The 136,020-nt window shown below is 44.8% G+C and overlaps 7 protein-coding genes across 14 annotated transcripts in view; 5 read left to right on the top strand and 2 right to left on the bottom strand.

Annotated features, from left to right (window-relative positions):
• Nucleotides 1–21,168: 21,168 nt before the first annotated feature.
• On the bottom strand, nt 21,169–27,817 carry CPXM1 (carboxypeptidase X, M14 family member 1). Its single transcript, XM_053574704.1, has 14 exons — nt 27,537–27,817; nt 25,877–26,038; nt 25,595–25,704; nt 25,318–25,457; nt 25,123–25,213; nt 24,368–24,518; nt 24,180–24,271; nt 23,745–23,868; nt 23,464–23,660; nt 23,194–23,373; nt 22,811–23,108; nt 22,493–22,632; nt 21,612–21,714; nt 21,169–21,532 (listed from the first exon to the last, which is right to left on the bottom strand). The coding sequence occupies exons 1-14, from the start codon at nt 27,706–27,708 to the stop codon at nt 21,291–21,293; spliced, it is 2,202 nt and encodes a 733-aa protein (XP_053430679.1). The 5' UTR covers nt 27,709–27,817; the 3' UTR covers nt 21,169–21,290.
• Nucleotides 27,818–37,041: 9,224 nt separating this feature from the next.
• On the top strand, nt 37,042–37,634 carry C21H20orf141 (chromosome 21 C20orf141 homolog). Its single transcript, XM_053574495.1, has 2 exons — nt 37,042–37,307; nt 37,397–37,634. Exons 1-2 carry the CDS (start codon nt 37,042–37,044, stop codon nt 37,632–37,634), a joined length of 504 nt encoding a protein of 167 aa, XP_053430470.1.
• A 382-nt stretch (nt 37,635–38,016) lies between these two features.
• On the top strand, nt 38,017–38,879 carry TMEM239 (transmembrane protein 239). The gene is given in 4 exon segments (XM_053573738.1): nt 38,017–38,091; nt 38,184–38,222; nt 38,224–38,294; nt 38,386–38,879. Coding segments are annotated over 4 exon segments (669 nt in total). The 3' UTR covers nt 38,870–38,879.
• A 17,378-nt stretch (nt 38,880–56,257) lies between these two features.
• Nucleotides 56,258–62,029, bottom strand: PCED1A (PC-esterase domain containing 1A). 3 transcript variants are annotated; one of them, XM_053574035.1, is made up of 8 exons: nt 61,786–62,029; nt 60,718–60,862; nt 60,121–60,200; nt 59,775–60,013; nt 59,544–59,694; nt 59,189–59,435; nt 56,996–57,256; nt 56,258–56,646 (listed from the first exon to the last, which is right to left on the bottom strand). In XM_053574035.1, the coding sequence occupies exons 2-8, from the start codon at nt 60,839–60,841 to the stop codon at nt 56,399–56,401; spliced, it is 1,350 nt and encodes a 449-aa protein (XP_053430010.1). In that variant the 5' UTR covers nt 60,842–60,862; nt 61,786–62,029; the 3' UTR covers nt 56,258–56,398. The 3 variants fall into 3 exon arrangements, with proteins under 3 accessions (XP_053430010.1, XP_053430011.1, XP_053430012.1); XM_053574036.1 differs by lacking the exon at nt 61,786–62,029 and adding an exon at nt 61,159–61,625; XM_053574037.1 differs by lacking the exon at nt 61,786–62,029 and adding an exon at nt 61,159–61,382 and having other exon boundaries at nt 60,718–60,878.
• Nucleotides 61,609–82,977, top strand: VPS16 (VPS16 core subunit of CORVET and HOPS complexes). 2 transcript variants are annotated; one of them, XM_053574034.1, is made up of 24 exons: nt 61,609–61,747; nt 76,039–76,127; nt 76,332–76,429; nt 76,518–76,646; nt 76,725–76,869; nt 76,991–77,106; nt 77,207–77,329; nt 77,440–77,495; nt 77,842–77,931; nt 78,031–78,125; nt 78,266–78,342; nt 78,805–78,936; nt 79,024–79,151; nt 79,268–79,303; nt 79,496–79,604; nt 79,757–79,891; nt 79,987–80,095; nt 80,187–80,284; nt 80,370–80,477; nt 80,802–80,879; nt 80,976–81,145; nt 81,220–81,316; nt 82,454–82,516; nt 82,677–82,977. In XM_053574034.1, exons 1-24 carry the CDS (start codon nt 61,695–61,697, stop codon nt 82,719–82,721), a joined length of 2,379 nt encoding a protein of 792 aa, XP_053430009.1. In that variant the 5' UTR covers nt 61,609–61,694; the 3' UTR covers nt 82,722–82,977. The 2 variants fall into 2 exon arrangements, with proteins under 2 accessions (XP_053430009.1, XP_053430008.1); XM_053574033.1 differs by having other exon boundaries at nt 82,454–82,557.
• A 5,040-nt stretch (nt 82,978–88,017) lies between these two features.
• LOC128574025 (60S ribosomal protein L34) lies at nt 88,018–88,462 on the top strand. Its single transcript, XM_053574645.1, has one exon. The coding sequence runs from the start codon at nt 88,076–88,078 to the stop codon at nt 88,427–88,429; it is 354 nt and encodes a 117-aa protein (XP_053430620.1). The 5' UTR covers nt 88,018–88,075; the 3' UTR covers nt 88,430–88,462.
• A 578-nt stretch (nt 88,463–89,040) lies between these two features.
• The window catches only part of PTPRA (protein tyrosine phosphatase receptor type A), a 203,475-nt gene continuing 156,495 nt past the window's right edge, over nt 89,041–136,020 (top strand). For all 5 annotated transcript variants that reach the window (XM_053574772.1, XM_053574769.1, XM_053574765.1 and 2 more), the window contains exon 1: nt 89,041–90,937. The gene's annotated coding sequence lies outside the window, so the exon portion shown is untranslated. The remainder of the gene's footprint in view (nt 90,938–136,020) is intronic.

Below are 136,020 nucleotides of genomic sequence, written 5' to 3'. Positions count from 1 at the left end.
TTCTAGTTCAAGTCCAAGATGCCAGCTGACCAAGGGACCCTTCTCAGAAGTAGTCCACCCAGGATTTTTTTCCATAGAGCTAATGAGGGTAGATGCTTGGCCACTCACCCTTCAGCCTGAGAGCACATCCAGGAAATCCTCTGATTTCCTCTTAGAAGTATTTCCCAGCAGAACCAGGCTGCTGCATTCTGCATTTGGCCCTGAGGATTGGGTGGCCTCTGAGGTGACATTTGGCTCAGACAGAAGCCACTATGGACAGGTCTCAGTGGCAGCAGGTTGGACCAGCCTTCCTGCTGACTATTCTGTAAATTACCCTTCTTCTCCCTACCCCTACCCATATTGGTGGAACACTTAACTTATTCCAAAAAAGAAAAATCTCCCAGAAAAATGGAAACCCCCATGCAGTGGGAAAAGAATAGTCTTTTTGGTTTGTTTGAGACACAGTCTCATTTTGTCACCCTGGCTAAAGTACCATGGAATCATAATTCACAGCAACCTCAATCTCTTGGGCTCAAGTGATCCTTTTGCCTCAGCATCCTGAGCAGCTGGGACTACAGGCACATGCCACAACACCCAACTTTTCTATTTTTAGTGAAATAGAGACTTGCTCTTGCTCAGGCTGGAATGTTTTTTAAAAGATGGTATTGGAGCCCAGCATGGTGGCACACGTGCAGTTCCAACTACCCAACAGAATGAGGCGGGGGCGTCACTTAAGCCCAGGAGTTTGAGGCCAGCCTGAACAACATAGAAAGACTCCATTTCTAAATGGTGTTGGATCAATCGGATATTCATTTGGAAAAAAATCAAACTTGACCTCTACCTCACACTACACACAAATCAATTCCAGGTGGATTGAAATGTAAAACCTTAAACAATAAAACTTCATGCCCTTGAAGATAGTATAGAAGAAGTCTTTTGCCAGAGGCCTATTTCCCTACCTGAATAACCAATTTTGGAATGAGGCAAGCATTGGACATGTTTGAGGTGGTTCAAATAGAACCCAAAGTCTCTTTTTTTCTCCTTTAGGATAACTTTTCCAAATAGGAAAAAGTTCACAGTTTATAGTGTGTTTCTCTCCAAGAAAAGACAGGCTCTTCACAGTTTGTGATTTTCTGAAGCTCCCAACTGCTTACCCTAGGATGGCCACCTTCCCCACCCCATATATGCCTTTGCACTTAGACTCTGGAGTTCCTCTGCTACCCCTTCTGCGGCAGTAACAGCTCCCACTGGATGATGGAAGGGAATGAGCCACCTTGTTGGAATCATCAGCCTTGAAGTCTCATCACGTTCACCAGAGGGTGCAAGGCACTGACCACAAATGTACACCTCACATCTTCTCATCACTTCTTCCATGTTTCCTGGAAGCCTAGCTTCTCAAGAACTAGGAAAGGTGAGGGCCTTCTCCCCTTCTCTTCATTTTCATTCTGAGAAATTGTTTTTAGGCACAGACCCATGCATCATTATGAGATTCTTGATGGCTAGAACTTCTTAATTGAATGTAGTCTAAGTTATCGATCTTTTTTTCCTTTTTAAAAATCTTCCCCTGCCTTAAAGTCAAGAAAGTATTTTTGAAGCTTTCTTGTTTTTAGCTTTTATATTTATAATTATAAATCAATTTATAATTGATTTTTTGTGTGGTCAAGTTTCATTTTTTTTCACTTGGATAACCACTTGTCCCAGCACTATTTATTGAAATGACCATCTTTTTCCCCTACTTCACTGCACTAGAAACTTTGTCATAATGTTGCAGGAAAATGGTGGATTAAAACAGACAGACACACCAACAATATAGAGGAAGGAACCTTTAATTGCCAGGGAGAACTCAGGCATGAAAGGCTGAGTTCCAGGGAACAGTTTTTTTTTCCAAACTCTTCTATACTTTTTTTTCCTTCAGTTCAATGTCAGCTACACAGTTATGCCTACAGATGTTAGAAACCAGGGTATTGTTCTTAGTTATAGAGTCTTTTTTTCTTTTTTGCTTTTCAAGGTTATTTTAGCTCAGTGTAAAGTTTGTTCTTATCTTTATTTATTTATTTATTTTTTTTTTTTTTTTTTTTTTTTTAATTTGGCCAGGGCTGGGTTTGAACCCGCCACCTCCGGCATATGGGACCAGCGCCCTACCCGCTGAGCCACAGGCGCCGCCCTTGTTCTTATCTTTAGAGGAGGAGTTCTTCTGCAGCTGCCTGCTGCTTTCTCTGGATCACTAAAAAGCAAAAGATTTATTTCTCCTTCCTCAATAAATCGAATTGTTCATATATGTATGAGGATTCTTTATTCTTTTTTTTGTTTTTTTTTAATTTTGAGATAGTCTCATTCAGTCATCCTGGGTTGAGTGCCATGGCATCATCGTAGTTCACAACAACCTGAAACTCTTGGGCTCAAGTGATCCTCTTATCTCAGCCTCCCAAGAGTAGCTAGTATGTACAGGCACCTGCCACAACAGCCCACTAATTTTTTTTCTATTTTTATCTTTTTTAAATTTTTTTATTTTTTGACAGAGTTTCATTACATTGCCCTTGGTAGAGTGCCGTGCATCACAGCTCACAGCAGCCTCAAACTTTTGAGCTTAAGCAATTCTCTTGCCTCAGGCTCCCACATAGCTGGGACTACAGGCCACAACGCCTGGCTATTTTTTGTTGCAGTTGTCATTGTTGTTTTAGCTGTCCTAGGCCATGTTCAAACCCACCAGCCTCAGTGTATATGGCTGGCGCCCTAATCACTGTGCTACGGCCACCAAGCTTTTTTTTCTATTTTTAGTACAGTCTAGCTACCCCTCTATTTTTAGTTTGAGACCAGCTTCTGCTCAGGCTGGTCTCAAACTCCTGAGTTCTAACTATCCACCCACCTTGGCCTCCCAGAGTGCTAGAATCACAGGTGTGAGCCACTTCGCCCAGCCAGGGATTCTTTATTCTGATCTACTGGTCTTTTCATCTATCCCATGCTAATACCATACTATCTTAATTACTTTTGATTTATAGTAAGTTTTCATCCCTAGCATGGCAAGTCATCCAACTTAGTTCTTCATGATTATCTTAGTTAATCTTAGCTAGTTATCTTAGTTAACTTGGTCCTTTGCATTTCCTTTGAGCCACAGGCGCCGCCCAGTCCTTTGCATTTCCATACAAATTTTATAATCAGTTTATTATAATTTCTATTTTTTAAAAACCTGTTATATTTGCATTAAACTTATAAATCAATTAATGAAGAACTGGTATTTTTAAAATATTGAGTATTTTAATATATAAATGTTGTATATTCCTCAATTTATTTAAGGTCTTTTAAAAGTTCTATTTTTTTTTTTAGAGACAGAGTCTCACTATGTCACACTCAGTAGAGTGCCATGGCATCACAGCTCACAGCAACCTCAAACTCTTGGGCTCAGCGATTCTCTTGACTCAGCCTCCCAAGTAGCTGGGACTACAGGCACCTATCACAATGCCTGGCTATTTTTTTGTTGCAGTTATCATTATTGTTTAGCAGGCCCAAGTTCAAACCCACCAGCCTCAGTGTATGTGGCTGGTAAATATTTCATTATTCCTTACAAATATTTCATTTGTAAGTCTTACAAATATTTCATTTATTCCTAAGTATTTGTATTTGCTTATTTTATGCTATTATAAATGATATAATTTTCTATTTGTTGAAAATATACAGAAACATAGTGGATTTTTGTTTTTGTTTTTGTTTTTTTTGGTTTGGTTTTTTTGGAGACAGAGTCTCACTATGTTGGTAGAGTGCTGTGGTGTCACAGCCCACAGCAACATCAAACTCCTGGGCTTAAACAATTCCCCGGCCTCAGCCTTCTGAGTAGCTGGGACTACAGGTGCCCGCCACAATGCCCAGCTATTTCTTGGTTGTAGTTTTCATTGTTGTTTAGCAGGCCTGGGCTGGGCTCGAACCTGCCAGCCTTGGTATATGTGGCTGGCACCCTACTCACTGAGCTACAGTGCCGAGCCAACACAATGGATTTTTGTATAATAACCTTATATCCAGCAATCTTGCTCACTTCACTTATCCCTAAATTATCCTGGATTTTTTTAGGTACATGATTGTATCATCTTTGAACAGGGACAGTTTTGTTTCTCCATTTCCAGTCCTTATTTTTTTCTTTATTTTCATTTCTTTTTCTTGCCTACGTGTAGTGGCTGGAACTTCCAATGCAATGTTGAATAGAAGGTATAAAAGTGGACATTTTTGTTCAGTTTCTGCTCCTAGAAGGAAAACTTTTAACATTTTACCATTAAGCACTTGTTTTGTTTATAGATATCCTTCTATTTCTAAAATTCTTTTTTTTTTTTAATAGGGTCTCACTCTGTCAGGCTAAAGTACAGTGGTGTCATCATAGTTCAAGGCAGCCTCATACTCCTGGGCTCAAGTGATCCTCCCATCTTGACCTCCCAAAGTGCTGGGATTACAGCATGAGCCACCATACCTGGCACCATTCTGAATTTCCTAAAACTTTTTTAAAATTATAAATAGATACCAATTTTATTAAATGTTTTTCTGAATACATTAGGATAATCAAATGGCTTTCTTCATTATTTTGTTAATGTGCTGAATTATATTAGTTATATGTCTCATTTTAAACCATTGCATTAACTGGTCTAATTATATGTTTAATGGTAAACTGCCATATATCTATTACCCAGGGTATACCAATTGTTAGCACATAGCTCTTCCCACCACCCCATACTTTGCTTGCACTGGCCCTCACCCTTTCTTACTTCTTGAGAAGCTAGGCTTCCAGGAAACAATAAGATCTACAGAGTCCTCAGCTCTTCATCCTGCCAAGCTAGCTTCTGCTACCTTGTGGGAGCAGGAGAGGAAAAAGCACAACAAAAACAAACACATATTAATCTCTCTCACTAAGTCATTCCACCTTGGTTCTAACCATTTTTTACCATTCTCTTCTAACCATTCTGACTCTACCCCAGCTGGACTCTTTAGCTCTGGGTCCCTTTTGTAGGGGATTCAGAAAAGACCCTGGTGGTCTTGCCTAAGAGCCCCTACCTCCAGTCACTTCCCAAAGGTGAAGGTGCCCAAACCTCCCTCGCCTTGCCTGAACCTTGGCGGGGGAGCACAGAGATTTTGGATTTGAAGTTGCAGACTGCCAAGGGAAGTGGGCAGGAGCATTCTGAGTGTGCAGAGTCCATGGGAGACAGAATGGAAGAGATGCAGAAGAGGCTTCTCCAGGGCAGTAACAGAAACAAGCCCATTTTGCACATTTTTTTTTAACTATTTTATTCCTTGAGAGAGAAGGAGCCAAGTGTTTAAAACAGGGAAGGAAAAACGCTGTCAAGTAGCAGGTTTGTTGTTCCTTGGGGCCAGCATCCAAGCATCTTGGTTCTCTGGAGCCTTTCTTGCCCCCTCCCCTGCTAGCCTGGCAGTGAAAGCTGTCCTTGATGTACCCTGGGCTAGTTGGTGGGGGAGGAGGCTCAGGCTAAACTGCCAGGGCCTTGGACAGGCGCCCCGTGAGTAGGCTTCCGAAGGCCTGGCTCAGGGTCAGTGTGGGGCAGAAAAGCCCTCTGGCTTGGCTCCCTGCCCCTCTTCTTGTCTTCAGGTTCCACCCAGCTGGGAGCCTGCCCCCTTCACATACCACCTACTCACCCAGAACTGAGTTCACCTTGAGATGGGTGGGGGAGGATCCAGCCACTTTCAGGCTGGTATGGGCTCAAGTCCAGACAGCTTTGGCTTCTGTGGAGACAGCTGGTTTGTCTGGGCTGTTCCCCAACCCTTCCTGGAATGAGGCCTAGCGGTTCACTTTGCCAAGACACACTGTGGCTGTTGGTGGAATGCACTGGTGGGGAAGGCTGCCCAGCAGGCTTAAAGCTGGCAGGCCTGGCAGTGGTGCTCACACAGGTCCCACAGCATGGGGTTCCCACAGTCAGGCCAGGCCAGGAGCAGGTACCAGGAAGCTGTCAGACATCTCTCTGCCCCTTGTTGAGTGAAGCAAGGACATCCCCTCTTTTGGTCTCACCTGAAACTGAAAAGCCTATCATGAGTCAAGGTTAAAGACCTATTTCCTCTGAGAAGCAGCTCAGCTGCAGTAGGTGCTGGAGTGGTGGGGTGCAGGAGGTGTGGGTGCCATGTGTATGCACATGCGTGTATGCGTGTGCACGCATGTGTGTATGGAGAAGGAGCTGCCCAGGCAGGAGAAAGAGCTCCAGCAAGTCCTCTTCCCTCAAGGTGACCCAGAATGATGGGACTACGTTGCCATCAAAACCACGGTTTATTCAGCACTTGCAATAAACCCATTATCTTAGGTGAGATTCCCTGTATGCAGAGCCTGAAATGGTCTTTGGGTGCACACCAAAATGCCCCTGGAAAAAGAGGGAGAGGGAAGAGGAAAGAGCTAAGCCAGAATATGATCCCTGCAGAGGCTGTTCTGCTTCTCCCTGTGTGTTTCCTTCAGGCAATATGGACACTACAGACTGACTAGGGGGAAGATCACAGAAATGAGAAAAAAGAGGTGAAGGGAGGTCCAAGGAGATATGGTGCAGTGCCCAGAGAGCAGACAGCAGCACACGCTGGGAGGGTGAGCTCTGAGAAAGAGGCACACGACAGGAAAGGAGGTGGGGGAGCATGAGGAAAAAATAACGGAAATGTGGAGAGCACGTTATGTCCCCCAAACAAACAAATACAACAAACAAGAAGAGCACTAGAAACTTCCAGGAAGATCAAGTAATGTAGTTTTCCTTACTTCTTCTGCTAAGTACAGTTTAAAACTATGGGCTGGGTGCAGTGGCTCACACCTGTAATCCTAGCATTTTGGGAGGCTGAAAAGAGAGAATTGCTTAAGGCCAAGAATTCCAGACCAGCCTGAGCACCATGGTAAGACCCTGTCTCTCCAAAAAATAATTAGAAAAATTATCCAAGTGTCATGGCACATGCCTGAACGAGCTGTGGGGGAGGCTGAGGCAGGGAGATTGCTTGAGCCCAAGAGTTGGAGGTTGCAGGGAGCTATGATGACACCACTACACTCTAGCCCAGGCAACAGAGCAAGATCCTGTCTCAAAAATAAAATAAAATTGGCCAGGTGCAGTGGCTCATGCCTGTAATCCTAGCACTCTGGGAGGCCAAGGCGGGAGGATCCCTTGAGGTAGGTAGTTTGATACCTCCCTGAGCTAGAACAAGACCCCATCTCTGGCACTCTAACAAGGGTGACAGAGTGAGACTCTGTCTCAAAAATAAAATAAAATAATATAATTGCTCTTTGCATTGTGATGTGCTCCTATAGTCTCAGCTACTCAGGAGCTCTGAGCACCGCACTCCACCCTGGGAGACATAGCAAAATGCTGTCTCAGAAAAAAAAAAAAAAAAAAAAGAACAAAACCAACTGAATTCTCTACCCATTGAACAGTAACTCCCCATTCCTTGCCCAAGTCCATGGCAACCACCATCCTGTGTTATCTCCATGAATTTGACTAGTCTAGGTACCTCTCATATAAGTATTTACTTAGCATAATGTCTTCAAGCTTCATTCATGTTGTAGCATTTTCAGAATGTCCTTCCTTTTTATTTTATTTATTTATTTATTTAGAGACAGAGTCTCACTATGTCATCTGCGGTAGAGTGCTATGGCGTTACAGCTCACAGCAACCTCAAACGCTTGGGCTTGAGCAATTCTCTTGCCTCAGCCTCCCAAATAGCTGGGACTACAGTTGTCTGCCACAACAACGCCCAGCTATTTTTGTTGTTGTTGTTGTTGTTCTCATTGTTGGCAGGCTCCGGCCAGGTTTGAACCCACCAGCCCTGGTGTATGTGGCCAGCGCCCTAGCCTCTGAGCCACAGGCTCCAAGTCTGATTTCAATTTCCTTGATGAACAATTATGTTGAACATCTTTTCATGTGCTTATTGGCATTTGTAGACCTTCTTCAGAAAAAATGTCTATGTAGATCCTTTGCCCACTTTTTAATTGTGTTATTTGACTTGATTGTATTGTCTTGAGTTGTAATGTAAATTTGTAATTATTGCTTTATGCAGTTGTCTTTTAAATTATATGGGAGAAATGAAGGGGCACAGTCCCCTGAACCCTTGTAAGATGAATCAGTCTCATTTGTGCTCCTTGAGGTATGAGGCCCTGAGAAGGAATGTTTCCAGTACTTGGGCTAGATGTGGTTTTGGAGGATATTCTCCCCCAGCTTATAGAAGTGGCCTTGCTGAAAAATGCAGGCAGTTACACCTTAAAGGAAAGAATGTGCCTGAGGGCCCCACCAAGTCGCAGCTGGAGACAGATCATCTGCCTGGGGCAGTGGACCATTGCACTTTGTTCCCTACCTCAATTTACACAATAACTTTCAGTTAATCATATAGGGAAGTGGGCAAACAGAACAGAAAACCCAGCGCCTTTGTAGTTTATCTCCATTGTTGTTTATCTCCAAGCAGGACATTCTTAGTTTAGAAAGGTGTGTACGTACTTTGCTGCATTAATGCTGGTAAGGAATCTTTATGATGGTTTTTGTTACCTTTTGTCTTCTTTACTCTTGGATTATTTTTATCTGATGAGTTTAGATATATAAGAAAGTGAATACAAGGGTACATGTGAAACTTAGTGAATGCAGAATATGATTGTCTTAACACAATAACTAAGAAAATGCCAGGAATGCTATGTTAACCAGTGTGATGAAAATGTGTCGAACTGTTTATAAAACGAGTGTATGGTGCCCCATGATCGTATTACTGTACACAGCTATGAGCTAATATTAATATAAATAAATAAATAAATAAATAAATAAAAAAGAAAGTGAATATAGACAGGTGATTGCTTATGTACCTGAGCGAGCACCAGCCTTTCCTTTTAAAATCATTCATTTCATCCATGGTGCTTCCTCTGCATCATTGACCAAGTAGCCCAGTGGACAGCAACAGAGAAAAAGTTATAAACAAAATGCATTTAGACTGTCTTTTATATTTGCTTGTGTGGTTCTCTTGACTGGTGTCAGCAAGCTAGCTATTGATTGACTGATCCTCCTGCCTCAGTTTCCTTAGTAGCTAGGACTACAGTTGTGTGCCACAAAATTGCCCAGCTGTTTTTTTTTTTTTTTTTTTTTTTAATTTTGAAGAGATAGGGTCTCATTATGTTGCCAAGGCTGGTACTGAACTCTTAGCCTCCAGCAATCCTCCCTCTTCAGCTTCCAAAAGTGCAGGAATAGAGGCATGAGCCAATATACCTGGCCTGAGTGTTCTTTATTTTTTATGTGGATTTGAGTTACTATCCAGTGTCCTTTCATTTCAGCTTGAAGAATTCACTTTAATATTACTTGTAAAGCAAATCTGTCTGTGAAAAAGTCTCTCAGTTTTTATTGTTGTTCTAAGAATATCTTAATTTTTTTCTTATTTTTTGATCAATGTTTGGATGGATATAGAATTTTTTTTTAAGTGGAGTCTCACTTTGTCACCCTTGGTAGAGTGCTATGGTGTCATAGCTCACAGCAACCTCAATCTCTTAGGCTTTAGAGATCCTCTTGCCATAGCCTACAGTGTAGCTCGGATTACTGATGCCTGCCACAACACCTGGGTATTTTTTTTAAAGACAGGGTCTCAGGAAGCACCTGTGGCTCAGTGGGCAGGGCGTGGCCCCATATACTGAGGGTGGAGGGTTCAAACCCAGCCCTGGCTAAACTGCAACAACAACAACAAAAAAAATAGCCGGTCATTGTGGCGGGCGCCTGTTGTCCCAGCTCTTTGGGAGGCTAAGGCAAGGGAATCACCTAAGCCCATGAGTTGGAGGTTGCTGTGAGCTGTGAGATGCCACGGCACTCTACCGAGGGCAATAACGTGAAACTCCGTCTCTACAAAAAAAGAGAGAGAGAGAGAGAGAAAAGACAGTGTCTCGCTCTTGCTCAGGTTGATCTCAAACTCCTAAGTGCAAGTAATCCCCCTGCCTTAGCCTCCCAGAGTGCTAGGATTACAGGCATGAGCCCCAGCGCCCCAGCGCCCCAGCCTGGATGTAGAATTCTTGATTGTTGGTCTTTTTCTTTGGTCACTTTGAATATGTCAGCCTATTCCTTTCTGGCCCCCAATGGTTTCTGATAAGAAGTAGTCTGAACACAAATGTCTTAATGCTGTAATCGGGTAAATGAGGTGAAGGCTATGTTGGTTAGTAGGATGTAAGCACCCCAATTTGTACAAATAATCACACATTGAATCCTATAATGGCATAAATGTATTTGTGATCTATGTACAAATGACTTAATAAAAAAAAAAAAAGAAGTAGTCTGTGAATCTGTTTTTGTTTTGTTTTGTTTTAGTAAATTTATTTCAGGTTAATGTAAAGGTATAAACAACCAGGTCAAAATATTTGATTTTGATTTTGTTAGGTAGAGTCCTTCTTGTGCTTATGTCCCACACACAAAAGGTGTCCCAAACACCCCCATCCCATGCCCATTCAGTGAGAGCACCCCAATCCCTTTCCCCTCCTTCCTTATCCCTCCCCCCAACTTGAATTGAAATGAATTTTTTTTTTTTTTTTTTTGTAGAGACAGAGTCTCACTTTATGGCCCTGGGTAGAGTGCCATGGCATCACACAGCTCACGGCAACCTCCAACTCCTGGACTTAAGCGATTCTCTTGCCTCAGCCTCCTGAGTAGCTGGGACTACAGGCACCTGCCACAACGCCCGGCTATTTTTTGGTTGTAGTTCAGCCGGGGCTGGGTTTGAACCCACCACCCTCGGTATACTGAGCCACAGGCGCCGCCCCTGAAATGAATTTTTAAACTGTTAATCTTACTGAGGATCCCTTATACATTATGCGTTGCTACCCTCTTGCTGCTTTCAAAGTTCTCTCTTTGTCCTTAGCTTCTGGCAGTTTGATTGTGTCAAGGAAATTCTTTAATATCTGTCAGGTAGTGAATGCAAGAATCTTTCTATGCACGTGGCCAGATGCAGTGGTTCATGCCTATATTCCTAGCACTCTGGGAGGCTAAGGTGGATGGATCACCTGAGCTCAGAAATTCAAGACCAGCCTGAGCAAGACTGAGACCCTGTCTGTACGAAAAATGGAAAAAATCAGCTGGGCATCATGGTGACTGCCCATAGTCCTAGCTATTTGGGAGCAGAGGCAGGGGGATCCCTTGAGCCCAAAAATTTGTGGTTACTGTGAGCTATGATGCTGCCATAGCACTCTATTCAGGGTGACAAAAAAAAAGGAAGAAGCAATGGATGGACTCATAGAAATGTACATCAAAATGATGAATTTCATCATATGCAAACTTCTTTTTTTTTTTTTAAGACTTCACTATGTTGCCCTCGGTAGAGCACCATAGCATCACAGCTCACAGCAACCTCCAACTTTTGGACTTAAGTGATTCTCTTGCCTCAGCCTCCCAAGTAGCTAGGACTACAGGTACCCACCACAAAGCCTGGCTATTTTGTTGTTGTTGTTGTAGTTGTCATTGTTTTTTGGAAGGCCTAGGCTGTGTTCAAACCCGCCAGCTATGGTTTATGTGGCTGGCACCCTAGCTGCTGAGCCTACATGCAAACTTCTAAAATACCAATAAATGAAATGAATACTTTTTAATATATATTTTTATTTTTACATATACATGTGTTTATTAAGTTTCCATTTTTTCACCTTCACAAAATTAGAATGGCTTAAATTTTAATAACAATAACAATGTTCAAAATAAGGACTAGAAACAAAAACCTCATAAAGAACGAGTGAACATAAATACATTCAGAAAAGGAATCAGACAATTGCTACATCAAAATATTAAGCAATAATAATAATGCAAAGAAAGTAACACTCACATTGTCGAATAAGAGTATGTCTATTATAGAATGCTTTGACTCTGAGGTTCAGTATGGAGTTATCAGTTAACTTCTTATTATTTTTTTAAGTCTCAAAAAATAGACAACTATTGTTTATAAATAAAAGTAACAGATTTACGAAAAACAGATCATGTCAAATCTTATAGACAATAGAAAAGGAAGAAATGCTTCAAAATCATTCTACTTGATCTGAGTACACCTGATATTAAAATTGAAGAAAATATATTATCATAAAGGGTAAATTACAAATATATGTCACTTATAAATGAGGATGCAATATCCTAAACAACATATTAACAAGTTGAATTAAAAATTAATGTTTAAATAATGCACTTTGGTCAAAATTAAATCCAATTTATGTAAGAATTAGTCAATATTCAATTCACAGGGATCAATCCCTCAGTCATTTCTGATTGAGGTTACTAGAGATTTTACTTTTTTATTTCTAGTTAGTTTAACCAAAGGTTTATCTATTTTATTTATTTTTTCAAAAAAACAACTCTTTGTTTCATTAATTTTCTGAATGATTCTTTTGTTTTCAATTTCATTACTCTCTTATTTAATTTTGGATGTTTATTTTCTTCTGCTGGGTTTAGGCTTAGACTGTTCTTCTTTTTCCAGTTCCATCAGATGGCTAGTGAGTTTGTTGATGTGCTCTCTTTCTGTTTTTCGAATGTAGGCTTCTAAAGAAATAAATTTTCCTCTCAGGACTGCTTTTGCTGTATCCCATAGGTTTTGGCAGCTTGTGTCTTCATTGTTGTTATATTCAAGGAAGTTAATGATTTCCTTTTTAATTTCTTCCCGCACCCAACTGTCATTCAGCATAAAGTTGTTTAATTTCCATGCCTTTGTGTGAGGTTGAGCATTTTTGTTGGAGTTGAGTTCCACTTTTAGTGCCTTGTGGTCTGAGAAGATGCAAGGTAGAATTTCAATTCTTTTTATTCTGTTGAGGTTTGTTTTGTGTCCTGGGATATGATCAATTTTGGAGAAAGTTCCATGGGACAATGAGAAGAATGTATATTCTTTATCTTTGAGATGGAGTGTTCTATATACGTCTATCTGGCACAGTTGTTCTAAGGTCTCATTTAAATCTCTTAACATCTTTGTTTAATTTCTGTTCAGAGGATCTGTCCAGCTCTGAGAAAGGGGTGTTGAAGTCCCCTGTTACTATGGTGTTATAGAATATCATATTGCTCAGACTAAGCAAGGTCTGTTTCAAGAATCTGGGCGCATTTGAATCAGGTGCATAAATATTTAGAATTGAAATGTCTTCTTGTTGTATCTTTCCCTTGACCAAATTAAGTGACCATCATTGTCTTTTTTGACTTTAGTTGCTTTAAATCCACATGTATCTGAAAACAAGATTGCAACCCCTTTTCTTCTGAATTCCGTTTGCCTGAAAAATTGACTTCCAACCTTTAACTCTGAGTTTTAATTTGTCTTTTGACATGAGGTGTGTTTCCTGCAGACAGCAAATAGATGGCTTGTGTTTTTTAATCCAGTCAGCCAATCTATGCCTCTTCAGTGGGGAATTCAAGCCATTGACATTTATTGAGATTATTGATAAATGTGGTAGCGTTCTATTCAACTTATTTTGTGAAAGTCCACTGCTTAGTTTTGTCTTTTGCATTATCATGGAAACGAGCTTCTGTCCTTTAATTTCTGGGTGTTTACTTTGTTGAAGGTCCATTGTGCTGGTCAGAGTGTAGAGCAGGTTGAAATATTTCCTGTAAAACTGGTATTGTTGTGGCAAATTTCCTCAATGTTTGCATATCAATAAAAGATTTGATTTCTTCATCAATTTTGAAGCTTAGTTTAGCAGGATATAGAATTCTGGGCTGGAAGTTGTTCTGTTTAAGTAGATTAAAGACAGATGACCATTGTCTTCTGGCTTGAAAAGTTTCATTAGAGAAGTCCACGGTCACCCTGATGGATTTGCCCCTGTAGGTCAGTTGGCACTTACTCCTGGCAGCTTGCAAAATCTTTACTTTTGTCTTGACTTTAGATAGATTCATCACAATGTGACTTGGAGAAGCTCTATTTGAACTGAGGCAACCAGGGGACCGATATCCCTCTGAAAGGAGTATGTCAGAATCTTTGGTGATATTTGGGAAATTTTCTTTTATAATATTCTCTAGAATGGCTTCCATTCCTCTGGGGCATTCTTCTTCCCCTTCTGGGATACCTATAACTCATATGTTTGTATGCTTCATAGAGTCCCATAATTCTGTCAGTGAACATTGTGCTTTCTCTCTCTTCTTTTCTGCCTCCTTAACTATCTGAGTTATCGCAAGAGCTTTATCCTCTACCTCTGAGATTCTTTCTTCTGCGTGATCTAACTGTTGTTGATACTTTCTAGTGCATCCTTAAGTTCCCTCATTGACTGCTTCAGTTCCTTCACCTCTGCTATATCCTTTCTATATTCTTCATATCATGCATCTCTAATTTGATTCGGTTTTTGGATTTCCTTTTGGTTATTTTCCACTTTCTCAGCAATTTCCTTCATTTTTTTTTTATTGTTTTCCACTTTCTCAGCAATTTCCTTCATTGTTTTCATCATCTGTAGTTTAAATTCCTCTTCGGTCATTTCTAACATTTCTTTATAGGAGGAGTCCTCTGCTGTAGCTACCTCACAATTCCTAGAAGGCTTTACTCTGGACTGGTATTTCATGTTACCAGGATTTTTCTGCTGAGTCTTCTTCATGAGTGCTTTCTTGTATCTGTTTTCTTACCCTAATTATCCTTTCACTTCTTCTTGCTCTTTAAAATTTTAATGAGTTCTTTTGGTACAGGACCAGAAGGATGAGAAAATTAAAAAGCAAGAAGGGAAAAAAGATTTTAAAAAGAAAGAAAAAAGAGAAAGAAGAGGGGGTGAGTAAAAGGAAATATTGACAAAAAGAATAAGGCACCAAAAGAAAGAAGTAATACAGGTGTTTAGTAGGGTACTATGACCCAACCTTGAAGACCCCCAAACTCTGGGGGTGCTGGGTTGGCTGATTCCCTCGAGGTCAACAGCTCTTTGACAGCCAGATCAGATACAGTACCCCACCTCCACCAGGTAGAGAGGAAAGCCAAAAATACTATAAATCAAACCAAAACAAACAAGCAAGAACCCTTATGGGATAACATTGGTGGGGGGAAACAAATAATAGGGGCAGAAACACTGGCAAAAATGAAGTTCTAATTGTTAAAGAAGGCAAAAATGGAAGATTGTATTTAAACTAGAATAGTGAAAAAAAAGAAAAGGAAAATACCAAAGAAAAATGTTGAAATTAAGAAAAAAACAAACATGCCTGTAGTCCCAGCTGCTCAGGAGGCTGAGGCAGGAGAATCGCTGAAGCCCAAAAGCTAGAGGTTGCTGTGAGTCCTGTGACATCATGGCACTCTACTGAAGGCGGTAAAGTGAGACCCTGTCTCTACAAACAAACAAACAAACAAACAAAAAAACCCCCCAAAATCCCAAAATCAAAGAACCAAACAGTATATATATCTTACTGAATATTGTCCGGGCAACAGGTGATCTTCTGAGTTATAAGAGGTTAATCACAATGTTGATACAGCTGTAGGAGGTGGAGACTGGAGGCCTCTGCTGATCTCTCAGACCCCACAGACTTGGGAGCCTAAAAGTCTCCTCAGCCCACTTAAAAGACACTCCCAACTATGAACCTTGGCCAGCAGAAGCTTTCCAAGGAAAGCACTTAACCCTGGGATCTCTCCTGGTGTGGCTGCCTGCTTATCCAGTGCTCCAAGTCCAGGCTCCCACTATGCCCATGAGGGCCAAGGCTGTTAATCTACCACACTTCGAACTCCGCACTTCCCCAGTGTCTTAGTACCCTCCTTTGGGCAGCTCAGTCACTAGATTGCTCGCCCAAGGTCTCCCAGCTGATCTCCAGGCTGCAACACACAAGGGACAGCTCTCCCACAGCAGCTGTGTGGACAGTCCACAGCTGAACAATATTAGCTCCTTTCCGGCTCAACAGCTCAGACCGGGACCCTAGATAACGCCCAAAGTCGACTGCACACACCGACCCAAGATCTCCCAAGGCAGTTCAATCGAGTGCCCAAGTCCAAGAAAACCAAAACAGCCCACAGGTAAGGCTTTTCCTGCTTGCAGTCTCGCTGTTGCTATAGATACAGCTGCCGGCAGCCTCCAACCAAACACACCTACCACTTGCCAGTTTTCCACCACTTCTGTCCTCTTCCTGGGGTCCAGAAGTCTCTCACCAGTTTCCTGTGACACCAAAGGGAAGTGTCTGGGGAAAACCCACCGGCCAGAGATGCCTGGAGTCTTCTCTCGCCACTCTTACTGCTCCAGCTTGCACGGAAGCTGTTACTCGGCTACCATCTTTTTTCAGGTCATGAAATGAATATTTTTAAAATGCATAAAATATTTGCACAAATTTTAACATATATCTTTAAGTGAACATTTATATAGTCTCACCCAGGTAAAGGAAAAAAATATTGTGTGCACTCCAGAAGCCCCATGTTCTTCTCCCTCCATATTGCCTCATTCCTCCTTCCCTAGAATCAGTTACAAACCTGAATTTTATCATAATTTTGTCCTTGTTCTTCTTCATCTCTTTTTCAGTCATGTATCCCTGAGCAATATGATTTAGTTTTCCTTTTTTATTTTGGTTATTTCACTCGAAAAAAATGTTTTTTCTTTTTTTAGACAGAGTCTCACTATGTCACTCTTGGTAGAAGGCCATGGCACACAGTTCACAGCAGCCTCAAACTCTTGGGCTTAAACAATTCACTTGCCTCAGCCTCCCAAGAAGCTGGGACTTCAAGCACCTGTCACAATGCCCAGCTATTCTTTTTTTTTTTTTTAGTTTTTGGCCGGGGCTGGGTTTGAACCCACCACCTCTTGTATATGGGGCTGGTGCCCTACTCCTTGAGCCACAGGCACCACCCCCCAGCTATTCTTTTGTTGCAGTTGTCGTTGTTGTTTAGCTGACCCAGGCTGTGTTTGAACCCACCATGTAGCTGGTGCCATAACCACAGTGCTATGAGCAGCACTAAGCCATCTCACTCAAAATTGTTTTGTGAGAGTCGTTCATGTTCTGTGTAGTGGCGGTTTATTTATATCCTTTCCTGTATACAACTCCATTACATATAAATGTACCATATTTTATTCTCCATTCCACATTGGATGGATATTTGGATTTATTCCAGTTTGGGTCTATTACAAACAAAGCTGTTGTAAGCATTCATGTACATGTATCTTTTGCACATGTGCAAAAACTTCTCTGTAGTATATATTGTATACCTAAGAATAGGCATGTGTGCCTTCAGTTTTACTAGATTATGCTGAGGTGTTCCCCATCTTCTCATGTATGTCAAGTAGAATGCAAGGGAAAACACCTCTAAGGACACATAGTGCACACCAGGTAATGGTTTATTGGAGGGAACTTCCAGGCAAAGAGTTGGGAAAACATATATGATGCCCCAAACTCCCTTTATCCAAAAGGAGGTTTGCTTAGGTCAGGCAGGGTTAAACTCACTGTTGAAAGAACTTGAGTGGTCTTATTCTCATGCTACTTTACACATTTATGAAGAAGGTAGAAAGAATCTGGGAGCACATAGAAAACTGTAACAGAAGGAGTTTCTGCCCATGGAAATATCTTGCTGGAAATGGGAAAAATTCGGAATTTAGACATCATGTTGGGAGCTCATATGCCATTTCAGTCATGCTGAACTATTTTGTGAAATGCATGTTCATATCTTTTAGCCATTATTCTATGGGTACTTGTGAATTGTCTTTTATCAGTTCTGAAAAATTCTCAGCATCCCTTCAAAAATTGCTCTCTCCCATTCTTCCTCTCTTCAATTCTTGTTTTTTTTTCTTCCACATCTTTTAATACCTCTTCAATAAATTATCTTTCCACATTTTCCTTTATCTGTCTATGCTTTCTGGATATTTCTTCTGACCTAACTTCCAGTTCATTAATTCTCTCTTTAACTGTCTAATTCACCATTATACATGTCCATTTAGTTTTTAATTTAGGTTATTGTCTTTTTACTTATAAAAATTCTGTTAGGTTGTTTTCACAATAGTTCATATTTATGTTTTTTGAGTTGAGGACACATTTGTATGACTTTTAGTTTGAAACAATGTGAACATAGTTATTTTACAATTTGCGTCTGGTGTTTCTAATATATTAAATCTTCATAGATCTGGATCTCCTATTTGTTATTTCTTTGTTTCCTTGGACATTTTTTACTATGTAATGTTTATTATACTTGAAAAATTATTCGTGTCATACTAGAGTAACAGGGTCACTAATGGAAAATTCTTGGTTTGTTTTAAATAGTATCCCCTAAAGTAGTATAATATTCATGGACATCTTACAATGTTTCAGATAATACATGCAAATTACACATGAACTTTATGGCCACCCTGTATAGTCTGGCCCGTCCAACATTCATTTCAACCTTTCTTTGGTTTGACATCCTCTACTGAGGAGGATGGAAAGCTAAAAACTAAATATTCTAGACTCTTCTGTCTGGGATTCCTCATGTAACCTAGGTCCCACCAAACAGACATACTGGCCCTAGGCTTATAGCTAAGAAAGGGCAAAAGAAGGGGGCAGCCACATTGAAGGAGATCAGATTTTATGGCAGTCATGACAGTGAATATGTATTGGTTCCTCTGGCGCAAATATGCAATTTTCTGGCATCTCTAATCCCTAGTATATTAGCTGCCAGGTAGAAAGCAATGGTGAGAGTGGTTACCCCTCTAGGATATTCCCATGATGTGGTTGGGCATTCCCCTGATCTTTGTTGACATTGACTATAATGTTTAGGCCTAGTTTCTATCTCTCTTGGAGATTGTGTAAGCTTCCTGAGAACTTGTAATCAATTCTTTTCTTTGTCTTCTCCTTGTCTTCCTCCTCCTCCTCCTTTCTTCTTTTTCTGCATTTTTTTTTTTTTTTAAGATAGAGTCTCACTCTGTCGCCCTGGGTAGAGTGCCAGGGCATTATCATAGCTCACAGCAACCTCAGTCTCCTGGGCTCAAGCAATCCTCTTGCCTCAGCCTCCCAAGTAGCTGGGACTACAGGCACCTACCACAATGTCCAGGTAATTTATCTATTTGTAGTAGAGACAAATTTTGCTCTTACTCAAGCTGATCTCCAACTACTAAACTCAGTTGCCCGCCTTGGCCTCCCCGAGTGCTAGGATTATAGGCATGAGCCACCTCCCCCAGCCTCAATTCCTTTCTTCTTAAGTTATCTAGATTCTATCATCTATCGTTCTTAAGAACTGTTATATCCAGTGAAACAAAAACAGAAGCCAAGAGGCCAAGCGTGGTGGCTCACGCCTGTAATCTGTGCACTTTGGGAGGCTGAGGCAGGTGGATTTCTTGAGCTCAGGAGTTTGAGACCAGCCTGACCAAGGGCAAGACCCTGTGTCTATTGAAAATAGAAAAACTAGCCAGGCATAATGGCAGGTGCCTGTAGTCCCAGGTACTTGGGAGGCTGAGGCAAGAGAGTCACTTAAGCCTAGGAGTTAAAAGTTACTGCGAGCTGTGATGCCACGCCACTCTACCCAAGACAACAGAGTGAGACTCTGTCTCAAAAAATAAAAATAATAGAACCCAAGAGACTATAGAACAAAAATTTAAGAGTTCAATAGCAAGAAATTCCAGACCCTTCCTCCCTCCGCACCCACAAAAGCAGGCAAAGTTAAGCTATGATGTTAGATGTCATGATAGTGGTTACCCTTGGCAGGTAGAGAGTATTTACTGGAAAGGTAGATGGGGGAGGGAACGGGGGGGAATTCTGTAGTGCTGAAAGTATCATGAACTTACATGTACTTTTCATTATGTAATTTTTTTTTTTTTTTTGAGATAGAATCTCTAGGATCTTGCTCTATTACCCAGGCTGGAGTGCAGTAGCCTGATCAGAGCTCCCTGCAGCCTTAAAGTCCTAGGCTCAAGTGATCCTCTCACCATGACCTCCCCAGTAGCTTGGACTATAGGCACACACCACCATGCCTGGCACTTTTTTGTTTCTTAGAGACAGGGTCTTGCTATGTTGCCCACGTTAATCTCAAACTGCTAACCTCAGCCTCCCAAAATGCTGGGACTACAGGCAAGAGCCACAATGCCTGGCTCATTATGTACATTAAACTTCAGTGAATAAAAAATTACTTTCTTGAATTATTACTATACAAGAGGAGTTGGATGTGGGGCGAAAAGTTGCAAGGAAAGGTGGCACTAAATCTCTCATGATGGTTAACTAAGATTACAGGCATGAGGGAGAAACAGTGCAAGATCCAAGTACTATACAGAACTTACATAATGGAAGTTATATGATGTTACCATACCAGATTTTGCCTATTAGTATAAGCCTCATTCCTGCTTTTGGAAATTCAACTCTGAATTGTAGGGTAGCTGGGAGCCTACATTTGGTAGGCTTCCTTGCCAGCTGGGTTATAGTTAGATTTTTTCCAGGAGACTTTATAAGCTGGAGATTAGAAAGTCAGAGAAAGGAAGAAATTATTTTATTTCTGGATCTAGCCATGGCAGGTAACTGTAAGTGATCATGGGTGGCTTACAGGTAGTCACAGGTATTGTGGGCTCTAGCACCAACATCAGCAAATACAGGTTTATCAATTCCAGACTAAGGGTATTATCCTGATTGCTGGGTAAAATTCCCTCCTCCATTTTTCTCATCTACTTCTTCAACACCTTCATATCCAATTTTCAGCATCAAACTTCTTTTCACTTCAGTTAGCTACAATGGGTTGTTTACCTGGCAAGACACTGACATACAACTCCCCCTTCAGTCTAAAAGAAACTAATCAAAACCTACCAATTACCAGCACTCCCTGAGAACAGCTAATGAAGCAAATTCACATGCTCTTAGCTGATCTGTCATTGGTTCTCTTTCTTGGAGCTGTCCCTGTTCCCACTCCGCACCTGGCCCACCTCCCATTTGAACTCCCAGAGCCATCATCTCTTATCAAGTCCTTTACTTGTGTGGTCTCTGCTGACCTGAAGTGTCTATTCTGCATGGGTGTAACTCATTTGTGTTCCCGCAGTATTTGGCCTCCAAATGCATTGAGTTGTTCCTGCTCTTGACTGGGAGCCCCAGGAGGCTGGGTGTGGGCACTGTTGATCCTTGATTCCTCACATGCTGAACCCTGGGCAGGTGCTTGCAGATGTCTGACATCACTGTAATGGTACTCATGGCAGATGCTGACAGGCAGAAATGAGCTGTTCTGCCAATCCCTCAGTTCAAGAGCCCAGGTGGGCTCCTCTTTTCACACAATATCTCCAGAAGTCAATGGATAAGAGTGTTCAAGTGTGTACAGAATAGCAACTGACACATGGGCTGAGGCCTGCCCTAAGGAGAGGACCTGAGACACAGAGACAACAGGCAGACCAGCTAAGGTAGGTGTCAGGTACCTTTAATGAGCACCTCTTCCTCCACTTTGCCCCTCCCTCCCTAGGTTTCCCCTTCAGTTCTGAACAGGTCCAGCCTGTTCAAGGCTCTGAGGCTCTTCAACCTCAGGTATTAATTCCTCTGTCCCCTCAGCCGTTCCAGCCGCCTCCGAAGGTCTGGGGGTATCTTGGCTCCGGCTGCCAGCAGCTCTCTTAGTCTCTCTTTAGGAGTCTTGGTAAGCAAAAAATTGCAGGGGACAGGGCCCTCTTCAAAAGTGACCCGGCATCTCCGTGTCACTGAATGGTAGCCCTCAGCACTAGCAGTCACCATATAGTCCCCTGGGGTCAGCAGGCGCCAGTAATCCCCGCCCCATGCTGAGGGAAGTAAAAGGCAAAATTAGGGTCCAGGGTCTTTGCCACCTTAACTCAAGCCCCCTAGCCCCACCACACACACCAGTTGTGACATCATGGTTAATCCCTTCCACAGCAATGACAGCATCAGCAATCCCAAGCTCCGTATCCTTGTCCCGTACAACTCCTGCAATGCCCATGCGCACCTGTGTGGGGAAAAGGTTATCAACACCCTTTCTTTGCTGTGTGAGCACATGACTTTCAGTTAACTTGCTAGCTCTGTTCCACCGCACACCTGATAAAGATGATAGGTCTACTATGTTCCTGGGTGATGATACTTATGGTTAAAAATATCCCTGGATTGATAAATTACATCTGGACTGAGAGAACTATAAATACCTGGTAGAAAGGCATATCTTTGGACTTCCCCAAGTTTGGTGACACTTGTTATTGGGCTTGTCTTTGGCAGAAGCTTTTGTAAGCTATCCTTATGGAACCTTTACAAGGGATATGAAGCTTCTGCCATACCAGAATATTTTCTGAGTATAGCTCTCCTTAGAATAGCTCTGGGACACTGCTGTGAACCACACAGGGGTGTGGAACATGTAGCCTCAAGGCCACACGTGGCTCTCCTGATCCCAAGGATTTGCTCTGTAAAATTTTGCTTTAGTCAAGAGGTCACACTCATGGATCTGGAATGCTATATGTGGTCCCAAGGCCACAGATTCCCTATCCCCCAAGCCTGCAACGGGGGCTATTCCTACTGGCTCTAACATCGTCTAATGCCACACTCTGGCAAATATGCTTCCTGTCCTATATGCTTCCAAGACAATCTGATGCCAAGTGTGGCCCATGGCATCTTGTGTGTCTAAATGTTCAGCTGGACCTGTGAAAAACCCCTGGAATGAGCCAGAAGCTACGTGGAGAACAGACTGGTCAGTAGTGATTCAGGCAGTCTGGGGGCCCGGGGGATTTCAATCCTACCTGTTCTAGGTAGGTCAGGAGGGCATCTTTATTGTTCTCCCACTCCTGGGGCAGCTCGTTCTGATGAGGGAATTTGTCACAGGACAGCTCCACAGTGACCTCAAAGCAGTTGGTGTGTAGGTAGCTGAAGTCATTCATGCCTAGGGATATCAAAGACACTGGAGCCTCAGGGAGCAAGATGGAGTCCCACCTCCCTGGTGCCATCTACGGGAAGACACTTTAGGGTAGGAACTGATGCCAGCACTGCACGTTAACAGCAAGTGATCTTATGGGGCAGGGGCTATGGGAACAGGCCTAACTCCGCCCTCTGGCACATACTCCCAGGGACTGTGTGCCAGTCAGCCCCGTTGATGACGTTGCCGTGCAAAGAGAAGTCCTGGTTGTGGCAGGGTCGGCGGTCTGTGTCCTGCATGGCCCGATTTGTGCCAGCATAGACAGTGCTGAGCCAGCGAAACACATCATCGTCTGGTGTGGGCGTGAGTTCTCGGGCAGCCCATGGGGTCCGGGTCATGTCGAATGGGTAGGATACCACGAGCTCACCACCATGGAGGTTGGCACTCAGCACAAAAGGGATTCGCTTCATCCACTGGATCACTGCCCGAGTTTCAGGAGCCACCTGGACAGGGGCAGGTCAGGAGGGGCAGGAGATAGAGACAAGGGCCCCCCAGGTGGCATTCCAACACTGTCCCCAAAATACTCACAGTGGCATTGGGTAGGATGTAGTAAGTGGGCAGGGGCAGGTGATGGTTGGGAACAGTATGGGGCACCAGCCCGTCATCCTCTGCTTCCCACAGTTGTGTGTTGAGGTCAGCAAAATTATGGTTAAGGTCAATCCCCTGGTGGTTCCAGCGGCCCTCTGCCCAGCCCACCAGCTCCGAGCCCTGCCAGAGAAGGGGATTATTCAAGCCAAGCACGCTCCAAGCATCAGTGCAGAAGGACAGGACAGGGGATCCCCGTGCCAGGCAGCCTACCCGGCGGTAGGCAGTCTCATAGCCATCAGGGTTCATGGAGGGCAGCAGGTGGATGCGCATCTCAGTGAGCAGCCGGATCACCCGTGGGTCCCCTCGCAGGTACTCATGGCACAAGAACTGCATCAGGAGCAGAAGCAACTCCCGCCCCAGGGCTTCATTCCCATGCATGCCAGCCACGTAGCGCACCTCAGGCTCTCCTGGGAATGCACAGGGGCTCGGAGCTGGCTCCCACCCACACCCCTGCCCTGTGCCTACCTCTCCCTAGCCCCCCCTGCCAGTACCCAGCTCATGCTCCCCAGGCTGATCTGACATTTCCATCACATACAGCTTCAGGCCCTTGTGACTCTTCCCGATGCTGTAGATGCGGGTAATGTTGGGGCACTGCTCGTTCACCTGCTTCATCAGCTGGGGGGTAGGGTGTAACATGCCATGAGGCACCAGAGGGTCACAACCAGGGCCAGACCACGTGTGGCCATGGAAGGACTTACAAAAGTCAGAGGTGGGCCACACAGATGGGACACCATGACATGGTGCAGGGGCAGACCAGAGGAAGAGGCAGGACAGGGAAGGTGCCGTGACAGGGAAACTGGGGCAGAGACTAGCACTCAACAGAGAAGGCTGAGACAGTGGGGAGGGTGGGCATGAGGGCAGTCACAGCAAAAGGGAACCTGAGATGGGTGGGCCCTCCTTCCCAAGTCACAGAGGTTGTATCTGACCTTCCTCATGGCCTTATAATCATGATGCTGAAAGTCCAGAGGGTCAGAAGATCCCAGCGCAGGTGGCTCAGAGAATAATAGATTATTGGGATCTGGCAAAGGGTGAGTGGATGGTAAAAGGTGAGGCCACAGTAGAGGATATACCTGGTATCCAGGTCCTGCCCTCCAACCCTTACTTGCTCACCCACCTGAGACTGAGCAGGCCAGGATTTCGGCCCGGAGACAAGGTGCACCTCCCTCAAGCCAGGTCTGAGGCAGCAGGCGGATGTAGCGGGCCACCTGGGGCTCTGGCAAGAGGTTCAGCACTGGGGTTTCTGGGTCTGAATTGGCGGGAAATACCTGGGGGCATGGTGTCTATTGTTGGAGCTGCTCAAATCCCAGCAGCCTGGCCCAGGATCCAGGAAAGGAGCTCAGGCCTCCAAGCTCAGTATGTAACACACCCTGGTGGGCTCGGCTGGGACCTGCATACTGCATCCAACAAAGACCCTCTGCCCATGACTCCTGCCAATGGGTGGCCCTAAGCAGCCATGCTTTCCATCTTGGTCACAGCATGTTAGACTCATATGGCCATGTGGCTCTGGGGCAACCAATCCTAAAGTTGGCCAGGACCCCATTCTGTACCCTGTTGTAAAAAGGGGTCAATGAGATGGAGAAGGACCATGAGAAGGACCATGGCCAAAAGGCGTGTGCCAAGAAGAAAGTGTAGCATGAAGCAGTACCTACCCATGGGGCACTATCTGGGGAGGATGTGGGTATGTCTCAAAGCAAGCTGGCTCCCAGGCTGGATGCCACCCATCCTAGAACAACTCTCTTTCTGCTAGGATGCCAAAGTGGGCGTCTGTTCCTTGTCCTCAGAGGAGCCTCAGCCTAGCCAAGCATCCTGCAGTGGGCTGCCTGCCCAGCTCCCAGCACAAAGGGCCCCCAACACAATGGGACCACTCACCGCATCCATCTCACTGCTGTGGTTCTTACACCCCCACCAGGTCCGACCATCATTGCTGAACTGGACCTTGTATGATGTGACCCAGTCATACCTGGCAGGTCAGGCAGGGAGAGATCATCAGTGCCCCCAGGACTCCCATCCCAGTTCTCCTGTGTCCCACCCATGACTTCCTAGCCTGGGGCTAGCCTGCCTCACCTCCAGACCGAGTTCCTGCCCTGTGTAACAACACCTGAGAAGCGGGTGAGGTGCCCAGCATCCACCTGAAGCCATGGCTCAGTGTCCTGCTCCTCGGCACACCAGCCTCCATCATATAAATCACCATCCTCCAGGCCTGACTGTGGACAGAAGACATGGTAATCAGGCCCAGATGGACACAGTAGGGTGAGTCAGGATAGGGAGGGGGCAGGGAATAAGCTCCCAGAGGTTGCCTTGTCTAGCTCTGAGACCAGGGCACTGAGGCAAGGTTGCTGACCTGGATGTTGAGCCGTCCTCGGTGTGGTCCAAGACCAAAGGACTGGCTGCTGGATGCCTCTAGCTGGTGATCTGAAACTCGCAGGGACTCCAGGCCCAAAGGGGGACAGCCTGGGGCAAGGACAGAGTGGTGAGACAGAACCAGAGGGAGGGTAGTCAGGCAGATAGGAAGCTGAGTCTAAGCTTGCTCATGGGCTAGGCAGGCAGGGGGCATGCCCAGGCTCACAAGGCCAAGAGCTGCATTGGTCAGTACCCCTGGGCAGGGCTCCTGGAGAGGCAGTACCTGGCTCTTGTTTTTCAGTGAGGTTGAGGGTCTCTTCTGGGCTGGTGGTCACCACCGGCCTAGCAGTCACCAGAGAACTAGGACGAGTCAGCTTCCTTCGCTTCTTCATAATAACCTTTTTTTTCTTGATGACTCGAATCCGGACATGCTGTTCTGATGTTCCTGAGGTCCAGGGAGGCACAGCCCCGGGGAAGGGAAGAATGGCATGAAATCCCAGAAAGGTCTGCCAGGCCAAAAAGGCATGTGAGCCCACAGCAGGCCATACTGCAAGTACCTCACAGCCTTAGCATGCATAAAAAGACCTGTAGTCTAACCTCAACCTCTAACCCCAACCTACCTCTCCAGCCACTTTTCTGGTTCCTTCTCCTTCCCAACATGACACAAGTTGGGCCAACCTCACCTCTTACTCTCAAACCCAATGGAGGGCTACATCCAGCCACTAGGAACTGCATGGTTGCTCCAAAGGGCTGAGTTTCGTTGTTTACTTACAGACTTTAAACAAGCTGTCCTATGATACCATCTACAACCTCAGAACTTTTTTTTTTTTTTCCAAGACAGTCTCAAGCTACGCCCTGGGTAGAGTGCCATGGCATCACAGCTCACAGCAACCTACAACTCTTGGACTTAAGCGATTCTCTTGCCTCAGCCTCCCAAGTAGCTGGGACTACAGGCGCCCGCCACAACACCTGGCTATTTTTTTGTTGTTTTGTTGCAGTTGTCATTGTTTTAGCTGGCCCAGGCCCTGTCCGACCCCGCCAGCCTTGGTGTATGTGGCTGGGGCCCTACCCACTGAGCTACAGGCACCGCCTACCTCAGAACGTTTTTGCCTCTGATTGTTTTGCATCTCATCCCTGACTCCCTTCAAGGAGAATTTCTTCCTCCTTAGATCTCATCCCCCAGTGGCCTTGTGCCAACTCTACTGTTGTGTCTGCCCTCTGGGCTGAGATGTCCTGTCCTCAAATCCACGTTTCCCTGGGTGCTGAGGTTTTCTAGGGCTGGCCTGCCTGGGGGTCCATCCTTTAGCACAGGGCTTTGCACAGAGCAGGTGTGCTAGTTCCCTACCCAACCTGCACAGTGGCCTCAGAACAGGCTGCGTGCATTATGTCCGTGCCCCTGTGCCTTTGCACACGCTGCTTCCTTCTCGCCTGCTTCTCTTCAGTTGTTCCCTTCTGCACTCAGTTCTACTTCCCTCCTCTAGAAGCCCCTGGGTGCCATCCGCTTGCCAGATGGGTGTCAGCTCCCAAGTGTGAGAAACTCCAGCGCCAGCATCAGTGAAAGCGCTGTCCCTCTGCCCCTTCTGTCCTTTCTCCCAGTCTCTTGCCCTCACAGTCTTGCTCTGCCTCTTTCAATTTCGGTGTCTTTGCACTTCCTTTCCCCCTCCTGCTGGCACTGGCCTCAGTTTCCTTATCTGGGAAAGGGCAAGTTTTGGCCTTGGAAGAGGCAGCATCCTATGGCTCCTGTCCCGGGACTGCTGACTAGTCTGGCAGGATCGGGGCTGCTGAGTCAGCAGCCATTGGGCCCGGCAGAGAGAGTGTGTGTGTATTTGTGTATGTGTAAGGGCACGCGCGTGCATGTGTGGAGCGCGCGCATGTTGGGGAGGGTCGCCACAGGAGCAGGGGAGCAGGGCAACCCTTGCCTGAGAAGCGGCGGGGGAGCTCACCGTTCGCCCTCTCCACGGGCAGCTGAGCCGGGCTGCTACGCGGGGCGGGGGTCGAGCCCAGAGCCTCGGTGGTGTCGGGCGGAGAAAGGCCCAGCAGCGAGGCGCCGGGCGCCCCTAGACCCAAACCGACGGCAGGCGCGAAGGCGGCCAGGACGAACAGAAGACCCCACATGGTGGGGGTCGGGAGGCCGGCGGGGACGCGCGGGGCCAGCGGCTGCGGGTGGGTTCGTCTCTTCCTGCCGGGCGCTGTGCAGCCCCCCGCCCCTTCCTGCCCGCCCGCGCCGTCGCCCCACGCCCCTCGCAGCCTCCGGCCCGCCCACAGCCCTCTCGCTGGCCCGAACCTCGGAGGAGAGGGGAGGGCCCGGGCAGAGCAAACGGGGCGGACCCTCGAGGGGCCGCCCGAGGTCTCCGGAACCTCTCCCCCTACCCCGGCCCCCGGGAAACTGCCCGGGCTGTCGCGAGCTAACCAGCCTCCCTCGTGCACTGCCCTTTACAGTCTGCCAAGCTACACAATTAGCTTTGTCCCCGAGGCACCGTCCCACAGCGGGCACCCACTCTGTACCATGCATGATTCCAAACGCTTTATACGTGGCCTCGCGATCAAACCTATGTTACAGACTGGTCAAGTGAGGCTCAGAGCGACTAACCGACGGCCAGGGTAGCCAAGCTGAGAACTTTGGAAGGAAACTACAATCCGGGAGGGAAAGCCATCCAGAGCCAGTGCCTGGTCGGTGGGTCAGGAGTAGGAGAAAGTGAAGGGAAACTGAGGCGGGGCACAGGGCGCCGGTGGAGGTTGGGGAAAGGGCTGATTCTCCAAGAATCTTTCAGAAAGACATCCCAAGGGGCCCAACCAGAGAAGGCGCTTCCCACCCCAACCCCCATCACCCGGCCCCGCCTCGCCCCCGCCCCCCCTTCCCTCCCCTGCGACTCTGCTCTCAGCCTGCCACGTTCTGGGGTTACATAACACCAGGAGAGAAGCCGGAGCGGACTGGGGCCAGGGATGGAGGGGCTGAGGCTTGACTTGGGCCGCCCTCCCCCTCCAGCTCCTTGCCCCACCCCCACCCCCGGGTTCCCCTGGGAAGCCAGCAGCCCTAGATCTCTATTTGTGGGACTCTTTCAGAGCCAGAGCACTGGACCCTTCCCATCCTCCCTCCAATGTCCCCTTTGGCTCCTCTACCCCTGGGTCTCCTCCTGAAAAGGAAGAAAACGTGTCCAACTGTGTGCCTTTGGCCAGCACTTGGCCTTGCAAGGAGCCCTCCAGGATGGCGCTGCCATCCCCACAAGAAGCAATACCCAGAGGTAGCCAGGAATCCTCTGGAGTGCACAGCCCTGAGCAAATATTTTTTGCTGGGCCACTATCTGTAAAAAATTTAAATCACCCAAAAGCAGCGAGTCAGCACCATTCTGGCGGTCCAACCTCACACGAACCCTGGAAAGAAATACTGCATCGCTCTCTGGGACCAAGGCCCACCACTGGGAGGGATAACCCCCTTGGCAGCAGTCCTAGAGCTCCTTAAGACATCTGGTCCACCCCACTCGCGCCAGGTTCGCGCTCGCAAGGCAAGTAACCGGACAGGGCCCAGCAACCCCATCCTGCCTTGGAGCGCTTAGATAGAGTGGTGAGCTTGCCAGGTGCCTGGGACCAGGCACGGGGTGATGGGGGAGGGTAGAAAATTCAAGGGAGACGCTACAGAGTGGGTACTTCCTGGGCACAGGGCAGGGGCAGGTGGGCAGCACTGCAGGCTGACTTTCCCAAGGTAGGAGGTTGGGCTCCCCACAGGTCTTAAGGGCTGCTCAGCCACCTGCCAGAGCAGAGTCTGGCCACTTTCCAATCTCTGGCCCCCACCCCCATCCAAGTTTGGCAGCAGGGTGTGAAGGGGTGAAAAGTGGTACAGGGGCACAAGGAACAGGACATCTCACCCTCCCCAGGCTCCCATCTGCTCTAAGTCTTTATTCTCATGGAAGCCAAATATCAAGTTCCTCCTAGCTCAAGTCCCCAGTGGGCTCACCCGCACGGCCCTTCAAGACCAAGTTCTTCCTACCCACACCTTTCCCTGCCCCTCCGCTGTCCCTGGCTCCCATCCCTACAGGCACACTGCTCTTCCAAGGCACCAGCCCCTCCTGGCCTTCCCACCTTTACACTTGTGAACCAAGTTTGCATTCTCATCATTCAGATTTCATTTCAGTGTCACTGCTTCCAAAGGCTTACCACTCTGACTAGCTCTATCACCCTGTATACTGTCCTTCTTTTATCATCTTTTATTGTCAAGGCACTCAACAATATCTGAAATTATCTTGTTTTATTTGTTATGCATCCACTGTTTAGTGCCTCCCTTACAACCAGCAGGAGGTAAGTGCCCCTCTGGAAGAGGCTTTGCACCCAAATGTTCACAGCTGTACCTCAAGGCCTAGAACAGCGCCTGGTCCCTACTTTAATTCTTGTTAAAGAACTTGTGTAATATATATTCAGGGCTACAGGGCAGTGGTTTTCAACCTTCCTAATGCCACGACCCTTTAATACAGTTCCTCATGTTGTGGTGACCCCCAACCATAAAATTATTTTCGTTGCTACTTTGTAACTATAATTTTCCTACTGTTATGAATCGTAATGTAAATATCTGACATGCAGGATGATCTTAGGTGACCCCTGTGAAAGGGTCGTTTGACCCCCAAAGGGGCCGCAATCCACAGGTTGAGAACCGCTGCTATAGGGGACCAAGCATGGCTGAAGGGGAGCTGACCCTGCCCAACACACCAGGTTTGCAGAAGAGGAGTTGGCAGCCCATGAAGTGAAGAACCCGCTCCCTGAGAGACTAGGGTAGGTCAGCTGTCTTACCATCAACCTCTTAGGAGCCAGATCTGCAGGTTGCTCCCATCTCTGGTGTCCCCAGTGCCCCTTTCTTTCCCTTCCCACCATTCTGCAGCCCTTTGCTCTCTGCCCTGTTGCCCTGTTGCAACCCTTAGAGCCCCATCTTGACCCTCTATTCCTGAGTGCCTTAGCACCTTCTCAGGCCCCTCTGCAATTCTGGCCCAGCTGGCATCTCTGGTTCTTGCTACTGGGTAACTTGGACTACAAAGGCTCAAAGCTCCAAAGCAGGATCTGGAGGTGGTGGCTCCAGGGGCACAGTGGCAGGTTTGCATTCAGGTACCTGCACAGCCAAAACTCTACAGCCAGGAGCCAGGTAGATCTTTCATGGTCTAGGATAAGTGTGTGTTGCAACTCACAACTGAACAAGACTTGGTGGTGACATCTTCCCCAAAGGGATTTTAGTTTAAGGAATGGGCTAGGAATCTCTTGCCAGCTTCTTGGTGTGATCAGGTAGAGATAGATGACTTTGGTGACATACAGATTTCATTTTACATCCCACTTCTACAATTTATTTTGAATGGGAACCATATAAACTGGGTACAGTAGCTCACACCGGCAGTCCTAGCTACTCAGGAGGCTGAGGCAGGAGGATCAATTGACCCAGGAGTTTGAGACCAGCCTGGGTGATGATCTAGTGAGACCCCATATTTGGAAAAAAAAAAAAAAAAAAGAGCCATATCTTTCTCCTAAATTGGCTGGGATGGTGAAGTGAGGTAACATGTGGTCCCAGAGAGTCCTTAGATTAATCAGATGAATTAAAGGTATTAAAGGTGGGGAAAAATGGGCAGCGCCTGTGGCTCAAAGGAGTAGGGCACAGGCCCCATATACCAGAGGTAGTGGGTTCAAACCCAGCCCTGGCCAAAAAGTGCAAAAAAAAAAGGTGAGGAAAAAAGTTTAACGCATCCCTCTTTCTCACCCATACATAAGTGGAATAAAAAAATACCAAGGAAAAGAAAGGAGACTGTTGAGTTCAGCTGCACAAATAGTGGCATCTACTGCCTGCCTGTGCCTCTCATCTCCTGTTCCTGGTGCTAAAGTGGAACTCATTCCTGGCCAGGTGCTCTCCCTGTGATGTAGGTGAGCATTGGTGGGAACTCAACTGACGGCACTAGGTAGGATCTCTCCCGGCTTTCTTTCTTTTGTACTCAATGTCTTTGAGAGCCTTTGTTCCTCAAAATGTGCTTGAGGACCAGCAGCATTGGTGTCCCCTGGGAACTTGTTAGAGATGCAGACTCTTTCCTGGACCTATTGAATCAGAATCTGCATTTTAACCTGATCCTGGGAGGATTCAACCCCAGGAGATTCATATGCACTATAAAGGCTGAGAAGCACTATAGTTAGGCTTAGAGCACCTCCATCTAAAAAGCAGGCAATTCACAACTTTCTGAGTTAGATGATGTTTAATGCTGTCACTGGTCATTTTATCTTAAGCCGCAGAAGTATATCCATATAAAGGAAATAGGTTTTTCAGTCATCCTGGGAGGGTATGTTCCTGATCTTCACAGCATGAGCCTATATCAAGTCATTTTCTGCAGCTAAATCATTTTTTATCAAAATACTACACAATATATATTTCAAAAGGTAAAGCACATTTAGGCTTATAGTAGAAGACCCTACACTATGCCTTTCCATCCCCAACTCAACCACTTTTTTTTTTTTTTTTTAAGACAGAACCTCACTCATTTGCTCCTGGGTACAGTCCCATAGAGTCACGGCTGACAGCAACCTCAACTCTTTGGCTCAAGTGATCCTCTTGCCTCAGCCTCCCAAGTAGCTGGGACTACAGATACCTGCTACAACGTCTGGCTAGTTTTTTTTTTTTTTTTCTATTTTTAGTAGAGATAGTATCTTGCTCCTGTCCAAGCTGGTCTCAAACTCCTCAGTTCAGATGATCCACCTGCCTCACCCTCCCAGAGTGCTAGGATTACAGGCGTGAGCCACCAAACCCAATCCCAAGTCAACTACTTTTAATTCTTTTTGTTACAATATTTCTCCTGTATTTATATCCATACTTTTATCGCTATTTCTTAATTTTTCTATGTTTAGATGTTATGTATGGATTTTCTGCTATGGAATTAAAGATTCTGCTTTCCTACCCCTCCCCCCTACACACACACACACACTTCCAGGTAACACAAACTTTTCCTCCTTCCATCCTCCCAAAGAGCTATTTCACCATTTGGATTCAATATTTAGTGCTTTTTTTTTTTTTTTTTTGGACAGAGTCTCATTTTGTCCCCCTTAGTAGAGTGCCATGGTGTCATAGCTCACAACAACAGTAACCTCAAACTCTCGAGCTCAAGTGATTCTCTTGCCTCAGCCTCTCAATTAGCCGGTACTACAGGTGCCCGCCACAACATCCGGCTATTTTTGAGACGGGGTGGGGGGGGGGTGTCTCACTTTTGCTCAGGCTGGTCTCGAACCCGTGAGCTCTGGGAAATCCACCCACCACAGCCTCCCAGAGTGCTAGGATTACAGTCATGAGCCACCATGCCTGGCCAATATTTAATGGTTTTATTACCACCAGGTAAACATTATTATTCAAATTTTTGTGCTCCCTGGAGTTAGTAATTACTATGTTTTAGCATTTGTTTGATTTTCTCATCACCAATTGCTAATTTAATCCCGAAGTTTCCAATAGAACTGAATATTTACTCTGAACATGTCTAAACACAGGAAACACATCCTCCGGGAGCTTCCTAAAAAAGGATATATGCAAGGTCAAAGTTTTGAGACCTTGGATGGCTGAAAATGCCATTATTCCACCCTCACACTTAACATTCACTTGGACAGATAATCATTCCTTGGTTGGAAACCATTTCCTCTCTGAATTTTGAGGGCATTGCTTTATTTTCTTCTAGTTACCAGTGTTAGAGTTAAAAAACCTGATACCATTCTGACTTCTGGTTCTATATATGTGATCTTTTTCATTTGGAGAAGCTCTTAAGTAGGTCTTTTAATCCCTGGTAATTTGAATTTCATCATTTGTCTTGATGTCAGTCTTTTTTCTTTTCTTTTCATTTGAGACATGGTCTTGCTCTGTTGCCCAGGTAATAGCCTTGAACTCCTGGGCTCAAGCTATCAACCCTCTTTCCTTAACCTCTTGAGTAGCTAGGACAACAGCTACATACCACCACACTTGGCAATGTTTTAAATTTTTTTGTAGAGGTCTTGCTATGTTGCTTAGGCTGATCTCAAACTCCTGGCCTTAAGCAATCCTCCCATTCTTCCCTCAGCCTCTCTTAAGCAATCCTCCCATTCTTCCCTCAGCCTCTCCAAAGCCCTGGAATTACAGGCATGAGCAACTGCACCCAGCCTCTTTTTCATTGATTGAACTGTGAATTTGCTGGGACCTAAAGAATCATGTCCTTCATTTCTGAAAAGTTTCTTGATTTTAAGAAATTCCCCCTTGTTTCTCTCCATTCTAATTTTCTAGATTTCCATCATTCAAATATTAATCCTCTAATTTTATTGTCTTTTTTCTTCATGGGCTATTATTATATATAATATATATTACATATAAAGTTACTATTTAACTTTCTGGAAGATTTCCTTAATAGCTCCTCAGAAGTTGACTCTATCATTGATAAATTCCATTAGTAATATTTACCTCCAGTAACTGATCACGACACAACTGCAGTTCCATATTGTCGGTGACCAAGTGGCCCTCCAGAAATCAAAGGCGCACCAACCTCCTTTTCTCAAATCACATGTTCATCATGTTTCAGTGAGTTGTGATTGGGTCAATGAATCTGACTTCAGGCACCAATTCTCTTCAGGCTCCCCAAGATCACTCTCAGGTTCAATGATTCGCAAGAGGGACTCACAGAACTCAACAAAATACTTATATTCATGGTTGCAGTTTATTATAAAGAATACAGATTAAAACCAGCAATGGGAAGAGGTGCATAATGCAGGATCCAGCAGACTCCAGGCACAAGCTTCCAGTTATCCTTGGGAAGTGGAGCTGGGTGGACAGTACTTAATTCTCCCAGCATGACATATGACAAGATGCACAGAACATTGCTAACAAGGGAGCACACTGGTTTTTATTGGGGGTCACTCTCATTGGTTGACTGCCCACGTGGCTGACCTTAGTTCAGCCCCTCTAGACGTCAAGGTCCAAATCCCCAGATAGAAATCACGTCACTGTCTGATATAGCCCAAGGTTCCCAGGAAAACAAAGACATTTTTATCAGGCTGGATATTCCAAAGACTTACTTCCCAGGAGGGAGCCTAGCAAAAGCCAAACCATTCTTTCAGATGTGAGGTTTAGACAACTCAGACTTGCTGAGTTAATACTTTCTGCAGTATATGCTGTCAGTGCCCTTTCAATGCCCCTCACTGAGGTCCCCTTCACTGAATGGTGCCCCCACTTCTGCTATTTAAGTTCTCGCTACTTCTAGGTCACAGCCGTCTGCTCTCTTCAGACAAATGTCCTTACCCAGAAGGTTACACTTCTCAGCCACCACCTTCCCCCCAATTCCCAAACCCCATGGGGAAGCCACAGCCAATGACTGACACAGGGTACATGTTGGGACCAACTCTATGGTACAGTTCAAGTTCCAGAGCTACCTGTGGGGCCAGGCTAAGGCTAGACTCCAGCCAAGGCCACATCCTAGCTTAGCGCTTCCCTACCTTATCCTGCTTCCCTTCCCTTACTGCCCTAAAAGTTTTCCTCTTGAGAGCACTGCCTCAATAACCATGTGTACTGGGATCTGCATCTCAGGCTCTGCTTGTAGGATGACCCAGCATCTGGCATAGTTCCTGGCACATAGGAAACAATACATTGATTGCTGAATAAAAAATAAACTCTGAGAGGGCGGCGCCTGTGGCTCAGTCAGTAGGGCACCAGCCCCATATACCGAGGGTTGCTGGTTCACACCGCCCCGGCTGAACTGCAACCAAAAAAAAAAAAAAATAAACTCTGAGAAAGTTACAGACAGCTCGCCTATAAATGTATGCAGAACACCACGTGGATAGTGAACCCTTAGGGAGCTTTAATTAGCCCCCTTATCCCACTTCTGCAATATAAAGTAGCCTCATCTTGATGGGATCATCAGGACATGACCCTCAGGTCTGCATATTCAGGAATGCAATCTTGTGGATGCATTCAGAATCAATCAGGCTCAGGGGACTAGCAATCTTAAACTTTAATGCTAATTTGCTAATTTCCAAAAACAATTGGAACTTAAGCAAAAAAAAAAAAAAATGCTGGGATCTTCTGTTAAACTGTCTTCTTGTGGACAAATCTACACTTTAAAGCCCAGTTGTTGAATAAGCAAGAAGAGCCAGAGCAAGGGCAATCCAACAGTGTGATCCCAAGGGCTAGTGACATTGGCTCTATGGACTGACAAGCCCATCACCCTCAGAGATGCCAAGGCCATCAGGCCTGAGCTTTTGCTGGAGCAGATATGCAGCCTGATTCTTGTTCTAGCCCCTCCTCTGCTAGGGGATATACGGCCACTGTCTCCCCCTCAGTTTTCTTTAAAAGTACGAAGTGAGGACAAGGACTAAGTTCTCTTAATTATGACACATTACCCCCTTGCCTCTCAAGTCACTTGGCTGGAACCTCTGTAGCCACCACCCATTTACAGGTTGTCAATGGGATAGGTGGCCAATCCCTTCATTAAATGTTCACTTTCCTCCCTAATTTCATTTTTAGAGAGTAACTCTTTCTTTTTTTGGACACAGGGTCTCCCACTGTTGTCCAGGCTGGAGTACAGTGATATGAGGTGTGATCATAGCTCACAGCAACCTCAAACTCCTGGGCTCAAGCGATCCTCCCATCTCAGCTCCCAAGTAGCTGGGATTACGGGAGCATGCCACAATGCTTGGATCCTCATAGAGTAACCTTAACCTCCAATATGGGGGTCACCAGATCTTAGCCCTCTTAGACTCACATCTTCTACCCCATTTCTGAAACCCCATTATCTGTAACCCTTTCCCCCTCCTGTAGTGCTTAGAACACCTAAATGTCCCCCGCTTAGTAGTCATGTGGGAGCCCCACCTCAGGTGCCTCCTTGGCAGAGCTCTCTGTACTCCAGAACTGAAGGACTGAAAAATCCCCCATAAGGGCCCACAGGCATCAGCCCACTCTCATGGAAGAAAGCCGAGGACTTTGATATTGAATGACTTGCCCCTGGACACATATCTCTGGGAACTCATAAGAAGTAGAAAGAAGCCCTTCCTTCCTTGGACACATGCCCAAGTAGTAATGGGGATAAAATGCCTTCCTGACAACACAGATCCCCATGGGAGGGCCCTAGGGCAGAGAACTAGCAGAGGCAAGAGGGTGAGTCTTAGTTCTCAGAAATCCCTGACTTCCCAGCTAAGCCCCACCTAGGCCACCAGCTGCTTATGAGGCCAGACCTGCAGCAGCCCCCTCCCCACCCCAGGGCCTCGCCTGGCAACGGGTCACAATGCCCCAGCTGCCCAGTCCCAGAATGGCTCACCTAAGTGGGAGGAGGTGAGGAGGGTTTGGTGGGTGGGTATGCAAAGGGGGGACATTCCCAAGGAGCCCAATTCCCTACTCTCTCAGATCACCCTCTAGTGTCTGCCAGGGCCCCACTCCTCCCGCAGTCCAACCCCAAACTCTTTCCAGCACTGTTCTTCATGTCACCTCCACCTCCCTCCATGACCCAGCTCTACTTACCCAGGCCCAAAGCCTTTGCAGATTCAATGCCAGTTCCTCCCAGGGGCCTGGGTGCTGGGGAGGGATTGAGTAGTCCAGAGCATCCATGTGTATTTCCCTGTGACTCTAGCCAGGCCCAGCTCCTGGACAGTGTCCTGGGGATGGGGGCACTAGGGTTAACGATTCGGGCAATCTTTTCCACGGCTGGCCCAGCTCTGTTGCTACTGCTGCTACTGGTCAGCTTCCTTGCCTTTGACCTGCTCCACAGGTAAGTGGGCAGCAGCGTGGCAGGTGGGCATGGTAGGTAAGTGGGCAAGTGATCCACTTCCCTAAGCCCAGTTACCACTCTCTCCACAGGCCTGCAGGTCCTAACCTGCCACAGCACAGGCTTCTCACAAGGGGCCAGAGTCAGGGAGCCGGTGAAGGTCCAGGACAGCAGGAGGCTCTCCTCCTACCAGCGGGGACAGTCACTGGACAGCTCAGCCTTCAGGATGCACTGCTACTACTGCTCATGGGACTGGGGCTGCTCCTTGGAGCCCGTGGCATGCCTGCAGCCTTGCTGGGTCTGGCTTTCTGCCTCCACCCATGGGCCTGAGTGCCCTTCCAAAAACATTGTGTGCCCTAAAAATATACTGGCCATCCTCTTCCTCAGGCCTTCTTTCCTCCATCCTGGCTGGGCAGGTGGAAGGTTACCCCTTTATTCCTAAACCTCAGGTGACCTCTGGCCTCCTAAAATGGGGAGTAGATACCTGGACTGAGGCTTAGAGCCACAAGAGAAGGCAGATAAGAGATAGGGGTTCCAGGGAAGGATGTAGTAGCCATCTCAGAGCCTGTGAGTTGGGGACAGCCATTCTGGCCTCCTCTATGGTTCTAGAGAATGAAGGTGCAGAGAAAAAGACTCGCAAGAAAGTGGGGTGGGCATGGGTATCAGTCAATAGGCAAGGGACAGGGATGCAGGGAAGGCTCCCACAGAAAGCATGAGAAGCTCTATCTATCTGCAGGGCTCTCCAGCCTCCCCTGCCAAGCTGGAGGGTCCATGTAGAGGGACTCAGGTAAGCTTCACACCTTGCAGTAGCTCCTATCTTGGCAGGACCCCACCCCAGCCCGGGTCACAAAGGGACTCCTCTTGGGAGGGTGGGGGTAGGTGAGAGTGAGAGCTTGGATCTGGTTGCCAGGTCCTCCTTGGGCACTGCAGGACGCAACATGACTTAGGTGACTCTGCCCAGAGGTAAGTCCCAGGCCCCAGCTCCAAGCTCCAACCTACCCGTGCTGGCACCCTCCTGACCCCTGCACCCCTACCTGCCCTGGTCTCCCAGACAACTCCAGGGCTGCTCCTGCAGCTGGCCTGGCCTCTCTCCAGGTGCACCAGCCATGATGCAGCAGCCGCGAGTGGAGACAGATACCATCGGGGCCGGCGAGGGGCCACAGCCAGTAGTGCCCTGGTCGGCCTGGGTCACGCGGCAGGGCTGGGCACGCTGGTGGGCATGCCATGTGCCCCCAAGCTGGGCCCAGTGGTGGAACACATCGGGCTGGCGTCAGCCACTGCAGCGTGTGCTGTGGTGTCTGGAGGGGATTCTCTACCTGCTGCTGGCACTCATACTGTGCCATGCCCTCTTCACCACCGGCTCCCACCTGCTGAGCTCCTTGTGGCCTGTTGTGGCTGCAGCATGGCGCCACCTGCTGCCGGCTGTCCTGCTGCTGGTGCTCAGTGCCCTGCCTGCCCTCCTCTTCACCGCCTCCTTCCTGCTGCTTTTCTCCACGCTGCTGAGCCTCGTGGGCCTCCTCACCTCCATGATGCACCCAGGCTATGCTCAGGACTTGGACCAATAGAAGGGCAACCCCATCCGGCTGCCTGTGTCTGTTGAGCCCTGGCCTAGGGCTTGAGGGCCAGGGGAGAGGGAGGGCAGCGGGATCAGGGTCTCCTACCTCAGCAGGCATCATACCCACAGTCCCTAACACGGGTCAGGGCATGTGTGGTGTTGTAGGTAGCCTGGCCTGGCCTCTGGGCATTTCCTCAAGCAATGCTAGAGATACCTAGCGTGAGGCACCAGAGGCTTTGAGAAGGGAGACAGGATAGATTGCTTAGCTAGGGGCAGAGCTTGGCCAAGCCACTGACAGTCTCCTTGTGGATGTGGTGACAACACTGAGGTCTACTTGGCAACTGGCAGCATCTTTTTCTACAGCTGCTCAGCTGTCTTAGCTTTAGACTTGCTGAGAACTTCTACCAGGGACCCCTGGACTTTCCATTCCTCCCACCAATTCCTTCTTTCCACTTCCAGGAAAACCCCAGGCTCTAGAAAAGGCTCCACTGACAGAAACCCAGCAGAGAGAAGGCCAGCCAGAGTCCATGAGACCTCCACTCACCTCCCAAACCTCTCAGCCTAGGCATGCCCCACCCTAGAGTTTCTACCTCCTGCCTTAATCCACATCCTCAACTCTGAGAAATGGGCAGACAAGGATAGTGAGTACCCAGAAAGTTCCTACTCACTCTTTGAGTCCCAAGGTCTGCCATGGAAAAGCGAAAAAGCCCCATTTCACCCACCCTCACAATGTATAGCCTTAGCCAATTAATCCTTTTGAACTTCAGCATTAAGTAGGTCCCAACCCTGTCATGGAGTTGTTGTGGAGTCAAAGGCAATATTTATTTGTGAAGCATTTTTTTTTAAAAACCAAAACTGTAAGATGTTGTTTTAAGATCCAAGGAAATTCTGTAGAAAATCTCAAAAGATTTTTTTTTTTTTCCAGTTTATGGCCAGGGCTGGGTTTGAACCTGCTACCTCTGGTATATGGGGCCAGCGCCCTACTCTTTGAGCCACAGGTGCTGCCCTGGCTCAAAAGAATTTTTGAACCTGAAGGAAAAGGCATAAAGCCTCCTTGTGCTTTCAGAAAAATGCTCTGTCTCAGATAGAATTTTGGCCCTGAAATGGGAAACAGAGGTTGGATGGTTGTGGACAAGATGTAAAAGGCTGTGTGTCATGAAATCTCAAAATGTGCAGATGTTGAACTCTTCTGATTGTGAAATGCTTGGGCCCGGGGCTTGGTGCCAGGAAATGCTAGCACAGCTGTATGAATGGGAAAAGCATAGCTCCAGGGTTTCCAAACATGACCCAGCAAGCGGCTTATAGCACCAGAATGGCCTTGCAAGGTGGTGTCCCTTGATTCCCTGGATGCTGGCTATTTGCACACCTGCTGACCCCTTCAAACAAAACATCGGGTAATCAGTTATTACCAAGTAAGGTACATGACAGACACACCTTTACCCACAGCTAAGACCCACCCATCTGATCTCTACCCAATCCCTAGCCATCCTCAACTCCCACCCAGTCCTGATCTCTATTTTATATCTAACCCTAAAATTCTTGTTCTTGAAGTGCTAGTGGTCCTATCTCCAACCATCTATTCAGGCCCTGGGAACCAACCACTACAACTCTGGCTCATTTTTGCCCAAGTTCGCTTACTATAAAATTTCCAAACTGTCTGCCACTGGTTAGATGGCTTCAACATCAGTGCCTGAAACCCAAGGACAGGACCTTCCTTTCTCTTTGTTGTTCTCTCTACAATATGGCCTCAAAGCAAGGGCAAGGTAGGACATGAAGGCAACACAGCCTGGGGGTTAGCATGGGCTTTGGTGTATGAGCTGAGGTTGGGTTTGAATCCCGGCATTGTTATTTATAGCTCCATAGCTTTAGTGGAAATTACTGAACCTCCTAAATTTCACTTTGCTCATGGATACAAAGGCAAGAACACCTACCTGTCTTTATGGCTGCTGTGAGGCTGCTGGCATGCAAGTAAAGAAACTGGACCAGCAAATTATAGCTATTTCTTGACTATTCCATTTTAGGGGTTAAAATCCAGGCTCAGGACAGCCTGGTCAGGGTCAGGGCCAAGCCATCTGAGTGCTAGTGCACCCCAACAGGCTACTCAAGGGAAACCAAAGGGGGCTGAAGGCTAAAATAAACAGGCTAATTGAAGACGCCATCACTTCTCAAGAACTCCTGTCAGAGATAAAGCCCAGGCCTAGGGAGATCATGAGTCAGATCAGTCTAGATGTGTCATAAGGTGAGATTTCAGGATCCTCCATGCTGAGGGTGGAGGCCAGGACTCCTGGCCTGGACCCATCACTGACTTGGCCATGTATTGCTGGCCAGAGATACTGCTCTGGAGCCTGGGTCTGTTCTACTTAAGGGAGAGAGGAGCCTTGGGCCAAGGTACACAAGATGCAGGCAAGAGCAAGGAGGCCTTCCTCCCTTCCCACACTCTCCCTTCCCACACCATTTCACCCTCCCACACTGCTAGTGTGGATTAAGGCAGTGCAGCCAGACTAGACAGCAGGTGGGCAATACTCATCAAATTATATCCACACATACTACACGACCCAACAACCCAAACTGAATTCTCAAAGAGTTCCACACCAGCCTTGCTCCTGGAAATGTGGCCCCAGGACCAGCAGGATAAGCATCACCTGGGGGCTCCTTGGAAACTGAACTTTAACAGGATTCCCAGGTGATACATGTGCACACCAATGTGCTGCATAAGGTGATGTGCTGGAGAAGAGTTATGGCAGTTATTGATGGGGGCAGGGTAGGTAAAGGAAGGGTAAACCAAGGCAGATGAGTAGCATGGAGAAGAAATGGCAGTTAGAAGGGGCAGAAGCAACAGGGATGCATCTTAAAATCCTAGCACTGAGTAAAAACCTGATTAAGAAACACAATTCCTTTTACACAAAGTTAAAATGCACATCAGCAAAGCAAGACACTTGGTGGGGGAGCAAGGACTCATAAAAGCAACAGATGAACAGAATGGAATGGACAACTCTGGGGCAGGCAAATGGGAGTAGGGTTAGAGATAGAAGGGAATGAAGTGAGGGACCTTGCAAGCAGGAAAAATGTTATCGCCAAGGAAATAACTCAAATTCCTTTAAATGTAGAGACTTAAAAATGCAAGCCTGGGGAGAATGAACATGCTGGAATGAGGTAGTTCTAAGCCTTCCCGGCCCATCGGCCTGTGTGACCCGGGAGTCTGGGTGGATAGATCTGTCTGCCCTCTCCTTCCCTACCCTGAAGCCTGCTCTGATGAGGTCGCAGTGGGGCTGAGGATCCAAAAACCCGTTTGGTTTGGCCGGAAAGATAATCAGGTCAGGCAGGGCCTAAGGTACCAGAGCCGAGTAGGTGTCAGTGGACAGGGGCTTTGCATCTAAGCAGAGCGCAGATCCGCGGCGGTAGGCGCCCAGTGGGATTTTCCTTCGCCCTAGGAACGCAGACAAGGAGGAGCGTCCCGAAGGCCTGAGGGCCCGAGAGGGCCGGGTCAGGGGGCGCGCACTGCTGCGGGGTCCCCGGAAGGAGGAAGCCGTGCGGCGCCCTGGGAATTTGCAAGGACCGCCTGCGGGAAGCCGGGAGGGAATGCTGTCGCTCAGGCTCGTGGGTAGAGAGAAGCGGGAGGCTACGCTGCCGCCGAACGAGGCTCGGGGTGAAGGGAGCAGCTTATCAGAGCTAGCAGTCAGCAGCCACAGGAAAGGAGGGAGGAGACGGGGTCTCCAGGAGGGGTAGGCGGCCTGTGCTTAGCCTGCCGAACGCCCGAGAGCCAGGGGCGGGAGGAGGGGCACTGAGGCAACGGTCCCCCGCCCCCAGGCTGGAGGCTGCTCTGAGGTGGAGGACGTAGCTGGAGGATCTCTGCGCCCGGGGCACCAGTAGCCGGCCGGAAGGAGCGGCGCACTGAGGACACTGTTCTTTTCCTAGCTCAGGTGGGCGGGACAGGGGCAAGGGCGAAGGCTGGAGGGCTTTGTAGCGGGAGTGTTGACCCTGGGACAGAGGCGGACCGACAAGAGGCTGAGGCTGGGAGGGAAATCCCAAGCCCAGCCCCAAATCCGAGGGTAGTAGGAATAAAACAAGCGGTCCCAGAGTATTGGCGTCCCCCGGAAACTCAGCACGTGGATCCAGCGACCGACGGCGCAAGGCGCGCCCCCTGGCGGAGGTCTCTGGCTCTGGCAAGAAAGAGTAGGGGTAATGGGAGTAGGATACTACTGCTCCTCACTTTCCCTCCTCCCCATTGAGGTGTGGAGATGGGTAGAAAGGGAAGTGGGGAGCAATATCCTACAGGCTTGGACACCAGCACACGGGAAGAGGACGCATCTCAGACCCACTGTCATCACAGCGGCAGCTTTATTGACTCCGTAATCCTAGCTCCAAATCTCTGATCTGGGTCCCCTAGCCAGAGATCCAGGGGTATCCAGGGGAGAGCTCCTGAGAATCCTGGGGGAGGTGGGGCATCGAGGGAAGAGCTCCTGAGAATCCTGGGGGAAGGAACAGCCCAAAGCCCATAGCCTGCTCAACTGCGACTGCGGCCCAGCCCTAGTCTATTATATCATTCCCTCCCAGGTTGTAAAGATCTGTCTTCTGTGAGGTTGTCAGGGTCTGGATGCAACCAACTTTGGACAAGTTATTTTTTTCTGCAGAGCAAACATTTTCATCTATATCTTGGAACTAATGCTTTCTTCCTTTACACTGATTTCCATACCTTTCAAATATTTTCTTTCCATCTCAAAAATGAAAGAAACTTGATTTACCATGTTTCTACCTCATTTTCAAGCCCGTGTCTTCAAATGTCTAACCCCCAAAATATCAATTTTAAAAATTGATGTGTTGTTAGGGTGCCAACCACTTACACCAAGTCTGGCAGGTTCGAAACCGGCCCAGACCAGCTAAACAACAATGACAACTGCAACAAAAAATAGCCCGGCTTTGTGGCAGGAGCCTGTAGTGCCAGCTACTTGGAAGGCTGAGGCAAGAGAATCTCTTAAGCCCAAGAGTTTGAGGTTGCTGTGAGCTTTGATGCCAGGGCACTCTACTGAGGGCGACATAGTGAGACTAGGTCTCAACAACAACAAAAAAAAATACATTGACATGATATTTTACATCTGCAAAGTATTTGTAACATATACTAAAGTTATGAAACTCTCTAAAAGAAACCACATCAACTTAGATGGCAGATGTTATCAGGATAGGGTTCTTCCTGATAACATCAGGAAGATGTTCTTCAGCAGCTGGTTCACAGGCAATGGCTACAGAATTTTGGTTCACAGGCACCTTTGACTTGTAAAAGAAATTGCTGGCCAGGAATGGTGGCTCATGCCTGTAATCCTAGCACTTTGGGAGGCCAAGATGGAAGGAATTGCTTGAAGCTGAGAGTTCAAAACCTGCCTGAACAAGAGCCAGACTCCATCTCTACAAAAAATAGAAAAATTACCAGAGCACGGTGGTGTAGACCCATAGTCCCAGCTACTGGAGAGGCTGGGACCAGAGAATTGCTTGGCCCAGGAGTTAGAGGTTCCAGTGAGCTATGGTGATGCCACTGAATTCTAGCCCATGCAACAGAGTGTGACACTATCAAATTTTTTTTGAGACAGTCTCACTTTGTCACCCTTGGTAGAGTGTCGTGGGATCATAGCTCATAGCAACCTCAAACTCTTGGGCTCAAGAGATCATCTTGCCTCAGCTTCCCCAGTAGCTGGGACACAGATGTGCCACAATTCCCAGCTATTTTTTAAAGACGGGGGTCTCACTCTTGCTTAGGCTGGTCTCAAACTCGTGAGCTCAAGCAATCCACCTACCTTGGCCTCCCAGTGTGCTAGGATTATAGGCGTGAGCCATCGCACCTAGCCAAAAAATTGCTTTTTAAGTTTTTACCATTAAGCATTATATTTACTGTATATTTTGGTTGTTAACTTTTATCCAGTTAAGAAATTCCTTTCCTTGCCTAGTTTCCTAACAGTTTTGATCATGAATGGATGCTGAATAATAAAATTGCTTTTCGATTCTTCTTTATTCTGTTTATTTAGTGAATTACATTTTGTTTCTTATGTTTCGATATTAAATCATGCATTCCTGGGGGGGGAAAATCCTGATTCTGCTTTAATTGACATAGAATTCACACACACATTTTACATATGAGTAAAAATGTACAAATCTTGAATGTATGGCTCACTGAATTTTTACCTGTGTGAGTATCTACATAATCACCACCCAGCTCAAGATACACAACTTTTCCTTCATCCCTGAAAGTTCCATCATACTCCTCAAGCAGTATCTCCCCCCAAAGGTAGTCACATTTCTGACATCTATCACTATAGACTGGCCTATTAAAATCATACAGAACAAAATGCTTTGTTATATCTGGTTATGCAGGGGTCCTCAAACTTTTTAAATGGGGGGCCACTTCACTGTCCCTCAGATCGTTGGAGGGCCGGAGTATAGTTTAAAAAAAAAAATGAAATTCCTATGCACACCGCACATATCTTATTTTGAAGTAAAAAAACAAAATGGGAACAAATACAATCACACCGCCGCATATGGCCCGTGGGCCGTAGTTTGAGGACCCTTGTATGTGTCTGTGAGCTTTATCCATATTGTTGCATCTATCAGTAGTTTTTTTTAAATTAGTGTGTGGTGTCTCACAATATAGAAAGACAGCAATTTGTCCATCTCCCATGGATGGACATTTGGATCGTTTTTAGGTTTTAATATCATGAATAAAACATCTACGAATATTTTTGTTCAAGTTTTTTGGCAGACAGATGTACTCATTTCTATGGGTGTGGAACTTTTGGGTCATAGAGCATGTAAATGTTCAATTTTAAGGTTTTGGGTTTTTTTGAGTTTTTGGAGTTTTTGGCCAGGGCTGGGTTTGAATCCACCACCTCCGGTACATGGGGCCGGTGCCCTACTCCCTGAGCCACAGGCGCTGCCCCTAAATGTTCAATTTTAATAAATGCTGCTCCAAATCCAAATCTCCAAAGTGATTGTAACAATTTACAATCAGCTTCCACTGCTTTTTTTAGCCTGTCCTCCTAATTTGTTTGGAGTTTCTTCTCTCTGCTGGTTTTATCAGATATAATATTTGCATTTCTGGGGCGGCGCCTGTGGCTCAGTCGGTAGGGCGCCGGCCCCATATACCGGGGGTGGCGGGTTCGGGCCCGGCCCCGGCCAAACTGCAACCAAAAAAATAGCCGGGCGTTGTGGCGGGCGCCTGTAGTCCCAGCTGCTCGGGAGGCTGAGGCAGGAGAATCGCCTAAGCCCAGGAGTTGGAGGTTGCTGTGAGCTGTATGATGCCATTGCACTCTACCAAGGGCCATAAAATGAGACTCTGTCTCTAAAAAAAAAAAAAGAATATTTGCATTTCTGTTCCTCATTTTTACTTTTGTTTGGGTGGTTTCTGAGAGAAGGGGGAAATACTATATCACTTTCAAACTGTGCAACTTCTTTCCTTTTAAAAACCAGGAATACAGATTGGTTTAATATTCAAAAAACTACTAATGTAATTTACCACATTATCAAGCTAAAAAATGTGATCATTTCAATAAATGCAGAAAAGGCTTTTTTAACAAAACCTGACATCCATTCCTCATTAAAAAAAAAAAAAAACTCCCAGCAAACTAGGAATAGAAGGAAATATTCTCAACTTGATAAAATGCATCCATGAAAAACTTCACACCAACATTGTGCTTAATGGTGGAAAAACCACATACTTTCTTCCTAAGATCAGAAACGAGTATGTCCACTTTTGCTGCTTCTATACAATGTTGTACAAAATATCCTAATCACTGCAGTAACACAAGAAATATAAATAAAAGGTGTATAGATTGGAAATAAACATGTAAAACTTTATTGGCAGATAACAGGATTGTCTATGCAGAAAATCCAATGGAATCTATTTAAGAAGCTACTAGAATAAGCAAATTTAACAAGGTAGTTAAAATGTGTACATGGTCATGATTATAAGGCCAACATATAAAAATTAATTTTACTTTTGTATACTAGCAATGAGCAACAAAAAATTGAAAATTTTTTAAAGTAGCATTTCCAATAACAGAAGAACATGAGCACTTAGGGGCAAATCTGACAAAAGATGTGAAACACCTGTACACTGATAACTACAAAATATTGTTGAGAAAATTTTAAGAAGACCTAAGTGAGTAAAGAGAGATACCTTATGCATGGGGTCAGACATATTATTAAGATGTCAATTTTCAGGCCAGGCATGGTGGTTCATGCCTGTAATCCTAGCACTTTGGGAGGCCTAGGAGTTCGAGACCAGCCTGAGCAAGAGCAAGACCCTGTCTCTATCAGGAGGCTGAGGCAGGAGAATCGCCTAAGCCCAGGAGTTGGAGGTTGCTGTGAGCTGTGTGACGCCACAGCACTCTACTGAGGGCAATAAAGTGAGACTCTGTCTCTACAAAAAAAAAAAAGAAAAAAAGACCCTGTCTCTAAAAAATAGCTGAGTGTTATGGTGTATGCCTATAGTCCCAGTACTTGGAAAGCTGAGGCAAGAAGATCACTTGAACCCAAGAGTTTGAGGTTGCTGTGAGCTCTGACCCCATGACATTCTGACAAAGTGAGACTTTGTCTCAAGAAAAAAAAAATGAGGTGGTGCCTGGGGCTCAAAGGAGTAGAGGTGGTGCCTGGGGCTCAAAGGAGTAGAGCGCTGGCCCCATATACCAGAGGTGATGGGTTCAAACCCAGCCCCGGCCAAAAACTGCAAAAAAAAAAAAAAAAAAAAAGGAAAAAAAAAGATGTCAATTTTCCCCAATTTGATCCATATATTCAAAATAATCACAATGGAAACCCCATCATTTTTATACAAGTTAACAAGCTGATTCCAAAAGTCATACGGAAATGTAAAGGACCTAGGAGAGGTAAAATAACTTTGAGAAAGAACAAAGTTGAAAAACTAACACTTCACAATTCTGAGTATGAAGCTACTGTCAAGGAAATGTGAGCCAGGCATGGTGGCTCATGCCTGTAATCCCAGCACTCTGGGAGGCCGAGGTGGGTGGATGGCTTGAGCTCATGAATTCAAAACCAGCCTGAGCAAGTTCAAGACCAGCCTGAACAAGAGTGAGACTCCATCACTAAAAAATAGCTGGGTGTTGTGGCAGGTGCCTGTAGTCCCGGCTACTTGGGAGGCTCAGGCAAGAGTATCTCTGAGCACAAGAGTTTGAGGTAGCTGTAAGCTATGACTCCAATGGCACTCTACTAGGGGCAAGAAAGTGAGACTCTGTTACAAAACAAAACAAAAACAACGGTGGCGCCTGTGGCTCAGTGAGTAGGGCTGCCGGTCCCATATACCGAGGGTGGTGGGTTCAAACCCAGCTCCGGCCAAACTGCAACAAAAAAATAGCCAGGCCTTGTGGCAGGCGCCTGTAGTCCCAGCTACTCGGGAAGCTGAGGCAAGATAATCACCTAAGCCCAGGAGTTGGAGGTTGCTGGGAGCTGTGTGACGTCACAGCACTATACAAAGGGCAACAAAGTGAAACTCTGTTCTCAAAAAAAAAAAAGAGAGTGTACTATTAGTATAGAATAATGGAACAGAAAATCCAGAAATAGATCCATACATACACAGATAACTGAGTTTCAATGAAGGTGAAAAGGCAATTTAGTGGAGAAAGTAGTCTTCAATAAATGGTGCTGAACCATGGTATATTCATATAAAAAAAGAATCTCAGTTTACACCTAACATCATAAACAAAAATTAACTAAACATAGATCACAAACTTGAATGTACACAGTAAAACTTAAAGCTATAAACCTTCTAGAAGAAAACACAGAGGTAAATAGTTGTGACTTTGGGTTAAGCAAAGATTTCTTACATGACATCAAAAGCACAATTCATAAAAGAAAAATTTGAAAAGAAAAAGAACAAGTGATCCCATTGCAGGCTGGGCAAGGGACTTGAAGAGAAACTTCTCTGAAGAAGACAGGCGCACGGCCTATGTCATATGATGACATATGAAAAAATGCTCATCATCTTTAGTTATCAGAGAAATGCAAATCAAAACTACTTTGAGATTGGCTCGGCGCCTGTAGCTCAAGTGGCTAAGGTGCCAGCCACATACACCTGAGCTGGCGGGTTCAAATCCAGCCTGGGCCTGCCAAACAACAATGACAGCTGCAATCAGAAAATATCCGGGCATTGTGGTGGGCGCCTGTAGTCCCAGCTACTTGGGAGGCGGAGACAGGAGACTTGCTTGAGCCCAGGAGTTTGAGGTTGCTGTGAGCTACGATGCCACAGCACTCTACCCAGGGCAACAGCTTGAGGCTCTGTCTCAAAAAAAAAAAAAAAAACTGCTTTGAGATATCATCTAACTCCAATAAAATTAGCCCATATCACAAAATCCCAAGACCAGAGATGTTGGCGTGGACGTGGAGAAAAGAGAACACTTAAAATAGATCTGCCATTCAATCCTATAATTCCTCTACTAGGTATATACCCAGAAGACCAAAAATCACATTATAACAAAGATATTTGTACCAGAATGTTTATTGCAGCCCAATTCATAATTGCTAAGTCATGGAAAAAGCCCAAGTGCCCATCGATCCATGAATGGATTAATAAATTGTGATATATGTACACCATGGAATATTATGCAGCCGTAAAGAAAGATGAAGACTTTACCTCTTTCATGTTTACATGGATGGAGCTGGAACATATTCTTCTTAGTAAAGTATCTCAAGAATGGAAGAAAAAGTATCCAATGCACTCAGCCCTACTATGAAACTGATTTATGGCTTTCACATGAAAGGGATAACCCAGTTATAACCTAAGAATAGGGGGAATGGGGAGAGGGAGGGGAGGGAGGGGGGGAGGGAAGGGAGGGAGGGTGATTGGTGGGATTACACCTGCGGTGCATCTTACAAGGGTACATGTGAAACTTAGTAAATGCACAATATAAATGTCTTAAAACAATAACTAAGAAAATGCCAGGAAGGCTATGTTACCAGTGTGATGAAAATGTGTCAAACGGTCTATAAAACCAGTGTATGGTGCCCCGTGATCGCATTAATGTAAACAGCTATGATTTAATAATAATAATAAAAGAAAAATTTGATAAACTGCATTTCAAAATTAAAAACTTATATTCTTTTTTTTTTCTTGAGACAGAGCCTCACTCTGTCGTCCTAGGAAGAGAGCTGAGGTGTCATCATAGCTCACAGCAACCTCAAACTCCTAGACTCAAACGATCCTCCTGCCTTAGCCCTCTGAGTAGTTGGGACTACAGGCACCCACCACAATGCCAGGCTAGTTTTTCCATTTTTAGTAGAGACAGGGGTCTGGCTCTTGCTCAGGCTGGTCTCAAATTCCTGAGGTCAAGGGATCCTTCAGCCTTGGACACCCATAGTGCTAGAAGCCACTGTGACGGGCCTAAAAACTTACATTCTTGAAAAGATACTATTAAGAAAAAGAGGTTTCCAGCCTCACACAAACATGGTGAACATTTCTAAAACCCGCCAGACTTTCTGTAATAAGTGTGGCAAGCACCAGCCACACAAAGTAACACAGGAAAGGACACTCGGTATGCCCAGGGAAAGTGGCGTTATGACAGAAAGCAGAGTAGCTATGGAAGACAGACTAAGCTGATTTTCTGGAAAAACACTAAAACCACAAAGAAGATGGTGCTCAGGCTTGAGTGTGTGGAGCCCAACTGCAGATCTAAGAGAGTGCTAGCTACTAAGAGATGCGAGCATTTTGAACTAGGAGGAGGTAAGAAGAGAAAGAGCCAAGTGATACGGTTGTGAAAATCTTTTGTTTTATCATGAAGACAATAAAATCTTGAGATTATGTTCAAAAAGAAAAAGAAAAAGACAGGAATGAACTATTTATACACACAACATGGATTGACTTTTTTTTTTTTTTTTTTGAGACAGAGTCTCAGTTTGTCACCCTCAGTAGACTATCGTGGTGTCAATAGCTCACAGCTTGGGCTCAAGTGATCCTCTTGCTTCAGCTTCCCAAGTAGTTGGGACAATAGGCATCCACCACAATGCCTGGCTGTTTTTAGAGATGAGGTCTCACTCTGGCTTAGGCTGGTCTTGAACTCCCGAACTCAAGCAATCCAATTTCTGGACTTTCTGTTCCATTAATCTGTTTGTTTATACCAATAGCACACTTATTTTTTTTTTTTTTTAGATAAAGTCTCACTTTCTTGCCTCCCAGAAGGCTAGGATTACAGACATGAGCCACCTCGCCCAGCCCTGGATTAATTTTAATTTGTCCCATTAATCTCATTCATTAGGTTGAGTGAAAGAAGCCAGATTTAAAAAAGAGTACCTATTGAGTGATTTCATCTGTATAAAATTGTATAAAATGCAAATTGGTCTATAGTAACAGAAAACAGATTAATATCAATGATTACTTGGAGATAGGAACAAGGGCATGTGAGGAGGTTGTGGAGAGAGGTGAGAAGGATGACCTATAAAGAGGCAGAAGGATAAATGTCATTATCTTCATTGTGATGTTTTCACAGATGTACCTATATCAACATGTACACTTTAAACTGTGCACTTTATTATTAGTCAATCCTACTTCAATAAAGCAGGTTTTGTTTTTAAAAAGAAACAGGCTCACTTCTTTGTATCAGAATTTTTCTTTTTTTGAGACAGAGTCTCGCTGTCACCCTCAGGAGAGTGCGGTGGCATCATAGCTCACAGCAATCTCAAACTCCTGGCTTTGAGCAATCCTCTTGCCTCAGCCTCCTGAGTAGTTGGAACTACAAGCTCATACCATGATGCCAGCTAGAGACAGGGTCTTGCTTTTTTTTTTTTTTTTTGAGACAGGGTCTCACTATGTCACCCTAGGTAGAATGCCGTGGCATCATAGCTCATAGCAACCTCCAGCTCTTGGGATTAAGAGATTCTCTTGCCTCAGCCTCCCAAGTAGCTAGGACTACAGGCACCTGCCACAACGCCTGGCTATTTTTGTTGTTGTTGTTGCAGTTGTCATTGTTGGTTAGCTGGCGTAGGCCAGGTTTGAACCCACCACCCTTGGTGTATGTGGCTGGTGCCATAACCACTGTGCTACAGGCACCAAGCCCAGGGTATTGCTCTTGCTCAGGCTACCTTGCTTTATCTTGATCTACTTGCCTTGACTTCCCAGAGTGCTTGGATTACAGGCATGAACCACCACACCTGCCCTCAATCAGAATTTATCTTTCACCAATGTACAAATAAACACTAAACTGACATACAAAGAACTGGGTAATGTAACAGAAAGCAAGTTATCTACTTTTGTTGGGAAAATTCCTATTAGATAAAATGGGTTTGTTTGTTTTGTAGAGACAGAGTTTTATTCCATTGCCCTTGGTAGAGTGCCATGGCATCACACTGCTCACAGCAACCTCCAAATCCTGGGCTTAGGCGATTCTCCTGCCTCAGCCTCCCAAGAAGCTGGGACTACAGGCGTCCGCCACCAACGCTTGGCTATTTTTTTTTTCTTGGGGTTTTTGGCCAGGGCTGGGTTTGAACCCGCTACCTCTGGCATATGGGGCTGGCACCCTACTCCTTTGAGCCACAGGCGCAGCCCTGCTTGGCTATTTTTTTGTTGCAGTTTGGCTGGGGCCCGGTTTGAACCCGCCATCCTCAGTTTATGGGGACTGCACTCTACTCACTGAGCCACAGGCGCTGCCCAAAATGGCTTGTCTTTTTTTTTTTAAATCCACTAGTTTTAGTTTTCCTAAAATAATTTTTTACTCTGGAAAATTAAGGCTGACACTACAACTGAAGTGCTCAGGAATCTTTTTCTCCTTACAAGAGCATCTTGGGACAACAAAGGGATGGATACTGGATCTGTTCTCTAAAAACCAAGATTCCATGAATGGGAGGAATTCAATGTAAGACTGTATTACTTAATAATTTCTCAATGGTCAGATATTTTTGAGACATTGAAGTTTGAGTTCTCTCCTGTTTAACTAGAAAATAGTGGGCAAACATAGGATTTTCATTATCTTCACATCTCAAAACAAAGGCAAGGAAACAATTTAAAAGCAAGTGATGACTTGTTTAAGGCTATTTTTAAGTTTCTTGTTTTCCAGTCATGACTGAATAAAATCTATAACACAAGAGACAGATCTTTAAAAGTTGTTTAGTACTGGGCAGTGCCTGTAGCTCAGTGGGTAGGGCGCCAGCCCCATATACCAAGGGTGGCGGGGTCAAACCCAGTCCCGGCCAAACTGCAACAACAACAAAAAAATAGCCAGGCCAATGTTGTGGCGGCACCTGTGGTCCCAGCCACTCCGGAGGCTGAAGCAAGAGAATCACCTAAGCTCAGGAGTTGGAGTTTGCTGTGAGCTATGATGCCACGGCACTCTACCGAGGGCGACAAAGTGAGACTCTGTCGCTAGTAAAAAAAAAAAAAGTGTTTTGTACTATATGCTTACAGTACAAAAAGACAACAAAGTAAAAATAATTTTTTTTTTAAAAAAAGGTTCTCATTCTGTTACCCAGGCTGGAGGGCAGTGGTATCATCCATTGGTCACTGTAACCTCAAACTCCTGGGCTCAAGTGACCCTCCTGCCTCAATCTCCTAAGCAGCCAAGACTACAAGCATGCATTACCATGCCAGACTAACTTTTTTTTTTTTTTTTGTAGAGATGGGATCTGACTGTATTGATCAGGCTGATTTCAAACTCCTGGGCTCAAGTGATCCTCTCAACTTGGCCTCCCAAAGTGCTAGGATTATAGGCATGAGGCACTGGACCAGGCATATCTCCTTTATTCTATTCCTATAAATTTCAAATTTAAGATTAAGCTATTTCAGCAAATTTTAAAGAGATATAAGAAATTGTTAAGAACATGTTGGGATATTGAAGTAAAGGTTATAAAAACTCACTGTGGGCAACAGGTGGCACATAGCAAAACAGGGAGGAAATTTAAGTATAAAGGTAGAATGAAGGGAATGCTGAGCATACTGAACAGTCTCAGGTTGCTTACAGGGAGTTCCAGAACTGATATGGAGTTTGAAGTGAATTGAAAAGCACTGGAAGAGCTCAGTAAGGAAGGTGATGGGATTCTTAGAGAATAGAGAATAGATTGGCAAGCAACAGAGAGGGCCCAGCAAGGCTAGGTGGCTCATTACTTTTTCCTGGAAATCAGTCCAGGAGTATGATTTTCTCCAGCAACACCAAAAAGCCCCAGAATCAAAAGTACAAAGGCATCTGGACAGAGAAAAGGTCTTTGAGAAGAGAAGGCAGAATGACAGGGATTGGCACACTGGAAACAGCAGAAGAGGAACGGTTTTTGTTAATGAAAAAAGCTAATTTTTGCAAAGAAAATGATCTAAAATCTTATCTCCCAAACAGAAAGCCCTCTTTCATTTTTTATGTGTCCCTTTCCACTTTTTATTCATATCAGAGAAAGACAAATGTTTGTTCTAGACACTGTGCTGGTGCCTTTACACACTAATTTGAGGTGGAGTAAGGATTGAGCCCCCCACCTAACCCCACCTAAATCCTGGTGTTTTTGGCACCAGGGACCAGTTTCACAGAAGACAATTTTTCCACAAACCAGGGATGGAGGTGGAGTGGAGGTGGGAATAAAATTCTCAATCTAGAACCCTCACATGTGCAGTGTACAGTAGGGTTCAGGGCTCCTGTGAGAATCTAATGTCACAGCTGATGTGACAGGAGGTGGGGCTCAGGCAGTGATGCAAGTGATAGGGAGCAGCTGAAAATACAGATGAAGCTTACCTAATTTGCCTGCCCACATTTACCCCTGGCTGTTCTTAACAGGGGTTGGGACAGCTCTAAAGCGTTTTATTAATTCAGTTTACTCAGCATCAGTGTGGATTAATTTAATAGCTTTTTATTTCCATTTAGTCTGAAGATTGCTTGCAAGGATCAACTCTTTTCTGATCTTCTATTTCCAGCTCCTTTAGTATGAAATGTTATCTCTTTTGTCAAGGTAAAGTTTTATTAACAAGTATAGAAAGGTAATGCAAGAGTTCTACTTCAAGATTATTTAAGGGGTCTTCATGTTACCTTATTTTTCTGCCCTGTATCACTCATCAGCTCACTGCCATGCTCTATCCCTGGGACGTCCATCGTGTGGCCCATGAGGGGCATGCTGATTTTGTGAAGGCTTTTTTTTGCTTTATCTGTGCTGTTTGATATCATGAAAAGTATGCACAGACCTTCTCCCACCCCCACCTCCGTTAATCAGCTTTGATTGGTGTTTGCATATTTGCTGTGTGGCTTAAGACAACTCTTAATCTTCCAGCATGTGGCAGAAAACAGAAAAGATTGGACACCCCTGCCCTCTCCCTTACTCCACCTATTTTAATCCACATTCCACTGGTGGTGCTCTTTGTAGGGTCACAATCTAGGGTCAAGACCACTTGTCAAAGCTGAGATCCCACACCTTCTTTGCTTGTAACTTCTGTATGAAGTTTAGAACAGCCTGTCTACCACCATCCCTTCCCTAGAACCCACCCTGGATTTTTCTCTCTGCTTTTTCTATCTCACCACCCCCAGCCCCATCAAAGAAGTTAGTCTGTGTTCACTTTGTTCCCATTGCAATTATCATCTATCAATTAAGTAATAGGTTACTTTTTTTTTTTTTTGCAGTTTTTTTGGCCAAGGCCTGTTTGAACCTGCCACCTCTGGCATATGGGGCCGGCACCCCACTCCTTTGAGCCACAGGCGCCGCCCAAGTAATAGATTTCTAATTTCTCTTCCACTTGGGTTTGTGAGCTTCTGGTTTAATTCCAACCACCTGAGTGTCTACTACTTAAGCCAAGAAGTATGCAAGATAGGTATCTTCCTATCAGTAGGGGAAAGTGAATATTTAATGTATGCATCAATTTATGAGATTGGGAGGTAAAGGTAAGAACTAGCCAGATCCAAAATTCTATATCAAACACTGATGAATTCAACTCAGCCCTTGATTTTTTTCAGTCCCAAGAGATGATGAAAACAGGGAACCTCTCCAGAATCCTTAAGTACACATTTTCTGGTAAGGGTGGAAGTGCATGGGAGTCAGCAGAAGGTGCAGTCAGTAATTTCTAAATAGTGTGGAGTCAAAGGCCCATGCTGGAGAGAACAAGAGGTAACCTCTCCAACTCTTTTTTTTTTTTTTTTTTGAGACAGAGTCTCAGTATGTCGCCCTCAGAAGAGTTCTGTGGCATCACAGCACACAGCAACCTCAAATTCTTGGGCTTAAGCAATTCTGTTCCCTCAGCCTCTCAAGTAGCTAGGACTACAGGCACCTGCCACAATGCCCAGCTACTTTTTTGTTGTAGTTGTCATTGTTGTTTGACAGGCCTGGGCGGGGTTCAAAACCCCCAGCCCTGGTGTATGTGGCTAGCGCCTTAGCTGCTGAGCTACAGGACAGAGCCCTTCTACAACTCTTTTAAGATCATGGTTTAGGAGATGCACTCCCTCACACAGGACTGTCATTCTGTTCTTCCATGTTTTTATTGGTGACAGCAATGGACAAGAACCATACCAGGCATAGCAGATACCCGTGCCCAGCACCTGGGTGGCCAGGCAGGCCCTGCATGGCCATTGGCACATCTAGCCCCAGCCCGAGATCCATCCTACCCAGGCCATGTTCCTGAATGGGCAGGAGGCCGTCTGTCCAGTTTGTACGTGTGGATCAGTCTGTCTGAGTGCTTGAGCCGCTGCCTGCAGTGCCCCCCCATCCTTGGCACATGGTAGGGGCTGCTGGGAACACAACGTGACATGCCCCGGTGGACCACCAAGCCCCGGTGCTGACCATGGGGCTTAGGGCCAGGGACTGGAGGTGGCAGGAGGTCAGGCACAAAGTTCATTCCCAGGCCACATCCTACAAAAGAACCACCAGTTGTTATCAGAGTGGGCTTCTGACCAGGGAGAGCAAAGCTCTGCTCTCAGGCAGCTCTAGTCTTCCAGGTAAGCTTCTCTGAGATTTAGTTTCCCCATCTGCAAAACTGTGATGCCACTTTCCCTTTCTTCAGGCTGGGAAATTATGACAATCGATGAATGGATTAATGAGTCTATAGATGGCTATTCCAGACTCAAGGACTGCTGTGACCAAACCCAATCCTGGGGGGCAGACGTGGGAGGAAAAGGGGCTGCTTCAACTCCTATTAGCTCACCTGGGCATAGGATGCTGGGCTGGGGAAGGTGCAAGGGGAGGCTGCAGAGGTACCTACCTAAATGGGGTGGCACCGAGAAGTCTTCCATTGGATTATGATTGAAGAATTCTTGGGGTGGGAAGGGCTGGCCGGGGAAAAAAGGGGCATCCTGGGGCAAGGGTGGGAAGAGGGGAGGTGGAGAGGGCTGAGGAAGAGGGTAGGAAAAAGACATGGGAGGGGGCAAAGGAGAGGGTGGGGGTGGGGGCAAGGCCAGCTGCTCCCCAAAGTCGGGGGACTGGAACAGATGATCCATCTCTGGCCAGTCCTCCATCCATGGGTCTAGGAGAGGGATGAATTTTTTAGGCAGGCCTGTGGAGTCAGGCTGCCCTGAGCTCTGGCTATCTACATTTCCAAGGCTCTACTCCCTCCAGTGGGAGAACAGGGAGACCAGGTGGAACACCTGTGCCTTCTACCCAGTCTTCCTCACTCCCTCTTATCTCAGGCCAAGACTAAGGTGTGTTCCTTCTTTCTGCCTCTCAAAACCTACCTTTGGTCTGAATTCATGCTCCCCTCCAGAGCCTTCTCCCTGTGTATGCCCAGTTCCTTTACCTTTAGCTTCTTGCTCTCCCCACAGACCAATAAATAAGCCAAACATAAAGATCTTGTTATTCCCTTCCCCAACTAGTTGTCTTTTCTTTCCAAAGAAAGACAGGCCTGGGGAGTCAAGCTGCCCTGAGCTATTCCACAACAAACATTTTGCTCAATTTCCATTCCCTCCTCAACTGCTGACAGCCTCTTTTAAACCCTACTCTACTCACTCAATGCTTTTCCTATTAAATGTAACCACTTGCTAACAAATTACAAAATGGTTTTCTTCCCAAGTGCCGCATGACATCACTAATGACTTCTGTCTTCTCTGAAAGTGTCTCTGCCCTCATCCCCTTTTATTTCCACCATTTGCCCCTCTTTCCTGCTCACACACATCTAAAGTGTGAGCATTGCTCTGCTTTCTCCTTCATGTTCATGTCCTTGGCTTCCATCTCTCTGCTGGGTACTGGTGACTCCAAATCTACTCCATATTTTCCCAGTACCTCAAATAAATCTGTCCTAACCAAATTCACTAACTCATTCTCCCACACCAAATCAGATCCTGCTTTTGACATCCCTAACTTCTGGAGCTCCAAACTGGAGCCTGAGCCCCCACAAACTAGCCTTAGAACATTTAAGAGTGTCCCTTCCTTGATTGGAGATCAATTCTCTCACCTAACAATCAAAGAAATCAGACCATTATGTAATCAAAGTCCTATTCACCTCTTTGATGCTCCAACTCCTCGCCTCCCCATGCCCCTCACACCCTCTAATGTTGTGACAAACAGCCATCTAACATGACTTATGTCACCAATTTCATAAACACTATTCTGTCAGTACTACATATAGAGCAATTGTGCTAAACAATGGGGCTGAAAGGGGTGAACTGTCCAACAAGTCTTGGGTAAGAAACTTGCTCTTTGGGGACATGATGTAGGAGATAAACAGCCACGGAAACAACCAGCTACGAGGCCCATTTGGTGAGCATGTGGGAACTGGGAGGCTGACAAGGAAACAGATGTTCTGCAGCACAATGTGTTACAGTTGAAATGTTATAGGAACAGTATCTCAAAAGAAGCAGGAAGGGTAGAGCCCTCAGAATGACCCAGACATGAGGCCAGAGGAAAGCTGCACCAAGCCACAGCCAGTCACACTGGGAGGCTGAGGCTAACCAAAGACACCTATGGCATGTTGTCCATGAAGCCCATCCCCATGAAGCTGACCTTCCTGATATTACATTTCTGCTCAACAACCTTCCAGCTGACTGCACTCCACCCCCAACCAATGGGCTTACTTGTTTTTGCCATCCTTGCCTGAAAGGCCCTTCCTCCATTTCTGTCTTTCTGTCCCCCACACCCATGCCTAGCTAGAAGTGCCTCCATTTCTTTCCTGTTCATCTGTTGAGATCTTTTAACAAGCTGCCTTATGTGACCAATGCTTATATAACCTTGTTCACACACAACAAATGATCACATGATTAGACTGTAGAATACTGGAACTCAGACAAGAACATTGCTCCTGGGATCTAACCCTTCTCAGAGGACAAGGGAGAAGCATTAAGGAGCCACAAGTCCTTCAAGAGACCCTTACTTCCCTTGAGTAGCTTTGTCCTGTTCCATTTCTGAGCCCTATGCTCTGCGGGCCCTCTCCTCTCTACCCTCCCCTCCTTGTGATAGGGCTCACCAGGGGGAGAGTTACGCTTGGGCAGCTCCACGCCCCAGGCATCAGCCACATGGGTCAGAAGCAGCTGTGAGAGGTGGCGATGTGCATGTTGGTCCCAGTGGACACCATCCCGATGACGATGCTGTACCGCATGCCGGAAATGAAAGTGGAGGTCTAGGACATCGAAGCAGTGGTCCCCAGCCAGTGTAGCACTGTAGAAGTTCCCTTCAACCACATCCCGCCGCAGAGTGCCTGCCAGAGGCTGAAGCTGAGTGAGAAAGTGAAGAGCCACAGAATAAAGCAGGGTCAGGAAAGAGGGTTACCTATCTACCAGCCAACGTCCCATCTCTTGCTCTGAGGAGCCTCAGTCACTTGCCTCTGGCAGGAGGAAACCCCCAGTGACACGCTCCCCCAGGGGCATCGCCATGTTCCACACCCTCAGGCAGGAGTCTGGCAACACCTGGTCCATGCGCAAAAATACCCGCTCCAGGTTCTCTCGGTAGCTCTCCATTGAGCAGCGGCCGTACCTGTTGGGTACCACACAGGGTGGGCAAGAGTACACGGGTTGACTACCCCCAACCAGTCCTTTCCTTTCCCCTGTCCCAACCTGGACAGATCCCAGAGGCAGGAGTTGATGATCACCAAGTCGGGGGCAGGCCCATATGTCAGCTCCTCCAAGACATTCTCCAGGTACTCAGAGTAAACGCGGGTGAGGAAGTAGAAGCGCACGAGGTGATGGCCAGAACCCGAGCAGAACTGGCGGACCTCACGGTACTGTGTCCCGTTGTGCAGCTCACCCAGCTGGCCCCCAGCCATCAGCTGGTCCTGTTCAAAGCTCAGCTCCCCCTACCCGGCCCCCACCAAGCCAGTCAGATCCATGCCAGGGAGGAGGACCCTGCCAGGCCAGGGTCTGCCCCCGCCCACCAATGGCATGGCTGCCAAGTTTCCCTCACCTTGGCTTTCAGCTGGGAAGCTGTGAGGAGAGTGTCTTTCTGGAGCAGAAGCACCAGGTCCTTGTACACAGCCCGCTGGACTATGGGGAGATGGAAATCCCAAAGGTGTATCAGACTTCAACCCACCCCAGATGCTCCCAAGTCCAGGCCTCCCATCTTCCCAGGGATAGGCTCCCCAACACTAGCTCTGTAGAGTGTTGACGGAGAAACAGAAGAAAAGATGAGGTTAAAAAGTCCTGGCACTGTCACTTTCTGTGTGTCTCCCTGCTAGCAGCATATGGAGACCCAAGATCATCTGGCAAGAGTGAAGTCGGCCAAGTCACCGGGAGTCATACAACATAAGTTATGGCCCTCATGAGGGAAATTATGAAGGACTGTGAGGGAGAGAGAGGCTGAGCGAGAATGGGCTAACAAGTCCACAGGTTACATTAGTACGCCTGTGGCAGATGTGGGGGTAAATGAAAAAGAAGATAAAGTCTACTGGACTAAGACAGGCAGACAGGAGGTCTGAAATGGAGACACAAGATCCAGACATAGATCATAGATCAGGCTGCAAGGCGTGGGATTGGGAAGCGTCATCGTAGAGGGGGCACTCACTGGAGTCCCCCAAGATGACCACGAATTTGTTGTGTAGCAGCTGCTGGACTTCTGAGGCCTGGAAGTGGACCATGGCGCTTCGCAGCGGGTGGCGCGGCTCGTCGTTTTCCAGACAGAAGACCATGCCGCCACTGACAACGACCGGCTGCAGGGACAGGACACTAAGCCGCGCGAGGGCGCGGACTCAGAGAATGTCGGCCCCAGGGCCCGCCCCGAAACAAATAAGACCTGCGCCAGCCCCTCCTGGACTGCTCAGGGCTACAGGGAAAAGGTGGGGAATCTGTGGTGGCGCCAGCCCTGGTCACATGAGGACCAGCAGCAGGGGTCGCCTGGCTAGCCGGCCTCCGGAACGATGAAGCGCTTCCCGCGCGGCGCCGCCCAGCGCCCCGCCACGTGCCCGCCACTGCCTCGCGCATGCGCGCGCCCGCTCGCGCCAATTACCTAGTCTGGGGCTCCGCGCCGTTCACCCACGACCAGGGCAGGCTCGCGCAACGTGCGCCTCGCCCGCAGCGGGTTCCTGGCGCAGCCTCATGTTCCCGCGCCCGGGGAGGCCAGTCGGTTCTGCAAAGCCCCCTCCCCTCCCGTGCGTCCCCGGTAGCCGTCGGTGCGCAGCCCGGCGCCCAGCACTCTCCATGCGTGCGTCGCGGTGTACCCGACGGCGCCTCAGGCCTCGGTGCCTCAGGCGCGACGCTCACAGTTTCCACTTCCGGTCACCCATGTCCCGCCCTGAGCAACTCCCAACGCCCAGTGGTGCAAGAAAAAGAGGGGATGGCCGCCGGGGAAGGCAGGAGCCCGAGCCTGGCCCACTTGAGGGGGCGCGAATCCTAGGTGTGGGCGGGGGGCGAGGCAGCAGCCAAATGCGACTGCCCACAGTAGTGATGGCCGCGGAGGCGGCCTCGCCACGTGACCCGGATGGGCGGAAGCGGAAGTGCCGGCCCGGAGCCAGTGCTAGGTGGGTGCCGCCGCCTGCACCAGCCATGGACTGCTACACGGCGAACTGGAACCCGCTCGGGGACTCTGCCTTTTACCGGTGAGTCGTCCGGCCCTCCCGCTCATGTCCGGGCTTACCCTGCTCGCCCGCCGGCTCGAGTCTGCGGGCGGAGCTGGCGGCACTCTTCCCCGTCACTACTGGCGTTTGAGTGCGCTCCTGCGCTGACTTTCCCGGAGCGTCTGCCACTTAACGCACAGCCGCCTGTGGCCCAAGGAGCCGGCCTTCTCCTGCTTCCCCTTCCCCAAACTGGGGCAAGCACGACGGTTATCCCGAAACCCAGGTCTTTGGGCCTCCGGAAGGATGCTCAGAGAGAGGTCGCCCGTGAGCGCTCAGTCTCCTGCCGGAAAGTGCTGCTGAAGTCAGACCACAGGGGCGCTTCGAGGGGGGCGGGATCGCACGACGGGCCGGGTAACAGTACTGACCAGGGCTGAGAGAATGGGGCAAATCATTGAGCACCCCTGTCTTGAGGCACCATTTAATTGGAGTCGGACAGTCCTAAACCACGGGTGTTTCTTGAGCGTAGACGTATCACATTATTGCCCGGATTGGTATTTTTAAGTAACTTACCTACTTCTGTTAACAAACCCACAATGGGGGTTTATGTTGCTGATTGTACAGAATGCTAATTATTGAGACAACGACGATTATTAAGGAGAAAAGAATGTATTTCAGAAGACGTGTTAACTGGGAGGAGGAGGCACAGACTATCTCAAATCTACTTTCGCATGATCAGGGTTTTTTTATGAAGGTGAAAATGAATGATGCATAAGGGGAGTGAATATCATTACATGTTTGGTAGGAGTGTAGGGCATGCAAGTGCAGTGAGGAATCACGCTAGTATATACATCCCATGAACAAAAAATGATGGGTGATCGCTTCTTGGCTAAGATCAAGTGTAAAAAATGGTGGGTAAATCCACTGCCCCCAACCCAGCACTCATTTTTTGAAGTATTAACTTATATACTACAGATAGTCCCTGGGTTATGAAAAAGATAGGTTTTATAGATGTGTTCTTAAGTTCCATTTCTATGTAAGTTGGAACAAGTAAATTTACCTATTACCTGTAGTAGCCTCCATTAGTAAGTGGGAGTTATACATCAGTTGGTTCTTTGTAACTTGGAGACTTAGTGTAATAGCCCTCATTTGTAACTGCAAATGTTTGTAACTCTAGGGGACTTCCTGTACTTTGATAATACATGTTGCCTAACCAGGCTTGTTAAATCAGAGTACTGAGGATAATAGCTTTCCTACTACAGCGCTGCTGTTTATTATTTGAAGTCTAAGCTTTGTTGAGAAGACTGATAAATGGGCATAGTGGCTTCCAGCCTGAAATCCTAGCACTCTTGGAGGTCAAGGTGGGAGGATCCCTTAAGGTCAGGAGTTTGAGACCAGCCTGAACAAGAGGGAGGCCCCCCCATCTCTGGTAAAAATAGAAAAATTATCTGGGCATGGTGGCAGGCACCTGTAGTCCCAAGTATTCGGAAGGCTGAGACAGGAAGATTGGTTGAATCCAGGAGTTTGAAGTTTCTGTGAGGCAGGCTGACACCATGGCTCTCTAGCCTAGGCAACCAGAGTGGAAATGCTTTAAGAACAGGTACTTAATTTTTTCCGTATGTGTACATAGCCGTATGCATAGTCAGGACCTAAATACATGTTTAAGTAAGTGGATGAATGATGAACATGCGGCAGACGTTGCATTTTGAGCCCTTTGGGCAAGACAGGATTCTTTGCATTGAAAGTAGCATTCTGGAGCACTCAGTGTGGAAAGGCAGGAAAAGAAATCATGACCAATTCTTATGGGGCTCTAGAAGTCAAGCCATTTTTTTATCGTAAAAGTACAGTTTGGGCTAATCTGACTAATTAATTTAACGCAGCCCTTTGGTTGTACCTGTGTTGACCATTAAGCTAGACATGGTCCCTGCCTGACTTCATAGAGCTTAGCAGGCAAGTCAGTTGACAATCACTCAGTATTTGATCATAATCAGTATGTGGGAATGTACAGGAGCATATAACTTAAGAGAGCATATAGTGGATTGGAGGGGGAGGGTCAGAGCTAGAGAAGACTTTTCGAGAGAAATAATATCCCTGGATGAGTTAGGCGCAAGAAGTGGGATGAAGAAGAGAATGTAAAAAAGTCCCAAGGCAGGAAGGACCGAGGCACTTCCAGTGACCTAAAGAGAGCCAGTGTGGCTGCAATGCCATACACAGCAGGGCCAGGACAGATGAGGCTGATGCAGGAACTTGTAGACCACCTTTATTGGAAGGAAAATGGGAAGCCTAAATTAAAGGGTCTTAAAAGATTTATGTGTTTGGTTTTGCAGGGGGTGTGAGGTTGTGTGTATGTGTTTTAAATTCCTTCTGGAGGCAACCAGGGGAACAAATTGGAAGGGGCAAGCAAGAAGAATGGAAGCAAGGGAGACTGGTTAGGAGCCCTATTGCAATAGACCAGGGAGAAGTCGGGGGTGGTGAGTACAGAGGTGGTAATGGAGAGGTGGGGAGAAGGGACCAGTCTGAGAGATTTAGAAGATAACACAGAAGGAGTTTGTAATGATTGCACCTTGTAGGGAGGAGGAAGAGCAAGGACTTAAGGATGACTTGGGTTTTTGGCATAAACCACGAGAAAGGAAGAGTGGAAGAGTTTGGGGTAAAAGAGAGCGAGCATGGTTTGAATACATTGAGTTTCAAGTATTTTAGAAACATCCTTATGGTAAAAGATGTGGCTCAGCGGGTAGGGCGCCGGACCCATATACCGAGGGTGGCGGGTTCAAACCTGGCCCCGGCCAAAACTGCAACAAAAAAATAGCCGGGCATTGTGGCGGGCACCAGTAGTCCCAGCTACTTGGGAGGCTGAGGTAGGAGAATCGCCTAGGAGTTGGAGGTTGCTGTGAGCTGTGTGATGCCATAAGCACTCTACCAAGGGCGATAAGGTGAGACTCTGTCTCTACAAAAAAATAAAAAAAGGAGGTAAAGATATATTATATATTCCGGAAATCATTTTTAGAAGGGAGGATGACTTAAGTAGTTGTGTTTTTTTGTTTTGTTTTGCTTTTTTGCATATGTAAACATGAACGCAAAATTATGGTTAAATATACATAATATAACATTTACAATCTTAACTATTTTTGAGTGTACTTCTTAGTAGTATTAAGTATATGCACTTTGTTCTGCACCAGTCTCTAGAACATTTTCATCTTCCAAACTAAAATTCTATAAAGGAATTGATAGAAGGGTGCATACACACGAAAATCCCCTGAAATTCTATACTCATTGAACAATAACTCCCCATTTTCCTCTCCCCCCAGCCCATGACAACTACCGTTCTCTTTTCTGTTGTCTCTATGAATTTGACTACTATAGATACTTCATATAAGTGGAATTATACAGTATTTGTTTATTTGTGACTGGCTATTTTATTTAGTGTAAATAAATATCTTCAAGGTTCATTTTGTAAATGTGTCAGAATGTCCTGAATAACATTCCATTGTGTATATATATACACACAAATGTATATATGCATATATATACACATATATACACCACATTTTGCTTATCCATTCATCCATCAGTGTATAATTGGGTTGCTGTCCCCCCTTGGCTATTGTGAATAGTGCTGCTATGAACATGGATGTACAAATATCTTTTTACTATTATCTGTACTCTGCTTTTACTTAGTTTGGGTTTATACTTAGAAGTGAAATTGGTAGATCAGATCATATGGTAATTCTATGTTGAATTTTTGAGAAATTGTTGTGCTGTTTTCCATAGCAGCTGCTGTACCATTTTACATTCCTATTCCTGGCAACAATGCTCAGGAGTTTTTTTGTTGTTGAGATAGGATGGACTTTTTAGGGCTTGGGGATTTTGGAATTACAGAGTTATTCCCCGAGGTAAGACCTGACTTGCTTCTTCCTCCCCAGACGTCTGATACCCCGGTCTGGACTGGCTGGAGATCACCTGTTTCACACAAGAGCTTATCACCCTAATGGACTGTGCTTCTTTAGTAGTTCAGCTACATTGCCACAGGGATTTCTTCATTGTTTTCCACAGGGAACTGGAATTGAAGCTACCAGAACTATTAGGTTTAATGATTTCCAGGTACTAGAATCCAGGGTCCATTTACTGCTGCTGAGAGTTCCATTTCCGGGGCCTAGGAGCGGAGAAAAGATGTAGCTGGCTTTCCTCACTGAGGGTGTGGCCTGTCCTCAGAGTCCTTGCTCTTAGGCTTTTCCAGAGGCCAGCCTTCACTCTCTCTGTCCATACCTTGTGCTACCCATCCTACCCTCCAGCCACAGCTTAAGTCACCTCACTGTCCTTGAGAACTGTACTTTATGTTGAGGACTTCAAGAGGTGGTGGATGCATTGCTGTTTTTCACTCCCTGGTCCTTACTTCTGTACCAACCGTCAGGGGCTTACTGTACTTGGCTTTGCTTCTTCACTGACTGGTCTGTGTAGCTCCCAGCATGCTGCCATATTTTATTTTTATTTTTATTTTTTTGAGACAAGAGTCTCAGTTTGTCGCCCTCGGTAGAGTGCCATGGTGTCACAGCTCATAGCAACATCACACTCTTGGGCTTAAGTCCCAAGTTGCTGGGACTACAGGCATCCGCCACAATGCCTGGCTAAATGCTGGGCCATATTACTCATTAGTTGTTTGATTGGAGGTTTTGACCCACAGCCTTCTAGGCACCTTAGCTCTTGCCATTTTCCAGAGCAACTTCAGGGGCCACCTGGATTCCTGGTTTCTTAACCTCTACTTGAGTGATTTTATCCACCATAGTCACCCTCTCCCTGCATCTCACCCCATTCTCTTCTCATCAGAGCTGCTGTACTTCTGAAATGTTAAATTCAAATACCCCCTCTTTGGCCACAAGCCCTTGGCCACATGCCTCCTGATACACCTGTTCTTTAGCCTCACAGGGATCCCTATCCATGCAGCCTTCTGTTCTTTTTGTGTCCACACGTAGAACCCCCTTCTGTAGAGGTTTCCCTCCCTGTCTAGCTTGGAATACAGCCTTGGGCAGTCACTTTAGTTCCTTTCTTGCTTTTTCCCTATCAATCTGTTCCTTTGTCCTTCAGTTACACCCACCCAGTGCAGAACCACCTCCCAGTGCATCAGCATCCCACCATCTCTGCACCTCTACCTAGGCTGCTAAGCACTGTCTTGAGGGTCACACAACAGACAGGGGCTGCTATAAATCCATAACTACCAGCTTCAACTGGGCCCTCACGGTCCTGTTACGGGAGTCAGTCTACACTCTCACTGCAAGGGTAGCACTTCTAAAAAATTAAATGAAGATGCAACTGGGAACAGTTATAATATTTTGGAATTACTGAATATTGAAGTCTCCTTGCCCCCTCCTTCCAATAGCTGATGTCATTTCATGCTTCCTAAAGAACCAAAGTCATTGCATGGGTGGGCCTTGGCTTCCCCCAGCAACCTGCCTGCTGTCTTCCATGATCCACTGAGGAGATGTGCCCCTGTGTAGCCGTGTCTCTGTCTCCCTGCTTTCTCAGGAATCTCCATACCTCCCTTCAGCCATAGCGTTTCTCCAGCTGTTGTCTAGAATCCCCTGTATCGAGACCACTTGAGAGCTGGGTAAGATGGCAGGTGCCTATAGTCCTAGCTGCTCAGGAGGCTGAGGTGGGAGGATGGCTTGAGCTCAGAAGTTGCAGGCCAGCCTGGGCGACATAGTAAGATCCTCTCTCTCAAAATATTTTTTTAAAAGACACCTGAGGCCAGGCACAGTGTCTCATGCCTGTAATCTTAGCACTCTGGGAGGCTGAAGTGGGTGGATTGCTGGAGTTCAGGAGTTCAAGACCAGCCTGAGCAAGGCCAAGACCCTGTCTGTACTGAAAATAGAAAAATTAGCTTGTTGTCACGGTGGTCACCTGTAGTCACAGCTACTCAGGAGGCTGAGGCAAGAGGATCACTTGAGCCCTAGAGTTTGAGGTTGTTGTGAGCTATGACACCACAGCACTCTACCCAGGGCAATAGGGTGAGACTCTATCTCAAAAAGTAAATAAATAGGGTGGTGCCTGTGGCTCAGTGGGTAGGGTGTTGGCCCTATATACCAAGGGTGGCTGGTTCAAACCTGGCCCTGGCAAAACTGCAACAAAAAATAGCTGGGTGTTGTGGCGGGTGCCGTGATCCCAGCTACTTGGGAGTCTGAGGCAAGAGAATCGCCTAAGCCCAAGAGCTGGAGGTTGCTATGAGCTGTGATGCCATGGCACTCTACCGAGGGCGACAAAGTGACACTCTGTCTCTTAAAAAAAAAAAAAAAAAAAAGTAAATAGGCTGGGCACAGTGAGTTACACCTGTAATCGTAGCACTCCGGGAGGCTGAGCTGAGTGGATTGCCTAAGCTCATGAGTTCGAGACCAGCCTGAGCCAGAGCCAGAGCCAGAGCCAGAGCGAGACCTTATCTCTAAAAAAACAGCCAGGCGTTGTGTCAGGTGTCTGTAGTCCAGCTACTTGGGAGGTGGAGGCAAAAGAATCGCTTAAGCTCAAGAGTTTGAGATTGGGCGGCACTTGTGGCTCAGTCGGTAAGGTGCAGGCCCCATATGCCAAGGGTGGCGGGTTCAAACCTGGCCCCGGCCGAACTGCAAAAAAAAAAAATAGCTGGGTGTTGTGGCAGGCACCTGTAGTCCCAGCTACTTGGGAGGCTGAGGCAAGAGAATCGCTTAAGCCCAGGAGTTGGAGGTTGCTGTGAGCTATGTGATGCCACGGCACTCTACCTAGGGCCATAAAGTGAAACTCTGTCTCTACAAAAAAAAAAAAAAAAAAGAGTTTGAGATTGCAGTGAGCTGTGATTCCACAGTACTCTATTGAGGGCAACAAAGTGAGACTCTGTCTCAAAAAAAAAATAAAAAATAAATACATAAATAAAAGTAAAAGATCACCTGAGATGCTGGCAACCTAAAAAAATTTAGACTGCACATTATTTTTCACTATCCACACCCTTCAGTGTTTCCTATCAGTTTTCAGTTATACTCAAATCTCCATCCTAGCAAAAGAATGAACTTCCTTATCCCACAGATCCCTCCTCCTCACCCCATCTTTCTTTTCCCTCCCCTACCCACCCAAAGTCTGAAGACCTCCATCTATACTTACTTCCATTTTCTCTTTTCCCACTGACCACTTAACTCTGGTCTGATCTCACTGTTTTCAATGACATTCGGTCACTGCAGTGGGCGTACCTCAGGCCTCGTAAGAACTTGACTCCCTAGAGCATTGGCCAGAGCCGATGCATAGTTACGGGGAAGTAGAAAGCAATCCTCCTGAGCACACATTGGGCACAAATGAGCCATAGCTGATGGGCCAGGTACATGGCCTCGCCACCAAGTGGGAGTGGCAGTATGAGCAGACCTGGAGCATGCATTGTCTATGGAGAAAGCCACAGGAAGGTGGACGATGATTTGGTCTAACACACAATCAAGGTATTGTGTGTTCTGGGGACATGGGGCTGAGCACCACATGCTTTTCTCAAACTCACACTGCTAACTGACCATGCAACACCTGGAAACCTCCCTTTCTACCTACACTGATCTTAGTAGCACCTACACTGATCTTACTCGCACCTGCTACTAAGGAAGCTTCATGTCCAACTCGCTGCAAAGCATGTATTGAAGGGTCAATTTGGAGCTGACAGACAATAAATTGATAACTGGCACTCCACAGTATTATCCAGAGCAGCCTTGACCTTGGGAGGCTGCCAAGATGTTTTTACAGGGTTTTCAAGCAGAGAAAGGTGAGCCTTGTGAGAGACAGGAAGGCAAGCTGTACCCACTGCTAAGAGACGCTTAGAATGATTCGGGAGTCCAAAATTGTCAGTTTCATCTTGGTCTAACCAGATATCCCCCCTTCCAAGTTCCAGGATCCCATTTATACTCTAATTAGTACCTAATTTTCATATGAGAAATGGCATATTGGTGAATTCAGCTGTTGTAATTCAACAACCCACCCAATTGTATATTTGATTTTCAGCAATAGCTATGTGGCCACAAGAAATAAGCTTCTTTTAGAGCTATTACAGAAACTTTCTGTTTCTCAGACACGTAACTTGAACTGAAAGGTCCATTACCTGAGTTTGTCGTTTTCTTTTACATATGTTCAAGCGCATTCAAAATAATCAATCCTACAGTCTGGTCTTCATAATTATCATTACTGACATATAGTACAATATAGAAGTCACTCCCAAAGCATGTTTCAGTTGGTACTTCATCACAGTAAACTGCAGGCTTGATTACTGGTGAGGCCACAGCATACAGTGGGTGACTAGCATCCCTTTTGAACTGGCAAAAAGCTCAACACCAAAGCAATTCCCAGATCCCATCTTTAGGGGTATAACCTGGGACCATTCCCTGTACCAAGTCCATGTCAGCCTAAGTTCAGTCAGGAGATTAAACTAAGTTGAATACAAAGAATTATCGAACTGTGATAAAAGTATAAGATATAAGAAAATTTTATATGATAGCTTTGGGTTATGGAACAGTACCTAGGGAAAGACAAAATTGGAAAGGGGTGGGCCTCTGGAGTGCAGACTGTGATGGAAAAAATATATTTGCAGCCCACTGGATAGCAGAGAAGTTGATAGCAGGTTTGCTGAGTCCAGGCTAGCGTACAGTATCAGGCAAGAGAGAAGTGCCCCCTGGAGTGCAGGGGGAGGGGGACATAGGCAAGCTGTAACTATTGGCCCAGATGTTGGGCGTGCAACATGAGTGGGGGTGCTTGTGCAGATAAGAAGCCTGTAACACACAGGGTCCATATGGCAAGCCACACCCAGTGGCTGGGTGTACAGGTGTGCAGAGAGTCAATAGAAACACTGGGGCACAGGCACGGTACAGCAATAACCAGACATCTTGTGCCTGCGAGGAAATGGGGACTTGGTGTGAGCAGAAAGCCTGGAGTGCATTGTCTGTCTAGAGAGCCTGAGAAGGTGATCTGGACAGGGCTGTGAGGTTACTGAGGAACTGCGCCTTCTGGTTGCATGACGGGCAGAGCACCACTAGATGCTCTCACATCCTCACTGCAGGCTGGCTGGCAGCCACCACTAGAAGCTGCGGGTTGGGAGCTGGGGGAGGCGTTCTGATACCTCTAGCGCCCTCTACTGAGAAAGTTTAACATGCTTACTATTAAAGGAGAAGCACTTAAAGGAATACTGGTCATAGGCTGGGCACTGTGGCTCATTCTTGTAATGCTAGCACTCTGGGAGGCCGGAGCGTGAGGGAGAATCCCTTGAGTTCAGGAATTTGACTCTACCTTGAACAAAAGTGAGACCCCTCGTCTCTACTAAAAATAGAAAAAGTAGCCAGGTATGGTGGCAGGTACCTGTAGTCTCAGCTACTTGGAAGGAGTTTGAGGTTTCTGTGAGCGAGGCTGACACCACAGCACTCTAGCCTGGGTGACAGAGTGAGACTCTTTCTCAAAAAAAAAAAAAAAAAAAAAAGTAATGACCATAGTCATAGAACATGTGTTGGAGGGTGGATTTGAAGCTAAGAGGCAATAAATTGATAATTGGCATGCTAGGTCTGTATCGGTATCAATTTCCTCATCAAATTCTATTTTACTCAATGATTTTAGTTGCAACATGTCAAAGGAAGTGCATATGGGTTGTAAAGAATTCAAGTAATGTGAACGTATACAGCAGTTTTTAGAAATTGACAAGTTGGTTCTAGACCACTGCAATAAAGAGAGCCACACACATTTTTTTTGTTTCCCAGTGCATATAAAAGTTCTGTTTGCATTGTACTAGTCTATTAAGTGGGTGATAGCATTGTATCTAAAAAAACCATTTATCTTAATTAAAAAATTAATTTATTGCTTAAAAAAGACAACAATGAAGTCTGCCACATCAATTGACTTTTCCTTTTGTGAAAGATTTCTGTGTAGCATGCAATGGTACTTGATGGTATTTTACCCACAGTTGAACTTTTTTCAAAATTGGAGTCAGTCCTCTCAAACTAGGCTGCTGCTCTTATCAACTAAGGTTATGTAATATTCTAAACCCTTTGTTGTCATTTCAGCAACATGTTTGAAACATGTTCATAACACCTTCACCAGGACTAGATTCTATCTCAAGAAACCACTTTCTTTGCTCATCCATAAAATCTAACTCCTTATCCATTCAGGTTTTATCATCAAACTGCAGCAATTCAGTCACATCTTTTAGCTTCACTCCTTTTTCTTTAATTTTTTTTTTTTTAATTGAGAGAGAGTCTCACTTTGTCACCCTTGGTAGAGTGCGGTGACATCAGGCTCACAGCAACCTCAAACTCTTAGGCTTAAGCGATTCCCTTACCTCAGCCTCCTGAGTAGCTGGGGCTGCAGGCACCCACCACATTTTTATTTTTAGGCAGAGTCTCACTCAGTCGCCCTGGGGTTGGCATCAGCCTCCTGAGTAGCTGGGACTACAGGCACCCACCACATTTTTTTTTTTTAGGCAGAGTCTCACTCAGTCGCCACTGCTTGGCATCATAGCTCACAGCAACCTCAAACTCTTAAGCTCAAGTGATCCTCTTGTCTCAGCCTCCAAGTAGCTGGGATTATAGGCACCCACCACATGCTGGACTAGTTTTACTATTTTTAATGGGGACAGGGTCACACTCTTGCTCAGGGGTCTCACTCTTGCTCAGGCTGGTCTCTTATCTCCTGAGCTCAAGGGGTCTCCCTACCTTGGCCTCTAGAGTGCTAGGATTACCATTTTGAGCCACCACACCCCACTCTGAAGTGTTGTTTGTATTGATATGCAAAAGAGCCCTTTATAAGTTCTTTGTATTAACCCTTTGTTACAAATCTCACAAGTATCTTCTCATAGTGGTCACTTGGCTTTTATATTATGTAGTCATTCTTAATGTACAGATTTTTAAATTTTTTGCAATCTGTAAGTCTTTTCCTTGATAATTTCTGTGTTTTGTCATACTCTGACTTTTCCATATCTCAATATTATAAAAGTATTAGCCTATATTTTTCCAATTTTTTTATGTTTTAAATATCGTCACATAAAATATTATGATATAGTCCGTGACTGCTTTTGTTTTAGTTTTCTATTCTTTGTTTTGTTATTTTGGTTTTTCTCTTTTTTAGGCAGAGTCTCACTATGTCACCCTCTGTAGGACTGCGTGATGTTACAGCTTATAGCAACCTCAAACTCTTGGGCTGAAGCAATTCTCTTGCCTTGGCCTCCCAAGTAGATGGGACTACAACACCTGGCTATTTTTTGGTTGTAGTTGGTCTGGGCTGGGTTCAAACCCGCCAGCTCCAGTGTATGTAGCTGGCACCCTAGCCACTGAGCTATAGATGCCAAGCCTATTTTCATTTTAAAAAATTGATTAAGGTAAAACAGGATAGAAAAATAAAATTTAAAAATTGAAACCTTTTGTATTTTTAAGAAAGTTATTCCTTTTTCACTTGTCTCAAAAACATTTTTGTCTTTTTGATAGTTTGTCTTCCTACCTTTTTTTTTAGTGGGTTTTTAAAAAAAACGTTACTGTTTAGTAAATAACTGGAAATGTGATTTAAAAAAAAAATCAAAGGCTTATTTCCATCTCTGCCACCATTCAACTGATTGCACCCGTTATCTGCAAGGAATTGTTCTTGACCAGTTCTTATAAATCTTCCCAGAGTTTCTTTTTCCAAATAGAAGCAAATATGAATGTGTGGGGCGGCGCCTGTGGCTCAAGGAGTAGGGCACCAGTCCCATATGCCGGAGGTGGCAGGTTCAAACCTAGCCCCGGCCAAAAAAAAAATATATATATATATATATGAATGTGTGTTATTTTTACCCCTTTTTGTATAGAAAGATACAGAAATCCTTTAATTTTTATTTAGATCCATTTAGTCTTTCTCTCGCCATTCCTTCTTTCCTTCTTCCCTCCTTTCCTCCTTTCCTCCCCCCTTCCTTCCTCTTTCTCTCTTTTCCTCTCTCCTCATAATCTTAAGTGTTTTTGATGTCTGACTCTGTCACCCAGGCCTTACTGCAGTGGTACTATCATAACTCAACTTTCAACTCCTGAGCTCAAGCAGTCTTCACAGGTAGCTGGGACTATATGCCAGGGCAACTTGCCTGGCTATTTTGTTTATTTGTTTGTTTGTTTCTTCTTAGAGATGGGGTCTCATGGTATTGCCCAGGCTAATCTTGAGCTCCTGGTCTGAAATGATCCTCCCGCCCCCGTCTCCTGTGTCACTGGGATTACATACAGGCTGAACTACTTGTTGGCTTTTTGGTTTTTTTCTTTGTGACTTTTGGCTTTTATATCATGATCATGCTTAGAAATTGTTTTTACTTTGAGATTATAAAAATTTCTAAGTTATTTTTCCTGATAAGGCTTTGCTTTTTTAATACTTAAATCTTGAATTCCAAAATATTTTATTGTTGGGCGGTGCCTGTGGCTCAAGGAGTAGGGCGCCGGTCCCACATGCCGGAGGTGGCGGATTCAAACCTAGCCACGGCCAAAAAAAGAAAAAGAAAATATTTTATTGTTGATTGTATTGATTAAGTCATGAAACAGCATTTATTGTGGTTCTTCCCATATGGCTCATTGTCAAATTCACGTGTCAATTTATACCTATTTGAAATGCCATCTTTATTATATGCCCAATTCCAAGGTTTTTTTCTGGACTCTATTCTCTTCTATTGTTCTATTTGCCTATTTGTGTGTCCAAACAATAGTTTTAATTAGATTTAGTTTATATAGTGTGCATGATATTTGGTATGTATCTGTTCTCATATTTTCAAAGTATTCTAAGTATTTTACAGTATTTTCTCTTCCAGATGATGTTTTCCCCTCTAAATAAACTTTAGAATCAGTTTTTATATCCTCCTCCCCCCAAAATTGGAGGGGGTTTTTATTAGAATTCCTGTGTATTTATAGGTCACTTTGGATGTTTCTCCAGGTCTTCTGAATCCTTGAGGAAACTTTGATTTGATTTTGTAAAATCTTTCATTGATTTATTCTTGCATATTTTATAGTTTTATTGTGGTCATGATTAGGATCTTTTAAAAGTTATATTTCTTTTTTTTTTTGAGACAGAGTCTCTCTATGTCACCATTGGCTAGAGTGCTGCGGCATCACAGCCCACAGCAACCTCAAGCTCTTGGGCTCAAGTGATTCTCTTGCCTCAGCCTCCTGAGTAGCTGGGACTACAGGCACCTGCCACAACACCCGGCTATTTTTTTAGACGAGGTCTCACTCTGGTTCCGGCTGGTTTCAAACCTGTGAGCTCAAGCAATTCACCAGCCTTGGCCTCCCAAGTGAAAGTTATATTTCTAATTGATTCTTGCTGTGGTATTTCTTGGCACAGAAGATAGATGGATTTTTGTTCCTATCCTTCTGAGCTCTCTAATAAGACTGCTTTGGATTTTCTAAGTAGACAATCACATCATTTACAAATAGGAATCTTGCTCCTCCAAAATGTAACATCTCTTGATTTTTTTAAAAGTTATTTTGAGTAGAATCCCAAGAAGGATGTGAAATGGTAGATAATGGTGGGTATCTTTCTGACCATTAATGGGAAGGTCCCTAAAATGATACTCGCTGAAAAGTCTTCCTTAAACACTATCTTCTCTTGGCATCCTAGAATAGTAACCACTCTTTCTCTGTCCCTTTTGCTGTCCCCTTTTCCACACCTTGAGTGCCAAATGCTGACATGTCCCAAGTTCCCAACTCCAGCTTCACATGCAGCATATACTTGGTGATCCACACACATGTCAGCTTGCAGCTGTCTTGGGCCTGCTTATGATTTGGTTACCTCCTGTAATTCAGGTACTTAACAGGTTAACATCTCCAGGACTCTGGCCAGCACCGTCTCACTGAAAAGCTCCTCTTGTATTTCTTTCAGGCACTGCTAACTCAGTACTGAGTTCATCATCAGTAAGCATTGAGCTGTACCCCTGGGTAAAGGCTACAACTTAATTCATTTTTAAGAACCAAAAATAGGAGAAAGGCTCCCTTCCCTAAGAGACCCTCAGAGAAGGTCTTATTTCCTGCCCAAGCCAGTCACCCACCCTAGTTCTGTCTCAGTTTGTACCTATCTAAGGAGCCTATCTAAGCCTGCCTATCTAAGGATCTCTTGCCATTCTTGGACACTTGCCCCCTAGAACCACATCCTTCCCTGACAACACCTTCTGCTCTTTCACCTGCTGTCCCTAGAAGTGCATGTGGTCAGTTCACCCAGCTGTTTCTAGTCATCACTCCCCTTTCTGCGTCAGGTGGGTGGGCTCCTTTCCTGCCCTGTGGAGGGCACGTTGTAGGGTTTAGGGATTTCTCTGGGCTCATTCCTTCTGGGTGGAAGGTCATGAGGAGGCTGATCGCTGCCTGTCTCTGTGTGGACAGGAAATATGAGCTGTACAGCATGGACTGGGACCTGAAGGAGGAACTCAGGGATTGCCTGGTGGCTGCTGCACCTTATGGGGGCCCTATTGGTATGTGACCCCTTCAACACTATATGTTGTGAGGCCCTGGGATGAATGCAAGGTCAATTCCTGGAAACCTTTCTGTCAGGTTCTTGCCACCACTCCCCCACCCTTACTGACTCTGCTGAGGTGATTTTAGTTTTGGCTTTTATGAGGCCTGCTTCACACAGCATGGGTCTGCAGAGCTAGGACAGGTTTCTTCTCAAACTGCAGCACTGCTGAGGAGCCCCTGGCGGAAGGAGAAAGCTGCCAGTGTGCGGCCAGTGCTCGATATATACTCTGCTTCTGGCATGCCTCTGGCCAGCCTGCTGGTGAGCACCCCAACTGTCCCTGGGGCTAGGGGCTGGACAGGGCTTCTTTTCTCGAGGACAGCCTTGGGAACTTCTCTCTCCTCTACAGTGGAAGAGTGGGCCCGTGGTGTCCCTGGGCTGGTCAGCTGAAGAAGAACTGCTCTGTGTGCAGGAAGATGGTGCAGTGCTGGTTTATGGGCTGCACGGTGACTTCCGGAGACACTTCAGCATGGGCAATGTAGGGGCCTTGGGACTGGAGGAGGGGGATTGAGTTTATGACTTGGTGGCTCCTTCAACCCATGGCTCTTCTCCCCAGGAGGTTCTCCAGAACCGGGTTTTAGATGCCCGGATCTTTCACACTGAGTTTGGCTCTGGGGTGGCTATCCTAACAGGCGCCCACCGCTTTACCCTCAGTGCCAATGTGAGTGACCTCAAACTTCGCCGGATGCCAGAAGTGCCAGGTAAGACCTGACAATCGTGTGATAGCCTTTAGCACCCACAGATTTGTCTCTAGATTAAGACCAATAAGAGCAGAAGCTTTGGGGGCTGGTCATCCTGAGTTTGATCCCTTCCGGGTCACAGGTCTGCAAAGTGCACCTTCTTGCTGGACCACATTATGCCAGGACCGAGTAGCACATATTCTTCTGGCCGTTGGGCCTGATCTTTACCTCCTGGACCACGCAACCTGCTCTGCAGTGGTGAGGGCCCTGGGTGGGAATGAAATGGAAGAGTTGGAGAAGGCAATGGGAAGACTCTGATAAGTCACTATATCTGGTGTCCTCCCCGGTTCTGCCCCAGACACCCCCTGGCCTGGCCCCGGGAGTGAGCACCTTCCTGCAGATGGCTGTCTCTTTCACCTACCGACACCTGGCACTCTTTACAGACACAGGCTATATCTGGATGGGGACGGCATCACTCAAGGTGTGATCCTGGGACAACACAGAGGAACTATGTTGGGGGTTGGGGAGGGGCTTTTCAGTCAGACTGGTGACTTCTGGGACAGAGCCGTGACATTCTCCATACTGTTTCAGGAGAAGCTGTGTGAGTTCAATTGCAATATCCGGGCACCTCCAAAGCAGATGGTCTGGTGAGGATGGGTTTGCTATGCTGGGGTGGGGATGGGACATAGCTTATTTCTTGTGATGCCTTGATTTACCCTATCTACTGGCAAAGCCAGTGGAGGTTGACATGCTCTGGCTAGCCTGCTGGTGAGCACCCTGACTTTGAGCACATACTTAAAGAAAGCCATCATCCTCTGGGATGGCCTAGTGGTAGAAGGACAGTGGAAATGAGTCAGCATGTGGTCAGAGTCATAAATGTGTACAGGCCCATCCTATGACATCCTAGGCATGTAAGCACAACAATGTGAGAGACATGGCTGTGGGCCTGGTGTCCTGTGTGTATCGCAGACGTGTGTGTTGTGCTGCTCACAGGTGCAGCCGTCCTCGCAGCAAGGAGAAGGCTGTTGTGGTGGCCTGGGAGAGGAGGCTAATGGTGGTGGGCAATGCACTCGAGAGCATCCAGTATCCTTGGAGGGCTGCCTGTGTGGGGTGGGAAGTCAATGGGGGGTCCCTTGCCCCACCCCATCTCTGAGTGTTCTTGGAAACCTTAAATAAGCTCAGGTTTGTGTTGGATGAGGACTCCTACCTGGTGCCTGAGCTTGATGGGGTCCGCATCTTCTCCCGTAGCACTCATGAATTCTTGCATGAGGTTCCAGGTGAGGTACCACATAACACAGGGCAGGGGCTCCTCTGCACCCCACCTGCCCTGAGCTAGAGCCCCAGAGCAGGATCAGGGTGTTGAGGAAGGCCTGAGGGTAGCCCTGCTCCTTCCCTACTTACCAATTCCTCCCCCCAGCGGCCAGTGAGGAGATCTTCAAAATTGCCTCAATGGCCCCTGGAGCGCTGCTGTTGGAAGCCCAGAAGGAGTATGAGGTAAAGCCAGGGGCTTCTCCCTGTGCCCCAGGATGCTCCCTATTCCCCTACACTTTCTGGACATATCAGGTGATACCTGTCAAGAAAGGTGTCCAGGCAGGACACTGTTCTGGGCTGGGGAGGGCCAGCTCAGCTAGACTGAGGGACATGATATCCTCCACGTGGAGATAAAGGGCAGGGTGCCCCCACTATCCTCAGTCAGGCACAAGTCGAGTTACTATTGGGACGTCTCAAGGACCCCACAGGCAATTGTGGACTGATGTGGGATGATGTCCTTGGCACCTCAGGTGGATCCAGTGGGCTCCAGGAGTTTGGGATCTGGGCTGTGCAGCCCTCCCCACCCCAAACCAGCCTATTTGAACCACAGCCCATAGCAGCTAGGGGCCAGATGTAGGGGTATCTTCTGTCATGACAAAATGACACTTTGTCATGATACTCTGTTCTTGGGCTCCTCCCTGCTAGAAAGAGAGCCAGAAGGCAGATGAGTACCTGCGGGAGATCCAGGAGCTGGGGCAGCTGACCCAGGCCGTGCAACAGTGCATCGAGGCTGCGGGACATGAGCACCAGCCAGACATGCAGAAGAGTTTGCTGAGGGTTGGCCTGGAGGGCAGGGCTGGGCAGGGTGGGCAGGTGCTGGGATGGACAGCTGAGGAAGCTCTGTTGCCCTCTGGCTCTTCTTAGGCAGCCTCCTTTGGAAAGTGTTTCCTCGACAGATTTCCACCTGATAGCTTTGTGCGCATGTGTCAGGACCTGCGTGTGCTCAATGCTGTTCGGGACTATCACATTGGAATCCCCCTCACCTACAGCCAGTATCCTCCTGCACGCTGGAAGGGTACTCCCAGTCGGGGTGGGGGGCAGGGGCTGCAGATGCAGTCTGCAGGTCCTTGGCAAACAGGGCTGGATCCTTAACCATGGAAAATAACAGATATAAGCAGCTCACCATCCAGGTGTTGCTGGACAGGTACAGTCAGCCCATAGGTGCTGTCAGGAGGGCTTTGATGGGCAGATAATGTAGTCTTTGGTGGGGTTTTATGGCCACTGCTCTTAACTCATCTCTTTGTAATTGGGGGCCTGAGGCACAGGCTGGAGCCACTCTACCCCCTCTTTTTATGAGACCTCACTCCTTATACCTTTTGTCTCCCTTGCCTGCCAGGCTTGTGTTGCGGAGGCTTTACCCCCTGGCCATCCAGATATGCGAGTACCTGCGCCTTCCTGAAGTCCAGGGTGTCAGCAGGATCCTGGCACACTGGGCCTGCTATAAGGCAAGGATCTGGGATGGGATCCAATGGCATTTAGGGGACTCCAGGCCCTTGTGAGGTAGAGGAAATAGGGAGTGTATGCTGAAGGAGTGGTCCTGTGGGGGTGAGGGGTATGAATGACATTGAGATGTATGCGACACTCTCCTTCTTCACAGGTGCAACAGAAGGATGTGTCAGATGAGGATGTTGCTCGAGCCATTAACCAGAAGCTGGGAGACACACCTGGCGTGTCTTACTCCGATATTGCTGCGCGGGCCTATGGCTGTGGCCGTACGGAGCTGGCCATCAAGGTGTGTGCATACAGCCCTTCCCAGGTACTCTGAAGTGGGTGTTTGAAGCTCCCATGCCAGCTCTTTCCTCTTGTGCCTGCCTTCCCATCCTGCAGTTGCTGGAGTACGAGCCACGTTCAGGGGAGCAGGTACCACTTCTCCTAAAGATGAAAAGAAGTAAACTGGCATTGAGCAAGGCCATTGAGAGTGGGGACACTGACCTGGGTGAGCAGGGTGTGGACAAGCATAAGGCTGGTCCCTCTAGGCTGAGCAGGGGGCTGGGCTAGAGTCCCCATTACACCTTACTGTTCCACAGTGTTCACAGTGTTGCTGCACCTGAAGAATGAGCTGAACCGAGGAGATTTTTTCATGACCCTTCGGAACCAGCCCATGGCTCTGAGCTTGTACCGACAGGTGTGTGCGGCAGGCAGGCTTGGGGATGGAGTCTCCTGAGCCTTCGAGTTGACCTCGCTAACTGATTGCCTGCCCGTGGCTCTAGTTCTGTAAGCATCAGGAGCTAGAGACGCTGAAGGACCTTTACAATCAGGATGACAATCACCAGGAGTTGGGCAGCTTCCACATTCGAGCCAGCTACGCTGCAGAAGAGGTCTGAGGTTCATGGGGTGGGTGGGGCACGTGGGCTGGTTCTGTTGGTCTGATCCCTTCTCCCAGAATCTAGGCCTCCATGTTTAGTGCACACCCATCTGATCCTAACTGTTGCAAGAAAATCTGAGAAGACATGAAGCTGGTATGGGGGTTGGTCTCAGAGGAGCCAGCCATCCGACTAGGACACCAAAGCAGTGCACTGAGTGGGCAGGGCTGACCCTGGTGCCCCTGGACACAGTGACAAGGAGAAGATCATAGCCTACCTGAGGGGCAGTGTGAAGGTTCTGTGTGCTGAGTGTTCAGGCCTCCCTTCTCATCTCTGTAGCATATCGAGGGGCGAGTAGCAGCACTGCAAACAGCTGCCGATGCCTTCTATAAGGCCAAGAATGAGTTTGCAGCCAAGGTTTGGCACACTCTTTTCTGAGAGCCTCCTTTCCCCCAGTGCTGGTCTTACCTCCTTGTCCCTCATCTCTGACCACTGGCTCATCTCGGTCCCCAGGCCACAGAGGATCAAATGCGGCTCCTACGGCTACAGCGGCGCCTAGAAGATGAGCTAGGGGGCAGGTTCCTAGATCTGTCTCTACATGACACAGTCACTACCCTCATTCTCGGTGGTCACAACAAGCGCGCAGAGCAACTGGCACGTGACTTCCGCATCCCTGACAAAAGGTAGGTGAGAGCCGCAGGCGGGTCCCTGGACTACCTACCTCTCCTGCAACACTTCCAAGCCCAATTTTCCACAGGCTCTGGTGGCTGAAGCTGACTGCCTTGGCAGATCTGGAAGACTGGGAGGAGCTAGAGAAGTTTTCCAAGAGCAAGAAATCACCCATTGGCTATCTGGTGAGGCAGGAATCCACCCTCTAGCCCGTTTCAGTGAGGGTAGTCCTGGGGAAGGGATCAAGCAGGGAGACAGGATAGCCCATTTATGAATCTGTTTAGCTGTTCCATTCAGTGAGTGAGTGCCTGCTATGTATGTACATTCCCAGACAGACACCATCCACGGTGTTGGGTACACTGTAGGATGGGCCCAAGTCTGCCTATAGATGTTGAGAGGAGGGAGAATGGGTTGCTTTCTCCAAGGAGGGCCACAGGGGACAGACACCATGTGCCTGAGGGAAAGTCATGTTTGAGTCAGGGGTGGAGGGGGATAGGGAGGGCACATCTATGAGGCAGTAGAGGTATTGAGGGGCTTTGTTTTCTGTGGCAGGCGGTTATTTCACAGGTAGGAGTGAAGGGCGGGTTTGATGATGGCAGCCACAGGAGAAAACACGGGACCTGTAGGGAGCAGGAAACACCTGTTGTTAGGGGTAATGGAGTGGAAGCATGGCAGTATTTGGTCTCAAGGCTCTAGAAGAAGGGCTGGTGTAGTGGTTCATGCCTGTAATCCTAGCATTCTGGGGCCAAGGTGGGTTGATTGAGTTCAGGAGTTCAAGACCAGCCTGAGCAAAAGCAAGACTCTGTCCTTACTAAAAATAGAAAAACTAGCTGGGCATTATGGCAGGCGCCTATAATCCCAGCTACTTGGAGGCCGACATGAAAAGATCTCTTGAGCCCAAGAGTTTATGGTTGCTGTGAGTTAGAAGGCCATGGCACTCTACCCAGGGTGACAAAGTAAGATTATGTCTCCAAAAAAAAAAAAAAAGCTCTAGCAGAGCTTTGGTTTCAGGTTGTTTCTCCCTTAAGTTGAGAAACAGTTGAGATCACAACTGTCCGTGCGTGGGAGTGGGAGGATTATACATACTGATAGGTGTATAAAATATGTATGAATGATGTATCCATTGGGCTTTCACTTTTTTTTTTTCTTTTTTATTGTTGGGGATTCATTGAGGGTACAATAAGCCAGGTTACACTGATTGCAATTGTTAGGTAAAGTCCCTCTTGCAATCATGTCTTGTTTTGTGGGCTTTCACTCTTAAGAGAGAGGACAGGAGGACTGTGCTTTATCTTCTCCCTCCATCTTCTCCTTTTCCTGCTAAGCCTTTTGTGGAGATCTCCATGAAACAACACAACAAATACGAGGCCAAGAAGTATGCTTCCCGAGTGGGTCCTGAGCAGAAAGTCAAAGCTTTGCTTCTTGTTGGGTGCGTTGAGGTGGGCCCTGTGGGTGCTGCGTGGCTGAGCCAGTGGGCTGATGAGAGGCTGGCTTTGTGCCCTCAGGCAGCTCTGGCTGACACCATCTCTTCTTCTGCTCAAAACACAGGGATTTGGCTCAGGCTGCAGATGTGGCTATCGAGCACCGGAATGAGGCTGAACTAAACCTCGTGTTGTCCCATTGTACTGGAGCCACAGATGGGGCCACGGCTGACAAGATTCAGCGGGCCAGAGCACAAGCCCAGAAGAAGTAAGGACAGTCTACCCTGCCTCTCTCTCCAGCAAGGAGCTCTTCCTTCAGCCCATGGGCCTGGCAGAAGGGTCAGTGTTCTCCCAGATCCTCCCATAGAGCAAAGCTGAAAAGCTGGTGGAAAGCAAGGAGTCTGGCTGTAAATAAATTTGAAACACTTTAGAATGCTTGTCTTCTGCAGTCCAGCCTAAGCAAAGACAAGCCCATGTAAGAACCATCCAAACACCACAGCAAACTCCTTTTGTCTGACAGTATTGGGATTGGAGGTAGGAGTTTCTTTAGCTATACTTCTAAGAGAACTGTCCCTCTCCACAAAGTACTAAGGAAAGCTTTCTGTAGCTCACAGTCCCTAAAACGATTATAGGGAGAAATGAGATGGCACAAAACTTAAGCACCAACTCACCAAGAACCGTATTGTAAAGCATCACATGCATGTGTGTGCACATACACAAAAACCATGCTAAACACTTTACCATTATTTCATTTATTCCTCATGGCAGCCCTATGAGATAGATAATACCATCCCACTTTACAGAAGAGGAAATTGAGGATCAGGGAGGTTGGTAACAGCAAATATGTAACTCAGGGATCCTCAAACTAAGGCTCGCAGGCCATGTGCGCCAATGTGATTGTATTTGTTCCCATTTTGTTTTTTTATTTCAAAATAAGATATGTGCAGTATACATAGGAATTTGTTCATTGTTTTTTTTTTCTATAGTCCGGCCGTCCAATGGTCTGAGGGACAGTGAACTGGCCCCCTGTTTTAAAAGTTTGAGGACCCCTGATGTAGCTTAACAGGGACTTAAAACCCAGGTCAACTCTGAGCTGGAACTGGCATTTGGGAGCCAGAGCCAAGGCCCCTGATAGTACTAATGAGAAGCATGTTATGGCCAGCAGTCATAGAGATAGGAGGAGAAGCCTCTGGAAACCCTGCCCACTGAACTGTGGTGAGCAATTCCCAAGTGGTCCTTAGGCTAAAGAGAAGGAGAATAGAAGATCTCAGTTCTGCCAAAGAAGAACTATGAACTGAAGACCACTGGACCTACCCTGCTCCCAGAGGGGGCTTCACCCTCAGTCCATAGCAGTGCCTTCTGGGCCCTTTGCTCTCTGTATCTTCAGCCTTCAGTCTGCACTCCAATACATCTTGGCTTCATACCCCAGCACCCCACTCAACATTTAGGGTATTGCCTGTTCCTTTGGTTGTCCCCCTTTGTCTGGAGGACAAAAGAGGAAACCAAAGCCCAGAGGAAGGGCAGTCCTCATTAGAGCTTCAGGACATTCCCTTATTAATGCTTGTAGAGCTGGCCATGCTTTAAAAAAAAAGACTCAGGCGGTGCCTGTGGCTCAAAGGAGTAGGATGCTGGCCCCATATGCCAGAGGTGGCGGGTTCAAACCCAACCCCTGCCAAAAACTGCAGGGTCCGTCTCGGCACCTGTGGCTCAAGTGGCTAAGGTGCCAGCCACATATACCTGAGCTGGCGGGTTTGAATACAGCCTGGGCCCGCCAAACAACAATGACAGCTGCAACCAAAAAATAGCCAGGTGTTGTGGCGGGCGCCTGTAGTCCCAGCTACTTGGGAGGCGGAGGCAGGAGAATGGCTTGAGCCCAGGAGTTGGATGACCTGTGATGCCACAGCACTGTACCCAGGGGGACAGATTGAGGCTCTGTCTCAAAAAAAGAAAAAGACTCAGGGTCCAAGGAAGCATTTTTTCCTTCCATGTGATTTATAAATGTTATCCAAGGGGAGCGGCGCCTATGGCTCAAGGAGTAGGGTGCCGGCCCCATGTGCTGGAGGTGGTGGGTTCCAACCCAGCCCCAGTCTAAAACTGCAAATAAATAAATAAATGTTATCCAAGGGGATAGAAATCAAACTAAAATAACCATTTATTATGCTATTTGTTATGCGGTAAAGAATTTGGACAGAACAACAGGGATGGTTTGTGTCTGTTCTATAATGTCTGGGACATCATCTGGAAGACTCAAAGGTTAGGGTTGACCTGACAGCTGGGGGCTGAGGTCTGCAGGCCTGCTTCCTCACGTGTTTGGCAGCTGAAGCTGGTATTGACCAGGACCTTCGTTGAGGCTGTCAACTAGAACACCTACAATCTGGTCCCAAAAGCAACCATCCCAAGAAAGAGGGATGGTTTATAAATTATAAAGGCAGAATGTACTGCCTTTATAATTTAGCTGTGGAAGTCACATGGCATCACATCTGCCATATTGTTTGTTAGGTCACATAGCCACATGCCACCAATTTTAAGGGGAAATAGACTTGACCAGTAGCAAGGTTTTTGGAATCACAATCTAGCACACCCTATCAGTTTTCCCTTTTGGAATCAGCAGACACCTCATAGGAAAGGAAACAATCCCCAATATTAAGGGGGATTCTGGGCTTTTTTCCTTACCGGTTTTGGCACCATAGTTCTTCACTGTCCTATTAGCTTTTTGATGCCTTTAAAAAATGTTTTTCTCCAGCTTTTTTAGTTCTTAGTGAAAAAGGGTTGCTACCAAACAACTTAGTCTCTCCTCTCTGGAAAGGGAGCGTTGGCCAGTGCTTTTAGAATGTACACAAGAGGCTTGGCGTCAGCAACATACACCAGAGGTGGCAGGTTCAAATCCAGCCCGGACCTGCCAAACAATGACGACAATTGCAACCAAAAAATAGCCGGGCATTGTGGCAGGTCCCAGCTACTGAGGCAAGAGAATCACTTAAGCCCAGGAGTTGGAGGTTGCATGAGCTGTGATGCCGTGGCCCTCTACCCAGGGCAACAGCTTGAGGCTCTCTCAAAAAAAAAGGAATATACACAAGAAAAAAACCCATATCCCCAAAGTAACATACAACATATTTACTGTGTAGACATGAAACTGTACATGTGAAGCTGTAGAATTATATGAAAAATAACTTTTAACAATGGTAGATTTATACAGTGATTGCAACTTTTTATAAAGTGTGTGCATATAGAGCAGTTTGTGTATTTTTTAATAAAGTTAATCACTAGTTTTTCCTCCAATATTATGAAAACTTTCAGCCGAGTTCAAAGAATTTTACAGTGTGGGCCAGTTATGGTGGCTCACACCTGTAATCCTAGCACTCTAGGAGGCCAAGGTGGGTGGATTGTTTGAGCTCAGGAGTTCAAGACCACCCTGAGCAAGAGTGAGACCCCATCTCTACTAAAAATAGGAAAACTTAGGCAAGAGGATCGCTTGAGCCCAAGAGTTGGAGGTTGCAGTGAGCTATGATGATGCCATGGCATTCTACCCAGGGTGACAGCTTGAGACTCTGTCTTAAAAAAAAAGAAATTTTACAGTGAACACCCGTGTAAGTACCACCTGAATTCCACCATTAAATTTTACTATACTTGCTTTATCACACATCTGTTCATCTATCCATTCCTTATTCATTAATGCATCTTATTTTTCATGCATTTTAAAGTTGCAGACTTACCGATACTAAATACTTCAGAATGCATTTCATTAATTAGAGCTGATTATTGGTTTGCAATTTTTTAATTTTTAGGCAAAATTTACATACAACAAATGCACATATCTTAATTGTATGCTTGCTGGGTTTTGACAAATGTGTATACATTTGTAAATAGTGTACAGATCTCTTCCTGGATGATCCAGGAAGAGTAGCAGGAGACTTAGGGCATCCAGTGCATGGTGGGACTGGAAACCTGGGGTTCTCTGATTACCTCACCAAAAAATCAGAACTAGAATTTTGTTTTTTCAAATCCTTTGTTGCTCAATTGAAATTAGTATGAAAAGTCTTCTACCCTGAACAATTTGTACAGTGGGCCTACGCCTACAAAGCTGGGTAGGCTCAAGTCTTGTCCAGTGCATGGGGCTAGGATTAGGGCTGGGACCAAACTGTGTGGCTGGAGGCAGAGAATCCGGAAACATTTCTTTTTGTAACTTAGGGTATCAGTGGTTACCGTGGAGTGAAAGTCAGGCAAAGGCTCCTGTAAGACATATCAGGGTAAGGGGGCTCCATGTCCTGTGTCTTTGAGGAACAAGCTCCAGCAAATGACCCTTGGGATTGAACAATGGCCTGGAAAGGCACTTGGCTCTCATGTACCTCAACTTCCTGTCTTAATGCCTTGTTTTATTTTTATTACAGCATTTAGGAAATTTTCTTGCTCATTTGTTTATTGTCTGTCTCTCCATCCAGAATGTAAGCTCCTGAAAGCAGAGGCCTCTTCTGCCTTATTCCATGTTGTGTCCAACACATGCTCTGCCCTCAATAAGTTTTGTTGAGAGAATGACTCATTGTTCCATTTACTAGATGGGGAAAGGAGGCCCCAAGAGGGGAAGTGACTTGCCTTAAGAAACAGGAGTCCTTTATCCCCATCTTCCAGCGCTCAGATGCAGTCCATTGCTCATGAATCCTATGACTATTGGGGCATCCGTGGGTGGCTGACAAGTCCCTACTTGTAGGTGTGCACATTCCTATGGGCTGGGACTAAAGCAGGACTGGGAGCAGGATAGCTACAGCCCCTCACTATGGTCATCCTGGGCATAGGAAGCCTGCCCCCTCCTCTCAGTTGTTAGCTCTCCTTTTTCAAGGAGCCCTTTATTTTGGGATGATGCTGATGGAGGTGTGGAGCTCTTGACATCTTCAGGAGCCAAGTAGGCTAGGAGGCTAGGTAGGTCTCCACAGGCAGGCAGCTGAGGAAGGGACTGTCTTCTCCCAGTGGATACGGGATCTATGTGGTAGCTGAGCTGAAGGCTCCCACCCAGGATCTCCAGGGTGGGTCACCTAAGACCCTACCTATCCTTAGAAGTTCTGCACAGACACTGCAAATGCTGTGACCACTCCTTGAATAGCTTTCTCAAGGAGAAATAAAGAACTTGCATTTCTTGAGAATGAGTTCCTTGCATGGGCAATGTGTGGCTCAAAGGGGTAGGGCACCAGTCCCATATGCTAGAGGCGGTGGGTTCAAACCCAGCCCCGGCCAAAAAAAAGAAAAAGAATGAGTTCCTTGCCAAGCTGTAAGTGTCTTATTCTAAGTACATCCCTGGGAGGTTCCAGGAAGGAGTAGCAGAGGGAGACTCAGGTGACTGGAAACCTGGGGTTCTCTGACTACTATACCCTAAAGCAGCATTTTCCCCCAAGTGTGGTCAGATCTGGTAGCGTCTTTCAGATGGTCTCAAAGATGAATACCTTTTGGATTTTGCAGGAGCCGAGAGCCCTCAGAACGGTTGTTTGAGCTGGCGTAGAGATAAAAAGAGCAGGAGGGAGATTGGTGGCACTCAAAATGGTGCAGCGGTTGACATACCGTCGTAGGCTTTCCTACAATACAGCCTCTAACAAAACCAGGCTGTCCCGCACCCCTGGTAACAGAATTGTTTACCTTTATACCAAGAAGGTTGGGAAAGCACCAAAATCTGCATGTGGCGTGTGCCCAGGCAGACTTCGAGGGGTTCGTGCTGTGAGACCTAAAGTTCTTATGAGGTTGTCTAAAACAAAAAAACATGTCAGCAGGGCCTATGGTGGTTCCATGTGTGCTAAATGTGTTCGTGACAGGATCAAGCGTGCTTTCCTTATTGAGGAGCAGAAAATCGTTGTGAAAGTGTTGAAGGCACAAGCACAGAGTCAGAAAGCTAAATAAGAAAATGAAGGGGGTTTTTTGAGTAATAAAAATTGAGACTGAAAAAAAAAAAAAAAAAGATGAATACCTTTTTTTAATTTCTTTTTTTTGAGACAGTCTCACTATGTCGCCCTTGGGAGAGTGCTGTGGTGTCACAGGTCACAGCAACCTCAAACTCTGGGGCTTAAGTAATTCTCTTGCCTCAGCCTCCCAAGTAGCTGGGACTACAGGTGCCCGTCATATCACCAGCTACTTTTTTGGTTGTATCTGTCATTGTTCTAGCAGGCCCCGGCTAGTTTCAAACCCGCCAGCCCCAGTGTATGTGGCCTGTGCCCTAACCGCTGATTATAGGTGCCAAGCCCACTTACTTATTTTAATAGCTATTTTAATTATATTAGAAAATGTAAGTAGTATGTCAAACTCTTTTATAGTAATATAAACAAACTCCAAATCAACCAAAAGAAACAAAAACAGTGTAGGTTGGATGTAGATAAGGCAAAAAGTAAACTGGTGGAATTTGGTCCTGGGGCCCAACACTGCCTTCCTGGCGACCTGGGTGCCTCCTGCACCCACAGTCATTATTTTTCAGGGGTTCTTCACACCATGAGTTCCGTTTTTTCACTTTTCTATTCATTCCATAGATTGACTTCCTCCAGAAATGTGAATGTGTGGTATGGAAGAACCTGCTCTCACTGGCTGCCCCTGGGCTCTGATTGTTAAAGAGGCTGGGCATGTGGCTTCTGAACCTTTGGGCTATGGTCAGAAGCACCTTGCTTGGGCAGTTGCACTGACACCTCTGGGCTGGCCCTGCTGAGAGGGAGAAAGGGAGTCACAAGTACCACTCCAGGAGGAACTTCCCTGCTGGGGATGACCTGAAAGAGGCCCACTGAACCCTGAACCCGTATTCCCAGGCTGCCGCTCTGGTCTGTATGGATGCATTTATTCCACAAATATGTCGGGGCTCGGTGGAGAGTGCATAGAGTCCTGAATTGGCGACCCCAAAGAAGTTGCGCAGATGTGAGCTCCTTCTCCTGTGCTGAAATGTTGCCAGCCATGAAGAGTTTCCTCAACCACAGACCCCCACGGGCGCACAGAATGTGGGACTCTGCCCAGCGCGGGGTGGGCTGGGGAGCTCAGGGGCTGTCCGGGCTGGAGAAGTCTCATCACCACCTATCCCAGGCATCGCAGACTCTGGATCTTCGATAAAGGGTCCTTCCCGTAATCTCCATTTGCTCGCTGCTCTGCAATCTGTCTTTAGCCTGCAATCCCTCAGTCGCTCGCCCTGCGCAGCATCCGAGGGACCTCGCTGGGGGCCGTAACCGGGACAAATGTCTCATTCGCCACTCATCACGACTGTGCAATCAGCTTTCAGCCGCAGACACCCACGTCCTGCAACACCCGAGGTGCGCTGCCTGGTAACCAGCTGACGCCCGAAGCACAGACCCATTGCTTCGGACCGCTACCCACTGGACACGGTGCCGGAGCGCCAGGAAGGGGGTCGGGCGGCCTTTCGGGCACGCATTCCAGGTCCTCTCTGCTCTTTGAGCCTACCCTCTATCCCGTCAGGCCTATCGCAAAAGGCGCCCCCAACTGTAGAGCACCACGTGTTGTGCTTCTACCCAGTTCCGTGGCGAGCCAGGCCCCAGTATGCGCATCTGGAAAGCGGGGGACATTTCCCTAGTGCTTGGGTGGGGATGGCGTGGCCTAACTTGATGTGAGACGGCGCCCACGGAGCCATGGCCCGTTCTAGGGACTTTGGCAGGCACCTCTCTACCCAGTGAGATCAGTCGTCCTTTAAATACCTTGCAGCAATTGGGGGTGGTGGGTGAGTGAAAAAAAATTTTAAAAAAGCCCAATGGATCACGTTTGGAGTGAGATGGAATGATGACTTTCGAGTTCCAGGGTGCCTGGTGGCCAGATGTTGGTGTAGCTTGAGCCTGGCCTCACTTTCCGCATCTGTAAACTAGGAAGAAGGCTCAAGTCCAGGAGCCTGGGAGTGTAGAGACACAGAAAGCACAGGTGCACCGGCGGCTGGTCCTGCCGGAGTCCAGCTTCCCGGAGAAATGGGGCGTTGTGAGGCTAACCCATCCCTGCGATGGCGAGACCCGGGTGTGCAACTCCGGCGGGAGGGTGAGCTCTCGGAGTCGCACAAGGGCGGGGCCCGGGAGGTCTGGAGACGCCCGTTCGGTGTCGACCAACCAGCGCCTACCTCTGAACGGCCAATGAGCACGCGCCTTACAGCCAAGGCCGGGTCGGGAGTGAGGCTGCGGCGAGTGCAGCGCTGACAGAGACCCGCGCGCGCGATCGAGCTCGGACCCCTGGCCCTTGCCGCCATCACCTCAGCCAACCCATTAAGCCGCTCAGCCGCATCCCTTTACCATGGAGGCGAGGCCGCCGCCGCCGCCGCGGGGCTTTGGGCCGCGGGCCGGGCGGCGGCCCTAAGGGCGAGTGGCGGGCCGAGACGCTGCCGCGGAACCGAGGCGGAGCCGCTGTCCTGGTTCCCAGCGGTCCCGCCCAACGCCGGACTCAGTGAGTGTTCGCGGCCGCCGCCGCCCGTGTGGGCTCTGGAGGTGGGGCGGCTCCCGCGCGCGGGTGGGAGGGCTCCTCGGCCGGCTCCCAGAACCCTCCTGCCCGGGTAGAACCATTAGGCTTCTGTAGTGGGATCTTGCATCCCTTCGCGGTCCGCAGCGGGGAGGGGGTCCCCGGAAATGTGCGGGACCCGGCGCCGGCCCCTCTTGACTGTCCAGGAACTTTGCGTGCGTCCTCCTGAGACCAGGCCGGAGCGCTGCCATAGTTCATTCTGAAAGAAGAAACTTAGAACAGCGACAATAGAATTCGCTCACGTCCATCTAATGGGAGGAAAGAGGAAAACTCCTGGCATGAGAAAATTCTCTTGCAGTGACCAACTTTCCTTTTCTTTATGGTCCCTCTCCCTACCCCTGGCAGGTCTCCTGGGCCCCTCTCTTTCACGCCCACTCCCAACTGTTGAGGCTAAGAAGGGAAATAGGGGCTCAGAGCTGCCCAGAATTCAACATGAGTCAATTGGTAATGCAGAGCTCCTCCCTTTTTGCTTTCGGTAAATATAGCTTTTTGGTGGGGGGTGGGGGGGATTAGTTCCTAATTACATTTTTTTTCCTTCTTTTTTTAAATGTCGTCCTGGGTAGAAGGCGGTGGCGTCACAGCTCACAGCAACCTCAAACTCTTGGGCTTAAGCGATTCTCTTGCCTCAGCCTCCCAAGTAGCGGGGACTACAGGCACCTGCCACAATGCCCAGCTATTTTTTGTTGTAGTTGTCATTGTTGTTTAGCTGGGCGATTCAAACCCTCCAGCCTCGGTGCATGTGGCTGGTGCCGTAACCACTGTGCTATGGGCGCCAAAAAGCCCCTAATTATATTTTCTGAAGGTAAGAATAAGAATAGCAGAACACTTCCAGTGTTGAGGGTTTTTTTTTTTTTGAGATTAATGATGATATTCGTAAGACAAGAAAGAATGTTTAAAACCTTAGGTAGAGTGAACGCCTTCAGAAGGCTTTGCCCAGGCTCGGCGCCTGTGGCTCAAGCGGCTAAGGCTCCAGCCACATACACCTGAGCTGGCGGGTATGAGCCCGGCCGCTGCCAAACAGCAATGACGGCTGCAACCAAAAAATAGCCAGGCGTTGTGGCTGGCGCCTGTAGTTCCAGCTGCTTGGGAGGCGGAGGCAGGAGAATCACTTGAGCCCAGGAGTTGGAGGTTGCTGTGAGCTGTGACGCCACGGCACTCTACCCAGGGCGACAGCTTGAGGATCTGTCTCAAAAAAAAAGCCTTTGCCCAGGTAGTGATTCTGGCTCTGAAACCAGATGCATCTCCCTAGAGTTCACTTCACTTGCCACCTGCAAGCTTTGAGGCAGCTGGAAAAACCAGAATATGGTGGGCGAGAGTACTGACTAGGAAAGGACGAACATCTTCCTGCTTGGCTACTCCTTTCAAAAACAGAGATCTGATGCTATCACTTGTTTACTTAAAACTCCCTTGCTTTCCTTTTCCTAAGGGATGAATGAAGCCTAAAATACCTTATCAGGTCATGCAAGGCCCTTGAAATCTTGCCTCAACTTACCCTTTTTCTTTTAGCCTAATCCTTTAATTCACTTTCCCCTTCTTAGCTATTCGGAGCTACTTGACTGCCTCTTCACATGTTGGGATGTTTTTCCTTTATGTAGTTCCCTTTTCTCTCCACCTTTACCTGCCATGCTCCATCTCTTCCTTTAAAGCTCATGTGAGAAGCATCTTGAAAGTAAGAGCTGTGTCTTATTCACCTTTCCTTCTCCCAAGCTGGAAGAATTCTTCCCAGTTAATTGTCTTTTAGGCCCTTTCCCATCTCTTCCTTATGCTTTATTTTGTTTACTTCCATTTATCTACTTCCCAAGAGAATTTTTGGCTTCATGCGGGCCTGCTTGGAGTGCCTGCTTTTAGTACTTCTGATTCCCTGTCTCCCCTGTTTCCATCTCACCCAGTCCCATAAGTAGTCAATACGCAAGAACTGGTAGGTCTCATATCTCACTGGCCTCCAGTCTGCTACTGTCCCTTCAAAGGCTAAAAGTCCCTTCATCTCTTTTTACTTCTGCCTGCCCCTAAGTGGCATGGCTGATGTGTGCATTGTAAGGCATAGTTGGATCAAGGGGCTGTTCTCTGGCTACCTTTCAGCCACTTATGTATTATCTGGGTGAAATACAGAGTCAGAAAAGCCAACATTCTGACGTAAGTACGTTCATGTGCCTTCCGTTTGCCAGGTGAGATGGTTGGGGTCCAAAATAAAAGTGAGGAAGTCGGCTTGGCGCCTGTGGCTCAAGCGGCTAAGGCACCAGTCACATACACCTGAGCTGGCAGGTTCAAATCCAGCCCGGCCCACCAAACAACAATGACAGCTGCAACCAAAAAAATAGCCGGGCATTGTGGTAGGTGCCTGTAGTCCCAGTTACTTGGGAGGCAGAGGCAGGAGGCTCGCTTGAGCCCAGGAGTTGGGGGCTCAGTTGCTGTGAGCTGTGATGCCACGCACTCTACCCAGGGCAACAGCTTGAGCCTCTGTCTCAAAAAACAAAAAGTAAGGAAGTCACATTCTTACCTTCAAGATATCTCAGGTGCCATGAAATAATAGTAATAGCCATTGTCTTTTATTTGCCTTGTGACAGACTATATATGATAAATGCTTTCCATGAATTCTCTTCATTTAATGTTTTCAATAGTCATGTAGAGTTTTATTTCTGATCTACAGGGTCAGAACCTGAGGCCGTACAGTAGGCAGATGAGGGAATACTTAGCATTTGAGTTCTGGTGGTCTTATTTCCAGAACTTCTTCGAGGCTGTGCAAGGAATACTCCCTCCCTGGGTGGTCTAGGAAAGCTTTTCTTGAAGGGCTCTTTGGGTCATGAAGGACGTATAGGAGTTTGTAGTGGACTGCCACACACAGGTAAGAGGGAGCAGCACAAGCAGACTTGGAGGTGGAAGGAACTCTGTCCTTGAAGAACAGGGAAGCAGTTAAACATAGCTGGATTGGGTAAGAGTAGAAGATGAGGTCAGTGTCAGCTGGAAGAGTTTGGGTACTGGAGAGCTACTGGAGGGTTTAAAAGAGGTCAGGGACTTGGACTGACTGGGTTTTGAAAAGGTCTTTTTGGGGGAGCATGAGGCCAGATGTAGATGCCCTTGCAATTCAGAAGGCATTGGCCATGCCCCACAGAGGTAGGGGATCACAGCCTCTTAGACCCTGCTCAGCTTGGGGAAAAGATAGGCATATCAGAGAATTTAATTCCAGCAATATAAAAAAGGGCATATGGAGAAAAATAAATGTCCCTCCTACCTTGACTCTGAGTTTCCTCTCCCCCAACCTCCCCAGTGATTGCTGAAGTATCTAGACACTGTTCCTTTATCAGTATACGCCTGCTTAGCCATACTTTTCCCACCATGATACATACCTTTACACCTTACTCTTTTACTTACCATATTTAGGAAATCATTTTGTATCTATCTATCTATCTATATGTATAATAGAGTTGTTTGATTCTTTGCATTGATTGATTGATTGATTCTTTTACTTAATTTCCTTGTATTTGTAACTAATATTTGAGTCAAACATTTGTTTCCAGGTTTTTCTGGTACAGCAATACAATGAATGTCCTTGTATATACTTTGTTATATGGTCATTTGTAAAATTATCAGAACAGTATACTTGGCTCGGCTCCTGTGGCTCAAGAGGCTAAGGTGCCAGCCACATACACCTGAGCTGGTGGGTTCGAATCCAGCCCGGGCCTGCCAAACAACAATGATGGGTGCAACCAAAAATAGCCAGACATTGTGGCGGGTGCCTGTAGTCCCAGCTACTTGGGAGGCTGAGGCAGGAGAATCGCTTGAGCCCAGGAGTTGGAGGTTGCTGTGAGCTGTGATGCCACGGCACTCTACTCAGGGTGACAGCTTGAGGCTCTGTCTCAAAAAAAAAATAAAAAAAAGAACAGTATACTTTTAGAAGAATTGCTGGGTCAAAGGGATATGTGTGCATTTTTTCATTTTCAGACATGCAGCCAAATTACCACCCCTTCCAGGGAGTTGTATTAATTTATCCTCTTTTCCCAAAATGTGATACTGAAGGGATCTTCATCAAGCTTTGTCAGCTACCACATGTCTGCTTTTGTGCTACCTATTCTCCCACCTTTCTTCTCTGCGCCCCCACCACCCCAACCTCTTTCAATTCATGGGGGGAGACATTGAAACTTAGAAGGATTAAAGTACTTGTAACTTGTGCAAGATCATCAGTGTGGTGGTGGTTGTTTTTTCTTTTTTCTTTTAATTTTTGTTTTGTGAGGTTTTGTTTCAGGGTTTTTTTGTTTTTTGTTTTTTTTGAGACAGGGTCTCACTTTGTTGCCCTCCGTAGAGTACTGTAGAGTACTGTGGCGTCATAGCTTACAACTCTTGGGCTCAAGTGATTCTCTTGCCACAGCCTCCCAGGTAGCTGGGACTACGGGCGCCCACCACAACACCCGGCTGTTGTTAGAGATGGGGGTCTCACTCTTGCTTAGGCTGGTCTCAAACTTCTGAGCTAAAGCAGTCTACCTGCCTCCGCCTCCCAGAGTGAGGATTACAGGATTACAGACCTGAGCCAAGCGGCACCTGGCCTTTTTTTTTTTTTTTTTTTTTTAGCAGCTCTCCTATTTGTTACTTGCTCAGCACCTTTCTAGGAGGTGCTCAGTGTCAATTTGTAAACACTGTTGCATTGTTTTATTTTTTTAATTCAGCTGAAGTTTTTTACTTTATTATTTATTTTTTTTGCAGTTTTTGGCCAGGGCTGGGTTTGAACCCGCCACCTCCAACATATGGGGCTGGTGCCCTACTCCTTTGAGCCACAGGTACTGCCCAACATTGTTGCATTATTTTCCTCTGTTTTCCCTTGGAAAAAATGAGATGCAGGTGAAATTTGAGTTATGAGTGGGAAGCTGGCCAAATGTAGAATCTTGTCTTTTTACTTCCAGGGCAATAATAAAGTGTTTCTAAATGCCATAGCTGAAGAATTATTTTTTTGTGACTCTTGAGTTCAACAAAAATAACAATAATATAACACTAACTTATAAAAGCTACAAATAATCCAACATTAAAATTTATTTATTTATTTTTAATTTATTTTAATATACTCTATGGAAAAGAGAATCCATTAAATGTAAAACTATATTTTACTCTAAATTCACATCCATTTGTGTTGGTATACAGATGTAGATTTTTTTTTTTTTTTTGTAGAGACAGAGTCTCACTTTATGGCCCTCGGTAGAGTGCCGTGGCCTCACACAGCTCACAGCAACCTCCAACTCCTGGGCTTAAGCGATTCTCTTGCCTCAGCCTCCCGAGTAGCTGGGACTACAGGCACCTGCCACAACGCCCAGCTATTTTTTGGTTGCAGTTCAGCCGGGGCCGGGCTTGAACTCGCCACCCTCGGTATATGGGGCCGGCGCCTTACCGACTGAGCCACAGGCGCCGCCCCAGATGTAGATTTTTATAGTTGCAATGAGGACATACAGAATATGATCTTTGAATTGAATAGCATTGAATATTTTATATCTACTCATTTACATATTTGTTATTTTAATATCACAGTATAGTATTCCATGCATCAACAGCCATACTTTGTGCAATCTTCTTATTCCTTTTTTTTTTTTAACCTATCATAAAAGTTACCTTTATAAATCTGAGTCCCCTTGGTCAGATACTTCTTTCTTCTGGATTATTTCCTTGGATTCTTACTTCCAAAATGGGCTCATGGAGTCAGAGGATATAATTTCAAGCCAAATTGCAATCTAGAAAGGTTGAACTAATTTACAACACTGTTAGCAATTTATGTGGTTTTGGTTTCCTAACAATCCAGTAGTATTTCAAAGAAAAGTAATGGTTCCTTGAATTAGTTTTAATTAACACTTCTTTAGAAAAAGAGGCCAATCTTTTAGATTTTTTTTTTTTTTAGACACAGTCTCACTTTGTCACCCTGGGCAGAGTGCCGTGGCATCACTGTGGCTCAGAGCAACCTCAAACTCCTCAGCTCAAGCTATTCTCTTGCCTCAGCCTCCTAAGTAGCTGGGACTACAGGTGCTCACCACAACACCCAGCTATTTTTTGGTTGCAGTTGTCATTGTTGTTTAGCAGACCCTGGCCAGGTTCAAACCCACCTGCCTCCGTGTACGTGGCCGGCACCCTAACCACAGAGCAACGGGCACCAAGCCCAATCTTTTAGATTTTTGAAATAAGTATAGTGCTGTAATATCATGGAGTGCTGTGATACTCCTGTGTGTCATGGAGTTATGTAGCTAGTCAACTGTGGTTGAATAAAGTTTTGATTGATGAGACAGAAATTTAGAAGGGGATCATATTGGTATGAAATATGAAACCAGATACTGTTCATTTAAAAACACTAGGCATTTGGTGGCGCCTGTGGCTCAGTCGATAGGGCACCGGCCCCGTATACTGAGGGTGGCGGGTTCAAACCCAGCCCCGGCCAAACTGCAACCAAAGAAAAAATAGCCGGGCGTTGTGGCGGGCACCTGTAGTCCCAGCTACTCGGGAGGCTGAGGCAAGAGAATCGCTTAAGCCCAGGAGTTGGAGGTTGCTGTGAGCTGTGTGAGGCCATGGCACTCTACCGAGGGCCATAAAGTGAGACTCTGTCTCTACAAAAAAAAAAAAAAAAAAAACACTAGGCATTGTGCCAAGACCTGGGGACACTCCAGAATAACATAGATGTGGTGTCTGTTGTCTTCATGCCACTTACTGGTTGGTACAGTAGACAAGACAGTCACCTCACGGTAATTATAGATGTGATGGATATGATCACAGGGGAAGAAGAGAGTGTCTTGAGAGTGCCAGAGAAGTTCAGCAGTTAAACATTTGTAAACGCCTTACCCTGAGAAGAGATTTGTAGCTCAGGGCAGTGCATCTCTAACTTGAATGTGTACACGAACCATCTCTTGTTAAAATGCCAAGTCCTGAATCAGTAGGTCTAGGGTGGGACTTAGGATTCTCTATTACTAACCAGCTCCCAGGTGAGGCAGATACTGTTGGTGGGTGGATCACACTTGGCATGGCAAGGCCTAATTGAGAGCTTGGTGAGCACCTGAAACTGGCTGACCATGGTGAACAGGAAGGGCAGGTGACTTGCAATAACATTGAAACTAATCATTCTCTGCCTGGGCTTCATTTTAGATTCACCTGGGGAGCTTACAAAATCAGGGATGCATATCCCCCCCATTCCCCAACAAGGCATTTTGATTTAATTGGCCTCAGGTGGGAGCGTGAGAATGAGTACAGTCCATCCACAGAATAATGATATTTCAATCAAAGATGGACCACATATACAACAGTGGTCCCAGAAGATTATAATACTTGGTCCCTTAAGATTATAATTCTTACTTTTAGTATTCCTTTTCTATGTTTTGATACATTTAGATATACAAATACTTTTCATTGTATTAGGGTTTCCTGCAGCATTCAGCACAGTAACATGCTGTATAGGTTTTAGCCTATGAGCAATAGGTTATACCATATAGCCTAGGTGCGTAGTAGGCTATGCCATTTAGGTTTATGTGGTATTTGCACAATGATGAAATCACCTAATGATGTATTGCTCAGAACACATCCCCGTTGTTAAGTGATACATGAAAGTATATATAACTCCCCAGGTGATTCTAACATGTAGCTAACTAAGATTGAGAACCACTAGACTAAAGAGAGGCAGGGGCCACAGAGATGAGGGCCCTATATGCTATGTAAGGATTTTGGACTTTATTCTGAAGGCAGAACTAAGCCTTTGGAGGATGTTAAGCAGAAGAGTGAACCAATCTGATTTGTAGTTGTAAAAAGCTCACTGTGACTACAATCTTGAGCAGTCATTTTTTTGTTTGTTTTTGTAGAGACGGAGTCTCACTTTACTGCCCTCGGTAGAGTGCCGTGGCGTCACACGGCTCACAGCAACTCCAGCTCTTGGGCTTACGTGATTCTCTTGCCTCAGCCTCCAAAGCAGCTGGGACTACAGGCGCCCGCCACAACGCCTGTCTATTTTTTTGTTGCAGTTTGGCCGGGGCTGGGTTTGAACCCGCCACCCTCGGTATATGGGGCCGGCGCCCTACTCACTGAGCTACAGGTGCCACCCTTTTTGTTTGTTTTTTTAAGAGACAGGGTCTTGCTCTGTTATCTAGGTTGGAGTACAGCAGCATAATTGTAGCTCATTGTAACCTGGAACTCTTGGGCTCAAGTGATCCTCCTGCCTCAGCTTCCTGAGTAGGTAGGACTGCAGATACACATCCCCATCATTGGCTAATTTTTAAATTTTTTATGGAGACAGAGTCTTGCTACGGTGTCCAGGCTGGTCTCAAACTCCTGGGTTCAAGCAGTCCTCCTGTTTTGACTTCCGAAAGTGCTGGAATTACAGGTGTGAGCCATCTGGCCAGGCTTAGAGCAGTAATTTTCTTTCTTTTTTTTTTTTTTAATTTTATTTATTATTTTTCTTTTTAGAGACAGAGTCTTACCTTTCGCCCTCCATAGAGTGCCATGGCATCACAGCTTACAGCAACCTCCAACTCCTGGACTTAGGCAATTCTCTTGCCTTAGCCTCCCAAGTAGCTGGGATTACAGGTGCCCACCACAACACCTGTCTATTTTTTGTTGCAGTTTGGCTGGGGCTGGGTTTGAACCGGCCACCTTCAGTATATGGGGCCAGTGCCCTACCCACTGAGTCTTTTTATTTATTTATTTTATTTTTTATTTATTTTTTTTTTTTGGCCGGGGCTGGGTTTGAACCCGCCATCTCCGGCATATGGGACCGGCGCCCTACCCGCTGAGCCACAGGGGCCGCCCTTATTTTTTTTTTTTTGAGACAAAGTCTCACTTTGTTGCTCTCGGTAGAGTGCTGTGGCATCACAGCTCTCAGCAACCTCCAGCTCTTGGGGGCTTAGGTGATTCTCTTGCCTCAGCCTCCCGAGTAGCTGGGACCACAGGCGCCTGCCACAACGCCTGGCTATTTTTTGTTTACAGTTTGGCCGGGGCCAGGTTTGAACCTGCCACCCTCCATATATGGGGCCGGTGCCCTACCCACTGAGCCAAGATGCCACGCCAGAGCAGTAATTTTCACAGTGAGGTAGATATGACAGTTTCCTGGGGTGATAGAAGAAAATTCAGAATTTTTTATTTAAAAAAAATAAGACATTTAACTTAGGGATTGGCATTGGCATCTTCTTGGGTCTGTAGGTCAAGAACTTTGGGTGTCCTGCATGAAGAGAGGAAGTTCTGAAGTGAGCAAAGCCATAGTCATATGTTTACTTTCAGTGTTTTGCAACATGTTTTTAGTAGTTTATATTATCTAGTTTTCATTAAACCTTTATAAGCTAGACTTCTAAAGAAACCAATGATTATAGGAAATACTAATAAGCACAAGCAAACAAACAAGATCATAGAGCTGACACTTGTCCAGTTCCTATTATGAGCTCTTGGTTGACTAATAAATAATAGATTAAATATCAGATTAAGTAAATCAGTTCTTTCTTTCTTCATTTTTTGAGACAAAATTTCACTTTGTCACCCTTAGTAGAGTGCTGTGATGTCATAGCTCACAGCAATCCAACCTCAAACTCTTGGGTTCACAACATCTACTTGCCTCAGCCTCCCCAACAGCTGAGACTACTGGTGCCTGGCTATTTTTTAGAAACAGCATCTTGAGCTTGCTCAGGCTGGTCTTGAACTCCTGAGCTCAAGCAGTCCACTCACCTTGGCCTCCCAGAGTTCTAGGATTACAGGCATGAGCCACCATGCCTGGCTGAATCAGCTCTTATTAAATTGGGTAGTGTCAATAATTTATATAAACATTAATAGGATCTTTGTTTTTTTGGAGAGAGTCTCCCTGTGTTGCCCTGGGTAGAGTACTGTGGCGTCGCAGCTTACAGCAACCTCCAGATCTTGGGCTTATGTGATTCTCTTGCCTCAGCCTCCCAAGTAGCTGGGACTACAGGCGCCCGCCACAATGCCCAGCTATTTTTTGGTTGTAGTTGTTATTGTTGTTTGGTGGGCCTGGGCTGGATTCAAAACTGCCAGCTCTGGTGTATGTGGCTGGTGCCCTAGCCACTTGAGCTATAGGTACAAAGCCAGAGACAAAGCCTTAAGTTGTTGCCCTGGGTAGAGTGCCATGGCATCATAACTCATAGCAACTTCTAACTCTTGGGCTTAAGCAATCCTCTTGCCTCAATTTTTCTATTTTAGTAGAGACTGGGTCTCGCTTTTGCTCAGGCTGGTCTCAAACTTGTGAGCTCAAGCTACCTGCCTCAGCCTCCCAGAGTTCTAGGATTACAGGCATGAGGATCTCATATTATTAATAGGATTAATTGCTTTAAGAGTATGTAGAACCTAGAAATATTGAATATTAAAATATTAGTCTGTTACCAGTACCAACACACTTGAAAACTAAACATCTGAACATAAAGAGAACCTCTACTTTTTTTTCAATGGTGTTTAAAATTATAGGCTATTTGGTCAAATGCTTTATGAAATTTTACTAACCTTAATGGTTAAAGTTTATATTTTGAGGTTTATTGTTCTTAGACAAAAAGGCACATACTCTTGGCAGGTTCTTCCTGCTCCACCCCCAGGAGGTCTGCTTAAACAAAAAAAATGACTGATATCCACGTAATACTTGGAAAATAATATGTCAAGAAACCAAAATTCGTTGCTTTGTCAGCAGATACCATTGGAAGATGCGTAGAAAACATTGTTTAATATGTATAGGAGGTTTGCTATACAGTTAAAAAAGTATAGAAGGCTTGGCGCCTGTAGCTCAAGTGGCTAGGGTGCTAGCCACATACACCAGAGTTGGTGGGTTCGAATCCAGCCTGAGCCTGCCAAACAACAATAACTACAACCAAAAAAATAGCCAGGCATTGTGGCAGGTGCCTGTAGTCCCAGCTACTTGGGAAGCTGAGGCAGGAGAATTGCTTAAGCCAAGAGTTGGAGGTTGCTGTGAGCTGTGACACCATGGCACTCTACCCAAGGTGACAGCTTGAGACTCTGTCTCAAAAAAAAGTATAGAAGCTTGGGGCAGTTCCTGTGGCTTAGTGAGTAGGGTGCCGGCCCCATATACCGAGGGTGGTGGATTTGAATTCTGCCCCAGCCAGACTGCAGCAACAAAAATAGCCGGGTGTTGTGGCGGGCACCTATCGTCCCAGCTACTTGGGAGGCTAAGGCAAGAGAATTGCCTAAGCCCAAGGGCTGGAGGTTGCTGTGAACTGTGATGCCACAGCGCTTTACCCAAGATGACAAAGTGAGACTATCTATAAAAACAAAAAAGTATGGAAGCTTCAAGCATGTCTCATGTTGCTAGATTCTTTAATAATTTCATCAAAGAAGACTTACTTTTTTGAACTACTTGGAGGAAAGCTGTACTGGAGAACATTTCTTAATAATAAATGATTCCCTTAGTTCTTACTTCTTGCCTCAGAGAATAATTGACTAAATGTAAAAAGAATGAAATTCATTCATTGACTCTTCACAGGCAAGTTGTTTTTTAATTAAAAGACCGAGTCTTGCTATGTTCCAGGCTGGAGTACAGTGGATATTCACAGGCTTGACCATAGTGCACTGTGGCCTCAAACTCCTAGATTCAAACTTTCCTCTGCCTTGGCCTCCTGGATAGGTAGGACTACAGGTGTGTTGTGATACTGTGTGTGTATGGGCAAGCTGTTGAATCCAGTTATTATCCATTGCTTATTTTGTGGTAGAATTGTCAGTTAGTTCTTTTCTTTTTCTTTTTTAAAAAATGCCACCCTTTTCTCTTATTATGTTTACAAGTTGAGTATCCCTAATCAGAAATCTGAAATGTTCTAAGATCTGAAATTTGACTGCTGACACGATGCACAAAGGAAATACTCACTAGAGCATTTCAGATTTGGGGTTTTCCCATTAGGGATGCTCAACTATTAAGTAAGTATAATGCAAATATTCCAAAATAAGAAAAAGTCTGAAATCTGAAACTCTCTGGTCCCAAGCATTTCAGATAAGGGATACTCAGCCTGTACTTAACAAATATCATTTGAAAAAATATGTATGTTTTTTTTAGACAAGGTCTCTGTCTCACTCCCTCGTCTTACATTGTAGAGTGCAGTAGTGTCACCATAGCTCACTGAAACCTTAAATTCTTGGGCTCAAGCAGTCCTCCTGGCTCAGCCTCTCAAGTAGCTGACACTACTGGCCACTGTGCCTGATGAATTTTTAAAATTTTTTTGTAGAGAGGCTGTCTCACAAGTTGCTCAGGCTGGTCTCAAACTCCTGGCCTCCACTGAGCCTCCTGCCTCAGCTTCCCAAAGTTCTAGGATGATTTCAAGTATGAGCCACTTCACCTAGTCCATTTGAATAATTAATATCCTTAATCTGTCTCTTTAAGTAAAGAATTATTTTTATAGGGGATGAAAAAGTAACTGCTTTTTTCTTAGAATTATGCCATGAAAGAGTATTTTCCTCATTGTAATTTTTTTAAAAAGATAAGCTTAATTGAGGTATAATCTACATTCTATAAAATTCCCTCTTTTAGGGTATACAATTTAGTGTTTTTTTAGTATATTAACAGAGTTGTGCTGCCATCATTACTATCTAATTTAAGAATTTTTTTTTTTTTTTGAGACAGTCTCCCTTTGTTGCCCTCCGTAGAGTGCTATAACATCACAGCTCACAGCAACTTCAAACTCTTGAGTTTAAGCAATTCTCTTGCCTCAGCCTCCCAGGTAGCTGGGACTATAGGTGCCTGCCACAATGCCTGGCTATTTTTTTGGTTGAAGCTATCGTTGTTTAGCAGGCCCAGGCCAGACTTAAACCCGCCAGCCGTGGTGTATGTGGCTGGCGCCATACTCACTGAGCTATGGGCACCAAGCCATAATTTAAAAACATTTTGATCACCCCAAAATAAAACTTATAGCTATTAGTTTCACTTCCCATTCTGCCTTCTCTCTAGCCCCTGGCAACTACTAATCTTTCTGTCCTATGGATTTGACTGTTCTGGACATTTCATATAAATGTAATCATAATAATGTGACTGGTTTCTTTTATGTAGCATTATGTTTTTGGAGTTCATTCTTGTTGTACCATGTGTCAGTATTTCATTACTTTTTATGGCCAAATAATAAAATATCCCATTATATGGCCAAGCTAGTTCCCTACTTTATTATTATTATTTTTTTGAGTCTCACTATGTCACCCTCAGTAGAGTGCCATGGCATCACAGCAATCTCGAACTCTTGGGCTTACGTGATTCTCTTGCCTCAGCCTCCCAAGTAGCTGGGACTACAGGTGCCTACCACAACGCCCAGCTATGTACCATTTATTTTTATTCATTCATCAGTGGGTGTACATTTGATAATGCTGCTGTGAATATTTATGTACAGATTTTTTTTTTTTTTGTTACAGCATCTTAAACTGTTGCCTTGGGTAGAGTGCCATGGTGTCATAGCTCATAGCAGCCTCCCAACTCTTGGGCTTGGGCTATTCTCTTGCCTCAGCCTCCCAAGTAGCTGGGACTACAGGTGCCCGCCACAACACCTGACTATTTTTTTTTTTTTGGTTTTTGGCCAAGGCTGGGTTTGAACCCACCACCTCCAGCATATGGGACCGACGCCCTACTCCTTGAGCCACAGGCGCCGCCCTACACCTGGCTATTTTTAGGGATGATGTCTCACTCTGGCTCAGGCTGGTCTTGAACCTGTGTGCTCAGGCAATCTACCTGCCTTGGCCTCCGTGAGTGCTAGGATTATAGGCATGAGCCACCATGCCTGGTCCCCTTATTAAAATATTGATAATTTTCCCATTGATGTCCCTTTTCTGGCTCAGAATCCAATCCAGAATCCCACATTGCCTTACTAAACTCCTCTTCTTAGTAAGCTATCTCCTTAGTAAACTCCTTAAATAATGTTAGGAAATACTAACCCCTGGGTAAAAAAAAAAATCATTTGAAAATTAGCAATTACTTCACTTTCATTTCATTTTTAAAATTCAAGTAAAGTTAAATTTAATACTCTTATTTAAAATGCTATTGCAATAACATCAGTGTCACATGAGTAGACACTGTGCCCAGCCCTATGTACAAATTTTTATGTGAATATCTGTTTTCATTTTTCTTGGAGTGGAATTACTGGGTTAAATGGTAACTTTCTGAAGAGCTACCAAACTGTTTTCTAAAGTGACTGTACCCATTTTACATTCCCAACAGCAATGCACAAGAGTTCCAGTTTCTTGCCAACATTTGTTTTTCTGTCTTTCTGATTATATCTACTGTAGTAGGTATCAAGTTGTATCTCATTGTGGTTTTTATTTGCATGCCTGAGATTAATGATGTTGAGCATCTCTTCATATGCTAATTGACCATTTGTATTTATTTGAGAAATATCTATTCAGATTATTTGCTCACTTTAAAATTTGGTTCTTTGTTGTTTTTTTTTTTTGTTTGTTTGTTTGTTTTTCTTTCAGATAGAGTCTATGTTGCCTTGGGTAGAGGACCATAGCAACCTCAAACTCTGGGCTTAAGCAGTCTTCTTGCCTCAGCCTCCCAAGTAGCTGAAACTATAAGCTCCTGTCACAACACCCAGCTAGATTTTTCTATTTTTATTAGAGATGGGGGTCTCGCTCTTGCTCAGGCTGGTCTCTAACTCCTGAGCTCAGGCAGTCCACCTACCTCATCCTCCCAGAGTGCTAGGATTACAGGCGTGAGCCACTGCCTGGCCTATTTATCTTTTTATTACTGAGTTTTTTATTCCAATTACAAGTCCTTTATTAGATACATTATTTATAGATATTTTCTACCATTTGTGCCATGTGTGTTCAGCCATATGTATGGACATATCCTCTTAGATATATATACCTAAGAGCAGAATTGCTGAGTCATGGTAACTCAGTGTTTAACATTTTGAGGAACTGCTAAGCTGCTTTCCAGAGGAGTTGTGCCATTTTGTAATCCCAGCATCAGTGAATAAGAATACCAATTTCTGGGCGGCGCCTGTGGCTCAGCGGGTAGGGCGCCAATCCCATATACTGAGGGTGGCGGGTTCAAATGTGGCCCCAACCAAACTGAAAAAAAAAAAAAAAAAAAATAGCCGGGCGTTGTGGCGGATGCCTGTAGTCCCAGCTACTTGGGAGGCTGAGGCAAGAGAATCGCCTAAGGCCAGGAGTTGGAGGTTGCTGTGAGCTGTGTGATGCCTTATGGAAGGCAATAAAGTAAGACTCTGTCTCTACAAAAAAAAAAAAAAAAAAAGAATACCAATTTCTCTGGACCCTTGTGAACATTTGTTTTTGTTTTTGTTTTTTTTTAACTTCAGCCATCCTAGTGGGTATGAAGTGATACTGCATTGAGATTTGATTTGCATTTTCCTAACTATTCGTAATCTCATTGTAATTTTGTTGCATCTATAAAAATTCTCATAATTTTACACATGAAAATCTTTGAAATATAACTTTGTAAACTAATAAAAAGGTACAAATATTATTTCCAAAAAAATTTTCTAGATGATCTAATGGAATAAAGTACCTAGTAGGCATTGACTTCCAGTAACTGTTAAAAACCACTAGGGAACTTATTATAATACAGGATCAGGCTGACAATCTTGTGATCAGTCATAACATCTCTAATATTGGACAGCCAAACCATGTGTTCCTTTTGTGTGATACACGAGGAAGAACAACATTAGTTATGAAATGTTCTTGCTACCCCCACCAGCAATCAAATCAAACTTGACTCATTAAACTTTTAGGTCTATCAGTTTATAAGATTTAAGCAGCAAATTCAGAATGTGAGAAATACTATAGGACATTTGCTTCAGGTAAATGGCAAGAAAAAAAAAAGAGTGGAGGAACTATAACAGATTAAAAAAGACTTGAGGGGTAGTGCCTGTGGCTCAGTGGGTTGGGCGCAGGCCCCATATACTGAGGGTGACGGGTTCAAACCTGGCCCTGGCCAAATTGCAACAACAACAACAAATAGCCAGGCATTGTGGCAGGCACCTGTAGTCCCAGTTACTTGGCAGGCAGAAGCAGGAGAATCGCCTAAGCCCAGGACTCGGAGGTTGCTGTGAGCTGTAATGCTAGGACACTCTACTGAGGGCGATAAAGTGAGACTCTTTCTCTATTAAAAAAAAAATAAAAGATAAGAATAAAATAAAATAAAAAAGACTTGAGACATATTCACTAAATGTAATGTATAAACCTTATTTAGATCTTGTTTTTTCTTTTCTTTTCTTTTTTTTTTTGAGACAGACCCTCAAGCTGTCGCCCTGGGTAGAGTGCCATGGCATCACAGTCACAGCAACCTCCAACTCCTGGACTCAAGCAATTCTCCTGCCTCCGCCTCTCTAGCTGGGACTGTAGGCGCCTGCCACAACGCCTGGCTTTTTTTTTTTTTTTGCAGTTTTTGGCCAGGGCCGGGTTTAAACCTGCCACCTCCGGTATATGGGGCTGGCGCCCTACTCCAGGCGCCGCCCCTGGCTATTTTTTGGTTGCAGCCATCATTGTTGTTTGGCGGACCCGGGCTGGATTCAAACCCACCAGCTCAGCTGTATGTGGCTGGCACCTTAGTCGCTTGAGCCACAGGTGCCGAGCCCATATCTTGTTTTATGCAAACCAATTAGAAAAGGTTATTTATGAGTCCATTGGGAGTAATTTGAATTATCACTTGCATATTAGATAACTTTTAAACAACTTAAATTTTTTAGGTATGATTATACTATTATGGCTATATTAAAAAAGATTCTCTTAGAGATAGGTACTGAAGTATTTGTGGATGAAATGATATGTGTGGAATTTGTTATAAATTAGTGCTTGGAGGATTATACATGAGGGAAGAATTGCCTTATGTTGATAATTACTGAAGCTTGATAATAGGTACATAAGGGTTTATTACAGTGTTGTATCGTGTCTAGCATGTTTCAAAATTCCAGTAGTAAAAAGTTAAGAAAACACTACAAATCAAGAGTTTTACTGGATTTCAAACCCATTTGTTAGAAATATGAAAATGTAACATCTTCTGATTAGTTTTTAAGCATAATTGCATCAGGAAAGTTGGACATTTGCTAGCTATATTTAATGGAAAATGTATAATGGAGATTGGAAAAATGAATATCACAATTTAAGAAGCACAGCCATAGTGCTGCTTCTTTTTGGATTCATCTTTCTTTTGGCTATCATGTCCATCCATTAAGGCTGGGTGTTAAAGCTCGGTGCCTGTGGCTCAGTGGCTAGGGCTCCAGCCAAATAAATCAGGGCTGGCGAGTTCAACCTGGCCAGGCCTGCCCAGCAACAATGACAACTACTCTGTTTCTCTGAAAATAAGACAGTGTCTTATTTTAAGGTATGCTCCCAAAGATGCGCTAGGTCTTATTTTCAGGGGACGTCTTATCTTCCCTGTAAGTAGGTCTTATTTTCGGAGGATGTCTTATTTTGGGGGAAACAGGGTATAACCAAAAAATAGGTGTTGTGGCGGGCTCCTGTACTCCCAGCTAATTGGGAGGCTAAGGCAAGAGAATCGCTTAAGCCCAAGAGTTTGAGGTTGCTGTGAGCTGTGACGCTACAGTGCTTTCCTGAGTGCAACATAGTGAGACTATGTTGTCTCAAAAAGCAAACAAAAAAATGAGGGCGCTTGTGGTCCCAGCTACTTGGAAGGCTGAGGCAGGAGAATTGCTTAAGCCCAAGAGTTTGAGGTTGCTGTGAGCTGTGATGCTACAGCACTCTACTGAGACTCTGTCTCAAAAAAAAAAAAAAACAACAACAACAAAAACCGGGCGGGACCTGTGGCTCAAGGAGTAGGGCGCTGGCCCCATATGCTGGAGGTAGTAGGTTCAAACCCAGCCTCAGCCAAAGACTGCAAAAAAAAAAAAACCAACTATTAACTTGAAATCAGACTTTCCAACCACTCTATCACAAAATGTTATTAAAATGAGATTTTTTTCAAACATGAGAATGTTAAATCATTGGGGTCACACTAATATATCTTAAAATTAATTTTTATTAATATTCAAATGATAGGAATACCACTTTTGTGATCATTATTTCATTTGAAAATAAGTGTTTTATAGTATTTATGTGTTTAGTGCCTGTGTCATATTTATAAATAGACATGTTGGGGATGTGTACTCTAACTTATATAAGGTTGGATAGTTTGTATCATGGCGACCGGACCCGGAATCCCTCTCCCCAAGACTATGAAATTGATGATGACTCTTACCAAGTGTTGGATTTAACTGAGTATGCGAGCAGATACCACTGGTGGAATTGAGTGTTTGACCACCGTTCTGGACCAATGGTAGAAAAATACTCAGTAGCTACCCGGATAGTAGTTGGTGGCATGACTGGCTGGTGTGCAGGATTTTTGTTCCAGAAGGTTGGAAAGCTTACAGCAACTGCGGTAGGTGGGGGCTTTCTTGCCAGTCACAGTGGCTATGTTCAGTTCGACTGGAAAAGATGGGCAGTGCCTGTGGCTCAGTGAGTAGGGCGCCTGCCCCATATGCCGAGGATGGCGGGTTCAAACCCAGCCCCTGCCAAACTGCAACAAAAAAATAGCAGGGTGTTGTGGCGGGTGCCTGTAGTCCCAGCTGCTCGGGAGGCTGAGGCAAGAGAATCGCGTAAGCCCAAGAGTTAGAGGTTGCTGTGAGCCGTGTGAAGTCATGGCACTCTACCCGAGGATGGTACAGTGAGACTCTGTCTCTACAAAAAAAAAAGAGTTGAAAAAGATGTAAACAAAGCAAAAAGATGGATTAAGAAACGAGCTAATAGGGCGGCACCTGTGGCTCCGTTGGTAAGGCACCGGCCCCATATACCAAGGGTGGCGGGTTCTAAACCCGGCCCCGGCTGAACTGCAACCAAAAAATAGCTGGGTGCTGTGGCGGGCGCCTGTAGTCCCATCTACTTGGGAGGCTGAGGCAAGAGAATCGCTTAAGCCCAGGAGTTGGAGGTTGCTGTGAGCTGTGTGATGCCAATGGCACTCTACCGAGGGCCATAGAGTAAGACTGTCTGTACAAAAAAAAAAAGAAACGAGCTAATAAAGCAGTATCTGAAATCAACAATATAATTGAAGAAGCCACAGAATTTATCAAACAGAACATCGTGATAATCCAGTGGATTTGTGGGAGGCTTTTTGCTAGGCCTTGCATCTTAAGGACATGAATGTTCTACTGCAGTGGATTTGATAATGAAAAGAGAAGTGGTGGCAACAGGGTGGTCTCTCAACAGTATGTGCTGCCAAAGTCTGCAGGCCAAGGAGAAACCAACCAGCTGGACAGTACTAAACTTACAACTTAGCATTTTACCATCTGAAGCTTGGGAAACTTATACCTGCTGTTAAACAACCTGTATGTTATGTGAAAATAGTGTTCCTGAGTAAAACATAGCTTTCATCAGTTTTTAAAAATTTGTTTAGAAATTAACCTATAAAATATCACCATTGGATATAGATATGAAGAGAAAAAAGTCTGTTGGGTTGAAATATGATTCTCTTTTTATTTAAATAGCATGTTCTTTATTATAGTGCTTTACTATAGTGCTGACTTTTTGTATTAGAAGATATGTTTGTAATAAATTGAAGAACTATGATACCCTTTTGTGGAAAGCTTTAGAAATAATTTTTAAAAAATTGGGGCGGCGCCTGTGGCTCAAGGAGTAGGGTGCCGGTCCCATATGCCAGAGGTGATGGGTTCAAACCTAGCCCCGGCCAAAAACCACACACACACACAAAAATAAACACAATCTGCTGATGTAACTTAATGCCAGTTTTAAGGGTTTTTTTCCCTGTACTTAAACTTTTCTTATAACTGTACATTTCAAAAAAGGCTCTTCTAAAGAAATACTATATATATAAAGTTCTTTTTTTTTTTTTTTTTTTGTAGAGACAGAGTCTCACTTTATGGCCCTCGGTAGAGTGCCGTGGCCTCACACAGCTCACAGCAACCTCCAACTCCTGGACTTAAGCGATTCTCTTGCCTCAGCCTCCCGAGTAGCTGGGACCACAGGCGCTATATATAAAGTTCTTTTTCCTTTTTTGGTATCTGTAGTTTTAAACGTATCTTCTTATATGTAAGCTTATGATTCTTTTGTTTGTTTATCCTGCACCCTGGGCAGAGCTAATTATTTTGGGGGCACATATAGTTGGATCACTGATTCATTCTAGTAAACTTGAATGCATCTCCTTTTTTCTTTCTAAAAATTCTATTTATCTCTTCTTCACTAAGAGGTAAAGATCACTTTAACATACATAGGAGTATCGTGTTAATTTGCTGTCTGAAGAACAGTGATTTTCTATGTAATGAAATTATAGCTGAAAGTGAATTGTCTCTTTGATCTAGTCTGAGATGTTAAGTACCTAGGCTTTCAGGCTTTTGCTAGTATTATGTTGGTTGAACACTAGTCCAGTTTACTTGTTTCTCAGGGCCAATATCTGACTCCCCAGAGGCTCATTTGCCCAGAAAAGCTTTCTGTATCATTATTTTATCTGTGTAGCTCTATGTTAGAATTGGGAAAAACAGCAGAACATGTATTAGAGTGTTCAGATTGGAAAGACTTTGCAGATAATCAGACCATTTTCTTTCTTTTTCTTTTGAGACAGTCTCACTATGTCACCCTCAGTAGAGTGCTGTGGCATCACAGCAACCTCATACTCTTGGGCTTAAGTGATTCTCTTGCCTCAGCCTCCCAAGTAGCTGGGACTACAGGCGCCTGCCACAATGCCTGGATGTTATTTTTTGTTTTTGTTGTAGTTGTCATTGTTTGGCAGGCTGGATTCCAACCCGCCAGCCCCTATGTACATGGCTGGCACCCTAACCATAGAGCTATGGGCACTAAGCCAGACCATTTTCTTTTGATAGGAAGTTCCCATAGTATGTTTTGTGTATGGTAAACATATGACATTTTATACTTTCAAGATTGGTTATAGGCTGCATGCTTTCATTATTGTGAGACTCCTTAAAATTAAATGTGGGGGCTTGGCACCTGTGGCTCAAGCAGCTAAGGGACCAGCCACATACACCTGAGCTGGCGGGTTCAAATCCAGCCCGGGTCCGCCAAACAACATTGACAGCTGCAACCAAAACATAGCCAGGCGTTGTGGCGGGCGCCTGTGGTCCCAGCTACTTGGGAGGTGGAGATGGGAGAATTGCTTGAGGCCAGGAGTTGGAGGTTGCTGTGAGCTGTAATGCCATGGCACTCTACCCAGGGCAACAGCTTGAGGCTCTGTCTCAAAAAAGAAAAAAATCAAATGTAGGATTGATCTTAGTTGCTTCCTTTATTATTGTTCATGCCTCAGATATAATGCTAAATAAAATTCCGACTTTCTTAATATAAAAAAAAAAGGTTGGATAGTTCAAGAACTCATCCTAGAAAAGGTGCTACATACTTCATTGCTGAATATAACTACAGTCACCCATATTATTTCCTTGGGAAGTTATGCACCAACATCAGTGCCTAGTCCACCCTTCAAACTTAGGATAAGTTAGCAGACTTAATTGTCAGACCACGTATGACAAAAGCTCATTCCAGAAAAAGAGTTCCAAAATTGCTTTGAAGCATGGACTAGGTGCTGACATCAATATATAGTTTCCCAAGGGGGAAACTACTTAGTGAACTACTTCAGAGGTGACCATGGTGATATTCGGCAATGGAACACTTTTTCTAGGAGGAGTCTGTGAAATTTATTGTCCGACCTCGTCTATTGGTAGATGTTCAGTCAAATTGATTGTCACTACTGTGGAGAATGGACTGGGCAGAGCACAGAGACTTATTTGGTTGATTATTAGTAAATTTGGCCAGTGATGATGGTGTTCTTGACTGGTTTAAGGTGGGGAGAGTGGTGATGGAAAAATGTATATGATTTAAGCAATGTAAATGTTAGTAGGGTTCCAGATTTCTGGCATTTTGGAAGAGATAATTTTTAGTTGGTGAACTGAGCTTTTGTGTGTGGGAAGAAGTTGAAAGCCAGCTGCTATGAATTGTACAAGTAGTTCTCAAATATTGATTGACAAATAGCTTAACCAGCAACTAATTTTCAAATATTGGTTGACAGGTGGCTTAGAACAATATTGGAAATGCAAAATATATATATATATATATTGGAAGCATCGATACTACTCCTTAATAAGGAGAGTATCTTCCATTGATGTTTCTCTTCAAAGTTCTTTTCAACTTTCCTTACGGTACTTGTTGACTATCAGTCTCGTGCCAGTTGATGTTTCAACAACACTGTTACCAGAGTAGTGTGGGATAATTCTAGGATTTCTACTGTTCTTTTAAAAGGAACTGGGTGGGAGGGGGGAGGTGCTGAGCTTTTTTTATAGGGATGCTTCTCCTCTCCTGGTCACCCTTTCCATGTCTCCAGTGATATGAATATTCCTGAGTCAATGCCTTTACCTGCACTGCCCGTGTGATCTCTGTCCCCTAGTACCTCGGTCTTCCCTCCTGGGCCTGCCCACTTAACAGGGGCTGAGATCAGGGTGACTTCAGCTGGTGTTTCTTTCCCCAGCCTGGGGTGTTAGCTAGAACAGTCCTTTAAAGTTCTCAAGTCTAAAACTCAAGTACAGATGAGAAATAGAAGAAGCCCAAGGTGACTACCCCTTGTCCAGGATCTTGCTGCTAGTTAGAAGGCATAGAAGATTCTTTTTCTTCCTGTACTTCATGTGTAGTAAGCAGCATTACTGTTGGCAGCAGTTATCTAAGGCTGTGATTCTCAATGTGAGTGGCCATGGAGAGGAGGAGGAAAGTTTGAAAAAGCATTTTCTAAAAAGAGAAAAACATAGTTTTTATTATATGTCTTTTATTGTTTGTCTTTTAAAATTTTGCTTACTTTAAAATTACATATTTCGGGCCAGGGATGGTGGCTCATGCCTGTAATCCTAGCACTCTGGGAGGCTAAGGTGGGTGGATTGCTTGAGCTCACGAGTTTGAGATCACCCTGAGCAAGTGCAAGACCCCCGTCTCTAAAAAATAGCCCGGTTTTGTGGCAGGTGCCTATAGTCCCAGCTACTACTCAGGAGGCTGAGGCAAGAGGATTGCTTGAGCCCAGGAGTTTGAGATTGCTGTGAACTATGACACCATGGCACTCTACCCAGGGTGATAAAGTCAGATGCTGTCTCCAAAAAATAAAATAAATAAATAATGTATTTGAATAATTAATATGTATATATTAAAATGTGTTAACAGCACTAAAAATATGTATAGTAAAGGGTAATTCTCTCCCCTATCTTCCAAGTTCCCATCCACAGGTACTATGAACAATGCTTGTGAAACCTTCCAGAAATATTACATGTCCATACAATGTTAAGAGTTAAATTTGATATTTCCAGTAACAATAAAAGAGGGCATAAAGTTTTGTTTATCAAAAGGGGTGAGTTACAGCAGATTGAGATATGTAGTTTTTACCTTTTGGTGAGGGATTAAGTGAAGTTCAATATTCATACTTACTGAGTTGCACTTAGGGAGTTATCAAAGGTTCTACTTAGGAGGGGGTTTTGTAGAGCAAGTAGTAAATAGAATAGCTCAGTTTAATATGGGAGAGGGAATTTCGTGCACAGAAAGGACTACTTAAAATTACTTGGGTTTCAAATTAATTTTAATTTATAAAAGTGGCAAATTAAAAATCTAGTTTTCCTTTTGTCTTATTTTTGTACATGAACTTTGTTATTGTACTTTTGTGTAGTAATAAGGACATTAACTTTCATTCTTTAATTAATCTTACTATAAGTTTAACAGATTAAATTCCTTCACACTCCTTACTTAGTGAATTAAATTTCCTTAGATGTTTAAAATACATTTATACAATCAGTCTGTCAAGCGTAGTCAGTCCTTGACAGGTGAGAGTTACCACCTTGACAAAATCTCCTTAAGCACTTGGGCAATCTGTGACAATAAGAAATCAAACTTGTCGGTGGTGCCTGTGGCTCAAAGGAGTAGGGCACCAGCCCCATATGCCGTAGGTGGCGGGTTCAAACCCAGCTCTGGCCAAAAACTGCAAAAAAATAATAATAAATTAAGAAAGAAAGAAATCAAATTTGTAAATGTGGTAAAGCAGTTTCTCTTAAAACTTCAAGCACATTTCATTAGTTGAAATCTGACTTACCATTTAAAAGATATACATCCTAAACTTAAAAGTATTAGCACCATGAAGTATTAGCACCGTGGGTTTGATATACCTCATTTTATTGCTCACAGTTTTTCTTTTCAGGGTTGTAATATTGTTTACTCAAGTAAGGAGTTGTAATATTGTTTACTCAAGTAAGGGCAGTTTTACTACCCTGTTTCCCCGAAAATAAGACAGTGTCTTACTAAGGTGTGCTCCCAAAGATGCGCAAGGTCTTATTTTCAGGGGACGTCTTATCTTTCCTGTAAGTAGGTCTTATTTTTGGAGGATGTCTTATTTTTGAGGAAACAGGGTACCTCAGAGAGCCATGGTTATCCAATTAAAAATATAGGACCATGCCACAGTTGTTTATTGGTCAGAGATTCAAGACTGGGAAAAGGGAACTAAGGGATATTTCTAGGATAATCGTACTCAAGAGATGCCTTTCATTATGTTAGCGTCCTGAATGTGACATCAAAGGGGATATTCTTGTCAGGAGTTTGTCTTCCAACTCTATATACCTTCCCTCTCCCCCCAAATTATCTCTTTAATCATTTTTTTTCCCCAGATCATTGAATTTTGTATTTCTTTCATATATGCCTTAGTAGGCCCTACAGTTATTTCCGTTTGGGGGATGGATAGACTAGAGTTCATATCCCATGCCTGCCATGCTTTGCAAACTTGGGCAATATACTTTTTTTTTTTTTTTTTTTTGAGACAGAGCCTCAAGCTGTTACCCTGGGTAGAGTGCTGTGACATCACAGCTTACAGCAACCTCCAACTCCTGGGCTCGAGCGATTCTCCTGCCTCCACCTCCCAAGTAGCTGGGACTACAGGCGCCTGCCACAACGCCCAGCTATTTTTTTTTTGGTTGCAGCCGTTATTGTTGTTTGGCAGGCCCGGATTCGAACCCTCCAGCTCAGGTATATGTGGCTGGAGCTCTAGCCGCTTGAGCCATAGGCGCCAAGCCTGGGCAATATACTTAACCCTTTCTAGACTCAGTTTTGTCACTTGGTAAATGGGTTCCACAATAGTACTCTTCTACTGCACGTTTCTTTTAAGGATTTGTTGTTGTTGCTGTTGTTGTTGTTGTTGCAGTTTGGCCAGGGCCGGGTTTGAACCATCCATCCTCAGTATATGGGGCCGGTGCCCTACTCACTGAGCCACAGGCACTGCCCATCTTTTAAGGATTAGATAGTGCATATCAAATTCTTGGCATTGTTCTTAGCATATAGTAAGTTTTCAATAAACATTAAAAAATGTAATGATCTTGGGGCGGCGCCTGTGGCTCAAGGAGTAGGGCACCGGTCCCATATGCCGGAGGTGGCGGGTTCAAACCCAGCCCCGGCCAAAAAAAAAAAAAAAAAAAAATTACAATATAAAAAAAAAAAAATGTAATGATCTTAATTATCTCTTTTCCCCCAGTAATTGGTTTGAGATACATTGTAACTCTATTCGAATTATCACAGAGTAACTTTCTACTTTCCTGGTTTTAACAGGGGAAAATGTAGAAGAGATGAGAACAGTAACTTGAAAGAAAAGTAAATACAATAAACGGTACAACTTTTTCTCCCTTGAACTATCTTCCCCTGAGTTCTGTTACACTCTCTCCTGGGGACTACGGAGCTTATTTATTTTGTAGTTTTCCTTTTGTAGCTCCAGCTCTAATATAGTGCCTGGTTTATAGTAGGAAGGAGGGATTTACTCCAACAGAACTATATTAAAGACCTCGCACTTCTGGATTACAAATTGATAACTTTAAAAGTGAAATAAACTGGTATTCCTTTTAAATGAAGCAACAATCGGAGGTGTTGGCTCACGCCTATAATCCCAGCACTGTGGGAGGCCAAGGCAGGTTCCAGACTAGCCTCAGCAAGAGCGAGACCCCATCTCTAAAAATAGCCAGACGTTGTGGTGGGCACCTATAGTCCCAGCTTTTCTGCAGGCTGAGGCAAGAGAATCGCTTGAGTGCAAGAGTTAAGAGGTTGCTGTGAGCTATGATGCCACGGTATTGTACCAAGGGTGACAAGGTGAGACTCTCTCAAAAAATAGAAATAAATAAATAAATGAAGCACTAAGACCTAAACATAAAGCCTAATCAACTTCATGACTCCAGGAAGAGCACCGTGTGTCTCTCAGGGGAGACAGGTAGTATGGCTGAGAGACGGAATTAATACACACTAACTGGATATTTTTTTTTTTTTTTGTAGAGACAGAGTCTTACTTTACCACCTTCAGTAGAGTGCCATGATGTCACAGGACTCACAGCAACCTCTAGCTCTTGGGCTTCCGCGATTCTCCTGCCTCAGCCTCCCGAGCAGCTGGGATTACAGGTGCCTGCCACAACGCCCGGCTATTTTTTGGTTGCAATTCAGCCAGGGCTAGGTTTGAACCCGCCACCCTCGGTATATGGGGCCGGTGCCCTGCTCATTGAGCCACAGGTGCTACCCTGGATATTTTGAAGAGCTGGGGATTTGTTACATTTTGATGAGAGTCTAGATTAAAAATATTCCATCTTAGCTATATGATATATTATATACTGTACAAAATATATATAAAATAGCATATCAAATGTATTTAGTTATCATTTAATCTGTAGCTACATTTTCATATCGTAAACAGGTGGACCTGTTTTTGTTGTTAGATGGCCACTTATTGTTGCTTATGTATGGTCCATGAAAATCTCCATCTTGTGGAATCTTTCACCCTCCCTTTTGAAGGACAGTGTAGGATCTTTTCTTTCTTTGCTCTTGACCTTCTGTCCCAAAGAGGATAAGAAACCATGGTACAGGGCGGCACCTGTGGCTTAGTTGGTAAGGCGCCGGCCTCATATACCAAGGGTGGTAGGTTCAAACCCTGCCCCGGCTGAACTGCAACAGCAAAAAAAATAGCCGGGCGTTGTGGCGGGCGCCGGTAGTACCAGCTACTCAGGAGGCTGAGGCCAGAGAACCGCTTAAGCCCTGGAGTTGGAGGTTGCCGTGAGCTGTGTGATGGCACAGCACTCTACTGAGGGTCATAAAATGAGACTCTGTCTGTACAAAAAAAAAAAAAGAAAGAAACCATGGTACACTGCTTCTGAAGGTTATCTTTTTTCTAGTTTTCTACCTTACTTTTTGTGACTATGTTGCCTACAAAAGATTATCTTGATATATAAGACATAGATGTGTAGTAAAGCCTATCTACTATATAATGAATATACATAATATATAGTATTCTAAAACTAAAATTAATAAGGATTTGAAATAGTATCATGTAAGTCAGTAAAATAATGATAACACCTTTTTCAAGAAAGTTTTTTCACATAAGAATATGGTTGAAATAATGGCATGGCCAAAGAAGTTAAATATTCTTGGTATTCCCAAATCTCATCAGTAGGTTGCCATAGGCCATGATAGTTATACATTATCAGAAAGCACAACAATCTTTTTTTTTTTTTTTTTTTTTTTGGAGACAGAGTCTTACTTTGTTGCCTTTGGTAGAGTTCTGTGGCATCACAGCTCACAGCAACCTCAAACTCTTGGGCTTAAGCCATTCTCCTGCCTCAGCTTCCCAAGTAGTTGGGACCACAGGCACCTGCTACAACGCTCTGTTTTTTTTTTAGAGACGAGGTCTCACTCTGGCTCTGGCTTAGGCTGGTCTTGAACTCATGAGCTCAGGCAATCCATCTGCCTCGGCCTCCTATAATGCTAGGATTACAGGCGTGAGCCATCACACCTGTCCCAATCTTATTTTTGTTATAATTTTATAATGTAATGTGAGGGTACATACAACTAGGTTACAATATTTGCATTTGTTAGGTAGAGTCCCTCTTGTAGTTGTGTCCTGCATCCAACAGGTGTGCCATAAACTCTTACATTGTGCCCAGTAAGTGGGAGCACACCAATCTCCTTCCTTCCTCCCCTCTCCCCCTTTTCTTGTTCCCTTTCCCCCCAACTTGAATTGAATTGAGTTTTTCTCTTATCTGGGTGTGTATTAGATTGTCTACTGGCTTCTTATTAGTATTGAGTACGTTGGATATTTGGTTTTGCATTCTTGTGATGCTTTACTAAGGAGAATGTGTTTCAACTCCATAGAGGTTAATACAGAAGATGTAAAGCCTCCATCTTTTTTAAGGCTCAACAGTATTCCATATTTATATATATATACATATATATATATATATATATATATATATCACAGTTTATTAATCTGTTGCTGGGTTGATGGGCACTTAGGTTGTTTCCACATTTGGCAATTGTAAATTGAGTTGTGATAAACAGTATAGCACAAATGCTTTATGATAGAATGATTTCTTTTTTCTTCTGGGTAGATGCCTAGTTATGGGATTGCAGTGTGAAATGGGAGGTCTAATTTGAGTTCTTCAAGGATTCTCCATACTTCTTCTTCTTCTTCTTTTTTTTTTTTTTTTTAAGAGACAGTTTTGCTTTGTTGCCCTCGGTAGAGTGCTGTGACGTCACAGCTCACAGCAACCTCCAGCTCTTGGGCTTAGGCAATTCTCTTGCATCAGCCTCCCAAGTACCTGGAACTATAGCCGCCCACCACAACGCCTGGCTATTTTTTTGTTATAGTTTGGCCGGGGATGGGTTCAAATCCGCCACCTTCAGTATATGGGGCCAGAGCACTACTCACTGAGCCACAGGCACTGCCCCATACTTCTTTCCAAAGAGGCTGCATTAGTTTGCAGTCCACCCATAGTGTAAAAGTGTTCCCCTCTCTCCACATCCACACCAGCATCTGCAACTTTGGGACTTTGTGATGTGGGCTGTTCTCACTGGGGTTAGGTGATTTCTCAGGGTGGTTTTGATTTGCATTTCTCTGATGATTAGGGATGATGACCATTTATTCATGTTTATTAACCATTTGTCTTCTTCCTCAGAGGAGGTTCTGTTCCTGTCTCTTGCCCAGTGATAGATGAGATTGCTCTTTCTTTGTTGATTAATTTGAGTTCTCTATAGATCCTAGTTATCAAGCTATATCAGATTTGTAAAGCAGAACAGTCTGATACTCTGGTTTCTCTTCTGATCATATAAATATTTTGTCTTTTGCTTTTTAAAAAAGTTGAATAATCTTATATGAAGTTTATTTATACAGAAATGTTTGGTTCAGTGTTCATCTTTCAGTTTTGTAGGTTTCGTTTTCTGATTTCAAAACTGGAAAATACATTTAAAGAAGAAACTTTCAGGCTGGGCACGGTTGCTCACACCTGTAATCCTAGCACTCAGGGAGGCTGAGGTGGGTAGATTGGTTGAATTTAGGAGTTCGGGATCAGCCTGAGCAAGAGCGAGACTCTATCTCTACTTACAATCGAAAAACTACCTGGGCAACCTGGGTGTTGTGGTGGGCACCTGTAGTCTCAGTTACTGGGGAGGCTGAGGCAAGAGAATTGCTTGACCCCAAGAGTTTGAGGTTGCTGTGAGCTGTGATGATCCCACAGCTCTCAACCCTAGGGCAACAGAATGAGACTGTCTAAAAAAAACAGTAAAAATAAACTTTCAGATTCTATAATGCCTTCAACACTCAGAGGGTTTTTAAGATGCCTTTTTCTTTTCCTCTCCTTTCTCCTTATCTCCCTTATTTTTATCATTAAATGAATCAGAGGTTGAAAACTGAAACCTGTCTTGGGAGGCCAGGAGGGCAATGTGAAAGAGAGAAATAGATATAGTAGGTCCTATGCCTTCTGAGGTTCTATGACCTATCTAAGGGAGTTCAGGTTTAATTTTTTTTTTTTTTAAACCTACTATGCCCCAGTTGTGGCTTTCACTTTAACTGTGAAAGGACTGTTAAAGAGCTTAAGTATAAAATTTGGTTTATCTTTCTTTTTGAAACTGAATTTATTATAAACTTATTAACTATACTACTGCTTATTCTTTTATTTTATTCTTTTTTTTGAGACACAGTCGCACTTTGTCACCCTTGGTAGAGTGCTATGGCGTCATAGCTCATAGCAACCTCAAACTCTTGGGCTCAAGCAATTTTCTTATCTCAGCCTCCTGAGTAGCTGGGACTACAGGTGCCCACCACGACACCCAGCTATTTTTAGAGACAGGGTCTTGCTCTGGCTCAGGCTGGTCTTGGATTCGTGAGCTCAGGCAATCCACCGGCCTTAGCCTCTACTTATACTTTTAGACTGAGCTTAAATAATCACCTACTTAGTGAAGGCTCCTGAACTAATCTTAAAAGTTGTTTTCTTCTTTTAATTTAGCATAACAACTATAGCATTGAGCACTATTCGTTTTGATTACTCTTTTTCATGTCTAATTTCCGAGTAGTTTATTGAGGCAGGAAGGATTTTTTTGTTTGTTTTTTTTTTTTGCAATTTTTGGCCCAGGCTGGGTTTGAACCCACCACCTCCAGTATATGGGGCCAGCGCCCTACTCCTTTGAGCCATAGGCACCACCCTTAAGGCAGTATATCTTACTGATCCTAGTAGGAACTCGTATTTGTGTTGAACATTGAGTGTAGTGCCAGGCACATAGTAAATAGGGAAACATGTTTATTGATGAACAGGTATTGATTAAAACAAAAATGTAAGGGTATAAACTTTAATAACATTTCTTTTTCTTTTGATGATTTGAAGAACTTTGTCTACACTGAATTTTACCTGTGTTTCTTGGAAATTAACAGGAATGTTAGTGATAATATATTCATGCTGGGTTTGATGGTGACTAAGCAGGTTAATCACAAATAGCCAATGGGTCATCCCCATGAGAAAAGATCCACTATAAGGAGAAACTTCCTGCTTCTAATGTCATACATTTAAGATAAATTAGAACTGGGCGAAGTGGCTTATGCCTGTAATCTTAGCAGTTTGGGAGGCTGAAGCAGTAGGATTGCTTAAGTCCTGTGGTTTGCGGTTGAAATGAGCTACGATGACACCATTGTATTCTAACCCAGCCAATGGAATGAGCCCTTGTCTCAAAATAAATAAATAAATAAATAAATGAGAGAGAGAAATTAAAGAACTGATGATTGTAGAAAACATAAAAAAAAATTGAATATACCTTGGATGATGAAGGGATTTGGAGTTAGCTAGCAGACCTCATTTGTTTCTAGCAGTACTGCTAATTAGCCTTATGACTTCAGGCAGGACTCTCTGAGTTAGTTTCTTCATCTCTAAAGTGATAAAGGACTTAATTGTTTAAGGTCCTTCTATCCCTAAAATTATCTAGTTCTAAAACACTGCAATTTCTACATAAAATACTAGAACCAGAAGGAAATACTTATGGTCTAGTTCCTTCTAGGAGAACTTGAAATAATTTACTGAAATTCACATAAGACTACAGTATGTGTGTGTTTAGGAGCTCTCTAGAACGATACAGCACAAACTAGTAATAATAATAATTACCTCTGGGGGAAGAGTAACTGGGTGGCTGGTGGGAAGAGGTTCTACTGTTAAGTGCATTTTCTTTTGTATTCTTTGAGTTTTATAACATGTACTTGATTGCCTACTCAATAAGGACAAATACAATTTAAATATATAAATGTATACATAAAGAAGTCAGAATAAAGGGAAAGCAAAGGTCTAATGGTAATACATAGTCTGAGACTGTTAATACAGAGAGTATAGCCCATTAGATCCTATGCATTTATTTAAAGAAGATATTTATGTTGAGCTCTCAAGTTAATAGTACCTGAAGAAAAAAAGTGCCAAGGGATTTCACTTGACTTCAAAACAGTAAACCATTATAAAATTGTGAAAAACATAGTCTTTCCTGGAGCTATGGTCTGAGGCATTTGCCTCTTAAAAGAGGTAATATGTGATTTTGTTGTTGTTGTTGTTTTTAAGAGACAAGGTCTTGCTCTGTTGCTCAGGTTGAGGTATAGTCTCCCAATTATAGCTTATTGTAACCTCAAATTCCTGTGCTCAAGTGATCCTCCTGCCTCAACCTTCCCAGTGGCTGGGACTATAGGCACATGCCACCATGCATAGCTAATTTCTTTTTATTTTTTTGTAGAGACAGAGTCCTGCTGTGTTGCCCAGGCTGATCTTAAATTTAAGCAATCCTGCCTCAGTCTCCCAAACTACTAAGGCATGAGCCACTATGCCCAAGCTAGTTTTTAAAATTTTTGATAATCTGGGCAGCACCTGTGACTCAAAGGAGTAGGGCGCTGGCCCCATATACGGGAGGTGGTGGGTTCAAACCTGGCCCTGGCCAAAAAAACTGCAAAAAAAAAAAAAAAAAATTTTTTTTTTGATAATCCGGCATATAAGCATGTAGATGACTAGTCAGTTTGTAACTGAGTGTTGTGACTTGATTTCAGAACTTACGTTTGCATGTATGTTTTGGACCATTCGCTATAAACTTTAGTTGTAAGTAAATGATTAGTGGAACTAGCTGAAGGCTAAGTAGTGTTGGGCACGCTGTAGGAATCAAGGCTTTGCAGTTGTTTGAAATGGGAAAGTGGCGGCTCATGTGTTTAGGCATGCCAAGCTTTAAAAAAACAAAACTGGCCAGACACAGTGGCTCATGCCTCTAATCCTAAGCACTCTGGGGGGCTCAGGTGGGAGGATCACTTGAGTTCAGGAGTTTGAGACCAGCTTCAGAGAACCTATCTCTACTAAAAATAGAAAAAAATTAGCTAAGTATTGTAGCAAGCGCCTATAGTCTCAGCTACTCTGGAGACTGAGGCAGGAGGATGCCTTGAGCCCAGGAGTTTGAGATAGGTGTAAGCTAGATTGACGGCAGAGCACTGTTGCCTCAACTAGTGCTTCTGGCATGACAGAAAAAGACTCTGTCAAACAAGCAAACAAAAAAACCCATCTGTTGTAGTAGTTACTTTGTAGAAGTTAGTATTGAATCCATGTTGTGAGGGGTGATAGGTGATTTAATTCCAGCCTTAAAATCTGTTATTATCTATTAATGTTGTTAATTTAAATTTTATTAGTTTTATATATTTTGTATTTGTAAATTTATTTTGGTTCTATAACAGTATGACAGTATAGTTTTATGTTTATATATTCATTACAGAAAAAGTTAACTTCGAATTGGAGGTATGTAACAATTTTATCATCCTTTTTCTTTTCTTTTCTTTCTTTCTTTCTTTTTTTTTTTTTGCAGTTTTGGGCTGGGGCTGGGTTTGAACCCGCCACCTCCGGCATATGGAGCTGGCGCCCTACTCCTTTGAGCCACAGGTGCTGCCCTCATCCTTTTTTCTTTGAGACAAAGTCTCACTTTGTCAGCCTTGGTAGTGTGCAGTTGTGTGATAGCTCACAGCAACTTCAAACTTGGGCTCAAGTGATCCTCTTGCTTCACCCACCCAAGTAGATGGTACCACAGGCTCCTGCCACAACACCTGGCTATTTTTAGAGATGGGGGCGGGGGAAGTCTCACTCTTGCCCAGGCTGGTCTTGATTCCTGAACTCAGGCAGTCTACCTGCTTTGGCCTCCCAGAACACTAGGATTATAGGAGTGAGCCACCACGCCTGGCCTTTGAATTGTGTTACCCTTTTAACACTGCCCAAATGAAAGGCAATTTTCTACATACAATTTCTCATAATTGAATTTGTTAAGTGTTAGAAAAAGAAACTTAGAAATTATGAGTATAGTGATTGAGTAATGACAAATCTAGCTTGCTTTGGAAATGCTATCTAAAGACAACACTGCCTTGGCTGATGCAGGGACTTATGCCTGTATTCCCAGTGCTTTGAGAGGCTGAGGTGGGAAGATTGAGGCCAGCCTGGGCAACATAGTGAGACCCTGTCTCTACAAAAAGTAGAAGAAATTTATAAATAAATGAATAAAAATTAAAGACAGCACACCCTTGAGGTGGCGCCTGTGGCTCAGTGAGTAGGGTGCCGGCCCCATATACCGAGGGTGGCGGGTTCAAACCCTAGCCCCGGCTGAACTGCAACCAAAAAATAGCTGGGCGTTGTGGCGGGTGCCTGTAATCCCAGCTGCTCGGGAGGCTGAGGCAGGAGAATCGCGGAAGCCCAAGAGCTAGAGGTTGCTGTGAGTCCTGTGACATCATGGCACTCTACCGAAGGCAGTAAAGTGAGACTCTGTCTCTACACAAAAAAAAAAAGACAGCACACCCTTGAATTGGTGGCCACTGAAGGTCTTCATGGAGCAACTGCAGCCAGGACTGGACAGTTATCAGAGAAGAGTTCAGTCCTTCAACCCACAAATGAATTAATAGACCAGGCTCTATCCTTCTCTAGAGCATGATTTGAGTGAGTTTGGTCTGAAAAAAAGATCAGAGTTCAAGTATACCTGTTCATCATAGCAAAGAAATGTCAGTCATTACCTTCAAACAGCATAATTTCCAGGTGAGTCCGACAGGACAACTCTTTTGGAAAAGCTAAATGTAGAAAACAGAATTGTGCTATTTAAAGAAAACTGTTAGATATTAACTTCCTGCCCACAATGATGATTTTGATTTTAAAGTTGTTGATCTTAAGACATTTTTTCTAATAGTAACTTAGAAGAACCATTTTCTTGTTCTTGACATCAAAACAATGTTTATCAACAGAGAGAACTTCTTTTTCTGTCTTTTATATTTCAAATATGGTAGAATTTTAAAAGAAATGTGCAAAGCTTTATATTCCATGCAGTGTTATCAATATGGTAGAAGCCTTTTGAATCCATCCCTGTGAATTTTAGGATAATTTGGCTATAGACAACATTTGTCACATTAGGGAAGTTTCCCCTCTTCCATTCCTGTCTATTAAGAGTTTTTTGTTTTTGTTTGATGAATGGATATTGAATTGTATCTCATGCCTTTTATGCATAACATGATTTTTAAGAAAGTTGTCAAGCGATTTTCTTTTTTTAGATAATCTCTTTATGTCACCCTCGGTAGAGTGCTATGGCCAGCTCACAGCAACTTCATACTCTTGGGCTTAAACAATTCTCTTGCCTCAACCTCCCAAATAGCTGGGATTACAGGTGTCTGCTACAATGCGTGGTTATTTTGTTATTGTCGTTGTTGTTTAGCAGTCCCAGGCCAGGTTTGAACCCGCCAGCCCCTGTGTATGTGGGTAGTACCCTAACCACTGACCTATGGGCGCCGAGCCACAGTAAACAATATTTTTTAAGAAAATGCTATTTTTTTTTAACTTTGTCAATTTATTTTTATTGTGGTAAACTATACATTACATAAAATTTACCACTTTAATTCTTTTTTTTTTTTTGAGACAATCTTAATATGTCTCCCTTGGTAGAGTGTTGTGGCATCACAGCTCATAGCAACCTCCAACTCTTGGGCTTAAGTGCTTCTCTTGCCTCAGCCTCCCAAGTAGCTGGGACTACAGGCACCTGCCACAATGCCTGGCTATTTTTTTGCTGTAGTTGTCATCGTTGTTTGGCAGGACTGGGCCGGGTTTGAATCCGCCAGCTCTAGTGTATGTGGCTAATGCCCTAGCCGCTGAGCTACAGGCACTGAGCCCATTTTAATTCTTAGTAAGTGTACAGTTCAACATATAGTCACATTATTGTGCTACCATCATCCATCTCCAGAAATTTTTCATCATCCCAAACTGAAGCTTTGTACCCATTAAACAGTAACTCCCTGGTTTATCCCTCCCTTTAAGCCCCTGGCAACAACCTTTCCTTAATCAGTTTTTAATGTTGAGCATTTGGTCATGAAGTATGCTATCTTTTTTATCATATATGTTGATAGAGTCACATTACTGATTTTTTTTTTTTTTCCACAGTTTTTGGCCAGGGCTGGGTCTGAACCCACCACCTCCGGCACATGGGGCCAGTGCCCCACCCCTTTGAGCCACAGGTGATATTTTGGTTAGATATTTTGGTTAGATTACATTACTGATATTTTGGTTAGATTTTTTTAAATAATAGATTAGACTATTTTCTGATTTCTATTGTGTTTGCTTCTTTGATCCATGTATATTTATAATTTTCTTTTAATTTTCAAATATGGAATTTTCCTAGTTATCTTTCTTTATACAAATCTATAATGGGTTTATAGATTAAATTGTGGTTAAAGAATAGGGACTATATGCTTGCTTTCAGTACTTTTGGAAATTGTTAGTATTTATTTTCTGTTTGGCTTAGGTTGCGCAACCCAGATTCCAGAGTTATTAATATCTTATCACAATTGCCTTCTCTTTCTTACATTATCCACATATCTAGACAACATTCCTGAATCATTTTTGTAGACGTAATGCTCCATTATCCCTCAATCAGTTTATAAAAATAAGACACTCTCCTGTCCATCGACAGCACACTCACTAAAATTAGGAAATAAATATCGATATAATAATATCATCTAATTCACAGACCCCACTCAGATTTCACTGATCTCTCAGTTATGTCCTTTGTAGCAAAATTAAAAACAAAACAATAACAATAAAAACCAACAAAACTCCTGAAGCAAATAAAAACAGAAAACTCTTCCATTTTTCTTTGTTTTATTTCTGATTCATGGACCATTCAGAATTATGTCTTGCCTTTAGTTGTCTTGCCTCTTCAGTCTCTTTCAGTTTGAAACACTTCCTCAGTCTTTCCTTGTTTTCAATGATCTAGACATTTTTGAAGAGTAGGCCAATTACTTTGTAGAATGTTCCTTGATTTGGGTTAGGCTAATGTTTCCTCATGAATAGATTTAGGTTATTCATTTTTGGCAGGAATACCACAGACATGATATTGTGTTCTTCTCACTGGATCATATCAGGAGGCACATGTCAGTTTGTCCCATTGTTGGTTATGTTTAATTTTATCACTTGGTTAAGATGTTGTCCGATAAGTTTTTTTTTTTTTTAGACAGAGTCTCACTTTGTCACCCTGGGTAGAGTGCCATGGCATCATAGCTCATAGCAACTTCAAACTCTTGGGCTCAAATGATCCTCTTGCCTCAGTCTCCCAAGTAGCTGGGACTACAGGTGCCCCCCAAAATACCCAGCTATTTTTATAGAGCTCAGGCTGGTTTCAAACTCCTGAGCTCAAGCAGTATACCCACCTTGGCCTCCTAGAATGTTAGGATTACAGGTGTGAGCCACCGTGCCCAGCCCTTTGCTCTGATAAGTTTCTATAAAGTTAGTTCAAAAGTATTTTGTACTTGTTAGTTAATAAGTAAATAATATGTGTTTTGTGGGTTGATGCCTTGAGACTATATAAATAGCCCATTTTCTTCAAAGTTTTACTTACTAAGTTTAGCATCCATTGATGATTTGTGCCTGGATCAGTTATTTCTATAGTGGTTGCCAGATGGTAAATTTAAAAATTTTATGATTCCTTCTGAATTTATCATGTGGCATTTCACAGTAAGGAAAAGCTTTTTCTCTGTTTTTAAAAAAATCTTTTAAACATAGCAGTATGGACACATTGATTCCAATTTTATTCATTTTTATTTATTTTGATGTTTAGATTGTCCCAGATTTGGCCAGTGGGAACCCTTGCAAGCTGGGTCCTCTGTGCTTTTCTTCTTGTTCTCTTCATTCTTTGATCACCTTTTTTTTTGTAGAGACAGAGTCTCACTTTTTGGCCCTCGGTAGAGTGCCGTGGCCTCACACAGCCCACAGCAACCTCCAACTCTTGGGCTTAAGCGATTCTCTTGCCTCAGCCTCCCGAGCAGCTGGGACTACAGGCGCCTGCCACAATGCCCGGCCATTTTTTTTTTTTTGGTTGCAGTTTGGCCGGGGCCGGGCTTGAACCCGCCACCCTCGGCATATGGGGCCGGCACCTTACCGACTGAGCCACAGGCGCCACCCTTTGATCACCTTTTAAAAAAAAAAAAAAAAAGCAGCTTTATGGTATAGCAAGATTTTCCATGCTTCTTTTATACTTTTGCAGACTCAGTCCTGGAATCAACCATTTTATCAAGGAACTCTGGTTCCTTTTATTAGTGAATGCATTTTAAAAATAAGATCTGGGCATAGACCCAGATCTTGCTGCTGGGGTGTTGTTACTCTTAGGCTCTGTCTGAGGGCAGGACTAGGGTATTGTTTTAAATTGTTCTGGGATTTAATTTACAATTCTGCAGAAGTAGGAGGCACAACATACATTGTAGGACCACATAGGGAAACTCCAGGGTGGATCAGGAGGCAGAAGGAGCCAGAGGAAGGTAAGGGTGAGATCTTTTTTTACTGTAGTGGTAGGAAATTGTTAGGTGGGGACATCCCCTTTTGGACAAAAAGCAAAATACAGATATTAAAATCAGTGATCGGAAGGTTCGTAACACAATTTTTGCATACCCTCAAAAACATGGTGATGATGTGAGTATAAAAAACTTTAGCTTCTAGTTTGGCTGATGCTTTCAGGATACCAAATCATCAATTTTAAAATATCAGGAAAGATTATATAGATGTGTGTGCATGTCTGTACATACATATGTATATAAATATACACATCTCTATCTGCCTATAAATATTGAAAGCTGTGATTGCACTCTGATACTCCTAATTCTAATCCAACACCATAGGGCTTTATTCTAGTCTTTTTCTTTCTGTATTTGTATCTCCCTTCTCTAACACTGAAAATCTGGCTCTTAGCCAGTCATGGTAGCTCACACCCATGGTAGCGCACACTATAATCTTGGCCCTTTGGGAAGCTGAGGTGGGAGAATTATTTTGAGACCAAGAATTAGCTACCAACTTGGGCAACATAGTGAGACTCTGTCTGTACAAAAAGTAAAAATAAAAAATTAGCTGGACCTCATGGTTCTCATGTAGTTCCTGGAGCTCGTGTAGATCCAGCTACTTAGGAGGCTAAGGCAGGAGGATTACTTGAGCTCAGGAGTTTAAGGTTGTTGTGGGCTTGGCCCCTGTGGCTCAAGTAGCTAAGGCACCAGCCACATACACCTGAGCTGGTGGGTTCTAATCCAGCCCGGGCTGGCCAAATAATAATGACGGCTGCAACCAGAAAAATAGCCGGGCGTTGTGGCGGGTGCCTGTCGTCCCAGCTGGCGCCTGTCATCCCAGCTACTTGGGAAGCTGAGGCAAGAGAATCACTTAAGCCCAGGAGTTTGAGGTTGCTGTGAGCTGTGATGCTACGGCACTCTACCCAGGGCAACAGCTTGAGGCTCTGTCTCAAAAAAGAAAAAAAAAAAAAAAAGGTTGTTGTGAGCTGTGATGATGCCACTGCACTTTACCCTTGGCCACTCACTTTACACACTGAGACCTTGTCTTTAATTGCTTGATTGATTGATTGATAGAAAAATCTGGCTGTCATTATCCTTTTTACTCCTGATCATGAGGGCCATCTTCTTTGCCCCAGCGCCACTGAATGAGAAGCTTTTCTTAAATTTCCAGGAGCTATTTTTACATTCATACAGTCCTCATTTTGCAGCCTTATGCACAAATTTCCACTACCATGGTTTAATTAGTTAATACAAGTCCCCAAATAACAGTTAAACACATACAAAATATAACTTGTGATCAAGAAAAGCATCTCCAGAATTTTTTAAATTTACTCTGATCCTGTAATATCTGATTGATACCTTCTAGACATCAGTTGGAGCTGGCCTAATTTTTTTTTTTTTAAGGCAAATTACAGTCTCCGCCTCCGCACTGCTCTCAGCTGAACTTTACACAGCTTTGTATTTCCCTCTGTCAGTTCCTCAGTTCCTCTTGTAATGGTGGGTGGGTAGCAGAAGGGAGGATATGTACAATAATGTATTTTTAGTTCTTTTGAACAGAGAGGTTGTTCCAGCCTTTGCTATTGAGGGCAGGAAGTTTATAGCTTCAGGGAAGAAGGGGTGATATGAGTCCTTGTTTAAGAAAATCTGGGAGGCTGTACTTAATATATTTTATTACAACTCACTGTACTTCATTGCCTTAGAAATGTAGTTGAGATGAATGAACCTGTCATGTATGAAGTGTAAGTATTTTCTTAAGTATATTGAATCTTCTGCCTAATTTGGGAAAATCTTCCATTTTGAAATTTTATAGTACACAACACTTAAAACAAAGGGTACTTGTAGAGCATACAGCATGTGTATGGAGAATTCAGGTGTTAGTATGCAGTTGAACAGTAACAATACTAAGTGGCACTTACTACTGATCGCAATTAGATATTATTCATCAAGTTCTTATTGGTACAGCTTCTATTGTGATTCTTTTAAAGATTGAAACAAAAATATTGCATACAGATCATAAGATACTCTCAGTAAAACCAATTTGAGGTTTTCTATTAAGCACTACATTCCTTTTTCACAGCTTTGATTGGGGCAGACTTTTGCCCATGATTATCATGTGCAATGGGTACATTCAACACAAGTTAAGTTATTCTGAAGCTTTGTCTCTTGTTTTTTTCCTATTTCCTTTCTTAACTGAGGGAAGTAAAGAGTTGGTTTCTAAGGATATGTCTTCTCTCTTCTGCTGATCTCAGATTGATGCAGTCATGGAAACCAGGCAGTAAACTCATTCTTGCAGCTATCAGCACTGGTCCGATTCTTCTTTTCGAAGCATGAGATTCTTTAATAATACATTTTGGGAAGGTTGATGCCAAATGATTCTTAGTTATCCTAGAAGGGTTTGGGAACATTGCTGAATAGATTTAAGTGACTCAGTTAAGTATTAATAGGTTGCTAAATAAATCTGCAGTGATTTAATGGTGTTTAATTTAAACAGAAGGACCTATAAAATATAGAACAATTAATGTTTAGCCCTTTCTTAGAATCTTTAAAAACATTGCTAATTATAATTTTAGGGTCTTATATTTTTGTTTTTAAGAGTTCAAAGTGTTAAGAGTTATAGATGTGCTGGCTTTTATTTAGCACAAAGAATACAGTGAAAGTTTTCACCCGGCTCATGAAAATCAATCTAGTAATGGAATGGAAATATGAAATAATGTGTTCTTTAAAATATTTTGCAGATTCTAAACCTAGACTGCCTGGGTTTAAATCCTATCTCTGCTACTTGTTAGGTTTGTAACCTTGGGCCAATAAATTACCTAAACCTCTCTGTGCCTCGGTTTCTTTGCCTATAAGAAACTGGTTTTCTTTGTCTTTCTTTTTTCTTTGTCTATCCCTGGATCATACAGTTTGATTATCCCTAATCTGAAAATCCAGAATCTAAACTTTTTGAGTGCTGACATAATGCTTAAAGGAAATACTTGTTAGATCCTTTTAGATTTTGGATTTTGGGATTCTAGGATTTTAAGCATTTTGGATGCTTAATTGGTACGTAAGTTTAATGCAAATATCCTTAAAAAAATGGAAATTGATAACACTTCTAGTCCCAAGCTTTTGAATAAGAGATACTCAGCCTGTAACACCATCTATTTCATGGGGTTGTGGTGTGGAATAAATGGGATAAGTTGTAATGTGCCTAACTTACAGGGAACATTTAGCAATAATAATAATAATAATAAATTTTCTAATTTTTCTGACCATTGTTTTCCTTTGATTTAGGGATATTGTTGTGGTCAATGCATAGTTTGGTAGAATTCAGTTGAATTCTTTTAGCACAGATACACAGTTGACCCTTGAATAACACGGATTTGAACTGTGCTGGTACACATATATATGAATTTTTTTTTAGTAAATACAATTGGACCTCTGTATCAGTGGGTTCTGCATCCACAACCAAACTCGGATTAAAAAAAAATACAGTGTCGAGGTGGCACCTGTGGCTCAAAGGAGTAGGGCGCCAGCCCCATATATCAGAGGTGGTGGGTTCAAACCCAGCCCCAGCCAAATAAATAAATAAATAAAAATAACAGGTGTTCACTGGATTCAAAACCTGTGCAGACCAACTGCGAGACTTGAGTATGCGTGGATTTTGATAACCAAGGTTGGTCCTAGAACCAATCCCCCCACAGATGCTGAAGGATGCCTGGGGAATCATTATATAATAAAATGCTTTCTCATTTGACTTGACAACAAAACAATCCACAGCCTCCACTGTGTTCTTAAAAGCATGATATTCACATTTACTATTTTTGTTTTGACATAATATTAATAGTTAGGCCCTGGAAATAAAAAATGTCACAGTATGGCAGTGTGCATGGGTGGCACTAAAAACATTATTGAGTTATAACTTTGTCACAGTGACTTAATGGGCTACTGAGCAGCAGTGGGAAGCTATGGGGAGTGCCACATAGACAAGTAGCCACTCAACTTTGCTGTTGTAGCACTGAAGCCTGCCACAGACAATACAAATGAGTACAGCAATGTTACTTATGGACACTGAAATTTGAATTTCATATAATTTTCATGTCACTAAATTCTTTTTTTCTTCCCCTCAACTATTTAAAAATGTAAAAATCATTCTTTACTTGTAGGCCTGACAAAAACAGATGGTTTGCTCACTCATAAGTGTAAAGCATTGTACCAGGAGTGTCCAACCTTTTGGCTTCTCTGGGCCACATTGGAAGAAGAGTTGTCTTAAGCCAAACATTAAATACACAAACACTAACAAAAGCTGAAGAACAAAATAAAAGGTCTGTGCATAATTTTCAGGACATCTGCCACCACAGATAAAAAAAAAAAAATCCTCGAGGTAACCTTTATTATGCAGTAGACCATTTAGAGAGTCCTTTAAAATAATTGGACAGGTCCCAAGTTTATGATCACTAATAGAGAAAATGTACGTATCTAAGTAATAAACTGTCTAGGTTTTTAAAATTTTTTTATTAAAGTAAAAAAGTGATCAACATAAAACTGCTGGGATATTTGACATTGTATTTGAGAAACTAATGCATCGATATCTGGTTCGATGGAAGTAGTTACAATTCTCAGTGAGTTCTCAAGGTGCTCATCAGATATTTGGTTCTAATTTTATTCTTAATGTGCTTCATTCTTGAAAATAGTTGCCAATGTAGGTGCTGCCAAAAAGTGATACATGAATAAGGTTTGATTGTGAAACAAGGGATATTTGTCTCTGGGAAGATAAGACCTATAAAAGTCGAGTGAAGAGACATGTCAGATTGCAGCTCTGTACATTCCATTTGAAAAATACAGCAGCGTCTCAGGATACAAAATCAATACTCACAAATCAGTAGCATTCATATATACCAACAATAGTCCAGCTGAAAAAAAAGTCATGGACTATTTACAGTAGTGCCAAAGAAAACGAAATATCTGGGAGTGTACCTAACAAAGGACGTGAAAGATCTCTAAAGAGAACTATGAAACTCTGAGAAAAGAAATAGCTGAAGATGTCAACAAATGGGAAAACATACCATGCTCATGGCTGGGAAGAATAAACATTGTTAAAATGTTCATACTACCCAAAGCAATCTACAGATTTAATGCAATCCCCATTAAAGCACCTTTGTCATACTTTACAGATCTGAAAAAACTAGTACTTCATTTTTTATGGAAACAGAAAAAACCTCAAATAGCCAAGACATTACTCAGAAATAAAAACAAATCAGGTGGAATCACGCTACCAGACTTCAGACTATACTATAGATTTATAGTGATCAAAACAGCATGGCACTGGCACAAAAATAGAGAGGTAGATATGTAGAACAGAATTGAGAACCAAGAGATGAACCCAGACACTTACCGTCATTTGATCTTCGATAAGCCTATCAAAAACTTCAATTGGGGGAAAGACTCCCTATTTAACAAATGGTGCTGCGTGAATTGGCAGGCAACTTGTAGAAGACTGAAACTGGACCCACACCTTTCACTCTAACAAAAATTGACTCTCACTGGATAAAAGACTTAAATCTAAGACATGAAACCATAAAGATACTTAGAAAGAGTGCAGGGGAAACACTTGAAGAAATTGGCCTGGGAGAAAACTTTATGCAGAGGACCCCCAGGGCAATTGAAGCAATACCAAAAATACATTACTGGGATCTGATCAAACTAAAAAGCTTCTGCACTGTGAGGAACACAGTAAATAAAGCAAGTAGACTGCCCTAAGAATGGGAGATGATATTTGCAGGTTACATTTCTGACAAAGGTCTGATAACCAGAATCCACCGAGAGCTCTAACTTATTAATAAGAAAAAAACAAGTGATCCCATTTCACTATAGGCAAGAGACCTGAACAGAAGCTTTTCTGAAGAAGACAGGTGCATGGTCTACAGACTCATGAAAAAATGCTCATCATCTTTAATCATCAGAGAAACGCAAATCAAAACCACTTTGAGATACCATCTAACTCTAGTAAGAATAGCCTACATAACAAAATCCCAAAACTACAGATGTTGGCGTGGATGTGGAGAAAAGGGAACACTTCTCCACTGCTGGTGGGAATGCAAACTAATACATTCCTTTTGGAAAGACGTTTGAAGAACACTCAGGGATCTAAAACTTGACCTGCTGTTGGATCCTTCAAATTCTCTAGTAGGAATGTATCCAAAAGACCAAAAATCACTTTGCAAAAATTGCAGCACAATTCATAATTGCCAAGTCATGGAAGAAGCCCAAGTGCCCATCGACCCATGAATGGATTAATAAATTGGGGTATATGTATACCATGGAATATTATGCAGCCTTAAAAAAGATGGATTCTTTACCTTTTTTATGTTTACATGGAGGGACCTGGCACATATTCTCCTGAGTAAAGTGTCTCAAGAATGGAGGAAAAAGTATCCAGTGTACTCAGTACTTCTATGAAACCAACTTATATTTACTCACACTCTCTTATGAAAGATAGAACACAACTGTAGCCCAGGATGAAGGAGAAAAATGGAATGGGAAGGGAGGGGTAAAAGGCGGGACAGCCCCTATGGAGCATATTGCAAGGGTACAAGTCAAATCTGTCAAGTGTAGAATATAAATGTCTTAACACTATAATCAAGTAAATGAGGCGAAAGCTATGTTGATTGGTTTGATGTAACCACGTCAGATTGTATAAAAAAAAATCACATCGTACCCCACATATGCATAAATGTATTCATGATCTATGTATATATAACTTAATAAAAAAAATGAAAGACCACAAAAAAAAAGAAAAAAGAAAATTGGCAGATGGGCGGCACCTGTGGCTTAATGGGTAGGGTGCCGGCCCAGCCCAAACTGCAACAACAACAAAAAAAAAATAGCTGAGCATTGTGGCAGGTGCCTGTAGTCCCAGCTACTCAGGAGGCTGGGGCAAGAGAATGCCTAAGCCCAGGAGTTAGAGGTTGCTGTGAGCTGTGACTCT

The sequence above is a fragment of the Nycticebus coucang genome, chromosome 21, assembly GCF_027406575.1.
Source record: "Nycticebus coucang isolate mNycCou1 chromosome 21, mNycCou1.pri, whole genome shotgun sequence".
NCBI lineage: Eukaryota > Metazoa > Chordata > Mammalia > Primates > Lorisidae > Nycticebus > Nycticebus coucang.
The sequence above is the reverse complement of the archived record's forward strand: the minus strand, read 5'-3'. Positions and strand labels throughout refer to the sequence as shown.

What these genes read in the sequence shown, in the direction of transcription:
- CPXM1 (XM_053574704.1), bottom strand. Translation starts at nt 27,708, where the DNA reads ATGTGGGGTCTTCTGTTCGTCCTGGCCGCCTTCGCGCCTGCCGTCGGT. An exon ending in GCCCGTGGAGAGGGCGAACG is followed by an intron (nt 26,039 to 27,536) that starts GTGAGCTCCCCC and finishes CCTGGACCTCAG; the next exon opens with GAACATCAGAACAGCATGTC. An exon ending in ACAGCAGTGAGATGGATGCG is followed by an intron (nt 24,519 to 25,122) that starts GTGAGTGGTCCC and finishes CCATGCCCCCAG; the next exon opens with GTATTTCCCGCCAATTCAGA.
- C21H20orf141 (XM_053574495.1), top strand. Translation starts at nt 37,042, where the DNA reads ATGACCCAGCTCTACTTACCCAGGCCCAAAGCCTTTGCAGATTCAATG. An exon ending in GCCTTTGACCTGCTCCACAG is followed by an intron (nt 37,308 to 37,396) that starts GTAAGTGGGCAG and finishes CTCTCTCCACAG; the next exon opens with GCCTGCAGGTCCTAACCTGC.
- PCED1A (XM_053574035.1), bottom strand. Translation starts at nt 60,841, where the DNA reads ATGGTCTTCTGTCTGGAAAACGACGAGCCGCGCCACCCGCTGCGAAGC. An exon ending in TGCCTCTGGGATCTGTCCAG is followed by an intron (nt 59,695 to 59,774) that starts GTTGGGACAGGG and finishes GGTACCCAACAG; the next exon opens with GTACGGCCGCTGCTCAATGG. An exon ending in GGGGTTTCCTCCTGCCAGAG is followed by an intron (nt 59,436 to 59,543) that starts GCAAGTGACTGA and finishes TTTCTCACTCAG; the next exon opens with CTTCAGCCTCTGGCAGGCAC.
- VPS16 (XM_053574033.1), top strand. Translation starts at nt 61,695, where the DNA reads ATGGACTGCTACACGGCGAACTGGAACCCGCTCGGGGACTCTGCCTTT. An exon ending in AATGCACTCGAGAGCATCCA is followed by an intron (nt 77,932 to 78,030) that starts GTATCCTTGGAG and finishes AAATAAGCTCAG; the next exon opens with GTTTGTGTTGGATGAGGACT. An exon ending in AATCACCCATTGGCTATCTG is followed by an intron (nt 81,317 to 82,453) that starts GTGAGGCAGGAA and finishes TTTCCTGCTAAG; the next exon opens with CCTTTTGTGGAGATCTCCAT.
- LOC128574025 (XM_053574645.1), top strand. Translation starts at nt 88,076, where the DNA reads ATGGTGCAGCGGTTGACATACCGTCGTAGGCTTTCCTACAATACAGCC.